Source organism: Magnolia sinica, chromosome 5, assembly GCF_029962835.1.
Source record: "Magnolia sinica isolate HGM2019 chromosome 5, MsV1, whole genome shotgun sequence".
Lineage (NCBI taxonomy): Eukaryota > Viridiplantae > Streptophyta > Magnoliopsida > Magnoliales > Magnoliaceae > Magnolia > Magnolia sinica.
The window spans coordinates 98032546-98176724 of NC_080577.1; the positions used below are offsets into that span (position 1 = coordinate 98032546).

A 144179-nucleotide genomic window follows, 5' to 3' on the forward strand; every position below is an offset into this window, starting at 1 on the left:
AAGTCTATTAATATAATTTATAAATGTAAGAAGACATGTGGAAACACAATCAATATATTCAAAAGCAAAAGAAGAATCACTAGATCAGGTTACATACATGTTCGATTTTATGTTTAGACATAAAGGTTGCAACTGATTTGCGAGAAATTGGAAATTTTTGATTTTTTTTTTTTTTTAAATTTAAATTTTTTGCAACTCGGCCCATCTCCTCCAAATCTCGAAATTGAAGCTCCCAATCCATGATTTTTCATGTAAAAACATGAAAAATCATGTATTTGTAACAATTTGACATTGAGTTAACATAATTTACAGGAAAAAAAGGGTTGAACATCGGAAATGCTTACCGGATCGAACATGTGGGATATATCCCACTACGTATACGTTTCGTATCACACAGATGAGATACAAGATATATGGTGGGATATATTGGCTGATATCGTTGATGCTTAAAACACTGGTTCTAGGTCTTTGTTGCACATGGTCAAACCATCAAAGTCTACTTTCCCTCATCTTATTACCTATTGATGCTACTCCTAAGTTCCTTCGGATGCATTCATTCCCTCCTTGTCTTGCCACTTATCCATCTTAACATTCGCATTTCCGCTACACCCATCATATGAACATATAATTCCTTGACTACCCAACATTTTGTCCCATAAAGCACAATTGGTCTTAAAGCTATCTTATAAAATTTCCCCTTCAATTCTTCTTAAAAAAAATAAAATAAATAAAATTTCCCGTTCAATTTCATTGGTATGCATTGGTCACATGAAACTCCAGATGCAAATCTCCACTTCTTCCACCCAGCTCTCATTTTTTGAGCAACATCCTTCTCAATCGCTCCTCTCTAAGCTGGTTGTAATTTGTGTTTTTAGTCATTTTTTTTTTCCTGTCTTCTTAGTAATAAATCTTCATTACCTTTCCAATAAAAAAAGAAAAGAAAAGAAAAAGGACATAAGAGAGAAGAGAATTGCATTGTAATGAGGCTAGTCCCCCCCCCCGGTCAAAGGCAGTGAGTTGATTGACCAAGTCATACACTCTATTTTTGTCCGAATAATTTTAAAAACTTTATATTCTAAAGCATTCCTTCATAGTTCTAGCTTTGTGTTTACCCTTACCTCATCACATCAATCAAAACTATGTCATTTGCAAACAATATGCATCACGAGATCTCTTCCTGTAAATGCCTAGTTAACTCGTCCATAGCCCAATGCAAAAAGGTACGGGCTGGATGCCGACCCATAGTGCAAGGTGATGGTAACTGAAAACTCAATTGATTCTCCATCAACGGTACTCACATTTGTTACCGCTCCGTTATACATATTCTTAATCATGTTACATCTTGAAACTCCTTTCCCAACACCCACCATATTAACCCTCTAGGAAACTTAAATACTAGGCTTGTCTATGGGTCGGGTTCAGGTTGAGTATTGGTGCATCCATATCTGGATCCAACAATTGAATCTTAAGTCCCATTTGGTTCTGATATAGGCACCATCTATGAGGTACAAAATCCAAATCCAATTGGATTCAGGTACTCTGTTGGGTCCAAATTTGAACGTGAATTAGAATTTGGAACGGGTTGGATCTAGAATTGGGTCCATACTAGAAAAATGAGTTTTATGATTTTTAAATAATAAATATAAATATAATTAAATAAAGGATTAATATAAAAGAAAATCATATATTTTGGTACCAGACCAGATTATTTTATGGATCCAAACCTGATCCTATTCATAATACAGCCCAAAATCTTGATTAAACTGGGTTGTATATTTGAGGTATCAACAGATCCTGGTACCTGTTTACACTTTACAGCCCTAATAAATACTGCTTAAAAAACAAGAACAAAGTTAAATATAGGTGTTTCTGTAATAGCTGTGCTGTGTGCATGTGGCATGTCTTTCTTGGGTCGTAGACATGGTATATTTTTTAAAATTGGAGTTTCTATATGGCTTATTGCAAATCTTACACACACACACACACACACGTACATATACGTGTGTGTGTGTCTATATATATAGAGGTGGGCATCGGTCCGGATCGGAGCAGATTGGGTTCAACCCGATCAGATCCGAAATGGCAATGGTTTGACCCGTACTCGATCAGATCCGGAATCAAATCCTGGTCACCTGATCCGAACAGATCCGATACATAATTCGCCTGACCTGAACCGAGTCCGACTTGGTCAGAGAAATCGAGTCGAATTGAGTTGGGTACGATTCGGATTTGTGTGAATTTAATTTAACGTTTCATATAATGTGGTCCACTTCAACCTTTAATATATGCTATTTTTTTGCTCAAGGCATAAATTGATATGTCAAAATGGATGAACGGCTTAAATAAAACATATACATCAAGGTGGGCCCCAAATGGCTCTGAAAGAGCTTTTCACCTGCGTATTCAGGTTTTCACTGGACGTTACTTTACTTGCACGGCAAGAAATTGCTTTTCACGCAAGCACATGCACAGTTTTGATTTTGTATCTATATTAGCAAGTTGTGTGTGTTTAATCATGGGGTATGTGTTATATCCAAACCGTCCATCCATTTGGTGACCTCGTATTAAGGCTTGAGACGAAAAATAAGACAGATCTAACTATCAAGTAGACCACACGAATTGTTTAACGGCGAAAATCATTCTCTGCTGCTATTTGTGGTGTGGTCGAGATGATCTTTCGATATTATTCATTTTTTGGATAATGTCCTATAATGATCTCTAAAAGTATATGAACGGTGTAGATATAATAAATACATCACTGTGGGGGCCATATAACTTTGATCTCCTTTGAACCGTTCGTACAACTCGGAGCTCGAGGAACGCAGACGGTATTGACGGATGGGCTACTCGCCTACTCCCTGCCACCAGCAAATGGCCCGTGGTCGGTGCTGTGTGGGCCCCACCATGATGTATGTGTTTCATCCATGCCCTCCATCTATTTTTATAGATCATTTTATGTTATGAGAATAAAAATGAGGTACGTAGAAATCTCAAGTGGACCACATTGTAGGAAACAGTGTTGAATGAACGTTGACCATTAAAAACGTTTTGGAGGCCATAAAAGTTTTTGATCAGGCTGATATTTATTGTATACCCGACGTCAAAACCGGGTCGGGTTTGTTTGGGTCAGTTCGGACCCATTCGGTCCGGGTATTCGGACGGGATCTGTTTGGATACAGTGCTATTCGAACCCGATTCGAAATATTTTCGGATTTGGACCATCAGAATCAATCAGGCCCGATCAGACCGTCGGTTCTGTTCAGAACGGTACCGAGTTGGGTCTGGTCGGGTCGGATCCACCGGATAGGGCCTAAGTTGCCCACCTCTCTCTCTCTCTCTATATATATATACACTTCTTGCATATGCAACCATCTATAGTACTCATTTATCGGTTAAATAAAATCATCAGTTTATCGCTTGCTTCCTGCTTTCCTTGGGAAAATCTATCATTTCTACTCATACATGCATGCAAAAACAACTACACGAGGGAGAATAGTGAAAGTTATGTCACTTAAATCCCATGATCTCACAAGCATTTAATATACTTTCCCATTCTTGATTTTGATACAGAATTTCTTGGCTCTATGCGCTAGTGGTTATTATGATGGCACTATATTTCATCGGAATATCAAAGGTTTTATGATCCAAGGTGGGGATCCCACAGGCACAGGTAAAGGCGGGACCAGCATTTGGGGGAAAAAGTTCAATGATGAGATACGAGAGTCACTCAAGGTACTCCATGCCAGGCCTTCTTAATCTCGAAGCTGCATCTTAAGCTGGTTTCTGTGTCTAAGTTATCCTAGCTGAATGAAAGCATCATCATCACCATAGCATTGTCCCAGCTATATGGGGCCAGCTTACCTAGCTGAATGAATGTAGGATGCAAAAAATAAGTTATTAAGGTACCACTTTGGATGTTCCTGAAATCACCACCAGATCAGGCATACAGGGTGATTCAAATATTACATTTGGGATGGGCACTATTTCCGGTTTTGCATTTGTAGAAGGAAGCCTTTTGCATCCCGAATCACCATTAAGGTGGCATATAGTCTGGTGAGAAGCTATGTGCATGGAGAAAGAGGCAGAGAATTCTATCCACACCAAAAGGTGAAAACACCCAACGTGCCCTGAATCATAGGAAGACCAAAGACACAACGGTGGAAAAGCTCTTATTCCTAACCAAATGTTTTATTGTCTTTGGACGATTAGGCCGTGTTTGCTAGATGCCTAAAAATGAGTTAATCTATTTTAGTTAACAATAATTATGTATTTGAGAACTTGATCTCTAATACCCAATTACATCCTGAACTCATCATTTAGAGATCTCAAGATCTCTAATACATAATTACTGTTAGCTAAAAGGAAATGAACTCATTTTTAACTGTCTACCAAACGGGGCCTGGTATCTTTCGTTGGCTTTAATCAGCTTAGTAAACTGTTATGTTGGGCTGAGCAATACTGTTCAGCTAGTGTGTACTTCTCATCTAACTAGCCTTTGCTGATGCATGAGTCCATCCTTCAGGCTGGCATACTAATCAGGGGCTGCACTAACAAATATCCTGGCTGTTGTGGTATTTGGTTTTGTAGCACAATGCAAGGGGGATACTTTCAATGGCAAATAGTGGGCCAAACACAAATGGGAGCCAGTTCTTCATCAGTTTTGCGAAGCAACCGCATCTGAATGGATTGTACACTATATTTGGAAGAGTGATTCATGGGTTTGAAGTTCTCGATCTCATGGAAAAGGTACTTGGGTCTTTATTGCCTCAACTGATCTATGTATCCAGCTCACACCATTCCATTCTCCTGTTATATGCTTTGTGAAATGTAGTGACTGGTTTATTTATTGACAAATGCTCCGAGGTGCTCAGAACACTAATTTCTAGAGCTCCTAGTTGCCCTGGGACACAGTCCAATACATTGATCCAGACTGCTCATTAGGTACAAGGCCCATTTCATAGGCCACCATGCACACATACAACAATTTGACAAATCTTAGCCATTTCATCAATGGCATTAATATGGATGGCCAAGATTGTTTACACAAATAGGTCCAACCAATGGTTTGATCCATCTATTTGTTGAGGCCCATTATGGATTGCTTATGGTTGTAAAGAATCACTTTTGTTAGGCAATGTAACCATTCCATCCGTGGCCAGCAAAAGGGATGGGGATAGAAAATAAGGCCAGATGAGGGATGGATTGGATCATCCGATCAGTGAAATTTATGCATAACAGTGTGAAATGTGTTCTGGACTTAATAGGGATGCGAGTTGCGTGTAACCCTTGTTACATAGAACCTGTGTAACCCAAAGCTCTGTGAGGCCCACCACGATGTCTGTGTGACATCCACTCAGTCCATCAGTTTTGCCAGATCATTTTTGGATGTGAGCCCAAAAATGAGGCAGATCCAAAACTCAAGTGGACCACACCACAAGAAACAGTGGGTATTGAACGCCCACCTTTGAAACCTTGCTGAGGTTCACCGTGATCTTTATATACCATCCAAACTTCCTATATCCTGGAGGGAATCACCTTATGCGTGGGTTATGTGGCATATAGAGATCACGGTGAGCCCTAGGAAGGTTTCAATGGTGGGTGTTCAATACCCATTGTTTCTTGTGGTGTGGTCCACTTGAGTTTTGGATCTGTCTCAATTTTGGGCTCACATCCAAAAATGATCTGGCAAACTGATGGATAGAGTGGATGTCACATGGACATTGCTGTGGGCCTCACAGCTTTGGGTTACAAGGGTTACACGCAACTCATATCCACTTATAATAGATAGTTCAAATCTATTGACGATGCAACTCGAATCACTGTAACTTAGAAGTGCTATGAGAGCACTGGAGCATTTCTCGTACTTATTTAATTTCAACTGAAATAGCTTATTTGCACCCCTCTTTTAATCTCTTTTACAGACCCCAACAGGACACGCAGATCGACCGCTTGCAGAGATCAGGCTGAATCGTGTAACCATCCATGCAAATCCTCTTGCTGGCTAACTTCTTTGCCAATATTGTAAGCCTCTTTTATCTCTTTGGCTCTCAAACCTTGATAGATACATCGACTACTAAATCTGTTTGATCATGAAGGTGAAAAGGTAGGGCTTCCATGATGCATTCGGATTCTCACCCATTGATTTCTTGTGTGCATTCACTGAAAACTGAGATAGCATACTAGTGTGGGTTTCTGTAGAGTATGTACATACCATCTGTTACTGACAATTTTTCCTTCCCAAGGTGCAAACACTAGTGTATTAGTTTGTATTAATAGTCTTGAGAGATGGGTTGTAGCATCTGTACTTGAACTAGTAAAATGCAGGTGGAACATGGCATACCCAAAAAAATCTTCTCATCAACAACTTGGTTTTGGACACTGAACAAAGGTTATGGGCATCTGCATAGATGCATGCCATGCTGGTGGAGGATTCATTCACATAATGAGGCAGGGGATGAAACATTAAGATGCCAAATTCAGCATGGAATAAGCTGTTTTGTTTCACATGGATGTAGTGTTCGAAGTATCGCTGCAAGTTTTGCTGGCTGGGGATGCAGAAACAATATCAATTTCTCTGATAATATTGCAGATAACCAGAAATGCGGAGAAACATGTGGACAATGGTAGATTTTTTTAGTGAAACTTCAGGAGATGCTAAAATACACATATTTGTATATTTAGGAATGAAAGCGGGGGAGAGGGAGTGCTTCCCTTTGGTTGAATGGTACGCATCTCCTCATCCCTGTTCGATTTGGCTTGGACCACCTTAGTTATGGATTAGTCATGGATTTCCCGATTAGGCCCAAATCATAAATGTCATCTAATGGACGGTGTGTATGGTACTCAACACATTATATTGGACTTTGTGCAGCTTGAGAATATGGCGATTCATGCATGCGATCATTCCATATTACGGTTCTTGACAATAAATTAGCAAGAACAATAAAATCTTCTCATGGGATATTGTCTTTAAATGGAGGGTATTTTAGTTAAGTAAAAGTCATGAAATTATAAGCGGGATGGATTGAATTTCTTATTTGAAACTTGGGAGGATTAGGCAGTGACCACTCTAGTAGCCAGGTTGGTAGAAAAGTTCATGGCCCTAAATTGATGTATGCGTTTCATCCATGCCGTCCTTCCATTTTCCCAGCTCATTTTAGGTCATGAGTCCATAAATGAGTGAGACCCAAATCTCAGGTGGACTACATCACAGGAAACGGTGGTGATTGCCCGCCATAAAAACTTTCTGAAGGCCCCAAAAGTTTTGGATCAAGTTGATATTTGTGTTTTTACTTCGTCCGGGTTTGTCTGACCTAATCAACAGACCGGTTGGATGGCAAATAAACATTATAGCGGGCTTTAAAAAGTTTTTAATGGTGGGCGTTTATTTGTGTGAAAACTCAATTGTAATTTCTATGTCTAACTCATGTGATAAACAAGACCTGATGCACCCAACTTGAATTATAATGGATTGGGTCTGGGTCCAAATGTCTGTTTTGATTCTTAGATGGGCTAGATGCAAGGCTCCCTTCAACCAAACCCATTCGCAACCCTAATCACATCTACGGTGGTGCCTCAGCTAACCATAGTGACAAATCTTACTCTTGTCAATTTTCTCGAGGGATTTTAAAATTTTTAATGTTTTTCTTGCAATATTGTCGTAAAAATCCGGCTGAAAATAAAACTTTCCTATATATATATATATATATATATATATATATAGAATGAGTAACAAATTAATTATTTTAACTTTTAAATAATGTTTTTACTTCAAAAAAAAATGTGATAATTTTGTCATAAAATAGTGAAAAATTAAAAGCTTAAGAGATTCGAAAATCTTGTGATATTATAATGATAACATCATTTAATCAAACTGTCAGTGAAATTTTATTTTTTTTCAAAATCTTGGCATAATTTGTCACAATTCTATTGGAAGCCGGAGTCAGTGATCTTGTGGCCCATTTTAGAGCTTGTATTTGGAATGCATGAGCATGCAAATCACAGTTACACTGGATTTAAGGTGATTTTGAATCCTTAGTTGTGTTTAGTTAGAATCTAATACAAACCAAACCTTCTTTTTGGAAGCTTATATTTTAGAATGCATTGAAATTTTTTAGTATATTCAAGTAATCTAAATTTGATTAACTAAATCAACTTTAATATTCCAATTTAGTATACATACGAGATATTTGATAGCATAATTGTCATAAGCTCAATGGAATATATAATTTTGTCAAAAATGAGGAAATACTAAGCCTTGGGTGGGTCATAAACGTAAGAATCAAAAACAAACAACACATTAATGTTTTTTGAACCATCCATTTAGATGTCCAATGTTTGGACGGTTTGGATAATTTTATTGATATGATTTTAGTATTGTAACTGATAATTAAATTGTTTTGGGGTATTATTGTTGTGCTTATGCTACATGTATAATAGATTATTAGCCTTGCGACCCCTTTGTTAAAAATGAGCTTGAAAAGTCATTTCACTTTGATTGCAAGCCAAACACAAAAAGTAGCTACTATATTTAAAATACAGCCATTTATCTCCAAATCAAGGTGCCAATGGACCCTCCACATGATCCCGTCCGTAGGAGCTGTGGGGCTTACATCTTGCCTTTTTCTGCTGGGACAAACTAGTTTTACGTGAGAAAGATACCGGGTCATATGCATTCTCTGACGAGAGCTGTTACTCCCACCTGCGCTTATAGCACATTCCCTTCACGCATGCAGCACTAGGCTGTCAGGTCGTGTGCCCCACCTTCTCGATGCCCTGGCCTCACAATCATGCTACTCCTGATGGAAGGGGAATGATCACGTACGTGTGTGAATGTTTGATGTGTGGGGCCCACCCCTGATGTTTATGCATAATCCAGACCACAGCACATGGAGCAATGTACGGTGATTCTCCATAGATGATGGGCCACTAGTTTTTTATTTTTCTTCTGATCCTTGCTGGTTCTTGGGACAGGGCATCTGAACGGTGGAGCCCAGCTTGAAATCATCTCCATCCAAAACTCAGGTTGTCTTACATTGTTAAACCTTTAATAGTACCAAAAATAATAATAAGTATATGGTAAAACTCGGCCACGGCACTGGGAAGAATATGGGAGGGAATGCTGACCCTTGATTTAGACTAGGGCCCACCGAGTAGCAAAATGGCCTGATTTTTGGCATGGCCTCTCATCCATACCAGCTAAAGGTCTTGAATGGACTGGATTGCATATAAGCTACAGGCGAACTGGTTCCCTATTGCATGGCCCACCTGAGTGTTATATTACCGCATGGGTCTTATGGACAGGTTAAATGTCCTGAATAGACCGCTTGGCCCCGCTTCTGTGGGCAAAGATTGGATACTACCCCACCATGACCTAACTAGAGATGGACGGTCATGTAGGGGCCTCTATGGGACTCATCCTGATCTTTATGTTTTATCCACGCCGTACATTTATTTTCACATAACATTTTAGGTCATGAGCCCAAAAAAAGAGGCAGATCAAAGGCTCAAGTAACCACACCATATTAAGCAGCGGAGATTAAGCTGTTTCCATTGAAGACTTCCTAGGGCTACCATGATGTTTATTTGCCATCCAACCTGTTCATAATGCCAGTAGACTCGTATTTATCAGCTTGATCCAAAACTTCCATGGCCTCCAAGAAGTTTTCACGGTAGGATTTAAATCCTTGCCACTTCACCTAAAGTGGTACACTTAGCATCGGTCGGCCTCCTTTTCGAGCTCATGCCCTAAAATCATCTTTTCAGAGTAAATGGACGGCGTGGATTAAACATATAGATCACGGTAGGTCTCACAGAACCCCAAAATGACCGTCCGTTTCTAAGAAGGTACTGGTGGGACAGGACCCAATTCCCACTTCTGTCCGTTACAACCGGAGCGCGCCCTCACATGATTGCGGTGCGGACATTTTCGTGCAGACATTCCTGTAACGCAAAGCTCTGTGGGCCCACTGCAATGTCTGTGTGAAATCCTCTCCATCCATTTGTTTTGCCGAGTCATGTCACGATGATATCCTAAAAAATGAAGCAGATCCAAGGCTCACGTGCCCGCGCCACAAGAAACGGTAGGGATTGAAAGCTCACATTGGAACCTTATGGTGCTCACAGGAGTTTTGGATCACACTCATATTTGTGTTTTCCCTTCATCCTGGTGGGGACCACCTTATGAACGGATTGGATGGCATCTAAGATCACGGTGAGCCCCACGATGGAAACAGATTGAGTGCTATGTGGGCCCCAAAATGATATATTTGTTTCATTCATGCCATCCATCTAATTTTTCAGATCATTTTATCATATGAGTCGAAAAATGAGTTATATCCCAATCTCAAATGGACCTCATTTTAAGAAACAGTGTTAAATGAGCGTCGACCACTAAAAACTTCTTGGGGCCATAAATGTTTTGGATCAAGCTAATATATATATATATATATATATATATATATATATAGCCTTAATCTGGTCTGTATGACCTAATCAACAGATTGAATGTCAAATAAATAGTACAGTGGGCCGTAGGAGGATTTTAATGGTGGATATCCCATCACTATTGTTTTCATGTGGTGTGGTCCAACTGAGATTATATCCCTCTAATTTTCCTAAAACTCTAAAATGATATTTAAAAATGGATGAACGGAATGGATGAAACACATACATCATGTTGGGGCCCACAGATCACCGACCACCAGCCACCGGGCTGGTGGCAGGGGGAGTAGCCAATCGGTTTCCCACCACGACGTTTTTAATGGTCAGCGTTTCTATACGAACTTTTTTCCTATGGTAAGGTATTGAATCTGCCTCATTTTTGGGCCCTTTAATTGTAACATGAGCGGGCTAAAATGATGGACGGAGTGGATTTCATAAGAGTATCTCGGTAGGCCCCACAGAGCTTCAGTTCACAGGCACTCGCGTCCCTCGAGTACCACCTTCCAAACCCTTCTTCCTCACCTTTCCTCTACCAAATCAAAACAAAAATCCTCTGCATCGGATACTCAGCCTTCGAATCTCTTCGTGAGAAAATGGCGTTAGATAATCCCGCAGATGAAGAAGAGAAGAAGTCAGAGTATCCTTTGGTTTCGAAGCCCCCTCCAGATTCTAAAGATGAGATTCGCGTGCTTTCCGAATCCAATTCTTCTCAGAAGCAGAAGCAGAAGCAGAAGGATATTTCTCCCGCCAAACCCTCTCGCTCCGCCATAGAATTCATTCTCTCCATCGCTAGGAAGCTCTCAGCTCAGCCTCTCCAGAATTCAGAGCCAGGCGCGTGGGGAGTCCTCACCGCCATCTCCGCCAACGCTCGCAAACGCCCGCAGGTATGTAACCCTAGCAGGGTATCGGTGTGTGCGGGTTTTTCTTCTTTTTCTTGAAAAGAATGTGAAAATGCACAATGCTTAGCTATCATCGTCTGACGATTCGAGCCATCAGGATTGTCGGCAGTTTAATATGGTAATGGTTGAAATTCCACCAGTTGATGTCTGGGGTTGACTGATGGGGTAGGATTTTGGTTTGTAACATATCTGTGGTGTGGCCCACTTGATGTGCGGCTTGGATCATTGAAAAATGGGATTCACTGAACTGGATGCTGGCCTGAACAGGAAGTCGTATCGTCTCGGTCGAGCATTGTAGAATGTCTCTTTAAATTGTAACCTCATGAACCTTGTATACTCCTTTCACTATCTTTAATAGACGGAACTTTGCAGTCTCTTTTTTTTTTTCTTTGTTTTTTTTTTTTTTGTAAGGTAATGGATTTTATTCGAAAGGAGCAATCATGCTGGCCAAAATCACTAAAGGCCTGTTCGAGTTAGATTACCACATGGTAGATACAGGTAAATAAGTAATAATTACTAACTTCGGTATTTCATGCCAGCCGCCTCCACATGACGTTGACAGCTACGCATGTTTGGAAGGCTGTGACGCTAAAACTGAGGAAGGAAAACACCATACCTGTAAAATCTGTGGGGCCCACTGTGATGGATATGCATGATCCATGCTGAATGAGGCATATCCAAAGTGCAAGTGGACCACACCACGGGAAACAAGGGGAATTGAATGCCTACCGTGGGAAACTTATTGTGGAGTTTTGGATCAAGCTAATAATTGTGTTTTCTCTTCATCCATGTTTGTGTGACCTTACGAACGGGTTGGATGACAGATACACATCCCCGTGGGCCGTGAGCCATGTTTTAGCTTTCAATGGTGGATGTCATTATCCCCCCTGTTTCATGTGGTGTGGTCAACTTGAGCTTATAATCTGCTTCATTTTGAGGCTCATGCCCTAAGATGAGCTGGTAAAATTGAAAGACGGCGCTGATCTAACACATACATCACGGTGGGAGAAAGAGATTTAATCAGATGCAATTCCCTTCCAATTTCCATGCATGCAATCACTATTTTCGAGGCGTAATTGGGAGAAGAGATCCCTTCTCGATCACACAGAGAAATATCAATCAAATGGAAAAAGAGAAACAATATGTAAATCACAACACAGATTTACGTGGTTCTCTTTTGGTACGTCCACGGCCGATCCACTTATGCTCAAAGAAAATAATGAAGTAGCGGCTCTCAATACAATGATGGCTCCCTCTACCTCCCCCCCCCCCTCTCACTCTCTCTCTTGACAGAATATATTACCCTAAATGAACTAGGGTTTATATAAAAACTCCATGTGAAATTACAAAATTGCCCTCCAAGTAGGGGGCGTAGCTCTCGGACCCCCAAATACCCTCCAAAAGGGCTTGGCGGATGCCACACCAAATTCTTCTTTTTCCCAATGAGGAGAGAATCAGAGATGGACCCAGGCATCACCCATGTCGTGTCAACGAATGCTATGACTTTCCCCCACACCTTACAATGAATAAACAAGTTATCCACCGCCCGTCTGTGCATCCCTACAACACATCATGCAACAATTAGGCAAAACCAAGGGCCTCTTTTGAAGATTATCTATTGTAAGCACCCGGCTCCTTCCCACTGATCATGCAAACACTGCTACCTTAGTTGGAGCCCTGGTAAGTCCATACAAACAACGGAAAACTACTATTCAAAATCGGCGCAATTGACCAAGCAAACTATAAAAAAGATCGGATTGTGAAGCATCTTGACTTAACCATTGACCATACAATCGAATCTCTCCTATCCGGAAGAGGAGAAACTCCATGAAGACTCTCCAACAACTGCATGAGCTCTTCAATCTCATCATCCTTTAAAATCCTTTTATTAGGAGGGGCCCTCATGGCTGAGCTACTTGCATAGGAAAAACTCTTTAGTCTCCATTGTCTTTTTGGTGCCATAAAACAAGGGAACTTGATTGTGGTTAAAATAGAGAAGTCAAAAGGGAAAGTAGCCACAAGGTCTATATAAATTCAGTTGTGATGGGTGTTCAAGTGGGAACCTAGACCTAGGGTTTTTGAGGATGGGAGTAAGTGTTGTTACTGTTGATCATGTGACCCCTAAGTGGTGCCTATGCCTTCCCATGTCCCCTCCCCCCCGGGGCACGTGCGCACACACACACTTCTCTTTTACTCAAGGTGTTCCGTTAAACGGTGGCCGTAATGGTCACCATCGTTATCGATATAGAGTATCAGCGCAATGACCAATGTGTCTCGTATCGGTTGATTTTTTTTCCTCTTTTTTTTTTTTTTGGAAAAATATCCAAAAAAAATTCAGAAAATATGCATTTATTTTTTGTTATTTTGAACATGTTTATGGTAGTATAACGATCCACTCTTTGGTGAGAATGTTGTATCGAGTTGTCTGATGAATTTATGAACTTGACAACTTTTGATTGATTGCAAACCTTTTATGTTTAATTTTCTAACTATATCATATTAATGATAAATTTATTAAAATAAATGTAATACCAAAACTCCTTGGCTTTACCCGATACATGTGGTTGTGGGTGATTGCGTGTATCCACAGGGATTAGTCTCACTTCAAAAAAGAGGTGGGGACACACTGTGTCTTAAAAAAAAAAGTAATACCAAAACATCTTACATTTGCAAGTTTTACTATTATTTAAAGTGTCAGTGTATTACAACATCACGACTCACATACATTTCATTTCAACGTACAGAGTCCAAAGACATTTGTGTCCTATTATGTAATTCATATACCTAACAATTTGATATCATTTCTCTGAATAGATCTTAATAAAAAGTTGAAATTAAATTCGAGTGAATAGTGTTACCGATTTGGGGCTGATTTGGCAGACTGCTCAATGCCCCAAATAGCCTCAAATTCATGCAATCTATTGACACTTATCCCACTAATGGATCAGTGGACATTTATTGGATAGTGAAGAATGAAAAATATCAAATAGTCTTATTTAAAAAATAATAATGTCCTCAAATTAATGGTTAAACCGTTTAAACTATTTGATTTTTGGATTGTGACTTAGCAAAAATGGTCCCATAATTTAATTGGTTAATTTTGAGTTAATACATGCCTTCTGTACAATTTTTTTAGGGTCCAAGACTCCAAATTAGGTGGGACTCAAATTGCAAAGTGTAACACATGTGGCAAAGTTCTGTGGGCCCCACCGTGACGTATATGTTATATCCACACTGTCCATCCATTTTGCTAGCTAATTTTATGGCATGAGCCAGAAAAAAAAGGTAGATCCAAAGCCCAAGTGGATCTCACCACAAAAAAGCAGTGGGGACAATGATGCCATCGTCGCAACCTTCTTAGAGCCCCCATGATGTTTATTTGCCATCAAACATGTTCATAATGTCACACAGACCTAGATGTAGAGAAAACACAAATATTAGCTTGATCCAAAACTTCTTGGGGCCCTACAAAGTTTTCAATGGTAGGCATTCAATCCCTACTGTTTTTTGTGGTGTGGTCCACTTGACCTTTGGATCTACCTCATTCTTGAGCTCATGCCCTAAAATGATCTGACAACTTGAATGGATGGTGTGGATATAACACATGCATCACGGTGGGGCTCACGGAAATTTGGCACATCAACACACCATTGAGGTTGGTGGTGTGTGCTACACCATTCAATTTGAGTCTGATTAGGTGTGGCCTTGAATGTGGGACTCACCATGATATATGTGTTTTATCCACGTTGTCTATCCATTTTTCCACCTCATTTTAGGCATGAGCCCAAAAATGAGGTAGATCCAAATCTTAGGTGGACCACACTACAGGAAACAACTGTGATTGAATGCCCACCATTAAAAACGTATTGAGGGCTACAAAAGTTTTGGATCAAGCTAATATGTGTGTTTTCCTTTCATCCATGTCAGTGTGACCCAATTAATAGGTTGGATGACAAATAAACATTACAGTGAGTCCTAGGAAGTTTTTAATGGTGACGTTCGATCATCGCTGTTTCCAGTGGTGTGGTCCACCTCAGATTTGGATCTTACTCATTTTTGGGCTCATGCCCTAAAATGAGGTGGCAAAATGGATGGGCGACGTGGATAAAATACTACATGGTGGGGCCCACAGAGCACATGGCACTTGGACCAAAGTGAGCCACGTAGTACGTTTGGAATGAAAAGAGATAGAGGGTTCTCAGGCGTCATTACATGTTTCAAAAGGAGAGAGAGAGAGAGAGAGAGAGAGAGAGAGAGAGAGAGAGGCTAGGTACGCCTTTGGTCTTTCGCTTTTCTTTTTTACTTTTTCTTTTTCTTTTTTCCCTTAAAGAAGAAGACCCCTTTTAGACCTGTATCACGCAACGGCCCGGGCTGTTACCGTTACATATTGGCCATCACAGCCAATACCTAACCGATGTGGAACACCTTGCTTTCACTCTCCAATACACACATATGCCTCTCTTTCACTCTCTCCCACGCATTGTTCACAACCTGGAAAGAAAAGAGAAAAGGAAAGAGGATGCAAAACATGGTATTCCATAATGATAATGGTGGTCGTAATGACCACCATTGTTACTGGTATGACATGGGCCATAATGACCGTTATGGCTTTTAAGAAAAAAAACAAAACAAAAACCTGTATTGGCCCCATTACGAGCAGTTTTTTCTTTCCACACGCACCCCCCCCCCCCCCCCCGCATACCTTGATGCAAAAGAGAAGAGGAGAAGGAGAGAAAGAGGTGGGGCTCTGTCCACTAGTTGCTCAAGGTCATCCCCGCTAACAAACCATTGCCATCGAGGGTTCAATAGAGCAAAGAGGCTTTTCCTCTTGGATGTACAATTGATTTGAATGAGCTGTGGCTTTGTTGTGTTTTAGCTCCTTGAATCAGTCCTCCATTGATTCCATAGATAGGTCAGAATTCTTTTAGATGAATAAGTTGTACTTGTATGCTAGAACCCATGGAAAGTGAGTCTCGTCTAAACGACAACGTATTTGTACAACATACAACATAGTGAAGAAGAAGTATGACAAATGGAAGAAACACGATAGAAATGCATGCAATATCCTCATGAGCACCATGCACAAAGAATTATTCCCTCTGATTTCTATGGGGCACGAAGAATTATTCTCTCCTATGAGGTCTATGGGACGGCCAAGAATATGTGGGAAGCATTGACTAGGAATTACACCACCTTGTCTGGTGCAAGAATCCAGTTCATGGAAATGGAACTCGAGGCATATTGAATGTCATGTCAATAGGGTCCAGTCATGGACCATAATAAGAAAATGGATAAGATGGTTGGAGAGCTCCACAATGCGGTATGTGTTTTGTAAGAGATCCAGATCATAGTTGTGTTCAAATCCTTGCCTGATTACCAGTCAACCATTGATACAATCCTGAACCACAATACATCAATAAAGATTAAAGACTTTCAAGGACGTGGCTTGTCGCTTGCAATATAGGGTGGCTACCAATGGCATCCAGTGTAGGGGCAATGTCTCCCTTGCGCATTGAGAACCATCAGAGAGGACTACCTGCTAAGACTAGAAACAAGACAATTGGCAGGCCTTTCCTTCTTTGCAATCAAGGCAATTGCCCTTTCCATCAACCAAGTGTTTCTAGGTACCACCCTTATCCTTCTTGTAATGACCTTCAAACGCACCAAAATCGGCCAATTGGTAGCAACATCTTGTTTGACCCAAAGGTGATTTGGCCTGTCCAACACACTCCAGTGAAAGAATAAAGGACAAGTTGATGGTTCATGTTTTAATTGTTGTAAGATGGGCCAAGGCTAGGAAATGCCCCGAGTAGAAATCAGTAACTCTTAAGCCACCTTTAACTTATGTTTGTTATAAAGTTTTGATTGTTGACATGAATTTTAGTAATTGGATAGTGGATTCAAGGGAAACAAAGCTTATACCAAGGAAAGAGAGGCTTTGTTGGGTTTTGGATCACTCTGCTGGAGAGTCCCAGGCTTTAAATGGGGAACAATGGTTCAGAGGGCATGAGTGGAGACTTGGAGCTGATACCTATTTCTTGGAGTCAAGCATAGGCCACACCCTACCATTAAGGGACACATTCCTCACCCAAGGAATGGGAAGAAATCTAACATCTGTCCCATTTTTAGGGGAGGAGAACTCTGATTTAAGGTTAGCAACCATTAGGTCTCATTGAGAAAAAACTATGTGATAGTTGCATTGGCAGACATGTTCGAGTTGAATATTGTAAATAACTTTTCATCAATGCAAGCACTTCTTTTGTTGGAATATCTTATGCAGGTATTATATATGAATCAATTAAATGGCACATCAGATTATGGCACATGGTAAACGAAAGAATGACCAGATTAGAATGAGATGGAATGTTGGAAACTTATAAACAAAGTGGACTTGGAACTTTGCGTTTTTATTTTTATTTTTGAATATTGGAAGTTTGCGAATATTGCGTGATAGAAAAACAATTTGGAAACCGTTTCCAAAAGCAACAAGATCTAATGAAACTTTTGAATATTTAGTGCAACCCAGTTATAGAGTCCATGGGATCTTGACACCCAAATCACGAATCACAAAAAAGGAACATTATATGCTCACAAGAAATATTAGAGTAGAGAGGGAGAAATAACTTTATTGATTTTCAGTTTTCTTCTCTGACAATACTTGAGAAAACTCACAACTTAGAGAAATGTAGAATGCCTACCTCCTACACCATCCTCCCCTTTTATTAACCCTAAAATAATTTCTTATGGATTGTTAATGAAAATCCCCCAACTATTAGATTGATTTCAAATCAATTAATAATTTATTTAAGACAATAAAAATCCCACCAACAAAGATTTAGCCTAAAATATAAAAAAAAAACACTACTAAATACCCTCAAAATCTTCAATCATATCTTCCACATCAGCCTCCGTATTTTCACAAATGGCAAATGTAATATCTGACATTTAGGCCCCAGAATTGGCAACAAACAGCCCAAAATCAGCACGTGCTCATTGTCTTATATGTGGACCACTTAATGTCTTAGCATGAAATGGTTGCTAGCATTTTATCTCATTCATTGATGACTTTTTACCGATATGGGGCTTTAACTTAAATTCTCATAAGTTGAGCCACTAGACTCTTTCCAAAAATATGGAATAGAAGTGGAGAACCAACTAGGCAAGAAAATCAAACCGTTGAAAATGGATAAGAATGGTGTGACAGAAAGGATAAACAAAAATTTGTTAGATATGGTGAGACCAATTATGACCCATAAGAACCTGCCAATAACTTTTCGGGGATATGTTGATGTAGATCCAATCCCCGCTATGGGGTGCAGCATGTGTTGAATTTTTTATCGTTTGCTGTTTTGGGGGCTAAATCTTAGAGACTACATATACTATTTTTGGATAGGGGTGCTGATTTGAAGATATGGTTGTTAATTTGAAGATTGTCTGAAGATTTTGGGGATGAATTTGCTAGATTGACTCTTCTATCTTTAGGCCATTTTGCCAAATGTTTATAGATAGATTTCTTACTATTTATTATACATATTTATTTATTTTTTGAAGGATAATGGAATTTTATTAAAGGCTCACTGGAAGAATCGACAAGAAAAGAATACAAGGAGAGAAAGAAAAAGAAAAGTAGGACAATCAGTCCTTCACAAGGGAAGCTGATGGGGATATCATGTGCACACGCACGCCCCTACCCTACGCACGTACTCAAGGAGGAGGAAGGCCCTACTATCGATCTAGATCGACGACGACATCTATGGAGGACCTCTTAGTTAGGGGGCTGTGCTATGGATCATTGGAGTGGACCCAATTATCATGTGGATCCCACCATTGGATCTCATGATTGTGGCCCACTACCCTAGGTGATCTAGGATTTTGAGCTTTGGTTATTATTGTTATTAGAAACATCATGAACGGTTTTGATTGCGTTGATTAGTTGTTATTTTTGTTAATTCGTCTCTAAGTATTAGTGTGCTCACATGGCGTGACTTTTGGGGTTTAGGGTTTTCTTATAAATAGGCAACCCCATGTAGTTTTTTTTTTTTTCATTGAAGTTTATGAATAAAATTCTGCGTTTTCCTTCTTCTCTATCCCTCTTGAGTTGAAGAAGAAAATTGGGTGCGAAACCCTCACTTCCTCGAAGGGCTAACTACCGTGGTGCAAAGCCACAACCATCCTAAATCGTCCCACCTCCTCCACCCCACATCCACCATCTTCCACAGCCCTCCCGTCTTCAGATTCACCTTTCTTTTTGCCCAAGTTTCTCTCCACAACAGATTTTCATATTCTAGTCCACCAGAAGGGCTGAAACTTCGGCGGAGCACCACGCACACACCGGGCTGCGGATCGTCACGAAACTTGGTGTGAGAGTGAGCCTCCCTAGCCGACCAAGCCCTGGGTGGCCTTTTTCAGTTTCGTGGGCCCTACACACGTGCGGCCAGGCAGTCATGCACGTGCGCCTAGGTCGTCTTGCTGTCCACACGCAGAAACCATCTCAGGTTCCGTATTTCTTCTGTTTTCCTCTCTCTCTCTCTCTCTCACCTTAAATTCCCTAACCCTAACCCTAGATAATCCCAAATTCCAAGTTTTTCAACTTTTGCAAACCCTAGATTTTCCCTTGAATTGAAACATGGTGAATCTCTTGAATTGGGGAGCAAGGATGAATGAATCTTACACTCCTTTGGGCATTGTTTGGTTTATAATTTTATCTGATCCAGCCCTAACTTGTGTAGGCTTGGACCCCCGTAGATTCCCCTTGTTGAATGTTTGATCGTATGTGAGACGTGGATTTTTGTGATTGTTTAGAAATTGGTATGATCTAAAGCTTGAAATCTTGCATATCATATTTAATTTCATGTCCTGTATCAGAAGCCCAATTAGAAATGAGGGCCGAAAGATGGCCTTGTTTCGACCAGAAACGAAAATCATTTGATTTGGGGGAATTCATTCAATGATAACAAAGAAAGCATGAGAGAGAGTATTTTATTCAGTCTGAGTTCTTTTACATCCTCATATTCCCTTGATTCTGAAAACAAAGTACAGTGCATCAATACAAAAGAGAAGAAGGTAGTCGCAATGACAATTTCGGCAGCATTTCGATGCTTTTGATGTTCATCGCAAAGGTAGATGAGTTGTGCGGGTGCACAATTGAGGAAACGATGGAGATTTCTCAGACTTAGGTTGTCCAGATCTTCTACCATACTTCACTTTTCTTTCTCACTCCTGTGAGCTTCTTGAAGCTCTCCAACTTCTATCTTCTCTCACTTCTCCTTCTTGCTTCTCTCTTTCACTGTCTTCTCCAAATGGAGATAGGAGAGAAGTATCTATGGACATCCAACAGGTGTGGAGGTCATCTGTCCGAAGATGGAAGTGCACAGGCTTCGACAGGGAATGTGGAGTGTATAAGGCTTATTTCAGAACAAAAGCCTTGCTTCAGGACAACATTCCACATGAAGTGGCGCAAGAGGCAAGCTTCAGGACTATTCCTTTCAAAGTGGCGCATGGGACTTGCTTTAGGACAACATTCCTTTCAAAGTGGCGCATGGGACTTGCTTCAGGACAACATTCCTTTCAAAGTGGCGCATGGGACTTGCTTCAGGACAACAAAAGCCTGTTTTCAAGACAAGGAGAGAGAGAAGTGGCGCTCCAGACCAAGCCTTAGGACAAGGCTCCTCTTGAAGTGGCGCACAAAGCCATGTGTTAGGACAATGTCCTCATGAAGTGGCGCACAAAGCCATGTGTTAGGACAACATCCTCATGAAGTGGCGCACAAAGCCATGTTTCAGGACAGATATCCATGAGAAGTGGCGCACCAGGCCATACATTAGGACAAGTGTACAACACTTCTCCTTGACTTGCGCGGAAGCGTGCAATCCATCCTTCAGGAGTGGCGCATTCTCTCCACTATTTGGACAAGAGCTCATAGAGCTCCTTGAGGAGTGGCGCATTCTCTCCACTAAAAGTGGCGTACAACTCCTATTTTCAGACAAGAGAGAGAGATAAGGACTCCACCAAGAGTGGCGCACAAGGCCTCCACAAAAGGTGGTGCAACTCTCCTTCCTTGAGTTGCGCGGAAGCGCACAACTCTACTGGCTTCCATAAATAGTGGCGCACAAAGCCATTTCTCCATGAGCTGCGCTGGAGCGTGCAACTCCTTCCTTGAGTTGCGCGGAAAACGCCCTCTTGGCTTCCATCCGTCCAAATGAGGAGTGGGAGGGGGTATTTATAGGCTCCTCCTCTCCTTAAATAGTGGTAATCACCACCACTACTTCCTTCACACAACATCCAACCTCCTTCCTTAAACAATGGTGTTCACCAAGCTCTCCCTTAAATAGCGGTGTATATCCCTTTCTAAGATAAGAACCACACTTCCTCTCCTTCAAAAGTGGCGCCCATGCACTCCTCCATACCAAACGACACCCATGCTCTCCTCCATACCAGACGACGCCCATGTATTCTTCTACATCAAATGATGTCCATCCATTCTTCTTCATCAAATGACGTCCATCCATTCTTCTACATCAAAATATGGAGCGCACAATCTCTTCTATCATGGAGCAACACTTCACAAGGCTTCTATACTGTCATGAGCGCACATCCTTGGGAGGGAGCGCACATCCTTGGGAGGGATCTGTTCAATGGAATTCCTCTGCTAGTGCAATAGGCAAGTAATGAAATTAAGATATTTTTTGTTCCTCAATATAACAACGTTGACAGAAGAAGAAGAATTTTTAAAGCAATGACTTTTCCTCTCTGCCCAAACAGCCCATCACACTGCCGGTAGGGAAATGTGTTAGCAAACCCCGTCCTTGATAACCAAACCTCCTCTATGCCAAGCCCACAAGAGGTCCTTAACATTATCCAGCATTGGCCATGAGGGAATGAAGGAGGAGATGACATACGACCACAGATTGGAAGTGAAGGGACAAGAAATGAAGAGGTGATTGATTGTTTCCTCAACTTGCTAACAAAGGTAGCATCTATTCAGAATGACGAAAGACTGCTTTTGGAGGTTGTCTATCGACAAGACTCTTCTTCCCACCAACCATGTAAAGGCCTCTACCTTGGGGGGAATGATTGTTCACAACCTCAAGTGTAGGGTCACGATGCAGTAATAATCTCGGTAAGACTGAGGTCGAATTCACAGGGACTGAAACTTGTATGTTTCTAAAATTAACTAGAAATAAAACTAGAAGAAAATGTGAAACTAATTCTGAAGTATTTGAGAGAGTAATTGTGAATATAGTAATTAAAACTAAGAATTTAAAGGTGGGAACTAGGGTGCCAAGGATTTACTTGTAGTGATCAGGGAGCCCTCTTACTTGATTCAAGTAACACAATTAAAATTTGAGTCCTATCCTATCCAATTGGAAAATATATCAATAAAACTAAATTTGAACTTCCATTGACCTAATTCTCAATGAAGGAGAACTATGATAATTGGCAGGGATTCCATCACCAAATCATGCCCAGGAGATAATGTCAAACAACAAGATTTACCAATCCCATAATCTCTAAGCAGGAGAATTGTGAAGATTAGGAAGAATTCCATCACCTCACCATGCCCGAGGGACAATGGTGAACAACAGGACTTATTAATTTCACAATCTCAAATCAGGAAAAGAAGATACTCAAAGCTATTGCAGATCTACTATAATTTGAGTCATAATAAACCATTAAAAACTGAAAGTATTCCTTAAAAATCAAATTAGAATCCATGGAGTTCAACATAAATATGAATCAAAGCAATAGAAACATCCCATCATGCTACAAGCTTCACCTTTTAGCCCTAGCTAAGAGGTTTAGCCAACCATAGACATGATTGGACCAAAGTCTCTTAAGAAAAAACATGAAAATAACTTAGAAAGAAGAAGAAAAACTCTTGGTGACGACTTCTCCACCCTTTTGCTCCACTCCTTAAACCCTAGAAGATGCCTAGGAACATCCTAGGGAGTCCTATTTATAGTTGTGGAACTCCAACTTTCGCACCTAGTTGGAAAACTCTAGAAATCGCCTCAAATTTACGTAGTTTGCTAAAATAGACTTCACCATGCACAAATTTTCAAAATAGACTTCACTTTGCGAAATTTCATAAAATGACCCAGAGTTTCAGAATATTCTTTTTCAGGACGATTTCAGGATTCCTTTTCTTCACTTCAAATCTTTGATTCTCTTCATTCCTCACTTGATTTTCTTGGATATTTAGCATGTGAATTCTTCAATCTTGGTCTTCTAAGATCCATCCCTTGCCTTGGTGATTCTTGAGCATAAAATCCATGCTTTTAGCACCCTTTTCAATCCAATCTCTTAAATTCACATTGTAATACAAACACGAGTAAAATAGAACATTAAGCATTATCATGTTCATAAAACTAAGATATAAATGGGGGATAATATGCAATATTTGACCCTCAACACAATCCCCAACCAGCATTTTGTTAGTTCCAAGCAAAGTATGCGAAAAATATTTCGAAAACCACAGGATTATTTCTATAAGCTTAAGTGGTTTAAAAAAAACAATCCAGATAATATAATTCTAAAATACATCAATGTTGTGCATTACCTTCTCCTAAACTCTAGCACTCGGTAAGTTTCATAATCAAGTTCAAAGCATTAATCCTCCAATTAGAACAATTCCAAACATTGAGTTCCATGTGTGTATAATGAAGTCTAGACTTATCACAATCAAATGTTCAATTTGTCACTTTCATGATAACATTGATAATTAAAAGACATTCAGGACAACCAAAACCTAAATCGAAACTTGCCTTATAGTTCATCTTTTAGTTCCCTCTTTTATTCCTCCAGCTTTTGATTTTTCCATCGATGACTTTCACGCTATGTCAACCTTTTTAAAGATCTTTAATAGGTAGCCCTTTTCGACGACAACTGTTTTTTTTTTTTTTTTAGCTGGGTATTTTCTTTTTCTTTCTTTTCAAACTGACACTTTAATGTGTAAGCTGGATGTGACATGTGAAATCATGACTCAATCAATGTTTAAAACTTCTAATCGAGGATCAATGACTTAACTTAATTTCGAGATCTCCCAAGTGACTAAAATCCAAGAGACGTAAGGCATCAACATTAAGTATTTTGTGATTCTAACTCATGGATTAACTTCGAGATCACTTAAATTTGTAAAAATTTCAGAAATTTTTTTCAATTTTTCACAATTTCGCCCAAAGACTAAGAAAACAACTGATTAGCCTGCCTAATCCACACCCCCCAACCTAAAATCTACATTGTCCTCAATGTAAAAGAGATAAGCATTCAATGCAAATGAGGCAACGAAAAGAAAAGGGAAGTGGTGGAAAGGTAGTACCTGAAGAAGGAATTCTGAGGTTTTTTGTTTTTTCCAAAATATCTCAATGTGAAGATGGGTTAGCACAAGAATTAAACCATTAGAAAGCAAATTTTCCTAAACAGCAAAAAGCAAACTATCCTAAACGGCGAAAAGCAAACTATCCTAATCCTAAATTCTTTGAAAGCAATAAACCTAATTAGGAAAACAGGGGAAAACTACTTAGTCATGCTACAAGGTTCTTCCTTCGGCCAGTATCTTGATAAATTTCTTAGTAGGTTTCGTAACAAGATCATCCAAAAGCCCTTTTTGCAATAGGCTTGGATGCCCCGGAGCTTGATTTTCAAGAGAAATTTGTGGACTTCAGCATAAAGTTTCCTTTTAATCTCCTGAGGTGTCCAAAGTACATATGATTCACCTGAGACAGAGAAAGTTTCAGAGTTAGCGCAACATGGTGAATCAGAGAATACAAGTAAATAAAATTCAGGGAAATTCTCAGTAGGTGATGTAGTCTCAATATATTCTGAAGTTGAAATTCTCAGTAGGTGACGAATCAGACTCTTTAGTCACCCAACCCCCGTTTGAGTGCCATATTTTAATACAATAATTTCCCTCTAGAGATTATCTTCTTCTGTGGCAAAGCGCCAAAGCCACTTCCTAAGAAGAGCCTTATTCATAGAGCTATGGTCTCTTAAACCGGCCCCTCCTTCGTTAAGCGGCTTACAAACCTCTTCCCATTTCAATATATGAAACTTATTACCGTCTTCCGAACCTTTCCATAAGAAATTTCTCCTTAGTCTATCCAATCTTTTCCGAACCAGAGGAGGACACATAGAGACATGAAATAAAGTAGCATATTTGAAAAGGCCAACTTAAGGAGAGTTACTGTCCCTCCCAAAGAAAGACACCGACACTTCCATTTAGATAGTTTTCTCTCTATCCTTTTAATCACCTTGTCCCAAAGATGAGAAGCAGGTTTACCGATACATAAAGGAAGACCCAAATAAGAAGAAGGGAGAGATCTCGCCTTGCAACCGAAAATGGACCTGAATAAAGCTACCTCTTCTTGAGATAAGTGAATACCCAACATCTCACTTTTCCCCATTTTTACCTTCAACCAGGAAACCGCCTCAAAACATACAATGATCTTGCTCAAATTATCCATCATATTGGGGTTAGCATCGCAGAAAATAATGTTGTCATCGGCAAACTAGAGGTGGGGAATGGGATTCAACAACTTGGAAACACGAAATTCAGAAATAAGCTTAGTCTCTTGGCCTCTAGATAGCATCCGAATAAAAGCTTCCGCCACTGTTAGAAAAAGAAAATGAGAGAGCGGGTCTCCTTGTAGAAGACCCCTAGATGTTTTGAAATGACCTTTGGGGGGATTCGTTGATTAGCACCAAGCACATCACTGATCCTATGCAAATCTGGATCCATCTCCTCGATTTTTCTATGCATCCCATTCTTTAGTATGGTTGGAAAATCTTAATTTAAGATTCATAGGATTTTGTGGTATCTTTTAGGATTTATAAAAGTGCTTGTTCTATGAGGTAGAAGGCATTATATTTTCTGATTTTTGTGAGGTTTATTTAAGCATTTTAAAGAAGTGAATAAGTTCCAATTTCTATGAAGTTCTTTATTCCTCTCTATTCCAACATTCTTGTGGGTGTGTGTTCTTCATTCATTCTGCAATTCAGGTATCATGATCTCACTGATTTGATAAATGGATTGTGTCAGATTTGCTGCCTATCACAGTGTGTGGAACTGAGTGCCTTCCAAAGTTCCAAGTGATTTCCAAATATCCCATATGTGCTACGGAAAGGAAGAAGAATGTCTTCATGTGCTATGTGCCAGTGGGGATCCCTCAACCATTTTTTTTAATTCATTCTCCACATTAAAGTAAAATGGAAGAGAACTATTGAGTGCACGGTCATTAGATATCTAGTCTACTATAAGTGACATGTGTTGGCATATGATGAACATGGGAGGTGGATTGAAATAGTCCAGAGATTGACTCACGTTTTTTTTTTACAGTGTTTCAGAGCTTTCTGAGCATGGTGTTGGACCATAAAGAGATTTGCTTCAATTGACTCAGTTTATTGTTGTTTCCTTTGGTCCGAATCCATGGTAGTACCCTCATTATTTGGGATATTCTGGATTGTTCAAGAGGGTTTTTTTTTTGGGTATGTTTTTCGGAGTTGGCAAATGGGGTGTGGGAGTTTTTATCCTGCCAAGGAATGAGTGTATCGTGGGAGCGTTAAATATTGGACCAGCTCTGTCCCTCATGTAGTTCTGTTGTTTCATGAAGCTTGTGAATTATGAAAAAGAAAAGGTAATCCGAAAAAAACTATGTTCATGACATGTGCACGTTGGTAAACATCTATGCCAATGTATTCAATAGCAGTAACAGTGGTCGTAATGACCACCGTCATTACCATTACGATACTGTATAACATTTATAAAAAAAAAAAAAAAAAACTGTATTGGTCCATTTTTCCTGTAACAGCTGTTATGGCCCCAAAAAATGCAACTGTTTTTGTATACCTTGGTCTACACATACTGAATTTGTACTCCTATCGTAAAGATTAATTTGTTGTTGTTTTTGTTGTTAAATGTGATCCAAAGCTGATCAAAGTATTGTAATTCAGGGTATGAATATTCTTTTGAGTGCCGATGAACATTGGCTGGGTCGATTAGTAGGGGACACACGTTTCCAAATTGAAGGAGGTGCTGTCAGCGCAAATCATTGCAAAATTTATAGGAAGCATGTTGCAGCCAAAGATGTGGAGCAGACTTCCAATCTCACCACTGTCTTTTTGAAAGATAATAGGTTGCATACTGCCTGAAAGCTGGATACATGCAACTTTACCAATTTCTTTCTATCAGATGATTCGTTTAGGTTTTCTTACCACTGCAAGCTTCTGCAGCACTAATGGAACATTTCTTAACTGGGAAAAGCTGAAGAAACAAAGTCCTGAAGCTCAAGTCCAGCATGGAGATATCATATCTTTTGTTGCTGCTCCTCATAATGGTAATACACATTCTTGGCTTTTATTTAACAGTAATATTCGGATTCATTTGTTTAGTATTTGTGATAGAGGCCAGAATGAATGCTTAAGTTGATTGGTTGCTTTCCTTTTTCAAAAGAACCCCATAGGAAATGGCTTGTAAAGTTTCATGAGTCTTGTTCACATTATTGTCTAGTTACATAATAGTTGCAAGAAACGTGAAGTGGCAACGGATTTGGGTGCGAATGTGGTGAAGCGTCTATTTCAAAATGTTTTCAAGTATAAACAGGTAGGAAGCAGGAGCAGGAGTACAAGTCTAAAGCATGATTCAAAGCGGGAATGAAACCTAGTTAGAATGATCATGCAACTAAGAGTTACTTAAAAGGATGTTTAGCTTCTTGTGATGGTCTTTTGGAGCCTATTAATGCCACCAGACACAAGTATGATCTTATTTGGACCTGTGATATCAGGTAGGAAGGAGGTGCTAATGGCGTTTTATGATAACTGAGTATGCTCTTTTGGGGGTTTATATTTGTGAATTGCACTTCACATTCTTTAATAAGCATGGTTTGCCTTTGAGTATGACTATGCTCCTTAATATTGCTTCTGAAGAACATGAATCAGATAAATGGCTCCATTATTATCTCAAAAATTTACTGTGTTTTCCTCTCAGATGATACAAAATGAGATTAGAAAAGAAGGGCATCTGCATATCGATTCTGATTTCAGGTCTGGATACACGTAGTGCACTAAATTTGGATTGAAGCAAGGAAGATGGAGAGGTTCATCCAGTAATTTTTTAATTTTTTAATTTTTTGAGAAATATGAGGTTCATGCGGTATAAGATTTAGGTTGCTGGGACTCTGGCTTTATTAGATCTTGGGTTCGTTTGTTTTATTTATTTATTTATTGTGAAGGATGAAGAGCTACATGGTTAGTTTCTTTTTAATCTGTTTCTTTCTTCTTCTTCTTCGGGGTCTTGTTTGGATTTGTGCAAATTTTTTTTTTTTTGGGATCTTCACAGTCACTGTTTGGGTTAGGGCAATGAAAGTGGAGAAGTGCAGCATCTATTAGCATAGAGAAAACGATGGAAATCCCACAATACTCAAATTCATCCACAAAAGGAAATCCCAAATATTTTTACTCTGTAAGAAATCCCATATATTTCCTAATAAGCTTAACGTAACTAGGAAACTAGGCACAAAAGGAAACTACTTTAAAGGAATGAGTTTTGTTGGTTCAAGTTTCGGCCCAAGTTTCTAAGTTTGAGATCATTATTTTGAGAGGGCTTTAGTTTCTTGTTTGTTGTTTTGGTTTCTCTGTGGCTTTTTTCAATAAAGACTTGAGTAGATATTTGAGGACTACTTAGGCATGAAATAAGGTTCATTCATTAAAATTAAAAAATAAAATTAAAACACCAACATTACACCCTATGGAACTAAGTCTGAAAGGTTCTCTAATAGAAAGAATAACTTCACTAAAATGTAGCCTGACTTGAGTAGTATATGAGGACTATGGCATGAAATTGGATTCACAAGCATGAAGATCATATCTCCTTTTATGGAGTCCCATAAAATGGTGGATAATCTTCCATGCTTTTGGAGAAGTTCTTCAAGAGTGACATTTCATGGGACTTTAGCAGTTGCCAGCATGTTGAAGTCGAGCCTGCATCACATTGATGGACATGCACCTTCATGCTCCTCCCCAATACATGTTTGCTTGGAAGCTTAATTTTTCAGTAGGAAAAAACTCAACTGCATCATAGTATTGCAGCTAATGGGTTTCCCGTATATTGGTGGATGAGTTTTGCTTTCTCTCTCTATTGCTTTCAATGGTGATGGGATTTTATTAGAGGAACCAAATGAAACAACAACAACAACAGCCTGCTGAAGAGAAATTACGAGAGAACATGAGGAAACAAAATGATACAACCAATACATAGTCCTCCAAGACAACAAGAAGACCACCTGCTGCATTAAATGCTTTTAAAAGGAAATATTGCTCTTGTTACTCAATATCCTCATACGAGCAGCCCTTGTACCTGGTCGAGGAGTCTAGATCAAGGTATTCTATAATGGTAACAGCCACTGCCGTTACTCTTACAATATGGACCATAATGGCCATTACAGACCATGGGCCATTTTTTCTGTTACAGCCCTGTAACGTTTAACGGCTACCACCTAGATGGTGCCCAACTCGCAAGCAAAGCGAATACTTCACTTAATTGATTCAACCAATGCTTCTTGACTTTCAAGAATCCTTCTATTTCTCTCCCACCACAAGCCCCTCCTAATGCCACAAGGTAACATCCAAAGAATACTTGCTTGAAATGAGCTCTCTCTCTCTCTCTCTCTCTCTCTCTCTCTCTCTCTCTCTCTCTCTCTCTCTCTCTCTCTCAAAATAGAGATTGTGGCACATAAACTTTGAATCAAGAAATGGAAATAGGGTATCGAGTTCCTATTTTAGAACTCTTAGGTCTTAATCTCTTTCTTCTTGCTTGGCTCACAATCTGTGGGAAATTGTAAATATGGACATTTTTCATTTATGCGTAAAAAACCTGCAAGGTAACATCCTCCAAAGAATATTCGCATGAAATATGCTCTCTCTTTCTCTCTCTCTCTCTCTACATTCAAAGTAGAGATTGTGATACATAAACTTTGAATCAAGAAATGGAAATAGGGTATCCAGTTCCTATTTGAGAATTCTGACTCATCTTTCTTGCTTGGCTGTCAATCCATGTGGGAAACTATAAATACGGACATATTTCATTTATGTGTTGAAATGTGTACAAAGGATGTTGGTGTCTTTCCATCAGTAACCCTGATGTAAATTAGGAGAGGCTAATCATGAGCAAGCTGGATATATTCTTGTATCGACAAAGTCAGAGACTCATTTCATGTGTGTGGTCTAGTTGGTTTTTCCGAAGCCAATGTCCGATCATGTGCCTATGCTTGGAGTCATTTGGCATCTTAGTGGGACCATCTCCTTTCAGATTTCAGAATTGGTGGCTGAATGAGCATGATTTTTTATTTTTATTTTTTGAGAGACTTTTTTATTAAATTAAAAGGCTGAGGTTGAAAGAATTACAAATCAGACCAAAAAGGAGGAAAGCAAAAGGATTCAACTACGACATTCAAGGCTATCACGGACCCCATTACATTTTCTTTGGCCCAATTGAACACTATCTCTACCTAGCTATTTTTGTTCTAAAGCACCGATTGTTCCGTTCCCCCCAAAGGAACCAGATTCCTGACAATGTCATTTCTCCAAGTTGCCGTCCCCACCTTTTTAACCCCTCCCCCAGACCATGCCCTTAGAAGACTCTCAGTTATGCCCGGCAACACCCACTAAACTCCAAACAGTTCAAAGAAGTTGTTCCATACTCCTTTGGCAAAAGGACAGTGTATGAAGAGATGGTCTTTGATCTCCACGTTATGCATATAGATGACACATATCCAAGAGCATCATTTCTCTCTTCTTCTTTCTTTCTTTCTTTCTTTCTTTTTTTTTTTTTCTTTTTTTTTTTTCAAATTATCGACTGTGAGCACACCTTCTTCCTCTCTACTAGCCGCACCAAAGATGCTAACTTGGATGGGGTGCCATAGCACCGCACAAAAGCTGTTGGGCTTACCTGACCTTCCAATGTAGAACCAAAGATAGTGTTGTAAAATGATTTTTATTTTTTTATTTTTTATTTTAAGTAAGGGCCTGGTTTCTCCTTATTCCACACCATAGAATCCTTTTCGCTTGCTTAAGCAGGACGGAGCATCTCTTCCGCCTCTTCATCTGCCAAATTCCTTCAACAATTGTGCGAGGGGGGGGGGGTACCTCCTTCCTTTATAAGGAGTAGCATTGTGCAACCATAATCCTCCACCACATGCCTAGCTGGCCGAGGATAAACCTCCTACAATCCCTTTTTTGCCACCCAAACATCCTTCCAAAAATGAATGCTCCCCTTGTCCCCTAATGAAGAACTCGCTCCCTCCATTAACTTGGGCCTTAGCTATGGCACTTCCTTCCATAAAGCCATTGCCCTATATAACGTTGACGCCTTGCTTCACCACCCCCTTCCTTGAACCCCATACTTCCTTTCTACTACCTCTCCATAGGTTTCCGTCTTCCGAACCAAATCTCCAAATCCATTTCCGCAAAAGCGCATAATTCATGACCTCCAGCTTCCTTATGTAGGCTCCCTCTTCTTCCAACGGCTTGCACACTTCCTCCCATCTCATAAGATGATATTTATTCTTCTCTTCTGCTCCTCGCCATTGAAAGTCTCGCTTGATCTTTTCCAACCTTACCAATACTACTTTCGGGCATTGAAACGGGACAAGGAATGTTATGAGGACATCATGTAATGTACACTCTTACGTGCATATCAGAGGAGGAAGCGGGCCGCATCGATTTCCCTATGGCTAGGCGAGTACCCGTGGTCGTGCTGAAGACCCCATGTTCATGTGCGAGCATCTGGAAGACCCCACTCTGGGAAGATGCACATGGGCTGCTTTATGGAGTGATCCAGACCGTTGGATCAGAGGGATGCGACGATCGGGCCATTAGATCGCATGGATTACATGATCGGGCCATTAATCGTTGATCGTTGATCGTCCACATCAGTTTTAGACTTTATCATCTTTTAGGATTTAATTTTTTATTATTTTATATTTGGACACATTATGAGTGTTTTTGTTGATTTTATTTATATTAGGGCTATTTTCGTTAAGATTCACAAGACGGATTATTGTAAAATTTGAAACTTCTTGGATCTATAAAAAGAGGGGGCATGTGACCTCTCTCCCATTGGATTTTGTGATAAAAAAAAAAAGAAGAGAAAAGCTCTTGCTTTCTTCTTCGCTCTTTATGCGATTTGAAGATACTTCCATGCGATTTGGAAGGAAGATTGGTGCGAGTCTAATCTTCATCAACGGAGGTGCAAGGTCTCCATCTATCCCCACACCATCTTCTCTTTCCTCCCCCATCCAGGTATTTTCTTTAGGTTCTTCATTCTCTCCATCTCAAATCTTCGTCTTCTCCCAAACCTAACTTTCTCATAACCATCCACAATCCAAACCCTAACCGACCTGACTGTACGACCACACGTGTGAATCCCACTTGCCCCTTTTGGTTTCCCATCGTCATTATATCAAAACTCCTTTCTTCCATCCCCAAAACCCTAACCCTAAACCAAAAATTCCTAGTTTTCCTATTTTTCCAAATTATCCAAACCCTAATTTTCACCCCTGGGTTGTATTAGGTTTCCTATTTTGAAACAAACTATACCCTATGCTAATTGGATGTCCCTACATCATTAGATCCTAGTTTCTTTTTATTTAATGATCTTGTGTTACGATGTTGATAGCTTAGGCTAGGATTATGCATGGTTTTCTTTTGATTTTTCATGATATTTGTAATGATTATAGTGATGTTTGTGCTTTTTTGTTAAACATCTTAATTCAGCTATTTGATCTCACATGTTACTTAGTTCATGCATTGGTCCTGCATCAGAATGAATTGGAAGATTGGACATTGCCGCCTTTATCAACGTAGCCTACCCCTAAAAAAAGATATTTGCTTTTCCATCTTGAAAGTTTTCGCTCAAATCTTACGATCGCTTTATCCCACAAATGTTTGGTCAGTTTCCCAATACAAAGTGGAATACCCAAATTAGTGGTTCGAAGATATTTGTATATCTATTCTCTTCCTTCTTTAATAAATGGATTCCCAACAACTCACTCTTGCTTATATTCACCTTTAGCTCGGATACTGCCTCAAAACATATGATAATCTTTCGTAGATTGTCCACCTTGGCCTCCTTCGTCTTGCAATAGGATCGTGTCACCTGCATACTATAAATGAGTGACTTGGAACTCTAATTTATCCACCCTGCAGCATTCTGTAAGTCATACGGCCATCCCTCTATTAATCATTTTGTTTAATGCTTTTGCCATTGTCACAAACAAATATGGAGAAAGTGGATCCCCTTGCTGCAAACCTCTAGTTGCCAAGTACCCTTTTGGAGACTCATTTACCATAACCAAGAACTTGGCCAACCTAACACACCCTCTTATCCACCTTCACTTCTGATCACATTCCAGCCGTCCTAGCATGTATTCAAGGAAATCCCAATTGACATGATCATATGCCTTTTCATTGTCTAGGTTGCAAATGACCCCATTTTCCCCTTCTAATGATGATAATCTATACATTCATGTGCAATTAGTGCACCATACACTATTTGCCTTACTGCCACGAATGTCCCTTGGGATTTGAAATCACTCCTAATAGTACTGCACAAATGCCGAAACTTTTGCTAATATCTTGTACGGGCTCCCCAAAAGAATGATCGGCTTGAAATCCTGTAAACATTCCACACCTTTTTTCGGGATAAGAGCAATGAATGTAGCCCCAAGCTCTATCGCGATGTATCTTCTTTCATAAAATTCATTAATAAACATCACCACATCGCCTTTAACTGTCTCCCAAATTTTTTGAAAGAAAGCAATGAGAAAACCATCTAGGCTGGGAGGCCTTATTACTACGTAAATCTTTTACAACCGCTACTATTTCCTCTTTAGAGAATGGTTTTTCCAACACTTTGGCCTCCTTTCTTGAAAATATATCGAAATCCGGCTCATCCAACCTCCCATCCTTCCCTAGTTAGAAGATTCTTATAGAAGTTCGTTACTACTTCCCTAAGTGGTGGATGGGCATGATTGTGTCTATCATATTGCTAAGTAGTGGATAGATTGCTAAGTGGAGGGGTGGGCTTGGCTACAAATGTTTGAAAAAACTCCAATTCCTTGAGGTAAGGTTGAGGAAGTGGTGCGCCGTGGGTTTTCTCCCCACAGACGTGAGTTTGAAATATTACGGGTAAAAATTGGTCACTTTCGAGCAATTGGTGGTGGAGGTTCGGGGAAGAACCAAATGTTGTGGAGGAGAGTCGTTGTGGGAAAATACGGAGAATTCCCAAGCTCGAGTGCTAGTACGAAAGGTTTGGTGATCTAGAAAGACATTAACAAATTGGGCCATCAAGCTTGTAGTAGCATGGATATCAGTAAAGGAACAGGATCAAAGTTGTGCAAATACTCAGAATCTGGGTTGGTAAGGGCGACAAAATTCATTTTTGGTTGGATGCTTGGAAGTTACGATATTTCTTAGGAGGGCATTATTGGTAGAGAGGAACCAATAAATTGGGGTTTATCAGGACCAATGCTACAAGCTTTCGGAATCCAATGGGATCTTCGTAAAGTTGATCATTATGAGTGTTACATTGAAAATTAGGTGGAGACAATGGACGAGGGCCATATGGCTCAAGGGGGCAACATGAACACCAAATTCTTTCACGACATTGCTAGTGCCAGAGCCAGGAAGGATAAGCAACATTTTGGTAGATGGACAAAGGGTGGAAGGAAAAGACCTAGTTTGTTAGGCCATCGTACAATTCTATCCCAAAGTATTAATTGGTGAAGGGTGGAGGCCATTGCTGGATAATCTACCTTTTCATACCATCTTGAATGTGGACAGGGAATCCCTAAAAAGGAAATTAAAAACACTATTGATTCCTTGGGTAGAGACAAAGCCCCGGGCTTGGATGGATTTTCCATGGCATTTTTCCAAGTTTTTTGGGACGTGCTCAAGAAAGACGATGTCGATTTTATGCAAGAATTTTGTGCCAAGGGTAAACTACCTAAAGGGATGGGGGCCTCATTCATAGACATCATTCTGGAAAAAAAGAAAAAGAAAAAGAAGGTGCATAGTCACTATCAGATTATCGACCCATTAGTCTTATTGGAAGTCCCTACATGATCTTAACAAAGGTTTTTGCAACCAGGTTCAGGACGGTTTTATCTTCAGTTATTCTGAAAATCAAAGTGTCTTTGTTGCAGAAAGACAAATTTTAGACAATGCATTGCTAGCTCATGAATGTATCGATTCAAGACACAAGGGAAGAAAGGGGTGGTGTGCAAACTGGACATTGAAAAGACATATGATCATGTCAAATGGGGTTTCTTACAATATCTGTTGGGCAGAATCAGTTGCGTTAGCAAATGAAAAGATGGATTGTAGAATGCGTGTTATTGGCTTCTTTTTCTATCTTGATCAATGGTTCTCCAAAAGGATTCTTCCAAGCATAGTTAGGCCTAAGGCATGGCGATCCGTTATCCCCCCTTTTCTTCATAGTGGTAGCAAAGGCATTGGGTAGAATGCTTATTCAAGGCCAAGCAATGGGTCTTATCTCGGATTTTTCGGGTGCGCATGACGATGTTGGTATAACCCACCTTCATTTCACAGACGATGCCCTTCTTTTCTGTGACACAAATGAAGCTATGGTTGATAATCATAGAAAGATATTGGGGTGCTATGAATAGGTCTTGGGACTAAAAAAACGAGATGCTCAGCATTAGTTTACCCAACGGAGAGGTATCTATCTTTGTGGGGATCTTTGGGTGCAAGGTCAAATCCTTTCCATTCTCATATTTGGGTCTCCTGCTTTGTTTGGGCAAGCCTCCCAAACATTTATAGAATAATATTATTGAAAGATTTTCAGAGGAAGTTATCAAAGTGGAAGAGTAGGCACATAACCTTGGTGGGTCGCATTGCTCTTATCAAACTAGCCCTCTCTAACCTTTCTATTTGCTTTGTCTCTCGACAAATGTCCGAAATCAGTGTTGGATAAGCTAGAAAAGCTATGAAGGGATTTTTTATGGCAAGGGGCGGAAGACAAACATAAGTTTCATTTATTGAAATGGGAAGATGTGTGCAAGGCTTTGGCTGAGGGAGGTGCAGGAATAAGAGGATTGGAATCTATGAACGTTGCTCTCCTCAGGAAGTGGTAGTGGAGATTTGGCACCTAAGAGGGCAAGCTTTGGAGGGAAGTCATTGCCTCCAAATGCAGAATCCGAGAGGGGGGAGGGATTAAGAGGTCCTCGTATTACAGAACATTTGGAATTTGGAAGGTTGTCATTTCAGTAGCACCTTTGGTTAAATCGGGCATAAGGTTTGCCCTAGGAGATGGTAGTAGGATTTGCTTTTGGTAAGATACTTGGTGCGGTGAGAATTTTTTGGCGGTGGAATTCCCATCCTTGGTAAGGAGAGGCCTATCTGATGAGGAGGCGGAAAAATATGCTAAGTTATTAATGCAGTTGCAATGCATCCAACCAATGCCGAACTCTACCCACTCCCTAGTTTAGTCCGAGGCTCCATCTGGCAAATTCATAGTCAAATCACTTTCCTAGATACTACTAAAGGCTGCTGCCTCTTTAAATGTCCAAGAATTCTTCCATGCCTTTTGTTTTTATGGAGCCCCACCCAAGGTGGTTTCTTTTGTCTAGCTGGTAGGTAGAAAGTGCATCCTATTACTAATTATAGATAATCTACAAAAGAGGGCCGTGGTTCTTCCGAACATCTACCTGCTATGCAAGATGGATGTGGAGTCGATTGATCACCTATTCCTTCAATGCCCCTATGTGTCTCTAGTGTGGACTTCCTTTCTACATATCTTTGGCATGGCTTGGCTGTTGCCACAATCAGTAGTGGACCAGCTTTTGTTGTGGCATGGCGTCCTGCTCGATGAGAAGAACATCAGTGTGGCACCTGGTCATCCTTCCAATGTTATGAATATATGGGGAGAGCATAACACGGTAGGTGCTTCTGCGACAAGCAGGGGATGTGGGAAGAAGTGGTGTGGAAGTCAAAGAGGGACATCATAGATTGGGCTTTTGGGTTCAAACATGTCAATGTTGTAGAAGTTTCATCTTTTGGGGGGTTGTAATGCTGTCTTCATTTTGTTGTTTCATATGTATTCATTGCTGCCTTGGTCATGTCAAGCAGCCTTTAAATAAAAGCAATTCATTATCGTTGAAAAAAAAGTGTTACAATGAATTCAATTGGGAAGTCCAATGGCAAAAAGAAGGAGACTCATTAGCTCACTATTTAGTACGAATCAATGAAATGGCAGAAGGTGGCCAGGAGCCTCAATTCACTTGCCATTTCGAGTTGACTTTTACGGAAGAACCATAGTTGCACAAACCTCTTGCCTAGGTTCTGCTTCCACTTTGAATCATGCTTCGGGCTCTGGCTCCCACTCTGAATCACGTTTTGGACCTGCGCTCTTGCTCCCTAACTGTTTATACTTGCTAACAAGTGAAAAAGTTGAAACCCACCCCCCCCCCCCTGCTGATTCTGCTGATTTTGTTGCGCTTCCCTTCACCATTAAGCACACTTCCCACGGTGACATTGGACATCCTCAAACATGCAGAAATGTCATCACCTTTTGCTGGCCTATCAGTGTTGCTCTATGCTATTTTTAGCTGCATTGTGAATGGTCCAATGTATCATTTAATATTCAACTGGTTTCACATTGGTGAATTTGATATCTAATTATGTCTCAATATTAGGAGCAATTGTTATGAAGTTACTCAAACATGCATATTCTTGTTGTCTTTCATCTATACTGGTTACATTATATGCATTGGAGTTGTCAGTGTGGTTTGCAAATAGCATCTTAGTATCTACTTTGTCGTGATTCTATGAAGTTGCTTGTGCTTTGGTTTGTTTGTATTTATTGCATTGATTCATCAAATGCTTCTTAAAAGGGAACTGATCCTCCTCTCCTGTTTTCTGCATGGTTTACAGAACTTGCTCTAGCATTTGTATACCGAGAAATTTGCAAATCCGGTGACTTGGAAAATGGTTCAGCTTTGAAAAGAAAATCAGGTATATATATCTACACTATTAGAATTCAATAATCTTTTCTAATTTTGTTTCTTGTAGTCCATCCAGTCATGAAGTTACTGATGCAATTCTGATTTCCAGAAGTTCGTTATGTGTAATTGGTACTGACATTCTGTTTTATTTTGTTTTTAAAATTAAAAAAAAAAAACTTTTTTGTCCCCCTTTTTGCATTTTAAGCATGAGGTAGGCATGGATTGATTGTTAATAATGAGCAATTTATCTATTGAAGCTGTTGCATTCCATAAGTCAGTTTTCTTATTCTATTATTATATAAATTTTTTTTTGGAAACACACTAGTGGGAGTTTTGGTGCTCTCATTGCCGGTCCCAAGCCCGGATAAAGGAGAGTTGTGTCAAGTTGGCAGCCAGTGTTCGAGTTCTTGATATCGCTACAAGTTTCACTGCCCAAGGATATGAAAACAATATCATTATCACCGATAACCAGAAATGTGGGGAAACATGGGGAAAAACGGTGGATTTTTTCAGTGAAGCTTCAGGAGATGCTAAAATACACATTTGCATGTTTATGAATAAAAAAAATTGCAAAAAAAAATATGCATGCACAATAAGTTTCCATTTAATGGGGGCGTAAAAGCATATGTTGTCATAACAAATCAGCCCAATAGTAACCAAAATGAGTTTATATAATACAATTGCAGGTACTATACAATAACTAGGCCGTGTAAAAGTACATGAACTCAAACATGCATCCATCCATGATCTATCCAACAATCTATATAATACGAATGCAGTCCCATACATCCATCCTTCCATGATCTATCCATCCATCCGTGCATGTATAGATATTCACACAAACAAACATGCACCCATAAAAAAAAAAAAAAAAAAAAAAATTGGAATGGAATTTTTTGAAGTAAACGAATTTTTTGTGACATCAATACATTGGCGATACATTGGTGATATTATCGAAATATCGCCAATACACGCAACGCTTGGAATTTACATAGTCTAAAATATCGACGATACAAGCGACGCTTGGAATTACACAGTCGAAAATATTAGCGATACATTGGCGATATATCGTCAAACCTGGAATTTCTAATACTACCAGTGTTATCGATATCACTACCAGTGTTATCGTTATCGCTCAACTGGATATACGGATAATATTGGGGATATTATTGATATATCAGGGATACTCCGAAGTCCGAACAATCTTGGCAATCGGCGTCAAACTTCTCCTACAACTTTTATCATTCATCCTGACAATTTGACATTTTAATCTCATGTTAGGGCTTTCATCTGTAAGCAACAAGCCGCATCGGCACCCGGGTGCAGTAAGAAATGTCCAAGGGTTGGCTAGGGCGTTCATCTTTAAGCGATGTGCCGCACTAGCTCCCAGGTGCAATGAGAAGGCAAGTGTTGGCTAGGGTGTCTCGTAAAAGTATGCGTTGCAATAACGAACGATTGCGGTAAGAAGGGTGGAGGGGTTCCTACATCATTTTGGACAATTGCAGGTAAATGAGCTAGTCCAGGAGAATAAGATTTGTGTGGGAAAAGATAGTAGAGGATATGAAAGGGTACATAAAAGAAATGGTTTTAGGAGAAGTGAGATGGGGGATGCTATCCTTTATTTTGGTATGGCTACAATCTGGCTCTAGCAAACAAATACTTCAAAAGATTAGATGAACATTTAAACTTCAAAAGTGATTATATTCAAGCTAGATTGACTTCTTTCTATTTGGCAAGACAGGCTGATCGATATGTAAAGACTATAAGGTTATACCAGTGTTTGAAATATCGGTATTGCGTTACGTATCGCACCCTTGGGATACAGATACGTATCAGTTATCGCATGGGATATATCAGTTGTATCACGTAATGTATTATTGTTGTTGGAAACATGCGGAAACATTGGAAAGTGGTCGAATTTTTCAATGAAATTTCAGCAATTGTTACAAAAGATATCAATACACACTTACAAATCAAAACATTTCAAAAAGAAAGTGCACATAATAGGTTTTCTTTGTATGGGGTCCTAATCCATGCGTTGTCTAATTGAATTGATGCAAGTATATTCAAAGTTTATTCGTATAATTTATAATTTTAAGAAGTTGTGTGGAACACAACCAATACATTTAAATGCAAAAGAAGAATCACTAAATTAGGTTACATACATGTTTGATTTTATGTTTGGACACAAATTACAACCAATTTGCGAGATTTTTTATTTTTTTTTTCAATTTTCCACAACTCGGTCATTCTCCTCCAAATCTCAAAATCGAGGCTCCCAATCCATGATTTTTTATGCAAAATATGAAAAAACGTGGATTTGTAACAATTTGACATTGATTTAACATGATTTGCAGAAAAAAAGCATCGAAAATAAAAAATGCTCACTGGATCGAACATGTGGGCTAGATCCCACGACTTGTGCGTTTCGTATCACACAGGTGGGATACAAGAAATATCATGGGATATATCGGCCGATATCATCGATATTTTAAACACTGGGTTATACTAAGGGAGAGTTTGACTATGCAACATATGTTAATGGCTATGGATGTTTATATTAAGAAATGGAATAGAGCGAATGAAATTAATAGGTGTCCAAAAATGAGGCACTGGAATTTTAAAAAAGGAGAGAAAATCCTGTTTAATAATAAATTGATGAAGGAAAGTGGAATGCTGAGGAAGAAGTTAATATTATGTGGAATGAGATGACTAAGTGCATTAACAAATTGGAAAAAAAGAGAGGCATATTTAGGGGGAAAACTACTCATATTAGGAAACTTGGTGGTGAATGAATGATGTGGACATCCGAGCACCATACCAGAGGAGGAGGGTTGAGCTAGTCTCCTTATGGCTAGACAACCATTACATGGGGCCCACTTGGCCCAATTCACATTCTCAGCCACGTTGAAGACCCCACGTGCATGTTCGTGCATCTTCGAAGACCCCACACTAGGAAGGTGCACATGGGCTGCATATAGGAGCTTGATGGACACATCGGACCATTGGATTGGGTGGACACGATGATTAGATCGTTGAATCATCATCATCAGACATCTTGATCGTGGACCCCCATGGGTCACGAAATAGTTTAGTTGTTTAAATTGTTTATATGCTTCATTATTTTTGGTATACCTTATATTTGTGTAGAAATTAGGGAGTTAGGAACAACTTTTAATTTATTAAGCGTCTTTATGTTGAGGATCTTATCTGAGAGTGTTTGTTTGTAATAGGTCTTTTCTGAGACAATAAAAGAGAAAGATGGGTGTGTGAAGCCCTAATGACATTATTTTGAAGAAAAAAAAATTGTGTTTTCTCTTCTTCATGTGATTTAAAGAATACTCCATATGATTTGGAGCTTGGGTGTGGTGTGATTCTATTCCCCATTCAATGGAGGTGCGAGGCTTCCATCTACCATCTTCCTTCTCTCTTCCTTTCTATCTAAAAGAAGTATTTTCCCCAAACCTTCATCTCTCTTCTTCCCTTCATATCCAAGACCATCCAAATCATATTTTTCTTCAACTTCAACCCCAACCAAAATCAACTATTGAGGACCCAAAAACCCAAGCCAACGACCCACACGTGCGAGTCCGTAGGTTGACCGTATGGATAACCGCTCAATCCTTTGATGTCCTCTTGATTCCCTTATAAAAACCCCTTGATTCCCCATCCATAACCCTACCCTAAACCCTAGATCCCCAATTTCTAAAAATCATAATTCCAAAATCCCAAATTCCCATCAACCCTAATTTTTCAAATTTCAGATTTTCCCCTTCCTAACCCTAATCATAAAACCTACAAATTTGTCCCTTGAGTGTGAAACGTGCCTATGCTAAATTGGAAGTTCTATCCTTCCATCGGGCCTAGTTTTAATTGATTTATATGATTTCTTAGCATGCGGCCATGTGATTTAGGTTAAATTAGATTTTATTGCCTATTGTTTGCTCTTAATTACTTGATGGATTAACATCTTTTGTTAATTGCATTACTTTATAGAATCTTTCATAATCTCCACATTGCATGCTAACATTAAATTATGTGTCCTGCATCAATGAATTTATCGAAAAGAGATGACTAAGTTCGATTCCCCTCCCCATGGGATTACCCGATGCACATGGTTGGTGGGTGATTGCATGCATCCGTAGGGAATAGTCGCCCCTTAAAAGAGGCAGGGACACCCTGTCGTCATAAAAAAAATTTGAATTTATCGAAAAGGCTATCAGTGAGAAACAATCTTGTTTCAAGTCCTGGCAAGCAACTAGAAGTGAGGAACTTTTGTAAGAATATAGGAATGCAATAAAGGAATGCTAAGAAAGTAGTGAGTGTCATGTTCGTTAGATGAGTTGCTATCGAGTGTAGTGTGTGTGAGTGATCATAAGTTCAATCCCTGGTAGTGTGACCTTTCAAAAAAAGAAAGTAATGAGTGAGACTAAATTCGCATGTGATGATCTATGGAATAGATTGGGAATGAGAAGGTGAGAAAAAAGGTGCCTTCAAACTTGGCGAAAATGGGAGAGGAAGGGTGTGGACATAGATCATGTTAGATCCATTAAGAATGATGACCATTGATTAAGGACAATGAGGTTACTGAAAGCTGCAGAAGCTATTTTCATTACTTGTTAGATGACAAGTGACAACCACCCTCAGAGCATGGGAATAGAAGGAATCATAGACTCAAATGAGGTGGAGATACTAGATACTATTGTAGGATTAGGATTTTGAAGTGAAAGAAGCTTTGAAAAAGATGAAGAAAGGAAATTGCTAGGACTGGATGGTATTATTGGTAGAGATTTGCAAATGCACTGGAGATAGCAGTTTATTTTGATTGACAAAGTTGTTCAACAAGATGGTGAGATAGAAAAAATGCCAGACGAATGGAGGAAAAATATAGTGGTACGTATTTACAAGTATAAAGGAGACATACAGAGCTGCAATAACCATCATGGGATTAAACTGTTTGAGTCATACTATGAAACGTTTGGAGAGAGTAATTGAGCAATGGTTAAGGTGTGAGATGAATGTATCAGAAAAGCAGTTTGGATTTAAGCCGGGAAGGCCAACCTTTGAGGCTATCTTGCTATGATGACAACTTATGGGGAAATAGAAGGAGAGGATGAAGGATCTCTGCATGGTTTTCATTGGCTTGGAGAAAGCATATAATAGGGTCCCTAGAGAGTTTATCTGGTGGCTGTTGGGAAAGAAAGGAGTCTCAAGAGGATATATTGACATGATTAAGGATTTATATGAGCAAACAGTAGCAAACGTGTGGTCCACTAGAGAGTCAAGTTTCCAATTACTGTAGGCTTGCACCAGGAGTAGGCATTGAGCCTATATCTTTTTGCATTGGTTATGGATGAATTAACAAGGCGTTTATAAGAAGAGGTCTCATGTTGTATGTTGTTTGCAGATGGCATAGTTTTGATCAACAAGACAAGGGAGAGGGTGAACACAAGGCTAGAACTATAGAGTGATGCTTTCGAATCTAAAGTTTTTAGAATTAGTCAAACTAAGAGTGTGTGGAATGCAATTTTAGTAATAATAGGAGTGGACACAAGGAATTAGTTAAGATTGCTGACCAAGAAGTACCCCATAATGAAACATTCTCGGTATCTTGGGTTGCTTATTCATGAGAGTGGAGAGATTGAGAATGATGTTAGTCATAGAATTCAAGTTGGGTAGAAGAAGTCGAGATGTGCCTCTAGAGTTTTATGTGCCATGTGCCGATTGAACCGAAGGGCAAATTTTATCAGATACCTATAAGACCAGCCATGCTTTTATGGGACAAAATGTTGGGCAATTAAAGAACATCATGTTCATAGGATGTGCATAGCTGAAATGAGGATGTTGAGATGGATGATTGCAAGACAAGGTAGGATAGAATTAGAAATGAATGCATTCGAGGAGACTTAGTAGTATCACCAACAGGCAATAAGATGATGAAAAGTAGACTAAGTTTTACCGTGTGCAATGCAGACCAAGAACTATGGTGGTTAGGAGTGAGTTGATTCAAGTTGAAGGCTCCAGAAGGGAAAGGGAAGGCCCAAAAGAACGTGGAGGAGGTAGTAAGAAAAGACTTATTTTCCAAAAACAAAAACAAAAAGAAATGACTTGAGCTATGGATATGGTCCTGGATAGAGTGGAATGGCGGAACTTGATTCGTGTAGCCGACCCCAATTAGTTGTGATAAAGGCTTTGATGATGATATAATTAGTTATTAGGAAAGGTCCTCTGAAATATGCAGTCCAATACGGCAATACCTGTCATGTCAAGAGCAGAAGTAAAAAATACCCAAATCCTGAAACATATTCATTATGTGGTCAATGCTCTTTAGTACTCAACACACTCATGTATGTAGTTCTGTTGTACTCTATTTTTTGTTTCATTTCTAGATTTTGGTTTGCCTTTGTTTCTTTTATACTGATATTCCTGCTTCTATGTTGTTTTTTTTTTTTTGTATGTAAAGATGAATTTGTTTCTGAAAATAAGAGGTTAAAGGGCCTTGGCATTGGTGCACCTGAGGGTCCCATATCACTTGATGATGTTCGAAGTCTTCAACGATCCAATACGGTATCTTTCCATCTGAATTCTGAAATCACTTGGGACTGCAACTCTAATTTTTCTCTTACATAGATAGTCAAGAAAACATAACAGTTATCCATTTTATGTGGTTGCCATATGTTACGTATTCCTATTAAATGCAGGACTTGAGGAAGCAACTAGAATCTCATGTTCACACAATTGAGACATTGCGCAGTGAAACTCGGGCTGCTGTTGTTCGTCATGAAAATGTACGCTCTATTACTGTATGGTGACTTCGCTGGGAACATTTTCTCTCTGTCACATTTGTGCATATGCTTTGTGTTTGTGCATTGGCACATACCATCATTCACTAGCATCACAAGATGTTTCGTCTTCTTTCCTTCTTGATGAGGTTAGTATCACAATATATTTCCAATATTGCAAAATCTCCAAATGACTGGAAAATGGTGAATTTTAATTTCTTGCCTAAGGCTGTCAGCAGGCTGAGCCTGGGATCGGCATCTGCCTGGATTTTGAACTGTTTGGGCTGGTCCTGTCAAGCTCTCCTATTCAAAATTTTGATTTTGGTGCCAGCTATATTCTTGCCAATTTCTCAGCAAACTGAGTCAGTACTGTATCTTTTGGTTTTATTGAAATTTGACAATTTCTCATGATACCTCATGACAGTTTTAGTGATAACTAATTGAAACTTAAATGAAAATCATATGACAACCATTCAATGGCTATGCTATTTGGGAATTGTTGGGCAGTTAGGGCAACATGAGCAGAGGATCATTTGCAGAGACAAGGATGTTGTGATTGATGTGTGGAAAGACTAGGAAGGGTGGAATATAAAAAGAGGACATCCAAAGCAGCCTGAGTGTAGTCCCAATAGGAGATAAAATGATTGAGAACTGAGTATGATGTTTGAGAGGCCATTTTAATGCTAGAAACTTTTATTATAGTTGAAAAGCCTGAGAGGAGGATGAGGGGTATTAGATAGTAACATATGTACATGATAAACTACTGTAGCATTTTAAAGGGTTTTAATAAATTACTACTATCACAATGTTAGAATATAAAAATTCCTGATTTCTAGAAATTGCAAGTGAAATATTGTCATTTTTTGTTGTGATGAAAATGTAGTGAATTTAAAGACAAAGAAACACTTCTTATTTACTAGAGTTTACTTAAAGTGCCTCACAAGGTGAGTTGCATATTAGGACTTGTAAAGCTGAATGAACCTAAAAAAATTTAAAATAAAAAATAAAAATAAAAAAAATAAAAACCATTCATTTTTTAAAAGAAGTTTCTGTTAGTGATTTAGAGGGGAAAAAATGTTGATGTATCTGAGGGAAAAGGTTGCTGTAAACTTTTAGTTGCAAAAAGCTTCTGCCTAAGTTGTTGTTCTTTATGGTTTGGCAATTTACTAGTATATTTTACTGCAGCTAGTTGCTTCAAGCAGAGAATTACCATTCTTAATCTCGGTTTTTGCTTTTCTTGTTAGTTAATAACATAATTTACTTTCGTAGGAGGTGAAAGAGCTGAAGGAATCAGTTTCACTATCTTACCTTGATAAAATTAAGGAGTTGCAGCATGAGTTGGAGGTTAAACAGAAGGAACTTGCTGAAGTGAGTACCATATCAGCCGAACGACAACATGCTGTTGAGGATCTCAATGAAAGACTTAGCGCATCTATCCAATCACGTGTAGATGCTGATGAGATAATTCATAGGTAAGGACTTAAGATTCTAGGAAATTTGTGTTTATAATTAGTCTTCAGGAAAATTTATTTTTTACTCATTTAGTTAGATGGTAATCAACTGATAACATAAACATCATGGGAGGCACAGAATACCATCCAACTGAGCTATGAACTTGATCCACATGAAGTTGTCAATCAATTCCTGTTTCTCTAGACATTACTTGATCATATGATCATTGTTTTACCATTTGTACCAATTGTCATACACACAACAATAATGTAATGCATTTTTTTTCGGTGCTTCAAGGGATGCAATGCTCATTTCAATCAGGAAGAAGATTTGTGGATCTGACTCCAATTAATCAGGATATGGTTTAGATGATGATGGTGGTGGTGGTGATAATGATGATGTATTTGTTCTTTCCTTTATATATAATTTTGATTTCAGTGAAAAGCACATGACTTCAGAGGCGTTGATTATTGAAGGCCATGGGTTGAACGTCTTCCATTGGGCTGTCTGCAGGTCCAAACCATGGACCTTGCAATGCACATTTAATGATATTGGAGCCTCTCCTCTAGATTAAATATTTTGTTTAATCATGTTAATACAGGCTCATCCCAAGGCATGTATCACTCTTCTGTTTGTATTGGGATTTTTGCCCCCTTTGAAATTATTCATATAGTCTTTTGTCTCTTGCTCAAAAAAAAAAAAAAAGAAAAAAAAAAAGTAGTAATAAAGGCAAAACAGAAGCTTATTTTGTACCAAAAGGAATTTATGTTTGGCCAGTATTTTTTTTTTCTTTGCTAGATTTGTGAGTTTGGCTTCTCAAATTAGCAATACCATGTAGCGTATGATTGGTCTCCTCCTTATTTTTTATCAGCAAAAGCATGAGTGGCCTTTTAACAACGAGGTCAGTCCTCTTGGTTAGTGCTACCATGTGTCATTTAAGATAATATTATCCCCGAGTGCAGTATGTACTTGTTTTCTTTTTTCTTTCTTTTCTTCTTTTTGAAATATTGACCATAATAAGTACTTTTGAGGTTAAGCCTCCAGCATGTTGCCAGGGATTTTCCTTTTTGTTATCATTATTGTGTATAACTTATCCATGTTTTGTTTGCGGACTGAGGCAGAAATTAATTATAGGTTGATGTCTCTCTTGTAGTCAGAAGGCAACTATCTCTGAACTTGAAGTACAGTTAGATGATGAACGAAACCAGAGAAGGGAAGAGCGAGAAAAGGCTGTGGCAGATCTAAAAGCAGCATTACAAAGAGCTCAAGCAGAAGCTCAAGAGGAAATAAAGCGACAGGCTGATGCTGCCTTAAGACAAGAAAGAGAGCTGCAAGAAGTTATTAGTAAGCTTCAGGTCTGAAAAATAAACCTGATTTTTTCCCGCAGTATGGATGTGACGAACTACCAAAACAAACTTTAAGACCAGTCTGATGTGGACTCTTTTTTCTTTTCCCTGAACATTGTTCAGGAATCAGATAAAGAAAGCCGTGCACTTGTAGAGACTCTGAGATCCAAACTGGTACGATAAGCTGGCATTATCTTCCCTTTATGAATAAATGTACTCTTCTCTAATCTGCAGATTTCATCTCCTTTCACATAATTCGAAGCTTTAAGCATTTTCTTTCTCTGCAACAGGAAGATGCTAGAGAGAGTGTTGTTGTGTCTGAGAAGAAAGTAAGGCAACTAGAAGCTCAGCTTCATGAAGAACAACTAGCTGCTGCAAATGGCAGAAAAGTATGCCCGACTCCCACTAAATGGTTACATATCTGCCTTCAGTTTTTGAATTTCCAGTTTATATTTCCAGGCCTTTACCTTTTTTGAGTTTGGTTCAAGTCATGTTTGAATTTGGTATTTAGACATAATATTTTGGATTGGTGGAAATCAAAACATGGATATGGAAAACCAAGCGTTGCATCAAAAGAAAGGAAATGTGTGGGAAAAAATTCATGTTGCTGTTTTACATGATTTCCATGGAAATTTTGAAAGGTCAACAGTTGTTTCTGTAATTGTGGAAATTTCCATGTAACATGTTTCTTTAAGGAAATGAAAATTCCCTCTTTCAAGGAAAACTGTGGAAATGGAAATCAATTTCGACAGATAGAAGTGTTTTCTCAAACAGGGGAAAAGTCACATATGAGGAAGTCATTTTGAGTTCCATGGCTGAAAATAGGATTCAACCAATCCAAACAGTAAGAAGAAAACATCTTCTATGGCATGCTATTGACATTCGGCTCTGCTGATAGCATATACTGCAAACAGAAGCCTGATATTTTTTGGATTTTATGCCTGTTGAAACAGAAAGCAGAACTTCTGGAGTCAGAGGTAAAAAGATTGAGGAAGGAACTCGAAAGTGAAAAGGTAGACAGTGCTCTTGTATTCTTTGACTGACCTTAAGACTGTGACAAATTTTGTTCTCAGCCATTTGCATTTATGCATGTACATTAATATATTAGAAATATCATTAAGAAATTATTAATTCTTATTGTTTTATATTATTATGTCATAATGAAATAACATGAATCACATGAATTTGATAATATATTTAGCTCTCAATAGATATATTGTAAAATTCATGATATTCTTGTTATTTCATTAGGACATAAAATATACAAAGATAAAATAGAAATTTGGTTGCCTTTTATTTTTTATTTAGTTTTTATTTAGTTACACACACGCGCGTGCGCACACAGCTTTTTTCATATTGTTAAATTTTTTCCTTATTTATCTTAGTCTTGGCAATGCGCTGAGAAAACTGGAGATGACCACATGAGGAGGGGGGCTTTGATCAGTGTTGAAGGCCCAAAAAAGATGATGATTGTAAGACCAAAAGGACTTTGATCAAGGTTGTGAGAAGGGATATGAAGGGTTGCACACTTAACAAGGATAGGGCCTTAGATAGGAACGATTGCTGAACAGGATTAGTAAGGCCGACCCGTGGGACAAGGTGACAATGATAATGAGGATGATGGACGGCTAATGAGTCTATAAATCAAAATTCCTCTGACTCACTTACTGCATCGTCCCATATTCCCAATAAGTCTCTAGCACCCTCAGCACCATCTTTTTCCATGCTACGTTGATCAGAACAATCATACGAGAGTGTGTTTACATGAGTATGTTTCCTGTTCATGATTCTCTCTTCTAACTGCAAGTTTTTTTTATATATTTGTATGTGTATGTTAATTAATTTGCTGCTTTACTTCAGTAGTGGCTTCTTGCTGTGTTGTTGAAAATACCCTGCTCATTGTTTGCTTTTGGGTGTAACATGCTCATGTATTTGATTGGATTCACTGAAATGATTTCCAGCTGAAAACTTACAGGATGATCTGTAAGAGTCCTGTAAGCATAACCATATATTTTTGTATGCTTTATGAATCCCAAATAATCCTTGCATGTTCATTCTTCTCTGCACTTCTTGTTTAGCTGAGAGTCCTTCATACTGTTGTTAGCAGGTGGCCCGAGAAGAAGCCTGGGCTAAGGTTTCAGCCCTTGTACTTGAAATGTCTGCCGCAATTCGAGACCTTTCTATGGAGAAACAGAGATTTCAAGGTGCCAGAGAGAGAATCATTCTCCGGTAAGCATAGAGAAACCCAAATTCATTGTCTGTTATATTGAAAATCATAGTTTGGTTGTGGCAGTGAACTCCGCTGCATATTTCACATATCGCAACTAGATTAGTACCATGGTTTTAAGACTCAGTCAACTCGGACTTGGTCGGACCTGATCCAATTTGATACCAGGAGTCGGCCCCAACTCAGATGAGTCATAAGACTCATAACTCAACTCAGGGTCGAATAGGTCGGTTGAGTCTCCAAGTCTTTTATCCATGATTTGTACCAAATTAATACATCAAGCCATGCAAGCCCATGCTTCTCTATGTAATTTTTGTTATGGCATATGTATCCAATACTCAATTCTATCAGTGACTTGCTGCTATTGTTCCTGCCTTTCATGCTTCACTTTCAGCATTTCCATTGAGGACTGAAACTTGGGTTTGAGTTTACCCAAACCCGATTGACCCAACCTGAGTTTGGGTCAGATTTTCAAGGTCCTTGGATTGGGTTCAGTTTGGAAAACGCCAAACCGATTTGAGTTTCTGTTGGGTTCAGGTTGAGCAAATTAAGGTCGGGTTGGGAATATTGACATCTATTTGGGTCGGGTTGGGCACCTCAGGTTGGAATTTGGGTTGTGTCCTCTTGTGGTCGGGTTGGGATCGGGTTGACCCTCAACCAGACCAAACCCACCCAAGTTGCTCCCCTATTTCCACCACCTTCATTGTACACCAAGCGTTCCAGTACAGTTAAAAGATTGTGTATGGGGCCAATCCAAAATGTTCTTTTTTGTTCACTCACATGTTGGATGCCATGCAGGGAAACCCAGCTGCGTGCCTTTTATTCGACAACTGAAGAGATTTCTGCTTTGTTCACGAAGCAGCAAGAACAGCTGAAGGCAATGCAGAAGACTCTGGAGGATGAGGAGAACTATGACAACACATCTGTTGATGTTGATCTCAATGTGATGAAAGAAAACATAAATGGATCCTTGTGGAGGAAAAGAGAGGAAGCTCAACGTAGCAATAACACTGCAATAGAAGCTTCTGCCGCTTTGACTCCAAAGAACACTGGTGCAGGTGAAGATAATGCTAGCGACGACGCCAGTGTTACTGAGAAGCATAACTGTGATATCAGAAGCCAAGAAGATGGCCACACACAGGATGTAGAATGTACGAGTGCTGATAGGTCGGGTAAGGGCTTTGGTTCCGACATTGACGGTGTCAGTACAGCACCCATCCTGGATGGAGACCCCATCAACACTGAGCGGGTGCTTGGAACCGAAAGTGAGGCTGTTGATATTGGATTCGGTGAACAAAATGTCATTTTACACAAGTGCAGCAATCTACTACTAGCTGGTGATACTATGCAGCTTGATGATGAAACCAATGAAAATGGTGAACAGCTTGAAAGGGTCAATGATGAAAATGGCCGCTGCTCCCAATCAAATAACCAGGTTGAGGTTTCAAAAGCCATGGAAGATACGGAAGCAGGGACAATCAGAACAGCTGACCTTTTGACCTCTGAAGTTGCGGGGAGTTGGGCAATCAGCACCGCTCCGTCTGTCCACGGAGAGAATGACTCTCCAAGGAGTGGGGGCCACACAGGTGCGAGGAGTGACGATGAAGCTGCCGCTGCTCCATTAATAAGCTCTTTCGATGGTCAAGCGGCAGGGAGTCAGAATTTACCATCTGCAGCAGCTGCCACCAGATTAAATCAGGAGCGTCGGGCTTTGAATGCCATGATTGGAATCGTGGCCCCTGATTTCAGGGAGCAGTTCTGTGGTGGCGAAGAGAGAGATGAGAGTGGGTCCACATCAGATGTAGCCACTGAGGGGAGTGACCATGGCGATGATGATAACAGAGACGATGTTACAATGAAGGAAGACGAGGGTGAGAACATGTCTGATGCAGATGTTAAGGAGGTCAGAAACCACGGTGATGATGATGATGATGATGATGATTCAACCGAAGAAGATTCAGTTGGATGAGAATGTTGGCTAGCAGATGGGGCAGAAGATGCTTCTGACAGTCAGATGCAGGTGAGGATGGACTGAAGCTGTAGATACATGGAGTAGAGCTTCTCTTGGTCTGTTGTATATTTCAGGACACTGATCATGGAATGAATGAAGCTCTGTTTGCCATCTAGATCTGCCAAGTGCATTCATGCCAGTGTACTTTCAAGGTATCTGCGCCTCACTCATGCTGCCATGGCAAACATGAGATGCGCCCCACCATGAACGTTCACTAGCCCGAAAATCAAGTTAGTCCACTGATACTTGTAGATGACAATTGGCAAGTGGCCAGCAGTCCATGATCAATGTGCATTTGTGGCCCACTAGATCAGCAGACGAACCGATTTTGGGGCCAGGGCATGAATATGGATATAGGTCACTCAGTCGGAGTAAAAGAATGATTGAAAGTTGTCTTATTTTGTGTTCCGCCCCACCATGTCATGATGTAAGCTGTTCACCTCGGTCCCATGACATATTACTGGCATGGGTAAATCTCCCCCCATGGGAGATCTTTGCTGTCTGTATTTAGGTGAGCTGGAAATTTTTCTCTTGGATAGCTGTTCCTTGTTCATTTTATGTGAACGGTTGTAATCAGATCATTGAGATTTCTTTTTTCCACATGGGCGATATATCAGGGAGCTTTCCAGATGAACGGTCTGGATTATCATGTGGTGGGGCACATCTGTAAATGATTAGCAGAAGAGCATTTCCTGTGACATTCCGAAATCACATAGAGCGAATCTTAAAGATGTTTGAAACAGGCCCGGCCTCACCCAAGAGAGTGCGGCCTTTACTGTGCGACCCACCTTAATGCATTCTATATGCATGCTGTCAAACCATTTTTCCATTTCATTTTAGTGCATGAGTCCAAAAACGAAGCTGATCCGAATCTCAGGTGGACAGTACCATAGGAAACCGTGGTGATTAAACGCCCCACAATTAAAAACTTCCTAGGGTCTACCTTAATGTTTATTTGCTATCCAATCTGTTAATAAGGTCACATGAACCGGGATGGAGGGGAAAAAATAAATATCAGTTATGGTATTGTCCACCTGGGATTTGGATCCGCTTCATTTTTGGGCTCATGCCATAAAATGATATGGCAAAGCGGATGGATGGTGTGGATATAGAACACATGCATCAAGGTGGGCCCCATGGTAAGGGCCTCACCTTCGTGGGTGAGGCACTAATAGGGCTGAAAGTTGGGCGGGTTCAACCCGACCGACCCGTGACCGATCCGACATTGGGTTGGGCTCGGGCAGGATATATGAGTCCAATCTCAAGCTTGGGCTATATAAACACCAACCGGATAAAACTTGGGTTGGACTCGGGTTGAGGTCTCAGGTTGCCTGACCCAACCCGAACCCGATCAATATATTAGTTACTTATAAATTATAATTGAGTGTGGATCGTTTGTGTCGAAGGCACACTAGTGATGTCAAGTCTCATTTGTCCACGTCATTTCCAAGTACTCAAGCTAACAAGATATGCTGGATTTCTCTCTCCCAAATAGACTACGTGCTATGCTACATGACTTTTAAAGCAGTAATAGTCCTATATTTTAGCTTGTTTTTTTTAAAGAAAAAAAATGAAGTTCTTTATGATGAATAATCACATATAATTAATAAAATCATAGATACAAAAAATAATCCTATATTAAAATATAATAAACTAATGTAATAACGAAAATACTAGCACGTGTACACTCGACTAGGGGTGTACATGGGTCGGGCCGAGTCGAACTGGGCTCAACCCGGCCAGGCCCGTTCAACAGCCACACCAGGCCCGAACTCGGGCCGGCCCAGTCACCGGGCCAACATCTCCAGCCCGAACCCGGCCCGGCAGGAATCAGGCGAGTTCGGGCCAGTTTCGAACCTTCGAGTTTAGGCCAGTTTCGAACCTTACTTCGGGCCAGTTTCAAACCTTTGAGTTCGGGCCAGTTTCGAACCTTCGAGTTCAATCTACATTATTTTTAGTGTTGTTGTCCACTTTATATTTGGATCTACTTTATTTTAAGCTCATGTCATAAAATGATCTAAAAAAACAATGGATAAAGAATATGTTCATCATCGTGGGGCCAAAAGAATACCATATTTACTAGCAACGCAACTTGCAGGCATTTCCACCTTTGGCTTTTTAAGTCCAAAATCTAGTCCAACTAGCATTCAGGTGGCCCATAAGGCGTGAAAAATCTAGAGAGGGGACATCAACCATTGATTTGCGTGGGGCCACCGTGCATGTATAATCTACTAATTAGCGTAAAAATTAGGCCATTATGAAATTAGGTGAACTAAGTGGAAATTGACTGTGGACACCCCTCTCAGTTGTCGTCACTTCCATGGCCCACCTGAGTTTTGGAAGTGGGGCCCCCTAAAAGCCCTACTAATCGGTGCTATATGGGAACTGCTATGATATATGTAATATATGTTTTATCCACACTGTTCAACCACATTTACGGATCATTTTTATGGCATTAGACAAAAAATAAAGTAGATTCAAATCTCAATTAAACCACACCATGGGGAAAAAATGGTAATTAAATGCACACCATTAAAAAAGTAGTACTTGAACACTCACCCTTAAGAACTTCTTGAGAACAAAGTTTTGGATGAATACTGTGTTTTCCTTTCATTTTCCTATGGCGTGGTCCACCTGAGATTTGAATCTACCTATTTTATTGTTTCATGCCATAAAATGATCTGGAATATGGATGGACAGTATGGATCAAACATATACACCATGGTGTGGCCCACAGAGCACTGCCCAAGATCGTGATACCCCTACCATAGGGTTACCATGGAGCCCACCTTGATATATGTATTGTGTATCCATTCCATCCATCCATGTATATATATAAAAGCAGGAGAGGAAATTTTGATCTATAGCTAGCACTAAGAGCAAATCTAAACTGAAGATCAATAATAAAAAAAAAAAATCTCTAATCTACATAGATCAAGCAACCTAAAAAAAAAAAAAAAAAACTCTAATCTGCACTGATCTACTGAAAGAGGAATCATACACTGAAAGAGAGAAAAAAATCATACTAGTTGCGGTTGGACGGAGGGACGAGCGAGCTCTGCTGGTCGGAAGGCGAGACGAGCAGAGAGACGGAGGTCCTCTGGTGGTTGGACGAATGGACGAGCAGAGAGAGGCGGACGACCTCTGGTGGTTGCACGGACGGACGAGCAGAGAGAGGCGGACGAGCAGAGAGGCGGACGACCTCTGGTGGTTGCACGGACGAACGAGCAGAGAAAGGCGGACGACCTCTAGTGGTTGCACGGACGAACAAGCAGAGAAAGGCGGACGACCTCTGCTGGTCGGACAAGAGAGAGAGGGCTACTGGTCGGACGAGAGAGAGAGAGAGAGAGAGAGAGAGAGAGAGAGAGAGAGAGAGAGAGAGAGAGAGAGAGAGAGAGAGATGGTGGGGTCGGGCGCGTTTAATCCTCATTGTTTCATGTGGTGTGGTCCGCTTTAAATTTGTAATACTTCAGTTTCGGTATTATTACCTAAAATGATCTTTGAAAATGGATGGAAAGATTGGATAAAACACATACATCATGGTGGACCCCACAGTCATGCAACCACGGAGCTGCTTGGTGTTGGGTTCACCACACAATTCGCTTCCCCAAAACCCCACTCGTCTGTGCAAAGGTTTCTCTGCTCGTATTTTTCTGAGAACAGCTTCGGGATGCGTCTTCCACCCAAATCGATTTGAGGGGTTTGATTTTAATCGAATCAAATCTCTCTCTCTCTCTCTAGAAATTCTTTCCAACAATCCAGAGGCGATTTGAGTTGAAGCGGGTATCTATATGTATACATTTTTCTTTGAATTTCTTGGTGTAATCGAAATGGGAATTTCCATGTAGATGTGGTTATTGTTGCCGCCGTTGCCGTCGGTGTCGTCTTGAGGTTTGTAGCCCCACAGGGGAACTCTCCACACGTGCAAGCCAGGCAAGTGTGCGGGACACCCCAACGGTGCGTAAGGTGGACCCTACTGTCAATACGACCATAGGAAAACTTCTGGCCAGACCATTCATCAGGCAGTCCATGCATTTATAGGATTGGCCTACCTGATGAGTTGACTAGCTTGATTTTTGAGTGGTCATCTTCACGGTGGGGACCGCCTTATGCACCGTTCAGATGTTCTGCTGGGCTGGAGTGTGAGCAATGTGTGGAGAGGTTGTGTGTTTGGCTTGCTAACCTCTGATGTGGTTGCAACGATTGGTGGAATCTCAATCTTGGGTTTAAGACATCAGTTTTCCATTTCATGGTTGCCTTTGAATTTTATGGCTGCATTTGGATGAGCAAGTGATGTTTCATCGCATTCGTAATGAGGAAGTGGCCTGCAAATTGCAATTGGATTTCTTTGAGGTCCATCCTGAAAGTATCATTGCTGCAATTTGGATCTGGGCCTTGTATATGGATGCGCAAGTATCAGCTTTTTTAATTTCTCACTTCTAAGGTTTGGTCCACAATTGCAGAAATCAATTTTATGAAAAAGCAACTTTAATCCTTGCTCTAGGCATTTTGTTCTAATCTTCTCAAGCTGAGATTGGTGTTATACCAGCAAGATCTGAATTTTGAGCAAATTTGAAGGTTGAGAATCTATGAGCTACGAAAATGCACGTGGAATAGAAAAGGAAAACTCAAGCGAATTAAGAAAAGAATTTGGATGAATTTAGAGATTGTAATTGTATTTGCTATATCCTTGGAAAATGTAGATTGGTTTCCAACAAATGTGAGCAAGTTTAATTGGTTCGATTTGGTGCACGTAAAAGAGTTAAATGAATGTAGCAACATGTTTCATTCTCTAAATTTGATACCATCGTCATCGTCATTATCATCATCTTAGTCTTTCTACCAGCAATTTGGTGATGCACACTAAATGTCAACCTTCCACTTTTACATCAGCTCTTGGAACTGGCAATGGCAGATGCTGACATTGTTACCACTCCCATGCCAACATGACCATGGTAAGTTTCCCATTTGAGTCAAATTAAGCCACATGCTTCATTCTTGGTGTTTCCCCTCTATTAATTCTTTCAACCTTGCAACCCCCCCCTTCCCCCCCCCCCCCCCCCCCAGAATCTGAAATTTTGTTTCCCTCTAAGGTATTGGTGGAGTCCTCTAAGAAGGTACCTTATCATGTTTGAGCTCCAGGCTTCCAACTTTCTTTCTTGATTAATGGAAATATCATCGTCAAATGCTCTCACAGTGGTTTATCTTTCATTAGTCCAAGAATTTCATCTTTGACTGTTAAATATGGATGCCCCTGTTTTTTTTATTGGTAATAAGAAATTTTATTAAAAGAAGCAACTAAAAACAACACAGAAACAATAATGCAGCCTACACAGGCTGAGCAGAGACAAAATGGAGGCCCCTGTTTTTTTGTTGGTAATAAGAAATTTTATTAAATGAAGCAACCAAAAACCAACACAGAAACAATAATGCGGCCTACACACAGGCTGAGCAGAGATAAAAGGATGATGATGATGATGAGAGTGATTCAGGGTTCAATCCCTTGTGGTGTTACCTTTTCAAAAAAAAAAAAAAAGAACAGAGAAGTTACATAACATAACAATACGAATACCTCTTATTGCCCTCCTTAATCATTATTCCAATCCCAAAAGGCTAACATGATCGAACTGGAATCTTGTTATTTTATTCCAATTTTAGGAGATCAGAATTTTGGGTGCAGCAGTTAGTGCCTAGGAGGCCCGAAGCCCGAACAACTCAACTAAGTTTTGAATCAATCAATTACATTTGGACTATCAAGAAGAAGTACATGGAGAGGAAGGTTACCTTTCATATATGGATAGGAAGGCTAATCATAGATGGATGATGTTTCCTAGGTAGAAATGCTTGGCAGAAAAGAAATTTGAATAAGAAGGTGAAGCCCTTGTAATAATGTGGCGTAGTTGGTTCCAAGGTTTATGCGTCTGCCAACATTGCAATGGAGTCTATTGATGAGCTATGGTTTGTATCATGGATGCAATTTACGTCTTTCTTTGCCTTTTGCGTTTCATTTGAGCATGTTTCCTGTTGTTTGTATCTGAAATTTGCCCCTGGAGTGCTCATCCATGGTATTAAAAAACAGTTATGTTACCATCATATTGACAGTGACGTAAAGCAAACGATCATCCCTATTACACAATATGGGGGTCAATTGGTCAGTTATGAAAATAAAGGGCTGTATTGGCCGATACATGCCCCATACCAGCCCCGTTACAGGGCTGATACGACTTTCACAGGCCAATACGGAGGGCCCATTCTAAGAGTTTTTATTTTTCTCTCATTTTTCACTTATTTATTTATTTTAACCATCAAGGAAGCCTAGAAACTAATTTTAAACTAGATCTAGACTTTCTTTCTTTTTTCTTTTTCTTTTTTTGAAGGATAGATTAGATCTAGACTTTCAAGGATTAAAATACAAAATTAGAGTGGGACTTGATGAATTGAAGCGGATTGAACCATTTTGGAAAATATCAAAAGATGGTGTAAACCATCACTTCTTTTTCTTTCTTTTTTTTTCATTTTTCCACCATTTTTTATTTTTTATTTATTATTTTTTTTAAATATATAATGGGCCCTTATCCACCAAATCATGCTTGATTTGTGTTCATTAGGTCCTTGTTCGTCAACTTTCAGCAGGTCAAGCTGACACTGCCCGACAGACGACATTCTTATCAAAGAATGGCCCATTACACCAAAAGAAGAAGAAGAAGAAGAAGAAGAAGAAGAAGATGAAGAAGAAAACATATTTGAGATCTTCTCATTTTTTAGAATTTGTATTGAGATTTTTTTTCCCCAAAAAAATTTCAAGGCCTTATTGGCCGAAATGACCACTAACTTATTAGCCAGCAAGTTGGCTGATACGCCGGCCTATACCATTATGTAATACCTTGGCTCATCAAGTTGACTACAAAGTTAATCATAGTGCCCAAAAGAATAGCATAAAATTTCCTTGATCACATCAACTTTGGGCTAGATTAATGACTTGTTTCCATCATAATCACCATTGCCTTGTCCCATCTATCCGGGGTTTGTGGTTGCCGGTATCATTGCATATGAAATTTTGGATCAAGTAATCTTTAATTGTCTTGGATCTGTTTTTCATTCTTATTAGTGATATTGGTGCATATAAAAGACCTTTTTACTCAATGCATCCTGTGGATAATTGATTTGGTCGAGGGGGAGTTTATGAGCTCCAGATGCCCTAAAAGATTTTAAACATGGCTTTTCCTAACAATATTTGAGGAAATAGGACAGTTCTTACGTCAGTATGAGTGGTCGAGCATCTCCCACCCCATGCTAAGCAATTCACGAGGCTGACAAATTATCGGGATTTGGTGTGGAAATAGTATTAGGATTTGTGGCATCCCCCTCTTCTAAATCCTTTTGATCTTTCTCTTTTTTCCTTTTCAATAATTTATTCATTAACTGTTAAAGGAAAAAAGGCCTCTTGAGTGAAGGTCCTTTAGCAGCTTGCTATTTTGCCTATAGTAGTGAGATACAATCAAAATGGAAATCTCTTTAGTGCCACTATGCTAACATGGCTGACCCTTATTTGTTGGATCAGCGTTTTACATAGGTACCCTAATTTGTTGGATCAGCGTTTTACGTAGGTATACTATGTAGCTTGCAGCTTAGCCTTAACACCATGTAGCTCATGAAAATAGCTTAAGTCGTGTGTAGCCAGTATATGATAATTTGCATATGTTACACACTACATAGACTATATTACACACTATGTGGCTCACGTTACAAGTTATTTTACACTACAACATTAAAATCAATTAATCTTTTTTATGATTTGTTTTTAATTTTGTATTTTCAATAAAAATTAGTTAATCTTTTCAATGCTTTTAGTAAAAATAATATAAGTAACAGTATTAAATCAGTTTCATTGCTCTTTCTTTAATTTATGCTCAATGATTACCCTTCCCTATTACTTCAAGCTGCGCTTGGTTGCACCAGGTATTATGAATTTTTGTTAAATTTTATAATTAATCAATTTAATTTGGTGAATATCATGAAATTGGTGCAACCAAGCGCAACCTTGATTAAAAATCTAGAAGTAGCATGTAGCGTAAGCTTACGCCTTATGCGTTAGAGGGGTGAACGCTATGCTACCACGCTATTTGTTATTTAAAACACTGGTTGGCATAAGGCTTAGATGATGATCATGATCATGATCATGATCATGACAAGGATTGTTAACATGATTAATGTCGTGAATACAGACATGATCTGTAGTTTCGGTTTTGGAGCAAAGGCATTGATGGGAGGTTTTTTTCATGTTTAGATGACGGCAGCTTTGATTAAAAATAAAAGGAGAGTAATGCCTCTCAAAATAAAAAAGAAAGGAAAAGAAGAAGAGAAAGGAGAGTAATAGTCTTGTCCTGTGATAGTGCTGGTGGAAGGGAGTTGGTTGTAACTTGTAGGTGATACTGGATATTTGGGTAGGGTTCAGAAAGTAAGAAGACCTGAGAGTGAAGTGAATTAAGGGTTCTTTAGCAGTCTTTCATTTATGAAAGGAGAGACTTAAATGGTCCGTTGGATAAGGTTTTTGTTTCTAAATGTTGGGGTCTGGATATATTGTATTGGTTGAATGATTGCCTCTTATAAGAAGTTCCCATTTGGTACTGTGTGACTCACTCAGTTTGAATTTGGATGCTACATTGAACTGAATTGTGATTCATTAAATGATTATACAGGAAATGGCCCAAGTTGGGTGGCACCTTTTTCTTCTTCTTTTTTTGACAAGTAATAAAATTATTTTATTAAAAAACCAGCTTTAAAAACAAGATGAAGAAAAATACAAGGGCAGTTAAAACTAGCTATCTCTAGAATAGGTTGGCACCCTTTTAATTAAGAATATCAACTAAACTCCCTATTGCAATTCTATGATGTGGGGGCTCGTCATTCATTTGGAACGCAATGGGGATAGAAACCTCTTTACTTCTTGTACCGAATGGTTGCAATTTGTTTCAGTTGGATGTTCAAATGTAGCCTAAAATTAATTGTCCATGATGTATGTCTAAAATAGAGTGATGGAGTAGAATTATTGTTAGTGCAGGGGTGGGTGGCTCATGGCATGTGATCATTGTCAGCTCACTAAGATGTCTGACCTTTGTTTAGCGATTAACCATCGAAGTCCAAGTTACGGTACTACACTGCTAGGTAAGGTAATGGCTTCTAAAAAGCTTAGGAGAAAATCCACATGTCCTGGAATAAACACAAGCAAAGGAATTAGAGGAATACTACTTTTTACTGGATAAAGCAAGGTTTCATTTCACTGCATTGGTGTGATATTTCAAGCACACTATTATTTAATCACTTGTTTGCATACCATTTTTTTCTTTTCTATTCTTTTCCTTTTCATTGGCTGCTTTGTATGCTAACTTCTATAATTATAGCTGAAGAAATGAGTCCGCAACTATAAAACATAATGCCTGTCACCCTTCGTGTTCCCTCATTGACTCTGTTTCCAAGTTGTAACTGGATGACACAAGATAAAGGGACACTGAGTAGTTCAATTATTAGGAGAGTCAGTAATTCATCAATACACACAAACATATATTTACATTATGGTAGTCACTAGATGATTACTGCACTTGCTTGTTTTCTTTTTCATTGAAAACTTCACATCCAGGCCATATGTGTGGTCTATGAGACAAGACCCTTGCTATCGCTGCTTGGCAGAGTAGCCATCCAAATCCCTTGCATATATGCAAGATCTGGTCTGTTAATCAGATGATGCAAGATCTGGTATGTTAATCAGGTGACCCCAACATGCATGTTTGTGGGCAAATATCATGCCGATCGACAATCAGGTAGCACATGCTTGAATGTGAAATGTGGATCATTGGTTTTTTTTTTTTTTCATACAAGTGTGACCTTCCTGATAACCAGACTGGCCTATTGCCATGGCACATAAAGGAGGGCTCACCTGATGAATGACCCATATCTCTCACACACGTGCCACAGGAATGTGCAAGAACAATAGGATTTGGCTCCTCATGAGTAGCCATTACACTTCTCGTCTTACTTATGTACCCATGACTGCGATTGTATTATGGTCATGACTCATGAGCAGCGAGTAGCGATGATGGAGCGAGCACTTCCATTTCTCTTTTCTGAGAACCAAGAGGTCTAGGGTAGTACAGTCATTTCTGAAGATGATATTGTTCTCATTTCAGGATCAGTGTATAATTGCTGATGAAAGAACAGCACAGCATCGCATAACTTTGCGAGTTTGCCAGTATTTGTCTTAAGGCTCTCCCTTCTACTGGATACAGCCCTTCCTCTCTTCAAATTTTCAATCAGCCTGTAATGGCTACCATGGACCCATCCCCACCTTTGGAGATTTTAGGTACAATTTCATCATGTGCCAAACGATTTCTTTCATACTTTGCTTTTTATTCTTATGATTTTTCCTCTTCCAGTTCGAGAACCCAAAGGATTCTCTCTCTGGACTGGACCGCCATTCAGCAATGGTCAGCCACGCATCAAGCTTGAAAGAGTTTCTTGCACTTCTGTAAAATTAAGCGAAAATGGATCCAGGCTTATGGTGATGAAAAGCAACTCTGTTATCAGCATTTACGACTGCTGCATCTCTGCCGAGATAAGATCCTTTGAAATCCCTGCTGTTCTTGCAGCTATCTTGTCCCCATGTGGAACATATCTCCAGACATTCCAGAAATCCTCAACACCACAGGAGAAGAACTTGGTTTTGTGGGAAACGGAGACGGGTACTGCTGTTTATCATCAGTTCCAGAAGAACATGTCAAAAACCACATGGTCTGTTACACGCTTATCAAGATTTTCCTTTCCTTGTCCTTTTTGGAAATCAAGGTTTTTAGTTGAATATACGATGCTCGATTGAGCAATTTGCTCCCCTGAACAAACTGTGGGCATAGGTTCCTCCTTTTGGTGATCCAAAATCATTCATGTATTGAGCCATGTTGTGGATGTGAGATGCCCCAAAAATCCCTCCTGTTGAATAATCCTATCTGATAGTCACCTGTCAAATTTAGTTCATAGCCTGTACTTATTCAATTGCAAGCCACCAACTGGATGGCAAGGATTATCTGATAGAGGAGTATTGTGGCATGGCCCATACCATACAGGGGACCAGCAGTTGACCAACTTTGATTACTGAGCTGAGCACCCACTGTTTGAACAAAAAATGCAGCGTCTTTCAAGCAAGCAAATATAATACTTATTTATTTAAGGGAACCTCTATTTTCATTAACTTGGTTAATATGCTCACATCCATTTGCAAATTTGGAAATTGAAATAGTACAAGGTACATGTACTATTTCAATTCCCAAAATGGAAAATGGGTGTAATAAAATCTATCAGGGTAGGTGTAGATGTCAATTCCCTTTATTTAATTGTTAGATTTTGGTTAATCCTTTAGGCCATCAATCCAATTTAGCTCCAATGAAGCTGTTGCATGTCGCTTGGCGACGAATGAGATACAATTTTTCGATGCAAAGGACTTCACTAAAGGCATTCTTTATAAGCTCAGAATTCCCGGTGTAGCTGCACTTGAGCTTTCCAAGGAGCCCGGATCACACATTGCAGCATTCATTGCTGAATCTAAGGTAATTTGAATTCCTAATAAATTTCCAAGTACTGTTTCAGAGAAACTCATTCAAACTTTACTCTTCTTTTTCTTTGTATAGGGAATTCCAGCTAGTGTCCAGATTTTTTCCTGTGACAAGGATGCACAGGCTCAGCCTGTTGCTCGGCGAAGTTTTTTCCTGTGCTCCACGGTGCAACTGCACTGGAACTATGGTGCAACAGGACTTCTGGCAGTGGCACAGTCTGATGTTGATAAAACCAACCAGAGTTACTATGGTGAATCAAAGCTGAATTACTTGACAACTGATGCGAGCCATGAAGGACCTGTGCTTCTACGTATGATTTTCAAGTTAATTGGCTGACCTTATTAATCTATCATTCTTTATTTGCATCTGCAAGTGAAATTGCTGATTTTATAAATGGGTTGCAGGTAAAGAAGGGCCTGTTCATGATGTTCGGTGGTCTTCTTCTGGTTCGGAATTTGCTGTTGTTTATGGATGTATCCTTGTCATTGCTTTCTTTTGTTATCCTTCAGAGGCTCAGGAAATGCTGCTTACAGACACCATCTGCAACCACCAAAAAGAAGCACGGGTCTACTTGCCAAAATGGCATATCCGTGAGGTTCAGGCTGTTTGTCAGGTGGGCCGCACTGTGAATGCCTGGTCTGAATATCAGTCCGGTGCAGTCGTCAGTGGGTCACATGTGTATGAGAAACGGACTTTTAGAAAAGGATAACCGACTGTCCTGCTCAATGTATATTGGTGGGCTGCCTGATAAGTGGGTCTAGGCTATTTTTGGGCTAGAGAACATTTATTGAGGGGCTGACATGTCATTTTGGCATATCTGGGTGAATCTTTTTGGTGATTCCAGATGTGTGTCCACAAGTAGCATTCATCTTGTAGGCTATGTTACAAGGACACTTCACGTGTAGTGTTGAGAAACATGAAACCTATCTTACCTGAGTACGGGTATGGGTCTCATATACGGCAAGGGTTTGGTTCTGTGGATCCTCAATCCAAATTATCAAGATACAGGTATGGCAAGGACCTGCGCTTACATGTAATTATGTTTGAATATTCTTCCCTAACAATATCGCAAGTTAAATTTGTTGCCCAAGTGGTACTATTGACTAAGAATTCTAAATAGCTGAAAACCTCAAGAGTTCAAAATTCCAGTAAGTCTGGATCTCAGGTCTTGAGAAAGTTGGATTCTTTATCGAAGTACCCAACATGGATACTCCATTTTAACAAAGGATTCAAGCATCATAATATTAGATGCACATATATCAGACATGTTGAGGATTGGATCCTCTTTTTTTTTTTTTTTTGGAGTATATGTTGTTCCAGCATACTTTATCTATTTGGATGTGTGTTTCTTTATTTTTGCACTTCGATGAACTAATATTTACAAAATAACAGTGTCATATATAGATGGGTGTACATATTGACTTTGTGGGCTTTCTAAGGCCAATGTGATGAACACCTCATGCCTACTTCATGTCTAAGTTATGTGGGTTATTAGATTACATGATTCTATATCTATTCCTTGACTTGTCTCAGTTATGCCTGCAAAAGCAACAGTGTTTGACAGGAAGTGCAACCCACTACTTGAACTTGGAACAGGTCCTTACAATACAATAAGGTGGAACCCAAAAGGAAAGTGTATCCTTTGCAGCATTTTACTTCATACTTCTTTTTTCATAGATATGGGCTATCCTGTTTTTTAATTGCTAGTTCATTAAATGCATTATATTGCTCATGTAGTTTCGTTTCCCATATGTATGCTTGTAGCCTTAATTCTCAGGTAAACAGTTCTCTGTCTGGCGGGTTTCGGTAACTTGCCTGGTGATATGGTAAGTTGGCTGAAATTTTAATTGATAGTATTTGAATTTTAAGAGATGATTGTTAGAACATGAGTACTTCCTTTTCACCTGAGTTCATGAATTGTGGTATATGGGTGATTAATTGTAGTAGAGGACTACCTCATCCATAAAATCCAAGGATCTAGATGGTCTCTTTTACTTCTCATTTTTCTAATTATTAGATGATTTCTCATCTCGTTGTTCCTGTTGGGTAGCTTAGTCGTGTGCCTTGTTCATTACTTTGTCCATTTTCCGACATCAGTTCATGGAAATTCTTATTTCACAAACCGATAAAAGAAAGAAAGAAAAAGAAAAAGAAAGAAATTCTCTTTCAAAAGCTGTTTTTTGTGTGGTCGATGCAGGAGGACGGTTCACCAGGGGCTCACCCTTATACAGAGCTTTGGGGGTTTGGAAGGCTATCTTCATAACTATTAAGCCTTTGAAAAAGAAGATTATGTTTAGAGTGGGGAATGGTTATTAACGTTCGATTTTGGGATGATGCTTGGTGCTTTGAGTAGCCCTTGAAATGAGTTACGAGAGATTAGTATATGTTGCTGCCAAAGGAGAATCATTCATTTTGGGCACTTGTCCATTCTGGGGGGCCAGGTGGTTCAGGCACCCTCTTGCGCAAAAATTTGTCGAATGACGAATTGTTTGATGTGATGGGTTCGCTGTGTCATTCTTCAAAGTTCATCCCCTTCGATGCTTCAAAGGGATTCATGAGTGAGGAAGCTTGAGGGATCCGGGAGATTTTCTGCTAAATCTTTTAGCATGACACTTCATATTCATAACCCACAAGGTTTGGGTTCCGACAAAGCATTTCTGGACATGCCACCCAGAGTCATTGCTTCTGGTTGTTTTGTGGGCAGGAATGAAGTTTTAACAGTAGATTTGAAAAGGACAAATGATCATCACGAATGTGTGCATCATGTACCTGAGGGATCTCGAGTTGGTGAGTCACTTATTTATGCATTGTGGTTTTACCAGGGCAGTTTGGGGAAGACTCTGAATCTCTTCCAATATGTTTGGTCGATGCCTTCCTCAAATGGTCCCTTTTTTCTTGCCATGGCATGGAGTGGCTTTGTCCTTGGAAGAGAAAATCTTGTGGAGATTCTTCTTGTGGGCCTGTTGTCTATTTGGGCTGAAAGGAATAACAAATGTTTTCAAAGCTGTGAAAGTGGTCTAGATAAGTGGTGAAATTCCACCAGGGTGAGTGTGTGGGGTGTGTGTGCGTGTTATAAAAATAAAAAATTAAAAAAAATTGGTCTAGATAAGGTGTTCAGGAAGGCCAAATTAAATGTCGTTGTTTAAGCATTGGTGATCATGCATTTTGTTTCTTGCACCCTTTGTGTTTTGGTTCTTGTTGGTTTGCTCTTGTTTAGCTTTGCATTGTGTTGATTGCTTGCGTTTGCCCTTCGCTTTTTAATGAAATTGTGTTACTTTTCAAAAAAAAACAAAAAAAAAATCTTTTATCAATAGATAATGTAGCCCTTGGTGTACTGTCAAACTATGGTCGGGTTTTCAAAGCATACTTGATTCGCTTGATGTTTCGGTCAACACAAACAATGTCAAGCAGGCTAGTGTTTTCCAGTTGTTTTGATTCTCGTCTCAACCACGATTTGGCACTATCACAATCTATCAATCATAGAAATTGCAAACACCCAAACGTACCCCGAATATCTAGGTTGTTCTATTCTGTTATATCGGGCTTGACTGACTCTCTTCTGAGGGTAAGCTAGAACACATTCTAAAAATTCAAATCATGTATCCCATCCCTAATTGAAACGAAGGAGAGTTAACGTAGCTTGCATCCAGAAGATCAAGTGGAAAGGGGCCAAAACTAGAGAAATTGATAAATATAAACTCTGAACAATAATGGAAATGGGGTGGGGATAGCGGTAGATAAACATTTAAAGGAAAAAGTTGTAGATTCTAAGAGAGTTAGTGATAGGATTTTATTAATAATTCTTGTGTTAGAAGAGGAGATAATCAATGTTATTAGAGCGTATGTGTTGTGGGTGGGATTAGAGGACGGAATTAAAAGACAATTTTGGGAGGATATGGATGGACTAATGGAAGGAATTCTGAATGGATAGAATATTTTTAGGAGGAGATTTAAATGGTCATGTAGGAAAAGAAAGTGGAGGATATGAGATCGTACATGGGGGATATGGTTTTGGGAGAAGAAACGAGATGGGAGACGCCATCCTTGATTTCACTTTGGCATACAATCTAGCTCCGGCAAACACATTTTACAAAGAGGAATGAACATTTAATAACTTTCAAGAGTGGATCATATACAAGCCAAATAGATTTCTTTCTACTTAGGAAAACAGAACGATCAATATCTAAGGATTGCAACGTTATACCTGGAGAAAGTCTAACTATGCAATATACGTTAATAGTTGTGGATGTTTCTATTAAGAGATGGAAGAAAAGGAGGGAAATTAATAGGAGTCCAAAAACTTGGTGGTGAAATTTAAAAGGAGAGAAAACAATGTTGTTTAGAAATAAATTGATGGAAGGAAGAAAGTAGAATGTCGAGGAAGAAATAAATGTCATACGGAATGAGAAGGCTAAGTGCATTAGGAAAGTGGCAAAAGATGTTTTATAAGTATTTAGAGGGAAAAGCCAATTATATAAGGAAACCTGTTAGTGAAATGACGATGTACAAAAAGCTATTTGCGAGAAACAAGAAATAATGAAAATTGTGAAAAGCATAGAAATGTCAAGGCTGCTAAGAAAATAGTGAGCGCGGCTAAATGTAAGGCTTATGATGATCTTTACAATAGATTGGGAACAAGAGATGGTGAGAGGAAGATGCCTTCAAACTCGCAAAAATGAGAGAAAGGGTAGGGGCCTAGATTGTTATAAATAACATTAAGAGGGATATAGATGGTACTAATAAAAGACAATGAGATCAATGAAAGGTGGATTAAGCTATTTTCAGAACTTATTAAATGATAACCACTCTGAGAACATAGGAAGAAATGGAACCATAAATTCAAATGACGCGGATACCATATATACATACATAGGATTAGGATATCTAAAGTGAAATAAGTTTTGAGAAATATGAAAACAAGAAAGGCCTTTTGACCAGATGGTATACCAATAGAGGTTTGGAAGTGTATGGGGGATACTGGATTATTTTGGTTGACAAAGTTGTTCAGTAAGATTGTAATATCGAATAGAATACCAGACAAATGGAGGAAAAGTACATGTTACATATTTATAATAACAAAAGAGACATGCGAAGTTGCACTAACTATCTTGGGATTAAACTAATGAGCCATACTATGAAGCTTTGGGAGAGAGCGATTGAGCAAGGACTAAGGCATGAGACGAATGTATCAGAAGATTAGTTTGGTTTCATGCCTGGGAGGTATACCATTGAAGTTATTTTCCTACTTACAATTGATGGGAAAATATAGGGAGGAGAAAGGATTTCCACATGGTCTTTATTAACTTAGAGAAAGCATACAATAAGATCCCTAATGTGGCGGGTGTTGAGAAAAAAAGTCTCAAGAAGATATATTGACATTGTTAAGGATATGTATGAGGGTGGGGTAACAAATGTGAGGACCGATAGTGGAGAGACAAGTTCCCAATTACTGTAGGCTTACACCCAATGTTGTCAAATGGCATAAGTGAACCCCTGAACTTTTTTATTCTTTATTTTTTTTATAAAAAGAAATCTGAAAAATAAAGGGAAAATTGAAAAAAAAAAAATTATGTAAAAATAGTACAAGTGTAGGGAAGTGCTTTTTATTATCAATTCCATTAAAATTTTGTTGTATTTATTACATCTATTAGACTATTAGACTATTACGAGTCAACTAACAAGTACTCAAATGAATACATATACTCAAAATTGTGAAAGAGTGAGACAACTTTCTACTTAGCCTTGTAGACTTTTGGCCTTGGATAGAATGAGAGATAAGAGTAAGAGATTTGAGAGAATGAGAGTATTAGACAGAGAGAGAGTAGAGTGAGAAAGAGAGGAAGAGAGCAATAGTAAATAAAAAATAAAAAATAAAAATAAAAATAAAAATAAAAAGGAAAAAGGTAGAGAAATGGAAGAAAAAATAAATTTAAGTCCCGATGGTCAGAAATCTAATCATTGGGGCATTATGTCATTGCATGTTGAGTATGCGATGTGGTTGCATACTTCTTTATACATTGCATAAAGCCTAACGGTCAAAAAATCGCATATGCCACTATAGCATATGTAGTTGATCTCAATTATGCAATCACATATGACAACACTACTTACACTAGGGGTCGGCATTGAGCACGTACCTTTTTCACATTGGTTATGGACGAGTTAACGAGGCATTTGCAGGAAAATATTCCATGTTGTATGTTGTTTGCAGATGATATGGTTTTGATTGACAAGATAAGGGAGGGTGTAAACACAAAGGTAGATTTATGGAGGGATGCTTTAGAATCTTAAGGATTTAAATTAGTCGGATTAGAAGAGAGTATATGGAGTGCAATTTTAGTAATAATAGGAGAGAAAACGAGAAATTAGTTAAGATTGTTGACCAAGAAGCTTCCCAAAATAACCACTTTCAATACTTTGGGTCAATAATTCATGAGAGTGGCGAGATTGAAAACAATTTTGTGAATAGAATTCAAGTCGGGTGGAAGAAGTGGAGATGTGCCTTTGGAGTTTTATGTGACCATCATGTACCACTCAAAATGAAAGGGAAATTTTATAAGATACTGTAAGACCAGCCATGCTTTATGGGACAAAATGTTGGGCAATTAAAGAACATGTTCGTGGGATGGGTGTAGCTGAAATGAGGATGTTGAGATGGATGAGTGGCAAGATGAGGAATGATAGAATTAGAAATGAATGCATTGGAGGGAACTTAAGAGTTGTACCAATAGGTAATTAGACGAGGAAAAATAGACTTAGATGGTTTGGTCATATGCAAGGGAGACCAAGAACCATGCTGGTTAGGAGGAGTTGGGACAAGTTGAAGGCTCTAAAAGGGCTCCCAAAAGGACATGGATGGAGGTAGTAAGAAAAGACTTGATGACCTATGGTCTAATTGAAGATCTGGCCCTTGATAGAGTGGAATGGCAGAACAGGTTTCATGTAGCTAATCCCAATTATTTGGGATAAGGCTTAGATGATGATGATGATGAAGTATGTTTTATATTTCTTTCAGCATCAGCATGGGCACTTAAATGCATAGTCCTGAAGTCTTGTGCAGTTTCTGGGAATTAACTATGCAATGATCTGCATAATATAATTGAAAAGCATAAGGTATCATGAACAATTTTTTACCTATGGATGAATTACATCCAATGTCGTTTTTACTAGAGCTAAAACCGATTTTGCTGCGCCAATACAATATCAACTTTGGTTTGAGCCATTTTGCCGGTGGTATCTAAGGCTTCTTCGATTTTACCTCTCAACAATATACCTCCAAAATAGAAAAATAATAATAATAATAATAACTCGGGCATCTGCAAATAGATCAAGGTTGTGGAGCATCAAGAGAAGTCAAATAACGAAGTAGGGGTCTGTGAAGGATATAACAGAGAATGCATATTGGAGGAAGTATGTGATTCTTGACCAGAGAATGTCTTTGGTTTTCTTGTCTTAACTACCTATTTGTACCTCATAGGCCACCTTTGCTTTCTTTCTGAAAGATAACTCAGATTTTATTAAAGCTAAAAGCAAAAAAAAAAATTAAAAAAAAGGCCTAAGGAGAAGATGATGAGCAAAGAAAACCTTTTCCCCCAATATTCCACAATCTGCCCTCAGTTACGCCCCAGTAAAGCTTTTGAACATCCAACCCAGCCAATGTCTCCTTCCCTCCCTCCCTCTAGCCTTTTGAGGAAGCAACAAAATGTGATTCCCACGATCAATTGTTTGTTGAAGTTAGACCACAACCCACTCTGTCCTTTGGTTGGTGTTTGCATTGGTCAATAGGTGTTTGCTTGAGTTGAAATGTCTAGAGAGTCACTTGCTATTGGCACCTTGGCTGCTATATATTGTATTTTACTGTGTATAAAAAAAAGTCATCTTCAAGGAAAAAAAGAAAAATATTGAGAAGATTCTTGGGTCATGCTCCAGCCAATTGGGCCCTACCAAATCGACCATCTAGATCATAGAATCCATGGTCACAATTGTACAGACTCAAGGCCTGACCTCAGGTTGATGATCATGTAATTCCTTCAGATATTGCTTGGTAGAAAGAAAAAAAAATGGTAATTAAATGCCATTAGATTTTACCATTTCTGCTAGCGCGGGCAGCCAAAGAAATTTTCTCATCATCGGGAGCTCTTGTTGGTATTTATAGACATACAGGGAATAATGCAAGGACATGTGATAACCTAGTCCTAGATGCATGTATAATCAGGTTAAAGAATATTCAACTAAAGCACGAATCAACTAACGTTTCCAATCAAAGGGATTAGGTAAAGCTCAACACAAAAATGGGGTCATTCTGTCATGATCATGCCTCTTAGCATAAAATCACATAAACAGTGAAAAGGAAGGATCTAGGGATATGAAAATATCTCATATCTAACATAAGTCAGTCCACGGTCAAGTTTGGATCTGATTCTATTGACTAACCATCCCACTTTTCCGTTCAAAATAGAAGGGGGGATATCCAGAGAAGAACGAAAGGGGTGGAGAATGAAGGGTTCGAGATGAAGAAAGTACAGGTTCTTTGTCGTCAAAAGAAAAGGAGGATGATTCTTACCTTTTCCTACACCTTGAAGATCTAGAAAGAATGAAACCTGAAATTGGGGTAGAATCCTTAACACCCAATGGCTAATCCTAAAACCTTAATATCTTAAATAAAGATGAAAATATACGAATTTCTATTCATTTAATAATAATGAAAATAGGGTTTCGGTTTCTCACAACGTATATATAAGCTATGGAAAAAGTAAAAGTGCATTAAAGCTCCTAAAAATAAGAAAAATAACAAAAAGACGAAAAAATAAAGAAAGTGCAATAAAGCCCTTGAAACAAGAAAAAGAACAAAAAACGTCTAAAACTAAAACATTTATGTGGTAGGGTGTGAAATCCAACCCATGAATCTATGGTCAAGGTGCAGTCATGCCGCTCCTGCATCATAGTGCGTCAGAAAGTGGTTCCGATGAACCCAGCGTCCATCCAAATCAACTCCTCCACTCCAGTACTCTGTCGGTGACGCCTCCTCCTTTGGTACACTCTAAAGGGTGCACCACTGATGTCCGCATCAGGGAAGTTGCCATTCATTGGACGCATGTGTGGTACAGCTCCTGCAGAACCAAACAGTTGTTACTACATTCTCCTTTTTCCTCTCTTTTATATTTTGATTTTATAATTTTCAGGCAGTTCAGCTACCGATTGAAATAATTCTTGTTTTCCTGGTGTGCCCTTGAGTCATTTTATTGAAATTTCTCTGTGGTTACCTAATACCTGAAATGGATATAGCCTACATTTACCCCTGACTGCTGGGCAGAACTTGGATACATTATAGAATCAGTATCATTCTATTTTGGCCAAGAGGTTTTCTGGCAACACTTATGCCTGATTTTGCATGCCCATTGTTGGCTCCACATCACCTTTCTAGAGGGCATTTTAGTCACCCAAAGTGCCTTGTTAAGAGGGATATGGAAAAAAGCAGTGGGTGCATCCACAACACCATGTGTGAACCTTGTACTATTTTCCTTTGGTTGAAGGTGCTAAATCATTAGTTGATCTTTGCTCAAAAGCTGCCTGTCTTCCCTCTTATATGTTATAGGATTTTATTTCCAATATGTCACTTGCTGAACTGTGGATATTCTTTTCTCAGTTCAGAATATCTATCTGTCAATGTTTTTCTTTTCCTTTGTTATTGTATATTAATTCTGTTTTTTCAGGCTTTTTGGGACTATTCTGAGAAAAAGTTGCTTGGAACAACAAAGGCAGAATGCTCTGTTACAAGCGAATGGTCTCCCGATGGACGCTACTTCATGACTGCAACAACGGCACCCAGGCTACAGATAGATAATGGGTATTTATATTTGAAGTTCATATTGGACTGATACTTCATCTTATAAGTTGGCCAACACAAACGTTCCCATCTCTTTGATAGGATAAAAATTTTCCACCACAATGGATTATTGTACTTCAAGAAGATGTTCGACAAGTTATACCAGGTCAGTGAGAGCCCCGTGAACAGGACTCATGTGAGTGAGATAACAGGAGCCCTTGCAACACATGCTAACATAGCATGCGTGTGGGATCCAGGCCTTCATCTGGTGGGGTCCTCCATGGACTGGCCCTGGCACAAAAATCAGGCTGGTTTGCTCATTAGTTGGGTCACATGATGAACAAAAACTGATCATTAGAAAGAATGGACAAGGCTCCACATTTGACAAAAGAACCGGAAGCTGTATGCTCAAATGGAAAACCATCATGTATTCACTCCCTATGGCTCACCTGATGTGTAGCTGCCCATTTTTTGGGCAAGGACATGTTTATGGTAGGCTGCACCTTAATGAATGGCCCAGATCATTGGGATGCTTGTCACAAACCTCATTCACACAAGTACTGTTTCATTCTCCTTAACATCAACGGTTCTCATCTCATATTCACTTGTGCGTTTTGATTATTTATGCAGGCTGAATGGAAACCAGAAGCACCTGAAAATTTTGGTGATATTGCTGAACTTGTGAAGTCCGTCGAGACATTAAAGATCAACGAACCTAAACAAGGTGATCCCATTTCGTTTCTTTTCCTTTTTTTTTTTTTTTTTTTGAAGGATTTGATTTTCCATGCATGCTTCGACTCATGGGTTTCATTCGGATGTTTCAGTGCAAGCTTCAAAATCTTCACAAGCATCCACAAAGGCTGCCGCCCTGCCCACACAGAAACCAGCTGCGTATCGCCCACCCCATGCAAAAACTGCTGCTGTAGTTCAGGCAGAGGTATGCATGCATGACCTATTTAGCAATCACATGGCTCAATAACTGACTGGTCCAAAAGCTTATCAATTAGAAAATTCATTCTGGTTTTTTTTTTTCCTGAAATGGTTTGTATTTTGTCTGTGGCCTTGATTTCTATCACTGTCATGGTGTGCTGTAATGCCTGTTACGCGTTACGGGGTCGTAACGGCCTTTATGGAAAGAACTGTTACGGGACCAATAAAGGTTTTCTTCGGGGAAAAAAAGTAACAGTAACGGCGGTGGCCATTACGGCCACCGTTACCATTACGGAATACCTTGATCACTGCCCTAAGCAAGATTTGCTTTCTTTTTCACCTTTCCTAGAGGATGTAGAATGCCCACACATGCATGAGTACAATCCTACAAACATATGTCTGTACATATAGCACACTTTACATGTAGGGCCTGTCTGGATTCTCTGAAGCATTAACTGTGGAAACACTTCCTTTTTTCATTTTTGTAAATTTTCTGGAAATACCATTTGCATTTCCCTTTCATTTCCTGGACAATGCTCCTTTTTCATCTCCTTGCCCATACATAAGAAATGTAATTTCCAAGAGTTCTAGGAAAAGGAGAAGAAATGACCCATCCCTTTACAAGAGGCCACATGTTAGAAACATATGCCACCAGCCATCTTCAGGTGCCCCACATGTTAGCCATATATGCCACCGACCATCTTCCAGTGCTCCACATGTGCCATTGACCATCTTCAAGTGCCCCACATGTCACCAGCCATCTTCAAGCATGCAACTGTGCCACTCTATCTTCAAGCGCTCCACTTTTTCCAATGTCCCACATGTACCTAATGTGCCACATGTGACAATTTTGACACATGCCATAGTCCATCTTCAACTCTCCACTTGTGCCACCTTCCACCTTCAAGTAAATTTTCCATTAAAAAAACAAAACAAAAATAAAAATAAAATAAAATAAAATTTAACAAACAAACAGATTTGAAATTGGAAAAAAAAAATGCAAGATCTTGTTGAAAAACAGTTGGGAGAAGCAACTTTCCCTTTCCAACGGTTCCCTCAAAATGGTGTTTCCTGGAAACGTTCTCTCCATTCTTTTCTGCAAATCCAAAGAGGCCTGCAGGAAAAATTAGAAAATCATCTTTGAAAAAAAAAAAAATCTACTTAAAATGATGACATTATAATTGGATAAAGTTCCAAAAACGGAACTTAATTTGGATGCATGTTTTGCATTCAACCTCTGCAAAACTTGCAGAACGCACATTGTTTCTTGGTTGGGATAATAGCAATTCAGGCAGGACGGGCTGAGAATTGTCACGAGTGCCAACCGTGGAACATTATCCCACAAAACTCCCTTTGCCCAGACTTGCTAACTACATGGACATTCAAGGTAAGAAGCTACATTTCGAAATCTTTTGGAGGATCTGTTTTGTATAATAGCAACACCATTGAGATGGTGTTTGTCATTGGTTTATATACTATTTTGATGTTGTTAACTCCAGAGGGCCTATAAGAAAGAGAAAAAGGTGATCGTGTTTTCTACTCAATACTGCTTGGTAACACCACGTGCACGTCTAAAACTTTATTTTTATTTTTTACCATCCTCCATAATTAGAGAAATAGTTAATGCCCATTTGAGAGAGAGAGAGAGAGTCGGTCAGGTACAGACTATGCCTCAAGCCAATCTGAACTGAATTTTCTGTTAGCTACAAATTAGGTTTAACGAATTTATTTTATGCTACTATGATGACCATTTTATACTTTTGCAAATGGCAGCTATTTGGCGGAAGTGGCCCTTCAGAGTGAGTACCCTAATTTGTAGTTTCATCATATCAATGTTTTTTGTTCTTTAGCGTTTCAAGCTGAATTACTGACGAGTCATTAATGCATTCCATTGAATCAGAGAAATGAGCAAAAATGCATTGAGAAACAAGAAGCGGAGAGAGAAACAGAAGGAGAAGAAGTCAGCAGAGGCATCATCTGGTGCCAATGGTACTTGATCAGTGTTCTCCTATTTTCGATCCTCTGCATGGTTTCCAAGAAACTTATCGCAGGCTGAGATTGTTGAATGAAATTTATTGTGGAAATCTTAAGAGATTTCAAGCATAAAAGCAAAGAAGAGCAACGCTTGCCCTGTGTCTCCTGTTGTTTTGGTGTCCTGGGTGGTTTGGGTTCTATTCTTCTTTATTGGGAATCCCAATGTTTGCATGCCACCTGCATCAAATTGCTGCTGTTTTCTTTTTTTTCCTTTTTTATGTTTCTTGTTTTCTTTTCTTCTTCTTTTTTTCCTTTGTTCATGTTTCTTTGTTTGTGTTTTTTCCCCCCTAGAAGAGCACAAGAACATGTCTAAAGATACCACCAACTTTGCCAATCCAAGTTGTGTGAGATTTTTCAAAGTTTGTTTAAGGCAGTCCCCTCCTTTTTTATATATACTGAACATGAGACTTATATAAGCTCTTGTTCAAATCTAAGTTTATAGGTTCGGACTGTTGAGAACATTGTTTGGAGCGGATTATATTCGAACATTGCTAGGCTTCTTCTGGAGCCATTTGAGACTATTCATGTGTATCTGGTAATTATCTTTTTCCCCTGGGATTTCCACGATGGATAGAAATGAAACATGTCGGTTTTAACAGTTCATTCAACGTGGAAGAATGACATTCTCATTGATCGTCTTTCTAATTTTGTAATAGGATAGCACAATTGTATTACTGTTTTACCAGAGTAGAACGAAAGAGGTTCAAAATGTTTAAAAAAACGAAGCAGATGGTGAACCGGTGGAGCTGTTAGTTTGGTCTGTACCCATTAGGACCATGACAAAATCACTATATATCATGAATTCCTCACTGCAGTTTTTTCTTTTTTAGTCACCAAACTGCTACTGCCACTTTCTTCAGCCCTGTTTTTACATGTTTAGTCACCAATTTGAACAGTTTGATCTCTGGTTTTTAAGCCTTGACACTGGTTTGAATTTGACACAAGTCAAACCTAGTCAAATGGCTTTTAAAATCCAGGGCCTATTTGTCAATGTAGATATCAGCTATCCTCCGTTAGAAATTGAGAAATGGTATCCACGGAGGTAATTTTGAATCATTCCCATGAGCCGCTTGCCCTTAAATGACCTGACCCATTAGGGAAATCCCAATTCATTATCATTCCCTCGAAGCTCATCCTCTCTATGATAAATGAGCTGCTTGCCCTGAAATGACCTGACCCAATAGGGAAATCCCAATTCATTAGTCTCCTTCGATACAATCAAATAGATCATCATATGGGTAACATATTCTCGGAGCCTAAACTATGCGATTGAATGAATCTTCCTCTTATATAATTACAGGTTGGGGGATCCTCTCCCTTCAAACTCCAATTCGTATTTTTTCATATAGAAATTTCTGATTAACAATAGAACAAGATGATCCATTTTGCATCACATCTAGTTGATTCCTTAGTTGGGGCTCTAAATGTCGAGACTTGGCTATTGAAATATAAGGGTATAAACCATAAATACAATGGTGTGTCCACTTGAATTAAAATGATAGAAAGCAGAAGGGCAGTAATGCAAAAGCACTTTAATTAGGGCTATCGACCGGATGGGTTTGGATTGGATCCTAGAGTACCCATACCCGGGTTGATTGGGTTCAGGTTTCAACCCATCAGACCTTTTGGATCTTGGTCTTGGATCGGGTGTGGGTCAAATAAGGGCTTATACATGGCATGCCCACCCCGATGGATGGATTTGATCACACGTGTGTAGCTTTGACACGTGCCTGGTGTAAATCAACTCTCTTACATGTGCATGGCTTAGCAAACCTCATAACATTTCTAGAATAACTAATATGTATACTTAGCATATGAGGATTGTAATGGGGAGCATAATGATGGATCAACCCAGACCCAATGGCCAATGGGTCCTCACGCATGCCTCAGTGGACTCAACAACTTTAACATGAGGTCATGTGTTCCAGTACCTATTGTGTGTGTGTGTGTGTGTTGGCGGGGGGTTGAGTATGTTAAAATATATATATATATATATATATATATATATATATATATATATATATATATAAAACCAATCTGACCTGATTTGCAAACCGATCCCAAATTTGGATGAAGACCTGTTAAAATTGGTTTAGATTCATTGGGTAACCACAGGTCCTAGTACCAGCTGGCAGCCTTAATTATCATGGAAATGTCAATGGACCGCCAGGATTCAATATGGGTGGAAGATTTGCAATTTGCTGCATGAGTACGGTTTAGGCCGCATTTGGATGCAGTATACGAAATCAACATTGGAGGGAATGGCTGAATTGCAATTACCTACCTTTCAAGCCCATCTTGGAAGTAAGATCATCCTAATTCGATAAAATGGTAATTGCAATCCCTTGATTTCCACTCGTTTCCAAATGAAAACGGGGAAATAACCATTTATACAGGATGCAATGTATGCTAGTTACCAAGTAAAACCTAAAGAAAGGCACAATCAACAGTATCTGATTTTGGGGAGGATTGAAACCCATGTGACCATGTCCCAGCATTACCACTACACATGACCAGATGGGATGGGTACACAGGCTCATTCCAGATGATGGTCCAATTCAATCTCTAGCAACATAAATCTAAGTGGGCCAGTTCACTTCCACCTGAACTTCTCACTGCAAACGCAAACAACAAGATCAATCGATGGAGTGACGCCTTGTGCTTTGACACCATACATGATGACAAGGTGTGCAGCCTAAACAGAGGGCCCAAAATCCTTAGAACTTGAGATCAGTTGTCCAGGTACCTTGCACACTTGGATGCTTGGTGACATGCCTCGTCTTCAGCTTTATCACCTTCCTTCCTAGCGCGTTCCTTAGCCGGGTTGCATGTAACAGAACGTCTTCGGGTGTTAAATTCTTCACGCAAACCACACGCTGATTTTTGTTTTCTGCAAATGAATGAGATCTGTCAGATGTTGTAAAAATTACATTCAGTTGTCTCTTAAAAAGTGGGGTGGGCAGAATGCCTTTCCACCAGCTATACATTCTCTATGTTCCATGTTGGACCTGAAACAGTGGATGTTGATTTTGGACGGGCATCTGTTCCACCAAAATATATAGGCAGATATTGATATCTAAATCAGTGGCGAAGATATTAAGGGCATGTTTCGACATCACCAATTCCCTGCAATCATGGAAATGGAAAAGGTTTTCCATTGATGTGGCAGTTTGAGACGTTTGGATAGCAAAGAAAAGGGAGCATTTCACAAAGAAATCATTCCAGTTTTCCATAGTTTAGATTCACTAGCATAAGAAACTAGGCAGTTGCTGTCTCACAAATATGAGATTACTACTTGTTATCCAAACCATAGTTTAAAAACTAGAAAATTTGACTCGGTATCCAGTTGGGTCAGATTGACTTGAAGACTCGATTTGACTCAATATTTAATAACTAGGAATCTAACTGCACTAATAATCGACACTTAGAACGGAATGAATATACAATTATGCAGTTTAAAACACAACAGCAGAGTCAGCTGGTAGATCCTGCTTGATATCTTGGTTCAGGTCATGAGTTCTAATTACACCAATTGCACTTTCTTTTTCTTTTTAATAAAAAGTATCTCGACTCAAGTGAAACCGACTGAAAATCCTCAGCAAATTTCAGTGATTTGGCTCAATTTCCAGTCAAGTCAGGTTGACTCAGCTGAGCTGAGTCAAGTCAAGTCAGAAAGTTTCAAAACTATGATCCAAACAAGACCCCTAAAAATGGAATCAAAGTTTCAATAGTGCTAATGGAAATATGCCTAATCATTACATTTTCTTTTCCCTTGGAATACACGTGTCCAAACAAGAGTTCTGAAACACCAGCTCAGTCATATGGTTATCTTCTTGTTCATGAAATTTTAGAAACATTTCACATAATTCAGGTGCATTTGGATTCTCTACCAAATTGGCATGAGTCTAATGAAGTGGAAGTAACCAGGTTATGTGATTTTCATAGCATTCAAAAGGGTTCGGGCTCTCATTGTTACTTCCAAGTTGGACTTGAAAGAAATACAGCTGCAATTTGAGAGCTACTTACTCATTGTGAGTACTAGGAGCAAGGTATTCCATATCGGTAAAGGTGGCCATAACGGTCACCACCATTACCAATATGGGTATGAGTTGTAATGGCCAATACGGGGGCGTAACAACCGTTATGACCCCTATAACAATTGAAAATTTTCTTTTGCCAAAAAATTCTGAAAAAATATCTAAAAAATCCATAATAATGTAAATATTCCAAATAAATATTCTTTTTTCTTTCTTTTTTTTTGATATGTTTATGGTAGTGTAACGGTTCATTCTTTGGTCAGAGTGTTGTATCGAGCTGTCTAGTGAATTTGTGAACATGATTATATGTCTCTAATGTTTACACATCACAATCAAACATTAGAACTAGAAATCATAAAAAAAGGCATAAATACTACCGATGTCAATTTTTATTTTTAAAAAGGCCTTCAGAGCTTCTATTCACTCAAATCACTATAATTTATGGTTTTAATCTTAAAAACTATAGTAAGAGTGGTCGAAACCTATTATAAAATGATCTAGGAGAATTTTTGAAATGAAAAAAGTATAAAATAACAATAAAAATAAAAATAAAATGAATTTTAATAGAAATAAAAAAAAAAAAAAGTGGTTGTTTTTCGACAATTACAGGGGTAACAGTTGTGATGCCCCGTAACGGCCTTTACAGTCCCAAAAAAACAACTGCCCCGTTTCACCCCCATATCACGTAACGGTCATGGACATTACCTATACGTATTAGCCTTTATAAGCATATCGTAACGGATATGGAATAACTTGACTAGGAGTCTCGGACACTTCATTAACTTCTGTGGTTTCACTTCTAGAGACAAACAAAAGCTTAAGTTTTGAGATTTTTTTGGTTGATGATATCTGTCTTATTAAAAGTGAGAGAGAGAGAGAGAGAGAGAGAGAGAGAGAGAGAGAGAGAGAGAGAGAGAATTAAGGGCAAAGAGATAACACGCTAAGCGCCCAAAACACTAGCCAGACCAACAATCCAAATTCCTGAAAGAACAATGAGCTAGTAAAGCAAAAGAGGAACCATCACGATACACTTGCTGGGGAAGTGTAACCAAAGAGCCAATAGCGACCCTCTTGTGACTCCCATTTTCACAAGAGAAATCTGCTCCCCTCTGAATAACTGAAAAAAATACTCAATGATCATTACAGCAATTTCCCATCTCAGAAATACAAGGCAATTTCCACCATCATATCAGAACATGCCCATCAAATCTTGAAGCTAGTACGTATCAGCAATTTAAAGGATGTTTTAATTGTTCTAAAACTTGGTGACTTGACTCAAAACTCACCCGAGTCAGCTTGACTCAACAAGATTTTGAGCGAGTTAATAGGAAACACATCGTCAGTGTGATTCAGTCTTAAATTGACAGGAGTCATTGAGTTGACATGCTTACTTGGTCAACTTGATATGACGTGCAGTGAATTGGCTCCAGTCAAAACACGGTTTAATGAGTTGATTAAGTAAAACAATACAAGTAGTGAGTAATGATTAAATGGCTGATGCCGGAATTTAAAAGAAATTTGGCGGACGAGGAGATAGTTGATTATATAAGCATTATCTTCTTACATTCTCTCTTGTTGGACTAACGATGTCTGGAAGGTGGGGCCTTAAGGGAAGCAACATTTTATCCTTGTCGATATCCCTTACGGCACACGTTTGGAGATCCTGGTCCCACCTCAAGTGGTGGCCTTTGGGTGGTTGGGAGGGAGATGGCATTCTCAACATTAATCCCTTGAAAAGTAGAAATACGACCATCCCTAACATTTGCATCCTCTGCCTTTGGGATGAAAAGACCATGGTGTGATCTAACGCCCATTACAGGGACGTATCGGCCGTTACTTAATGGTAACGGTGCCAACAGTAACGGTAACAACCACCGTTACTGTCATGGCCCACCTTGGAAAAGACAAGGATCACCTCTACATTCATTATAGTTTGGGAGGATTTTATCCCTTTTTAGGTTAGAATGGGCAATGCCATTAGGATTCAAGCTCTATTTCAAGCCTGGAAGGAGAGGGTAAAAGAGGAGGCTTCTTTGGCGTCTTTCCATTTTGGCCTCTTCTTGGCCATTATGGAAGGAATGAAACAATAGAACTAACTATAATATTGTTAATTCACATGATGCTGTTTTTCAAATTACTAGGAACAGAGTTGTGAATTGGGGTTCAGGTCAAAAGGAAAATGTATGGTACAACAGCAAATCAATTGAGGTTGTTTGGAGAGAGGAATGATATTCTTTTTCCCGAGATGACTGTTTGTCATCTGTTTACTCTATTTTGGCACTTGGCCTCTTTTTCTTTTTAGTAAAATTATTACCTTTCAACCCCAAAAAAGAAAAGGGTGAGATTCAACTCACAACCCTCAACTAATCAAGCAAACACCTGTGATCACCACACCAGTGTCCATGCAATTCATGTCATTTTATGTTCTTTAACAGTCTATATCTATGTGTAAATATTCATAATCATTTTTAATATATTTAATTTAATTATTAAATACCAAGTTGAGTCAACTGAAGACTCTATAGAGTCTTCTGGTTGACCTAACCCCGCTGGAGATTGAGTCAAGTATTCTAATCACTACCTCATAAACAAGAGGCACATCAAGTAATTGTAATTGTAGCTCAAACAGGACTATTATCTCAACACGTCGTCAATACACAAATCTCCATGAAGTTTTCAAAAGGATAAAAAGAACAAAGTAACTTACTATAATAGCCTTTTAAATGTGGATGCTGGCCACGAATGAGTTCAGTAACCACCTCCAACTGAGGATTTCCTTCTTTGAATGCTGGCAAATGAGATTCCATAAATGCCCTGCCATGTTCAATGTAGAATTATTATAAGAGAATCCTTCAAGAACTACAAAATACAAAGATTCTTTACGAGATCCAATTAATACGCATGTCCAACTTTCACATATTATCTAACCCACGATAGATGGAACAGATTCCAAAGTAATTTTTTTAAGGGTCCAATGTGCTTAACTGTGTTTGCATCAAATAAAATTCCAATACCTTAATACGAGCTAGCAGTCAATCGTCTCAAGTCTAAACTAACAAATTGCAGCCCTTCGGAGCATTTTGGCAACACCAGTAAGCAACTCACAATAGTGTCCCTAGATACCCAGGCAGGCCTAGTTCTTTTCTTCCCAAACCATAGGTTGCAACATTCAAGCTGGGAGTTAAAAATGTTGGACTTGCTCTTGAAGCAGAAAAAACTATGAAACAAAAGCCCACCCAATGCACTCCTGGTCTGCACTTCCCAAGAATGTTCTGTGGATCTGACCATCATCCTACCCACAAAAAATATCAGTGGGAGTTGCAATTTGTGGGACATCCAGATGCACCCACATCAAATTAGATCGAATTACTCAAAATAGAGTTGCAGTGTTGAGCACTTCGAGTTTAATTTCCATTTTGCTTGATGATGGCTTATGTAGGATGATCATTTAAGGGTTAATAAGGGGACAATAATGGGCTGGGAGATCAGCCCAAGCCTGACCCGGTAATACAAGACCTGGGCTCAATCATGGACCAAGCTTGAGCCCATTAAAATTCTCTCTGGCCAAGCCCTGGCCCAGTATACTAATTTTATATGGATTTAGTCATAAACATCAAATGCAAAAATGATTAAAATATGGTTTTATCATGGCCCAGACAACCCAATCAATGGGCCAAGGACCTTGACCCAAGCTGGACAGAACTTTTAGACCTGGCCAGGCCTGGTTCACCTGACTGACCCACAGTACGCCAGCCGACCATGTTTTTTATTCTTCTATTTTCATACAAAAGAAATTCTTAGAGGACAAATGCCCGAGTTCGGAAACAACACAGCCCTCAAGGAACACTAGCACTCACATAAACTACAATAGGGACCTCAGCCCATTCTCTATAGAAACCATCCTTAATATAACCGAGAATTCATTTAAAGATCTCGCCCGTGAGCCAACATAACTCCTAATTTTGTCCATCGCCTGGATAACATATTCGTTTTGTTATTGAAGATCCTATTTTTCTTACCTTCCAAACAGACCACAGAATTTGTAAGAAGCAAAGGTTGCAAAGCAATCTACCCTTGCACCCTCTAGGCCCATCCAACCACACCAGCCTGACAACATTAATCACATATGATAAACACATGCATATTTAACATATATTGTGATTATCATGATCTAGCCCAACCCGAACTGAGGAGCCAACTGCCAAGGCCTTGACCCAATACCCCCAATTGGTAAGCACGCCAAACTTTTAGACTTGGAATAGCCACCGAATCTAGGCCTGAGCCCAACCCATGGCAGGCCAGCCACAGACGCGTTCCTGCCCAGCACATGGAGGCATGGACACAGCTAATGTGATCCAGATACACATACTCTAAGTTGTATAGATATGAGTCAAGGGTCACCTAGTAATGTGCGCATGGAAAATTTTATGTTCCACGGAACCAATTTTAGGGTCAACTAGTCTCCACAAGCCACAAATATGCCCAAAGAAGTTCATGTTGCCTGCCCTTGCACACAAATTTGAAGATATCCAAACATGTATCATCTGGGGCCTTCCAAAGCTGATCTCACAAGCATCCCCTAGCTTCAATCCAAGTTCATAAAATCTGTTGGCAGGCATCATGGTCTCGGCACAAATATTTTGGATATACAGCCTTCTAAAACCGATCCAATCAAGCATTGCTTGGCTTCATTCCAAGTTCCATGTTATGGGCATAATTCGGTTGGTGTATATCATGGTCCCATAGCCACTCTCCCATGTTTAAAGTGCACATATCCAGAAAATGTAATACAGAATAACACCTAAACATCCAAGAGGAGCACGAGCCCCGGACTGAGAAATACCCCATGCCATTAATAATTATCTAAAAAAAAAATCTACATTTTCCTTTAAAATGACTCTTACAGTGGAAAAGGAAAGATTTTCCATAATATTCCTTTAACACCAAAAGACTAGCCTACCCTTATCTGGTGGGCCACCAAATGGGCTATATGCCAAAGAAGCAGTGATCGGACATTTTTGACCATCCAGTCATTCTGAGTTTTTGTGGTTGAATGTAGATTATTTTTCTAACAAGTGTCTAGAGTATCAGTATTATTACATGTATTTTATTTTTATTTATTTTATTTTATTATTATTATTATTTTTTTTTTTTTTGAAGACATCCTCACCTCTTTTTTGAAGTGAGACTCGGAAAAATATATCTGACTAAGAGAAACAAAGGGAAAAGGTGAAAATTTTCAGTGAAATTTCATGAGATGTTAAACAGCACATATTTACACATTTAGAAGTCAAAATATTGCAAAAAAAATGACTATATAAAATAAGTTTTCATTTAATAGAGGCCTCAACCATGTGTTGTCGGGGAAAAGATGCAAATATATATATATATATATATATATATATATATAGAGAGAGAGAGAGAGAGAGAGAATGATATAAATGAGTTCATATCATTCAAAATAAAATGAATCCATCCAGCCACCCAAACAAAGTTAATGTATACAAACATGACACATCAATGATACAACCATCCATCCATCCACATATGCATGACCATCCATGCATACATATGTACGTATGTACACCATCCATCCATGCATACGTACGTATGTACATACACCATCCATCCATCCATGCAATCGATACATATATACATACATACATACATCATCCATCCATCCAGGCATATAAACGTATATACATCATCCATCCAGGCATCCATCCAAAAGGAGTAATCAAAATCACCCCTGGCATGGGCATTTTTTTTTTCCTTTTTTTTTTTAAGGATAACTGGAAAAAATATATAAAAAAGGGGGGAAAGATACAAACCAGAAAAGAAATCTGCTGAGATGGCAGAAATCATAGGAACCTAGAAATAACGGATCATCTTTTTTCATCCCATTTACATTGCCCGCCCATTCAAAAATCAGAATTTGCGAATTTTCAGTGTTCTATGGAAGCATCCCTGGCATGGGCAATATTATTGCTAGTATTGACTTGGGAACTTTTATACTATCTTGAGACCAAAATATCGGTAGGTTGATTTTGCCATATATCACCGATGTTATCAAAATTATCAGCAATATTTGGAAATTTCTATAGTACTTGGGGTTTCAGTATCATTAACCCAGCAATATTGATAATATTGGCAATATCATCAATAATATTGCAGACATTCGGTATCATTACCCCAGCAATATTGATAATATCGGCAATATTATCAATAATATTGCAGATATTCGGAACATTGGTTCTAACCATTCCACTTGCAAGCCACTGACTGGGTGACCACCACAGTCCAATCTTTTTGCTTTATGGGATATGACATATTCATTTAGTGGCCCACTAGATCGAAATTCCCAATCACCCCATGGATTTTCCATGTTACCACAAGGAGGGAGCTTGAGGCAACTAGAACATAAACTGAATCTAAGTTGCAAATATTAAGTAGCATGGACAGCCAAAATTCCACATTTCCACTGAAGGACAATGCTTTTCGCTCCCACGTACCACCCACCCACTTATGAGTCAAAAGCCCGGGGCACCTTGGGCTTCAAAATCCCCCAAATTCGCTTAACAATTCCATCAACCACGCAATAAGGAGAAAACCAAGCAAAAGGAATTGTTGTCTAAACTAGTTTACACAAGGCCTCCCACCCTGTTTTGTGTACTGTATAAAAGAATCACGTGAATACTCTATTCAATAAAAAAAAGTAGTGCAATTTTGTTCAACCTACCCAAAAAAAAAAAAAAAGTATAACCTACAAAGCTGTTTTAATATTTATAGGCCATGACCCATAAAAAGGCATACTTGGATTCAAACTGGCTCCAATTGGCTTAAGTGCATCAAAAATAGTTCTAGTCTCATTCGATTATTGGATAAGAACATAAATAGAAAAAGTAAGGGCTTGTTTAGCTTTGCTATAACATAAAATGTTTTTTTGTGATTTTGATTTTGAAAATCACCTTTCTAGGTTTTGAGTGTGTTTGGTTAGCCACTTAATTAATCAATTTTAGAAAAACATTTTTTCAAATTTGTGCCTTTTTTTTTCATAACGCCTAGCCCACCGTTTCCTACAATCGTTTCCACTTCTACAAACTTGCCAAAAGCACTCATAAAATCAAAGATCTCTCTCTCTCCCTCTCTTGTTGGAAGGAACATTCCCTAATCAACTCAACTAACAAGTGGTTTTCCAAGTTTATATAGCATGCCCCGATCAACCCAACTTGCAATCCATAGACTTCCCTAACTATACAAACAATGAATCTAGTCACCTGTGATTCTATAAACCACATCTTACCTATCATCGGTACTATATACATACTTTACGTTGGAATGCTATCTTTATGACTGAACATGCGGACACCCTTCTGAAAGAACTAACAAGATGGGTTCTAGATTTAACCAGTAATCCCCAGACGTTTTCAGCCCATCTCCCACTCCATAAACATATTTTGAAAAAAAAAAAAAAAGAGTACAAGGAAAAAAGAATAGATCAGCTCATTACAGGAAAAAATTGTGCTCATTTTTCTACAGTGTAATGGAAGGAGTGGAGAAATTGTATGATGGCCCTCCATCACATTTTAAGGTTGAGTTCTTCTCTCAGGCCAACCGAGATGGATGATGTTTTAGAGATTCAAGGATAAGGCAGTAGGGGTGCAGCTTTGGGGTGCCTAGTGGGAAGGAATAAGGTGCAAATTGTAGACAATCTTCACTAGAGATAGATGATGCTCCTGAATGTTTATGTTATGTGCATGCGTAGTGAGAAGTTTGTTGTCCATCTGAGTCTGTTGTTCATCTCTTCATTCATTGCCAAAGTATTCAAAATCGGTTACGTAACGGCTGTTATAGAAAAAATAGACTGTAAAGGCCCTGCAACGGTCCCATACTGGTCCGTAATGATCTGTAACGGCCCCATAACAGTCCTGTAACAGTTTTGTCAAAAAATAAAAAAGAGCCGTAACAACCCATATCATAACAGTAACCATGGTGGCCGTTACGGCCACCGTTACTGTTTTGGAACACCTTGTTCATTGCCCATTTGCCAAAGTAGTCTTGGATAACTTTTTTAACTTGTTTGGAGTGTCATGGGTCATGCCGAGTTCAACGGAGAGCTTTCTATTGGCTTGGCATGGGGAGGTGTGAGCAAGATCAGCAAGGCAATATGGAGATTGGCGAATGTTGGCTGGAATTTGGTCTTTATGGGGAGAAAGGAACAATTTTTGTTTTAGGAACCAATGCGCACGAATACTGGAGCTGTTCATGAGGGCTAAATTGAATGTAATGGGTTTGGCTGTAGTGGAAAATGTTATGGATAGAAGTTCGTTTCCTAGCTTATGGTCTGAGTAGTAATTTTTTAGGCTTCGACCTTTTCTTAATAAAATTATCACACTTTTAAATAAATAAATAAAACACTCAGGCAGATTGGGTCAGGTTGGGGGTCAACATGAGCCTGACCCAGCCTCAAGAGGACCCAACCCAACCTCAAGAGGACACGACCCAAGTTCCAACCCAAGGTGCCCAACCCGAATTCATCTATACTCGACCTGACCCGACCCAAATACATCAGATTATTCCCAGCATGATCTATATTTGTTCAATCCAAACCCAACACAACCAAGAGCAACACAAGGACCTTGACAACCCAACCCAGCCCGACCTGAACTCCGGTTGGGTTAATCAGTTCAGGTTGACCCAAACCCAAGTTGTAGCCCCATAACGATTGACCCTTCTCAACTTTTGTTACTTGATGTTTTACTGAAGCTAAACTGCCTGCCTGCCTTCAAATATTAAACAGACAAACGATCCATTTGTGAAACTTGAACCACTTTGCAATTTTGATTTCATATTATAACAGAAGGCAACAGAAAAATGTTCATCACAAGGTACATAGTCACAGAAGATGCAAGCCTCACAATAAAACTTTTGGTAAGGTGGATGGCCTTCTGGTTCCAAAAGCCCAGTAGGGAAGTAAACTGTACATGAGAGGTTCACCTTTTGGTTCCAAAAGTCAAGTAAGAAAGCAACTGTCCAATAAGCATATCCAATTGCCCAAACCAGAAAATTAATGGATGGAACCTCAGTGTTGATACTTAGGAAAAGGAAATATACAACGCCAAATCAAGCATTTTCTCTGTGACCCAACAAAATCTACAAAGTAGGGCCCAGCTTTTGCTAATGCAGATCATTCATATGGTGGCCTCAGTGGTGAATAGGAGATATCCAAGTCTCTTTGGAGAAACTCCAAATATTCCACCATTAAATGACACTAGCCATCAACTGGGCCCCCATCAAAGTTAGACCATAGGTTGTAATGGAACAATTTTCATTGGATAGCTAGGGTCATCTGATGAGGCCCAAGGGAGACATTGACGCATGGAGTCTCATAAAATTTGCCACCCAATCAACAAACTGTTGCTGGGTTGAAAAAAGAAAAATTCAATCGAGTACATACAATACCTCGTATAGGAATATGTTATTAAAATACAAATTGTACAACTTGATTAAAGTTTCCCTATACTTTTATAATCTGCCTGATATCATTAAACCATACAATGTAGAAAACTCACCTGATACCCCTGCTACTTCCTCCCCAGTCACAATAGCTCACTATCAACTTTTGAAGTTGCCACACACCTCGCAAAGCCATCAGCCAAGAAGCTTACTCTGACTGCAAAACGTGAATCCTATGAGCATAGCCACAGAATTAAAAAGAATATCTTGAACAAAGAAATTGTCATACACATCAAACACCCAAATCCAAAAATTTGAAATGGAAATGAACCTCTCCAACTACCCTAAAAGTATGCTTACTTCTAATAATGAAGGAGAAACTTCATAGAAGCAATCAATAGAATTGACTGAATAAACCTATTCACAGCTTCAAGAAATCAAGACTATCACTGCAAGTATGCTGCATTCTACAGATAAGATGTTGGAAATTCATTTTCTAGAACTACCTTACCAAAGCACCCAAACTTCCCATTAACATAAACAAAGGTCCCTCGACCCAAGAAACACGTTATTTTGGAAAACAGAAATGAACATTGCAATGCACAATATATGAATTGTTATAAGATATTATCACCCTATCTTTTGACACCAAACTCAGTACCTTAGTAACTAAGCATGCAACTCCCTCGGGAGTAGATAAAGCTCCCTTAATCCATTATTGATCCAAAATAAACCAAAGGTTGCATTCTATGTCATACAAATTTGTAAGGAAGATGATTTAAACCTGCCCATTTTACCAAAGAGCTCATCCCATCTAAATTGCGCCCGATACATTGAATCTGGTAGGTGGGGAGATGGATCCAGACTGTCCATCTAGTGGCCTCCTATCAGTGGATCGTCGAAAGTTGAAAATACACCAATCATGCGATCCTAGCCATTTGATCGCTGGCCTTCAAAAGGAAACTAAGAAAAGCAAATGGTTGACTGATTTTCAACCGTGTGCCACCTAAGGAGGATCTGCTAGATGGACAGTCTAAATACGTCGGCACCCCACTATCAAACAAGGCTAAATCTTGGCTATTGACTTCAGATTGGCCCCAATCAAAGAGCATGCACGGCTAAAATCATGCCATGAAGATCGTCCCACACTCAGAACTGGCACAAAACCCGCCATTGAATGGCCGGTTTTAGTCCAAACCTCAAAAACTGCCACTGGATGACCGGTTTTGATTGGTCATTTGATGTGTTGGACCAATCACAACCACACCCACTGCCTCGCCTCTTTGCTTTGGTTTTTCCAAACCTAACTCCATGCCAAGTCAACAATACTCGATTCGAGGCTAGGCAAAACCGAACCTAGCTCTCAACCCCTCCATGTCATCACCAAAGCGTCTCTCAACTCTCACTACCTATTTAAAGGGGCCCCGCACTCACAAAAGATGACAAAGAGAGGGTAGAGAGGCAGAGGAGAAAAAAAAAGGAAATAGAGAGAGAGCAAAGAGCGAAAGAAATAGATAAGGAAAGAAAGAGAGAACCAAAAGTAGAGGCAGGGACATCTGCTTTGACCAACCGTCAGTAGTCAGAAGCATTACAAAATCCTGCAAGCTTTCCTTCTCTGTTCTTTTTTCAAACCATTTCAACCTAGAGTTGCTCCCTGACTCTATTCTGTCTCTGTCTCTTTCAATTGAGAAGTCAAAAGTCAAAATAACGTTGAAGTCAATAGAATAGGGTTAGGATCGGGGATATCCAACCACCCCTTTTGTAGAAAAGGGTGTCAAGTCTCCCCTTTCTTCCTTACATCTCAATCAACTTGCATTTCAATCCACACATCCCTACACACCTACACCCACTCTCACTTTATTTTGTTTTCGTTTTGTCTTTACGCACACTTCTATTAGTAGGCTCAGTTCCGACGTCACGTGGAGTATGCTCTACAGTTGCCCCTTTAGGGGATCTTCCATATCAGAAAACATGATTTAAAGTAATAACCGGAAGTTCAGGGTCGCATCTATTCACACTTTCATCTTGCTTTAGTTTCTTATCCTGTATACCTAGGCCTTGTAGGCTAATATAATACTATGTATTTTCTTATCTTATTGGAAATTCCCTGAATCCTCTTTGAAAACAAACAACCTGGCAAAGTAGATACCGCTCTGTGCACGGGCTGAAAATTGTGCCTAATCCCTTACTTTTTCATAATCGAGACCCGTACCAAGAATCCACGACGCAAATCAACTCAAGAGTCACTCAAGTCGGGAATCCTTCAGATTTCCTGCTATCTACGCAATTCTACAAATTCTGGTCAACCGTGGATTTTGAGGCCTTTTTCTTGCTAGTGGCGACTCCCTAAGTGCTCAGACGACCTATTTTGTTAACCTTGAGAAAGGTTGTGTACAACCGAGGAAACCAAATCAATCACACCCTTCCTGGGGGCTCCGCGCCAAAGGATACGAGTGGGGTGTATGTGATGTGAGCGGCATTCATGACATCATTACTTCTCTCCTAACCCCTCTCACGAAGCTTTTCATGGAGGTCTAAGCTCTGGGACTTGCCGGAAGATCTTGTCCTATCAAATGGCTCGTGGCAGCTTAGCACTCATTCATTGCATTATAGATACGCAAAGGACAAATGCTCTGTGACCTGCTGGTATCCAAGATCAGGTCACATCATAAATCCGAGTGATTCTAGTCCTATACTTATTATTCTATCATATAACCATCCTCCACACATGCAATCACGACCAAAGTGTTTCGTATCTGTTACGATATGCCCATAAAGGCCGATACGTATAGGTAACGGCCATGACCATTACGCAATACGGGGGTGAAAAGGGGCAGTTAGTTTTTTGATACCGTATCAACCGTTACGGTGGCCGTAAAGGCCGTTACAGGACCTAACGACCGTTACTCCCTTGACGATCGAAAAAAGATCACTATTTTTTCTATTTAAATTCATTTTTCTCCTCTTTTTCACTTTTCTCATTCCAAAAACTCTCCTATATCATTTTACAACAGATTTCAACCACTCTTACTATAGCTTTTAAGATTAAAATTGTGGATTGAAGTGATTTAAGTGAATAGATTCTCTTTTCAAAAAATTGAAAAAGTTGTATTTATGCCTTTTTCTGATTTCTAGTTCTATTGCTTGATTGTGATGTGTAAACATTAGAGATGTAATCATATTAAACAATTCACTAGACAACCCGATATAACACTTTCACTAAAGAGTGGACCGTTACACTACCATAAACATGTTCAAAACAAAAAACGAATACATATTTGAAATATTTACATTATTATTGATTTTCTAGATATTTTTTCAGAATTTTTTGGAAAAAAGAAAATTTTCAACCGTTACGGGGGTCGTAACGGTCGTTAGGCCCCTGTATCGGCCGTTATGGCCAATACCCGTATCGGTAATAGTGGTGACCGCTACAGCCACCGTTACCGATACGGAATACCTTGATCACGACTGGTCCGATAGGGACGCATTTATGCCCACATGATGTTTTCCCAACGTTCACATAATATAATTCCCCATTAGCCACATATACAGCTTTAAGTGGCATCTTTATATAACAACTTGCAAGAATACATCCATAAACCACCATACTTCCCATGATAAATAAGGTCCCTTGATATGACAAACAAAGAAACAACAAAAATAAAGAAAGAAAAAAGTCCAAGAAATATACAACAATTATTTCTTGACACCCATCAGAAATATCATAATTACTTACATAGCTTGAAACTAGATATTTAGAGGAAAATTGCATGAGAATTGAGGAGAGATTTAATATGCAACTTCACAGCAAACATACCAGCATGATACACATGTACGAGGTCCAGGTCACTCATCAGATGGGGTCCACTTTAAACATGCCCCGGCTCAACAGTCACATTATATGGATCAGGTGAGCCACATGTCTATGTTGAATATAGAAATTTAGTCATCTTTTCCCCCCTCTAACCACCCATTTTTCGCATCACATGCGGCCCACCTGATCCGATCATCATCTAAGCCTTATCCTGACCAAGTGGGATCAGCTTCTTTATTGACAAATGGACAAACTCAGGTTCACCCTGCATCCCACCTGATGGATGATCCGGATCCTTTACAGTGTGCCATGTTTTTACACATGCCACAAATCACTTCTTCTATCTTTCCTCATGCAAATCACCCTAGCACTCGTTATCACCGATAACATTACATTGCAATCAAGAACAAAAATGCAAACTCCCATGATAATGCACTCCACAGAATTAATCTCAACAACCCAACAAATAATTATAAATAAGAAAAGCAGTTTAAGCATATTCCCACCTCAAAACAGGGTATATATAAATACCCACGTACAAGCATCGAGTTTGTGAATAACCACATTATTAACTCGCCGCTATTGCAAATACCCACAGTCTATTTGTTTTTTCCCAACTTTATGAATAACCTCACACTAAGAAAAACCAAAGTGTGGATGATTAGGATTCTCATATCTTGGAGGTTCTAGTTCAGGTTTATCATCGGCGAGGCCCAGATGATCGACGGCTGGATCAGTTCATGGACTTTTGACATGATGATTCCAACCTGGCGGGTTAGTGCTTAGGTTTTCAGATTGGATGATTCTATCGGATGGACAATGCTGATCGCATCCATTTGATAGAAATAATTCTCCCAAATTTGAAGCAGGCAAGAAAATAATAATAATTTAAACCTCTCTTTTCTTCTTCTTCTTCTTCTTTGTTCTCTTCTTTTCTCATTTGTGTGTGTATGTGTGTGTTTGTGAGAGAGAGAGAGAGAGAGAGAGAGAGAGAGAGAGAGAGACTTTGATATTCGAGCAAAGCGTGATAGATGATATACATGCACTTGGATATTACATAAACCCTCTTCGACAGGAAATTTCTTTCCAATTTCAATCCACCAAATGCTTAAGGGCACGTTGGGTTGAGGAAAAATCATGAAATCTCATGATTAATCAATCTCAATTGGTGCAAATTCTCATGATATTACATGAAATTTGGATCAACCAAACACACAATAAATCAATAAAATTGAAAAAAAAAAAATGTGGAAGATATAAATAAATAGATACCCATGGAAATGATAAAAATTACCAAGAATATTGGAGAGAGAAAAATGCTGTTGTTCTTGCTGATGAGTTCTTTGGAGTGGAAGGAGAACAGTGGACGCAAGGAAAGATGCAGGAATGGGGTTTTGGGTTTGTGTACAAAATGACAAAATTACCCCCAGAAGTGGAGACTGAATGGGGCTAGTTTCGTCTTTGAAAAAAGGAAAGAAATACCACGAGAGAGTGTGTGTGAGATGATACGCAGGCGACGCGGATTGCGTCCTACCCTCCGTCCGGGCAGGGCTCTGTGGGGCCCACCGTTATGTAAGTATTTTATCAAAGCTGTTAACGTTTTTATCAGATCATTTTAAGTTATAATCAAGAAAATTAGGCAGGTACAGGGCTTAAAAGGACCACAAAGTTGGGATTGAACTTTCTTCATTAAAAACTTCTTTTCTTTGGAGTTGGAGAAGTTTTGGATCAAGATGATATTTGTTTTTTCACTTCATCCACGTCTACATGACCTTATGAATAGGTTATGAATAGTTCGGGTAGTAAAAAACCATCACGGTGGCCCTTAGAAAGGTTTTAATGGTGGGTGTTATTATCCCTGCAGCTTCCATTGGTGTGGTCCACTGTAGATGTGGACCTGCTTCATTTTAATGGACCTGCTTCATTTTTATGATAGCATATTGAAATGATTTGAGAAAAGCGATCAACGGCGTGGATAAAACACTTACATCACAGTGGGCCTCACGGAGCCCTGCACGGACGGAGTAGGACGCAATCCGCGTCCGCAGGCACTTAATTTTACTTAGAACTTGCGTACGTGGCATACCAAGCATATCTGATTGATCAAGCGCACATGGCAAATTAAGGTGGATACCGGGTCTCACCGGAAACGGATGGAAACGGATTGGCTACTGCCCCTGCCACCAGCCCCGAGGCTGATGGTCGGTGCTCTGTGGGCCCCACCATGATGTATGTGTTTCATCCATTCTGTTCATCCATTTTTACAGATCATTTTAGGGCTTGATCCCAAAAATGAGGAGGATATAAAATGGACCACACCACACAATAGTGATTGGATATCCACCATTAAAATCCTCCTAAGGCCCACTATACTATTTATTTGACATCCAATCTGTCGATTAAGTCATTCAGGCACAGATGAAGGGGAAAAAACAAAGATCAACTTGATCCAAAACTTTTATGGCCCACTAAAGGTTTTTAATGGTCAACGCTTATTCAACACTGTTCCGAGATTTTGATATATCTCATTTTTGGTCTCATATCATAAAATTATCTGAAAAAATATATGGATGGCATGGATGAAACACCTACATCATGGTGGGCCCCACAGAGCACTGACCATCCACCATTGGCCCGTCGTAGGGGAAGTAGCTAATTTGTTGTAGTCGGTGATCTGTGGGCCCCATCATAATGTATGTGTTTCATCCATGCTGTCCATTTATTTTTCTAGATTATTTTAAGGTATTTGGGGCATAAAAGTTTTGGATCAAGTTGATCTTTGTTTTTTCCCTTCATCTATGTCTATATAACCCAATCAACCGATTGGATGTCAAATAAACAGTACAGTGTGCCTTAGGAGGATTTTAATGGTAGATATCCAATCACTATTGTTTTCCTGTGGTGTGATCCACCTGAGATATATATCCATATAAGTTTTGGGATAAATCCATAAAATTATCCGTAAAAATGGATAGACGCATGGATGAAACACATACGTCATGGTGGGGCCCACAAAGCACCTATCATCAGCCACACTGCTGGTGGCAGGGGGAGTAGCCAATCTGTTTCCGGTCTCACCTAATCCGCTCCCGCGACGGAGTGCATGCGTATCAACCGTCAGACGCTGCCAGAGTATCAAAGAGCTCCTCCCCCTTTAAATTTCAATTGACGAGTGATATCTGGGCCGCTCATCAAGGTGTGCCCTGCCAGATATCGTGGCCAAAAAGATCAGGGCGGTCCGTTCATTTGGGGGAGGCTTTGGGGCATGATCTACCGACTCGGATTCCTCAGTAACCCCTCCAGTACGAGCTCTTGATAATGCTGTAAGCTCTGTGCGCCACCATAATGTATGTGTTTTATCCACGCCATGTAAAAGGCAAATCCAAAGCTCAAGTGCACCATACCACAGGAAACATTAAAGATTAAATTCTAACCATTGAAAACTACAGATGGGCCACGGAAGTTCCAGATGAAGCTGATTTTTATGTTTTCCATCATCGCAGTTTATGTGACTTTACCAACGTGTTATTTTCTGGTAGGTCCAGAAGGCAAATCCAAAGCTCAAGTGCACCATACCACAGGAAACATTAAAGATTAAATTCTAACCATTGAAAACTTCAGATGGGCCACAGAAGTTCCAGAAGAAGCTGATTTTTATGTTTTCCATCATCGCAGTTTATGTGACTTTACCAACGTGTTATTTTCTGGTAGGCCTTAGGAAGGTTTCAATTAGGCATCACTATCCCCACTATTTCCTGTCGTGTGGTCTGCTTGTGCCTTGGATCCGACTATTTTTTTAGACTCGAATGCTAAAATGAGCTAACAACATGAATGGACGGCATAGATAAAATACGTATATTATATTGAGCCGCATAGAGCTTTTCCAGTACCTACAATTGCTGAGTTCAGTATTGGAGGGCCCACTACCTAATCGAGTCCATGATCTACGTTCAACTGAGAAAGGGGCCAGAGATTAGTGGTTAGGATCGTCCCATCCTAGGAGAATTCTTCAGGAACATCCTTTGATGCATCTGGGTGACTGAAACATGGCAGGCATGGCTCAGTGATCTGGACCATTGGGCCTCACCGAGGATGCGCCATGGCTCTCCAGAAAATCTCTTTGATGGTACAATCCCAACGGGGAGCAGTGTTCTGTTCCATATCATAAAAAAGGCCCCATAGATGGGTGGACGGCCACAAATGGAAATGTTATAATCCTCCCATCAAGGAGATCTTTCGGATATCGTTGATCAACGGTCGGAAACGACGGACCAATGGTCTGGATTAGGAAAGCATAGACCTAATTTGTCAGGGCTGAGGATGCCTGTACCGGACTCGGATTAGCTACTGAACTCGATAGTAGCAGTGTTGCTGCTACTGAAGTGACGTCACCACGTTCCGTGGGCCCCACCATGATGTATGTGTTGTACCGACACCGTCCATTCAATTGAAGAGATCATTTTAGGAAATGAGGCAAATAATGTGGAAGATCCAAAGCTCATTTGTACCCCACCACAGAAAATAACGCTTACCATTAAAAACTTCTTTCGGCCACATAAGTTTTCGATCAAGCTAATATTTATTGTTTTCCTTTATTCAATGTATGTACTAACTTATAAACAGGTCTCGTAGGAAGGTTTCAACGGTGGGTGTCACTGTCCCCCACTGTTTTATGTGGTGGGGTCCACTTGAAATTTGGATTTCCCTCATTCTTTGGCTCATACCCTAAATTGATCACTTCAAATGGATGGATGGTGTGGATATAACAAATACATCATGGGGCCCAAAGAATGTGGTGACGTCACTTCAGTAGCAAGACTCGGTAACGTCGGGTTCAGTAGCCCATCCACGTCCACCTGTAGGAAGCGGATGGCTGATGTACCACACACCAGCTATATATGCTGTGTATTGGCGTCAGCAGGTTCTGTGGGTCCCATCATGAGGTATGTGCTATATCAAAACCCGGCATACATTTTTTGATCTCATCCTAAGGCTTGAGACCGAAAATAAAACAGATATAATGATCAACCACACTGAAAAGAGGAATGGAGGATTGAATGTCTGCCATTGAAAGCCTTCTGGGATTCCGAGAAATTTTGGATCAATATGAAATTTGTTTTTCCTTTTCATCCAGGTTTTTGTCACGTTATGAATAGATTGGATGGAAAATAAACATTGCAGTGAGCCTTATGAAAATTTTAACAATAAAAATCATTATCTACTCTAAAATGATCTTGAAAAATGTATAAATGGTGTAGATATAATAAATACATTATTATGGCCCATATAACTTTGATTTCCTTTGAACTTTTCATTTAACTAAGAGCTCAAGGAGCATCAACAACTATATAGTTGGTGCGTGGTACACCAGCCAATCCGCTTTCCTCCCCACCCGTAACGTCCTTAGGCTAGGGTAAGAGGGAAGTGGATTGGCTGGTGTACCGCACACCAGCTATATAGCTGCTGCAGGTACCTGTCATGTGAAGATGGACACTTGAGCTTCATTGTACGAATGGTTTAAAGAGATCAAAGTTATATGGGCTCCATAGTAATGTATTTATTATATCTACGTCATTTATTTATTTTTAGAGATCATTTTAGAGCATTATCTAAAAATGAATTATATTCAAAGATCATTTAGACCACACCAAAAATAAGGAGATAATGATTTTCACCATTAAACAAGTTGCAGGGCCCACCATAATGTTTATTTTCCATCCAATTTGTTCATGAGGTCACCAAGACCTGAATGAAGAGGAAAAACAAATTTCATATTGATCCAAAACTTCTATGACTCCAAAAAGGGTTTCAATGGTAAACATTCAATCTTCCACTACTTTTTGTTGCGTGGTCCACTTGATAGTTAGATTTGTCTTATTTTTAGTCCCAAGCCTTAATAGGAGCTCGCCAAATGGATGAATAGTTTAGATATAACACATATCTTGCGATCATACCCACAGACCATACTGACTTCAATACAACAGCTATATATATATATATATATATATATATATATATATATATATATAGGGAAAAGGTACTATGCGCTAGACCTCACGAGTTTGTCCCATGAGGTCGAGTTGTGTGGGCCCCACCGTGATGCGTTTCGAACATCTACCCCATCAGTCAGATGCACCATTCCATCGTGGCCCTAGGTCTCAAAAATCAAGTCAATCTGTGACTTGTGTGGGCTAAACCACATACAGAAGTGGGGAGGGGCCGTGCACCATTAAAACATTCATAATCATTTTTTGGGCCCATCGAGATGTGGTTTGCAAATCCAGTCCATCCATTATGTGTGTCCCACTTGGATTAGGGTTCAGACCAAGTTTCAGCAGCATTCAAAACTCAGGTGGGCCCCACCAGGTGCTTTTATATGTTTTAACGGTGTCTTCATATTATTTTAGATGGTATGGCCCACCTAAGTTCCGTATACGGCTAATTTTTGAGATATCCCATAATTTAAAGGGGGCCCATCAAATGCACGGTGTTGATGGTCGACATGCATCATGGTGGGGCCCACACAGCTCCACCTCAAAGGAGCTTATAGTGAGGTCGAGCGCATAGTACATTTTCCTTATATATATATATATATATATATATGATTAGGTTATGTGGGGCCCACTATGATGTATGTGTTTTAACCACACGGTGCATACATTTGGAGAGATCATGTTAAAGCATGATCCAAAGAATGTGGCGGATCCAAGGATGGAATGGACTCCACCACAGAAAACAGTGGAGAGAGTAAGGCACACCGTTGAAATGTTCCGAAGGTCCACCATGATGTTTATTTGAGATCCAACCTGTTCATGTGTTAACCTAGAAATGAAAGAGGAGAACACAAATATCAACTTGATCGAAAACTTATGTGGCCCTTAGAACTTTTTAGCGGTGGGCATCACTCTTCCACTGTTTTCTGTGGTGGGATCTACTTGAACTTTAGACCTGACTCATTCTTTGGATCATGCCCTAATATGATCTCTACAAATGAATGGACGGTGTGGATACAAAACATACATCATCGTGGGGCCCATGGAACTTGGTGACGTCACCTCAGTAGGAAGACTCGCTACTCAACCTGTCAGTAGCTAATCCGCGTCCAGGGTATGATCGACTGGAGGGCCATGTATGTTAGTTGAATCCAGACCCTTTGGTCAGTTCTTTTTAACCGTCCACTTCTATTTTGGAGCTGATGAGTTGATCCGCCTGATAAGGGCTGTAGAAATGTAGATGCCAGGAGCATATGATCCCATGAACTCCATTGCGTCCACACACGTGTATAAGACGGCCCATGTCCATGCCACCACATGCGCCTACGTGACACATGTGTACGAGATCCAATCCATCAATCTTAGCGGTCCAGATTTGATGATGCACGGTCCAAGATTCGGTCAGTTAGGCGGGTCACGTTTTATTAAACAAATCACGGTAGGAAAAACCAAGTTTTATAACCTGTCTACTCCTTATATGTATTTTATATTCACCTCGTCCGTTGGTTTTGTCAAATCATTTTAAAGCATGGACCGAAAATGAAGCAAATCTAATTAAGGTGAACTATTCTATATAAAATAGTGGTGATAGACTATTAATTAGCCATATAAGTTTTGGATAAGCTGATATTTGTTTTTTATTTTATTTAAGTTTATGTGACATTATTAACATGTTGTATGGTCATAGGAAGTTTTTGATGGTAAGTTGTTCCATCACACCACTATTTCTATAGTGTGGTCCACCTGAGATTTGGGTCTTCTTGAGTTTTGGTCTTACGTCATACAAGGTGGGCCCTACGGTAAGGGCCACACCATCTTAGGTGAGGTTGGGCTGCACTCCGCTACCGACTTAAGGAAGCTTTTGATCAGATTCACTCATATCGGTAGACTATGGATTTAGGGTAAAGGAACTGGTAGCAACGCCTCCAACACCAAAGTTAGTACTGGTCATTGGTATCAGCCTCACAAGTCACAATGGTATATGTGTTTTATCCATGTGGTCCATCTATTGTTAGATTAAAAGAGTTTGAAAATGAGATTTGAAATTTAAGAAAATTAGATTTACCTTTATTAACTAACTTATTTTGATTGAGTTTAATTTTGTTTACATTGGAAAATTGTTAAGAAATCTAAACATTTATATTAAAACCTTTCACTAATCTTTGTATTGAAAGATAATGGTATACCATGAGAGCAACTCCACACACGCCCGTGTACCATGCTTGCGGACATGGCAAGGTGTGGTATGTCTGTGATCAGGCACAACATGCATTTATCATGTTGCTCGGATGTGCCTCAAGCTCCGGCAAATATCTTTTTTATATATATACAAGGACATCTCCTCTTCATTATAAAATCATCTGAAAAATTTCTTCCCTATTTTTTTTCTTTGTGTACTTTTTGGGTAAATAAATTCAAGTATTTTTGAGTTCGTAAGGTTGTAATCAAGAATGCACCCGATGTAAGCAATTCATCTTGAAGGATAGTTGTTGTACCGTAAGGGTAGATTTGTTGTGACCTAATGCATTAGGGATTGTATTCCCGTAGAGGAAAATATGTCTTTAAGAAAGTGACAATTACATACTTCAGCTCTTGAAACTTTTCTATTATTATTTATTATTTATTATTTTAAATTTCCTGCTATATTTTTATGTTTTAGAACTACTCTCTATTTTGCTATCTCATTTTAAAACACATAAAAATTAGGTAGATACAAATCTCAAGTGGACCACACCACAAGAGACCATGGTAATTGAACCACCATTAAAAACTCCAAGGGAAAGGTGGACACAAAAGTTATGTATAAAAGCTAATGTTTGTGTTTTCCTTTCATATAAGTGCATGTGACCTAAACAATGGGTTAGATGGCAAATAAACATATCAACGGCCCATAGGAAGTTTTTAATAGTGAGCGTTTAATCACCACCATTTCATATAATGTGGTCTACCTAAGATTTAGATTTGCTTCATTTTTAAGCTCATAAAAAAAAAATGAATAGCATGGACAAAACAAATGCATTATGATGGGGCCCACAAAACCGATTATTACCAACACCTTCGTATATGGGAACTACCAAATCGAGTCAAGTTGTGACGCCCCGTCACTGTGGTCACATGTGGGCGGGCCCCAAGATGGCTGGCAGGCTACTGTGTGGCTAGTAGGCTATTGTGCTGGCAGGCTACTGTGTACACAGTGAAGGTGAAACTTTGTCCCACATCAAAAGTGTCGTCTGAAGTTGCGGTGGTTATATGTGGAGTTGCTACCCTATATTGTATGAGACCTTTTGAGGGAGTTCCCTCAGAACAAAACCATGCGGGCTGTGCCTAGAGCGGACAATATCATACAGTGTGGGCGTAGGCTGTTACAAATGGTATCAGAGCCGAGGACGGCTCTGCCCTCGGTGGGGGATATTATGACGCCCCGTCACTGTGGTCACATGTGGGCGGGCACACGTGAACGGGCGCACATGTGGGCGGGCCCCAAGATGGCTGGCAGGCTACTGTGTACATAGTGAAGGTGAAACTTTGTCTCACATCGGAAGTGTCGTCTGAAGTTGTAGTGGTTATATGTAGAGTTGCTACCCTATACTGTATGAGGCTTTTTGGAGGAGTTCCCCAAGAACAAAACCGCGCAGGCTGTGCCCAGAGTGGACAATATCATACAGTGTGGGCGTGGGCTATTACACAAGTGCTAGAAAAGCTCTACGGCCCCACCATGATGTATGTATGTGTTTTATCCATGTTGTCCATCCATTTTATCATCTTATTTTGCAAGAAAAATGAGTAAATCCAAAGCTCAAGTGGACATGTTTATTAGTCAAAGGAAAAACACAAATGGCAGCTTTATCCAAAACTTATGTGCCCTCAAAAAGTTTTGAATGATGGGCGTCCAATCACCACTATTTCCCTAGGTGTAGTCCATCCAAAATTTAGATCTACCTAGCTTCGGGACTCATGCCAAGATGGAAGGAGAGTCCTTGGGCAAGAGAGATTTTTCGGCACCGACCAGCAACGAATGTCACTACCGAATCCGAGTCTAGATCTGGGTCAAAGGATTCAGATCCGATGAGAAATCAAGTTGTCTTATGCATCGTAATCCAGGCCATGGGTCAGCTTCGGCCTGAATCCTTGAACCGGCCCGGACCCTACCCATAGACACTCTTAATGGGATTGTTCTATAAAAGAGATTCCCAGAGCATGGTCCATCCATTGTGGGGCGCATCAGATCAATGGTTTGGATCATAAAGCTATGTGTTACTTCAAATCAAGAATTGAGAAATCAACTCCTTTTCATGTCTAAAAGGGCTACTTGACGTCCTGAATTTAAATAGGCCGCTTGATTAATGTCCAAAATGTAAGTGGCTCTTTTTCATAAAATCAATTTCTCTCACATTCAGCTCAATACATATAAAGAAAAAACAACCATCTATATTGCTTAATTCAAAAAAATTGAAATTTTCATGTACAATTCACATGCAACAAAACCATACTACAACTACTCCCGTCGCGGCCGACCGACTCCGCTACGTGGACCGCTAGTGCCCGGGCCCACTAGGGCTCGACCCAGACGATAGCCGGGCGAACCAACACTCCATGGTCGACTTCGCCGTCTCATATACAGAAGGATATGCCATCAGGTGACTTGAGCTTGTGAAGTCCTCCGACAGCACTCTCGCCGCATCTGCACCGTCGAATTGCGAGAAAACAACACAAAGGGCCAAAACAAGCAAAAGGGTGCATGCCCATCCTGAATTTATCGCCGTAGATGCCATCTAGATCGTCGAAAATGGGAAGGTCTTAGTAGGGGAAAGAAGAAAGTGTGAGTGTATACACTGAAAGTTTGTGTATATGCTTGAAATGTATGTGGGTGTGCGTTTTCTGGGTGTTGGTATGTGGGGTATTTATAGTGTTAGGTTCACGTCTTGTGTCTCTTGACTCTTGCTAGGGATGCCAATGGGCCGGGCTCGGGCCCCGAATTTTGAATTGATCTGACCCGGAGGCCATGTCCGAAACAGTTCAAAATCCGGGCTGAGACAACTCCAGGCCCGGCCCGTTGAAAGCCTAGCTATCTGAGCTCACTGTCTTTTTTAGACTTTTTCCCGGGAAAATGATGCGGTAGACTAGGAATATGGTAGAGCACGTGGGATGGTGATGCAGCAATCGGATCCGTTCATCTGATTATACCTATCGTGGAAGGTCTACATTTCAAAAATCACACATGTAAGAAAAACCCATCATTAATTCGCTGTATTTTCAAGTACTTTTTTTTATCGCCGTCACTTTTTCATGGACACTAATCAATAGGTAGAATAAACTGATGGATATTTTTATTTAGTAAATGTTTCATACATAGTACGGGGAACTAGATGGACAGTTCTGATTGATTTTTCATTCTTCCATGAGTTCTGTCGAGAGATGATCTACCATGTTCCGGTTCTTCCGCATGTACAGTAGCATCTCCCTTCTTTTCATAGGATTGATTACTTTTGGAGGGTTTTGGGGGTTTCTGGTTGACTAAGGCATCTGGTTTGAAAAGGTCCACTCCAGGTACAATAGGTGATAGTTTACCACCATCTATGAGTTGTTAGCTCCATATCAAGTGAAAATGTGATACTACAAAGTTTCATTTGGGCCGTCCAAAACGTAGGTGCTATCTATTATTGGGTGTATTTAGCCAAAATTCATTCGATTGGAGAATTTTAACCATCGGATTTCGGTCATTGAACTGTTTAATTGATTGACAGTTGATTGGATGGTTAAAATCATTCACTCAGCTTGAAGTTTGTACTACGCTATATTGACGCTGGTAAATATGGTTTTGACGGTCTGGATGACGTTTATAAGTGTTATTTCTACGGATCATAAAAATCCACGACTTGAAAGTATGTGGTGAACTATCACCTTAGTCTTCCGTAAACGACGGTAAATATACGATGGGAAATTTACCAAAATGTCCCTGACCTTAGAGTCTTGACCAAGGAAGCTATCTGGTGCTTGGCACTTATTACTTTGTGGGCATATGTATGATATTTAGACCGTTCACTTGGTGGGGCCTACCATCTACGGACCTTATGGTGAAGATCCCATGGGTTGGATGATCCTAACTATCTGATGACGTAATAATTTTAAGGGTTACGAATGAACGGTCAAAAATGGTAGATCCATGGTTGATTATTATAAAAAGGTCATTTGAACGGTTGAATGGGATTTGTGGGGGCAAGGGCCATGGACGTGAATTTCCTGGAGGGAGCCCGCGCAACAAAGAGCACTGTGGGGCCCACCGAGATGTGTGTGTAACATCCACTCCGTTCATCGTTTGCATCAGCTCATTTTACAACCTGGTTTTAAAAATCAGGCCAATCCAAAAAATCATGTGGCCACATCGAAGAGCGCAGTGGAGATGTGGAGGCCCACCGTTGGAAGCCTTCCTGGGGCACACCACGACATTTATATGCAATCCAATCCGTTCATAAGGTGATTCCTGTCAGGGTGAATGGAGAATTCAAGTAACACCGTAATCCAAAACTTGGTGATCCAGGCCGTTGGTGTGCCATCCACATTTTTCCCTGTGGTGTGGCCCACTTGAATTTTCATCAGACTTATTTCTGCAATCACCATCTAACGTGAGTTTGAGATATGATGGACGGAGGGATATCAAGTACACAACGCGGTGGGATCCACGGAGCATTTTTTTGCGGGGTGGGCCCCAACACCAGCGGTCGAAGGAAATTCGAATCCGCCGGCATAAGGACAGAGTGGTATCTCAAATAATAATAATAATAAATCCTGTGGTTCGACTATTTCTTGGAGAGTTATATGATCCTCAATCATATTACAATGGAGCCATTCACTTGGTGATCCGGACCGTTGGTTTGTTGCTGATCCAGACAGTTGGATGGACCACCACCCTGAAATTTCACAGATTGGAATATAGTAGCCCTACGGTTGTTGCATTCTCTTCTTTAAATTGTTTATTTCAGGCAGGATTGGCCGGTCAAGTAGGTTTTGGAGACATGGTCCACCTACGCTGGGCCCCACAGGCCTTGATTACTAACCATGGCCGCAACTTGGCCAAACTGAAAAAAATAAATAAATAAAAACTGATTATACCGTCCACATCCTCGGGTGACTGGTTGTTACTCAGCTTGGTTGGAAATTGCGTTCGCACCGAGTTGAGCTGATTTTTTTATCTCGGAAAAATTTTGAATTGAGTTTGAATTTGCCCGAGCCTGTCTCAACTCGGATCGGATCATGTCCGTGGCTAGGTTACTTTGACATTAATGTTGCTCACCAAGTGTTCGATGAAATAACTTAATAAAGTGCCGGGCTGATTTTTTTATCTCGAAAAAATTTTGAATTGAGTTTGAATTTGCCCGAGCCTGTCTCAACTCGGATCGGATCATGTCCGTGGCTAGGTTACTTTGACATTAATGTTGCTCACCAAGTGTTCGATGAAATAACTTAATAAAGTGCCGGCTAATGCGAAAGAAGTTATGTATATGAAATAAATACCTTTTGTTGCTTGCAAATTATTTGATGATGTTGTTTTATATATAGTAAGAAATTGAAAGAACATTTCATATGTTCGTAAAAATGCTGCACATGCCTGATCTTGGTTTGAATTGCCCAAGTTGTTGATTGAATTGAGTCGAGCTGGCCAATTAGGCTCAAAGACCAATCCAAGTCAATTTTGAGCTGGGCTCAGCTAATGGCCGAACTGAGTAGAGTTGTGCCAAGCTCGACTTGGTTCAATTCATATAAACCTCCATTAACCGAGCTATTCACAAAAGGGCAATACTGTAATGATTGGAAGGGATAGGGGCATTAATGTGGACTTGCAAGGTCCAAAGATTTGAATTGACCGGAGCCGCCCCTGATGGACTTTGGACTATGCAATTAGAGAAGCAGCCGAGTTGTCACCTAACTCCTTAGTGACCAATATATCCTTTGACGATTTCGGCCTTGAAAATGCCGCGCCTTCCTAGCACTATCGAGTGCGACTTCACTGCGACCTGGAAGCAGCGAGGTGGGTGCGGCGCTGATCGTAGGTCCCATTTCTTGTATATCCAAGTCGTCCATTTATTTTTATGTTTTAGTTTAACGTATGGCCCAAAAAATGAATTATATTCAAATTTCAGGTGGACCACACCAGAGGAAATAGTGATCTTTGAATGCCTACCATTTAAAATTTCCTAGGGCCCATCATAATATACATTGACCATCCAACCTGTTAATAAGGTCACGAAGATCTGATTGAAAGGAAAAAATAAATATAAGCTTGATCCAAAGTTACGAGGGCTCACAAAGGGTTTTTAATGGAAAATAATCATTGGCTCCTGTATTGTGGTCCATTCGAAGTTTTGATCTGTTTCGTTTTTGGTAGTAATTCATAAAATAAACTTTCAAAACAGATGGAGGGTGTAGATATACAATTGAAAGATCGAGGTGGGCCCTACTGTCAGGGCAACGCCAGTTCTCAGCCATGTAGCGCTCAGCACTATAGGCTTCTCGTCATTAATGACGTAGAGTTGTTGCACGTGCGACCACGTGGAGTGAGAGGAGGGAAAGAAAGAGGGTGCGGGTTGCGTAGTGCGCCGCTGGACAGAAATAGGTCCAGACAGAGGCTCTGTGGGGCCTACCTTGATGAAAGGGTTTTTATCCACTCCTTTTATACAATTTTTCCAATCATTTAAGGATACGAGCCAGAAAATGAGGCAGATCCAAAGCTCAAGTGGATCAAACCATAGGAAGTAGTAGTGATAATGACACCCACCGTTGAAAACTTCCTAAGCCTACTGTTATGTTTATTTTTCATCTAACCTGTTCATAAGATCAAACAAACGTGGATGAATGGATAGGAAGTGTTGATAAAACTAACACATCTCGGTGGGGCCGACAGATTCCTTGCACGGACAGATTTCGTCCAGGCGGGGGCAGGACCATAGAAAGAGCTGGTGAGAAATTTGGTTTTGAAGTGGAAAATGGAAGAGACGTCAGGAGACCCGACTCCTCTGCGACACCAGATATACATGATAAGTAAGATACCCATGTTTGTGGGGCCCACCGTGTTCTACGTGTAAAATCCTCTCTATCATCAGATTCTATTCTCTGAAATTGGATTGCGTACTGAGTAACTCAGAACGCTCTTATAGTACTGAGTAAACTTTGTTGGGCCCACCGTGAATGCATGTGGTTTATCCACACCGTCCATTCATTTTTCCAGATCCTTTTTAGGGGTCAACCCAAAATTGATGCATATACAAGCTCAATTGGACCATACCACAGGAAAAAGTGGAACTATTGATTTCCACCGTTGAAAACTTTCTAAAGCCTTCAGTGATGTTTATTTGTCATCATAAGATCAGAAAGACATGGATGAATGGAAAACACAAATATCAGCTTGATCTAAAACTTTGGTTGGCCCCAAGAATTCTTCAACGGTAGATGTTCAATTCACACTGTTTCCGGTGGTGTGGTCCAGTTGAGATTTGGGTATAATCCATTTTTGGGATAAATCAATTAAATTATGTGTTAAAAGAGATGGACGGAGTGGATACAATGCATGAATGAAAGTGGGTTACTCAGTATGCAATCTGCTTCCCTCTTCTCTATGTTAGACGTTGGTTAAAAATCCATTAAATACATGACTTAGATGGACCACACCACGTGGAACAATGTGATTGAATACTATTTAATGCTCATGCGTAGCCCAACATCTAATGTATTTTTCAATAAATCTATTAAATCTATTAAGATGATAAAGAAAGAAGACAAAGAATACAAATTTGTTAAGTAGTGTGTAGTCATTAATTTGATGCAGTAACTTTCACCCGTAATCTTTTCACATCGTAAATAATTTTATGATAATAGACCCAACTTGAAATGATTTAAAAAAATTAATTTTAATGACCTTAATTTTATTTACATTTATCAACAATTTTAAAATTTTGGAGAACGATGGTTTATTATCTAATATATTAGAGAAAATGACCACTGTAGACAAAACCTTTCACCCAGCGGTTTTTATGAAGGAAGACAAACTTAAGTTACCAAGTTAGACTAGCACGTGCGGACAGCGACTTTGAGGACGAAACTACCCCTCCTTTTTACTGCCGTCGCTTTTCCTCTTCCTCACTTCCCTCTTTACATTTTCGAAAAACGAAAACGAAAACTCCAGCACCGCTGCTTTTACTCTCCCTTTCAACTGTTTGTTTTTTCTCTCCCTCCTTTTCACTGTTGCTTTTCCTCTCCCTTTCCACTGGTGTTTCACAGCCATTGCTTTCACCTCCTTTCCTCACCCGTTAGAAAGACCAAAAAACACCCTTTCTGTGGGCCCCTCTTATCAACATTTTGTCTTCTTCTGAAAATGATCCGTCCAATGAAGAAAGCACGCACCACAGGTATATTTTAAACTCAGTTGGGCTCACATTGAATGTATTTAATATAGGAAAGGGATTGGCTACTCCCCCTAACACCAGCCCCGTGGCTGGTGGTCGGTGATCCGTTGGCCCCACCATGATGTACATGGCTGCTGGTCGGTGCTCTGTGGGCCCCACCATGATGTATGTGTTTCATCCATTCCGTTCATCCATTTTTAAAGTTCATCCAGGGCTTTATCCTAAAAATAAGAGGGATATAAATCTTAGATATACCACAATACAGGAAAACAATAGTGATTGGATATCCATCATTTAAATCGTCCTGAGGCCCACTGTACTCTTTACCTGAAATCCAATCTGTTTATTACGTCATAAAGACCCAGATGAAGGGTAAAAACAAAGATCATGTTGATCCAATACTTTTATGGCCACCAAAAACTTTTTAATGGTTGATGTTCATTAAACACTGTTTCCTGTAATGTGGTTCAATTGAGATCAGGATATACCTCATTTTTTGTATAATATCGTAAAATGATATATAAAAATAGATGGACAGCATGGTTGAAACACATACATCATGATGGGGCCCACAGAGCACCGAACACCAGCCATTGGCTGGTGGCATGGGGAGTAGCTAATCCGTTTCATGTAGTATATCCATGCCATCCATCCGTTTTTCTATCTAATTTAAGGGGTTGAGCCTGAAATTGGAGCATATGAAGATATGAAGTGGATCATACCACGAGAAACAGTGAGCATAATGATTTTCTAGTTTGTCCCGCTGATTTTCTAATTTGATCCACTCAATTTCATATTTGTTGGAAGTGCATAGGTAGATGTATAACATACTTTGTAATTTTGGTAGATGATGAAATGATCATTTTTATACTTTGTCTCATTGTATTTTCAGTTTGTCTCGCTCAATTTCCAGATTGGCCCGCTCAATTTCCAGTTTGGCCCACTCAATTTCATTTCCAGCTTGGCCCGCTCAATTTCTAGTTTGGCCCGTACTATATCCACGCTGTCCATCCATTCTTCCATCTAATTTAAGCGGTTTAACCCCAAATTGAAGCATATCAAAAGATCAAGTGGATGATACCACAGTAAACAGTGGGCATAATGATTTCCACCATTGAAACCGTAGTGGGCCCAACAGTGATGTTTGTTTGTTATCACATCTTTCTTTTTTAAAAATTATGTGAATGAACCGCTACGAATATAGAATAAGTAGCCTAACGTACTTTTTTATTGTCTATATAAATTGGCCTACATAATCACTATTTGTGAAGAAAAAAGAGTATATTCTTTAGCACACATATAAATACCATGATCAAGTATACCTTTCAAATGATGCAAAATCTTTTTCCCTACTTGTAAATGAATCTAATTTAGAAATTTCATGTGATAGTTAAGTAATTCCACAATATACAAGATTTTTAGGCTAGTATGAGTTAAGTATTTAAAACTTCTAATCAACAACTTGAAACCCTTTAGGATCTATTAGATTGTTTTTCTTGTCGTTGCTCAATTTCAACGTAATTTCCATGAGTATGCACACTAATTTAGAATTTTTCATCGCAATGATTTTTAGAGTTTCATGAATATACGTGTTCTCAAATGTAAAAATTACATCATGTATTTAATTTATCCTGATTCAAGATAATACGCCATAAGACCCATATTTGTCATTTCAAATTTACGAAGTAGCCTTTTTAAACTCATCAATCATAACACTATCATTGTCTGTGAATATTAGATCACCAATGTATAAGGATGTCAATAATACATTACCATGTTCATTGTCTTAACATGGATAACATGCTCATTAGGATAACTTGTTTGTTTGTTATCAAACCTATTCATAAGATCATAGATACATTGTTTTCAATTATGTCTGATTTTGTCCACTATGTTTATCTTATGAATTTTATTTTTGATATGTTTTTCAATTCATCTCTGCAGGCGACGAATATTCTGCTGTAATCTCCAACCCAACATCTAGGTGTACACTGACATGGTGGTTTGACAAGGTGAAGGGTGGAGTAGAGAAGCACGATAGTCGGCTAAATCTGTTTAGGCAATCCCCTTTCTCGTTTCTATTGCATATTACATCATTTAGATTTATAGGGGCTCTATTTCACCTTCTTCTTATAAGATACAAAGGTGATCTAGTGTTTGAGATCAGGGGGAGACGATTACAGTTTACCGAGATGGACTTCGCCCTCATTACCGGTCTTAAGACTGGAGATCTTACTGTACCAAATATTTCTTGCACTACGAGTACATTAAGAAACAAATACTTTAAAGAATATCCAGTATTAAAGAAGCACCTAATGGACATGTTTGAGAGATTAATTGACACCAATAGCATGAAGACGTCGTGAAGGTTGCCCTACTTCTAGTTGTGGAGTACTTTCTTAGGGGAAACGAACCAAAAACCAGGTGTAACATGGATTATATTCATCTGGTGGACTCGCTAGATGATTTCTATAGGTATCCCTGGGGTAGTTTGGGATACAATACAATGTCGCAAGGAATCGAATCTGCCGTTGCCGCATCAAGTTCCCCTCGGTACACTGTGTATGGTTGTGTCCTTCCTTTACAAGTAAGAACACCTTTTATTTTCTATATGTTTTCCCTCTATAGTTAATTTTAAATTTTTAACCGGGTGCAATTCCATTCTAATAGGTATGGGCAGTAGAGATATTACCAGCCCTACAAGAATGTGTTGTTTCATATGTTCCCCATCAAATTCCACGCTTCATTCAATATCGAGGTTGGAAGGGTTGGAGGTACAAGAGAATACATGCTATTTTCGAGAGTAGAGCTGTAAGTTTATATATATATATATATATATATATATATATATATATATATATATATATATATATATATATATATATATATATATATATATATATATATCTTCCATCTACTTTGCTTAACTTAACGTATACGCTTTTATATTTAACATTACTCTTTTTTTTTTGCAGACATCAGTAGTATTGAAATTAGAACCAACGCTGCGAGAATGGGAAACAGATGCCGTTCGCTCGGTGCGTGACAGTTTCCAGGTGAGCTGTTGTGAAAAATGAACTATATTTTATCTACCATTGTTTCGATATCCTTACTCTGACATATCCATGTATACATTTTGCAGCTCACTGAGACTCAGGAAGATGATGAGGAGGATGAGGAGGGTAATGAGATTGATCATGAAGAGGATGACGAGTCAGATGATAATGATAAGAAAGGCGTGGAGGGAGAGGGACCGAGGGTGGGTATTATGAAGAATGTTCTTTTTATGGAGGAATGTCGGATTGAGAGGGAAGAGTTGAAGAAGGAGAGAGAGGAATTGAAGAAGGAGAGAGAGGAATTGAAGAAGGAGAGGGACGAATTGAGAAAAGAGAGGGAAGAGATAAGGAGGAAAGAAGCAATGTTTAATGAGAGGGATACCTTATTGAAAGAGAAAGAACAATTTAAGAGGGAGAAGGACTTATTTTTTGAGGAGAAGGAAAAGTTAACGAATGAGAGGGAGGAGTTTAATAAGGAGAAGAAAGGTACTCATACACAAAAGGGACATTTTGTGATGGAGGAGGGTGAGGAGTTGAGGAATAGAGGGGAAGTAAATATTGACGATAAAGAACCTGGATACGAGGATCTGGGTGTGCAATCGTATAGTAATGCCAAAGGTAATGTATTGAATGCATCCACTTCTCATCCCGTTTATGAAAGAAGAGCTAAAAGGATATCGAAGCCATCATATTACAAGATGTCTCCGTACTTGTCCCTGTCTGCATTCAACACAACCCATGGGTCGGTTCCCGAACCCAACCAAGTAACCGCTTTTGTTACTTCTCCGATACCATTTCCTCTACATATGGATCCTTTCAGAGCATTATCCGCACATGAGGTAAAAGAGGTAGATGACTGGTATGAAGCAAACAAGAACATCCCAGCATGGAAATGGTTTAGTACGATATGGATGAAAGATGCGTGGGTTGATAGCGAGGTAATCATTACTAATTTATTCTCTATATGCATTGATTGACATGTAATTAATTGTTATATTAATCTATGACTAAATCGTACTATCCTATTGATAAGGCTATCGACACATACATAGAGTTCCTTGAAAAAAGGCATAACGACCTTTCAATAACATATCGCCAGGATTGCAAGTTCTGTCCTACGTATTTTACGGTAACTGTTTATTTCGCCAAACCTTAATTTGTTTGAAGATTTTATTTTCTTACATGTATTGAACTTTGAGCATGTTTGTAACAGCAAATCCTTGAGGGGTGTTTGCCGGTTTTGATCGCATACCGGGCCTCAAAATCGGCATCAGAACGGGCCTCGCTAATAGGCCAGCTGACTCCGGCTTACGCAATTGCCAAGCAGCGAGATAAACCATACGCCAAAGCGATTTGGTGTTATGAACGGGTAATGCACTCGTCACAGAACATCATCTGTTACTGTTATGTGTTCTATCATGTTTTGACTAATATATTATTTTGTGAATCATGGACAGGTCTATGCGCCCATAAATTATGAAAATTCACATTGGTTTCTGTTGGTCATCTACCCTAGAGCAAGAGAAATCGTTGTTGTAGATAGCTTATGCACAAATGTAATGCCGAAGTATAAGCAGCTGATGAAGAACATGACTGATGCACTCCCCATTCTCTTCCATGCCACTGGAGACAGCACTGCGCTTGAGGGGAAGAATTGGTCCGTCAGACTGGATGAATCTGCGCCGAAGCAGCACAATGGTTATGACTGCGGCATATTCGTAATGAAATTCATTGACATTTTGTGTAGCGGTCTCACCTTGGCGGGAACAGACATGTAAAAATTCACTGCCGATTGGAGGAAGTCAATAGCATATGATTGTTTGTCTCTAGTCCGTAGATGATATTTGTCCAGGGCATAGGAGGATTTTTGGAAAGATGTTGTATTATACGGATTATTAATTTCATTGTTGAATATACTTTGTACATTGTTGTCCGGCTCATGTACCATTTCATGTTATATACATTGTATGAGGTTTACAGTATTCTTGGAGTGACAGCAAATTTTCATATCCGTGCATTTCAGTCTGAGTTCTCTAATCACGATGGCCTTGGGAGGGTTGATCCGAGGGATGGGTTGGCTGCAAAAGGGTCGATTAAAACCATCTTGCTAGTTTTGAAACCATTATACCAGCCAGGAAGATAACCTAATATAGTTTTACTCGGCCCTTTTCCAATCCACCCCGCCCCCGTATCAACCCTCCCAAGGCCATCGTGATTAGAGAAGGAACTCAGACTGAAATGCACATACTTGAAAATTTGCTGCATATTTACCGGAAGTACATGGGTGGATGTATAGCATGCTATGTAATTTTGATGGATAATGAAATGATCTTTGTACTGTCCCACTGTATTTTTAGTTTCTCCCGCTCAATTTTCAGTTTGGCCCTCTCAATTTCTAGTTTGTCTCGCTCAATTTTCAGTTTGTCCTGCTCATTTCCATGTTTGCCTCCTCAATTTCTAGTTTGGTCCGCTGAAATTCTAGTTTGTCCCGTTCATTTCCATGTTTGCCCGCTCAATTTCAAGTTTGTAGTTTGTCCCACTCATTTCCATGTTTGCCCGCTCAATTTTCAGTTTGTCCCGCTCAATTTCCAATTTATCCCACTCAATTTCCAATTTGGCCCGCTCATTTTGTTTGTCCCGCTCAATTTTCGATTTGCTCCGCTGAATTTCTAGCTTGCCTTGTTTGCCTCGCTCAATTTTCGGTTTGGCCCGCTCAATTTCTAGTTTGTCCGGCTCATTTTCAGTTTGCTCGCTCAAATTCTAGTTTGTCGCTCAATTTCTAGTTTGTCGCTCAATTTCGGTTTGTCCGCTCGGCCGCTCGATTTTCAATTTGGTGCTCAATGTCGATTTGGTCCGCTCGATTTTCGGTTTGGCCCCCTCGATTTCTAGTTTGTCTGCTCAATTTTCATTTTGTCCTCTAAATTTCCGGTCGATTTGCTTCACTTCAGATCATTTCCATGCATTTCACGGTCATTCCCGGCGATTCCGTGTTGATTCACGATCATTTCCATGCATTTCATGGTCAACTCCCTTCACTTCACGGTCATTTCCACACGTTTCACTGTCAATTCACTCCACTCCACGGTCATTTCCATGCATTTCACGTTCAATTCCGATGATTCTGTTTCATTTCACGGTCATTTCCCTTCACTTCACCATCATTTTCATGCATTTTTTCCTAAACAAACAAGCTAAAATATAGGACAACTGCTCCATTACAAGTTGTATTTTGTATCAAGCAATTTATTCGGGAGAGGGAAATCCGGCATATCTTGTTAGCTTGAGGGGAGGCATTGGAATTTCCTTTGCCTTCAACACAAATGATCTGCACTTAATTATAATAAATTTATAAGGAACTTATATATTAATCAGGGCAACCCGAGACCCCAACTCGAGCCCAGCCTAAGTTTTATCGGGTTGGTGTTTGTATGGCCCAACCCTAAGACCAAACTCGATACATCCTGCTCAAGCCCAACCCAATGTTACGTCGGTCATAGGTTGGTCGGTTTGAGCCCGCCCAACTTTTAGCCCTAAAATCATATATGGTACGTCAAGTAACTAATTTTGGTTTATAAGTATTTATTATATGAATAAAGAAAGAATAGAAAAAAGTGATAATTTTTGGTTTTATATGCTTATATATACATATTTACATAAAGGTGTTAGAGAAAAATGTAGGTAGAATAAAATTCCCTATGTTAAAAAAAAAAAGGATATGAATACGGTTATAGCTACGGTTATAATCTGTAGCCATAGATCGGGGGTGGAATCGCCGAATCTACGATTGATAGCTGTTCGGGACAGCGACTTACGGTGGAATCGTGGGAACTGCGATTAATCCATGTTTTTGACATGGAGAATTTTATTCCACTTACACATAGTTATAATCAATATGTATATATAAGCATATAAACAAAATTTTATCTCTTTTTTCTCCATTTCTTTCTTTAACCATATAACAAGAATATCTTCTAAACCAAAATTAGTTACTTGACGTATCATACAGGATTTTATGGCTGAAAGTTGGGCGGGACAAAAATGAGCGGGCCAAACTGAAATTTGAGCGACAAATCAAATGAAAACCGAAATTGAATCTGCAGTAAGCCTGAATCAAGACTGCACATTTCCATCGAAATTGAGTGGGACAAATCGGATATTGAGTGGGACAAACTGGAAATTGAGCGGGCAAACATAGAAATGAGCGGGACAAACTGGAAATTGAACGGGCCAAACTGGAATTTCAGCCAGCTAAACAGGAAATTGAGCGGGCCAAACTGGAAATTGAGCGGACCTAACTGGAAATTGAGCGGGCCTAACTAGAATTTGAGCAGGACAAACTGAAAAATGAGTGGGCCAAACAGGAAATTGAGCAGGACAAACTGGAAATTGAGCGGGCCATCCACCTCTAGAGCCATGAACAGACCTGAACAATGCATGGAAATTATCATGAAAAGATACGACATCGCCGTAATTGACCGTGAAATGCATGGTAATGACTGTGAAGTAAAGACATCATTCACAAAAATATACAGCTCCTACAAAATTAACATCAAACCTAAGACAGCTCGGATTGAAAGGCCAACTCGAGGCGAGTAAAGTTGAGTTCAAGCCGAGTTCGACTAGGGTGTATTGCAACTCGACTCGACTCGAACTCGACTTGACTCAGCATGGACGAGTCAAGCCGAGCTTGGCCCACCTCGACACGAGTCGAACTCGACTTAATCCATCCATCATGAAGGAAAGAAAATTTAATAAGAGGTCCCAACTTAATGACTCTAAAAACCCACTCAGCTACTTCTTCTATGTACAACCGCATGGGCTTGGATATGTGTATGGTTGTATGAAACCCTCCCATACTCTATGCTTTTTTGCATAAACCCAACAATAAGGCTACCAGTTCTGGATATGTGGGACCAAGTCCAATCAATGGAATTTGGTTGGATATGTGGGCCTCAAATTAGACCTTAAATCATGTCCTGAGTCTACCACTAGCCAGCCATGGGACCAAGTCCTTCATTACATAGACAACATTCTAATGGCTATGTTGCTGAAACTGCTTAGTAGGAAATCTTCATCCTTCCCTATTGTCATTTCAGGGCTTTTTCCTAAAAATATGAGGGATATAAATCTTAGATGTACCACAATACAGGAAAACAATAGTGATTGGATATCCATCATTTAAATCCTCCCGAGGCCAATTGTACTGTTTATCTGAAATCCAATATGTTTATTATATCATAAAGACCCAGATGAAGGCTAAAAACAAAGATCAGCTTGATCCAATACTTTTATGGCCACCAAAAGGTTTTTATTGGTCGATGTTCATTAAACATTGTTTCTATAATGTGGTCCAATTGAGATCAAGATATACCACATTTTTTGTATAATATCATAAACGATATATAAAAAAGACGGACAACATGGTTGAAACACATACATCATGATGGGGCCCACAGAGCACGAACACCAGCCATTAGCTGGTGGTAGGGGAGTAGTCAATCCGTTTCATGTAGTATATCAACACCGTCAACTGTTTTCTATCTAATTAAGGGGTTGAGCCCCAAATTGAAGCATATCAAAATATCAGTGGATCATACCACGGGAAAAAGTGGGCATAATGATTTTCTAGTTTGCCCAGTTGATTTAATTTGTCCTGCTCAATTTCCGGTTTGTCTGCTCAATTTTCGATTTGGCTCGCTCATTTTCTGTTTGGCCCGCTCATTTTCTAGTTTGTCGCTCATTTTCCAATTTGTCCCGCTCATTTTCCAGTTAAGCTAGTTTGGCCCGCTTAATTTCTAGTTTGGCTCGTTGAATTTCATTACCCCGCTGAATTTCTAGATTGGCCCGCTCATTTCCATGTTTGGCCCGCTCAATTTCGATTTGTCCGCTCATTTCCATGTTTGCCGCTCAATTTTCGATTTGTCCGCTCATTTTCTGTTTGGCCCGCTCATTTTCGAGTTTCCCGCTCATTTTCCAATTAGGCTAGTTTGCCCGCTTAATTTGCGGTTTGGCTTGTTGAATTTCGGTTTGGCGCTCAATTTCTAGATTAGCGCTCATTTCCATGTTTGGCCCACTCATTTCCATGTTGCCGCTCATTTCCATGTTTGCCGCTCAATTTCAAGTTTGTCCGTTGATCTGTTTGGCCTACTCATTTTCCAGTTTATCCCTCTCATTTTCGATTTGTCGCTCATTTTCGATTAGGCTAGTTTGCCCGCTTAATTTGCGGTTTGGCTTCTTTGAATTTCGATTTGGCGCTCAATTTCTAAATTGGCCCACTCATTTCCATGTTTGCCCACTCAATTTCGATTTGTCCGCTCATTTCCATGTTTGCCGCTTAATTTCCGTTTGTCCCGCTCATTTTCCGGTTTGTCCCGCTCATTTTCCGATTAGGCTAGTTTGCCCGCTTAATTCTGATTTGGCTCATTGAATTTCGATTTGGCCCGCTCAATTTCTAGATTGGCCTGCTCATTTCATAGTTTGGCCGGCTCGATTTTCCAGTTTGTCCCGCTCAATTTTCAGTTTGGCCCACTCATTTTGAATGGCGTTGGTCTAGAAAATTTGTATATTAACCATTCTTCTTGAGTTATTGTCCAATGCTGTTATGCTATTTTTGTAGATGTACTGCTTGATGATCTTCTAATCGCAGAAAATTCACCTCTTCAGTCTGAAATTAATTCTCCCATCTTCAGTTTCAATAGAACTCCAACTATGGCAAGTTCCAAGCTTAACCAGTCAAAGCTTAACCATGTGAGTGTTGTGTATCTTGAAAAGCAAATCAATCGAACTGTGCTAGCCATACAATCAGTGGCCTAAAAAGGGGATTGCTAGCTCAAACAAGCAACATTCAATGAGCAAAACCTACAACAATTGTCCAGAGTTGCCAATCATTATGATTTCTGTCTTATTGCCTGTCCATATAATGGTCACTAGATCAACACTCCCAACCACATCCATGTGTGGTGTGGATGGCATTTCACACAATGTCTGTGAAGCATGGATCATACACTATTTTGCTTGTTTCTTAGTTACTTCCATCTTTTTCATGTTAACAAAGCTGCAATCACGATGCTACATGTGGTGGTTGCTAAAGAGGCTGCTGGTAGCTTGGGTTGGCTGGTGAGGCAACTTTCATTGGATCAGTTCGAGAATGAAAGCAGACGAATGGTTCCATTTAGGTTTTTAATCAGGCATACCCTAACAAAATGCTATTCACTAGACAGAAGTTTCCTCAGGACCTGCACAAGAAGGCAAGCATGATCAGGAATATATCTAATTTTAAGGCTCTCTTAAGCAAGGGGCAGTCTGTTTATTACGATTCACTTTTTTGCAGATTATATCTATGTTGCTTAGGCCTCCCAACTGGAAAGCTCCAACGAATGGAAACTTCTTTATGGACTCATACGAAATGGGTGAACTTTGTTATGCCGCAGAGCAGATATTTATGCAGGAACCCATGATATTGCAATTGAAGGCTCCAATTAAAGTATTCGGTGATCTGCATGGTCAGATTGGTGACTAATGCGCCTATTTGATGAATATGGATTTCCTTCAGCTGCTAGAGACATAACGTAAGTCTTGAGTTTGGATGTCATTAAACTTTTTCCGGTCATTTGAGGGAAATAATTAAGTTAAAATGGTGAAATGGGGTTTTACTTGCTTTCAAAATCTTTATACATTATTGGATTTGGAAGGTAGGGTATTGGCAGTTACTCTGGTAGGCAGGGTGAAATGGGGTTTTACTTGCTTTTATCCCTGGTGGCCAAGCAACATACTCCCAATTGCAGCTGAAATACATCTTTCTTTCTTTTCTTTTCTTTTATTTTTTCATTTTTTCATTGACTCACTGTGAAGATGAAGTTATAACCACGTCTAAGAACATCAGCCAGGAAGATAGTTCTCCTCCACATCATTTTAATAAAATCACCCAACATGTATAACTTCTCTCCAGTGAAATCTACCATGTCCGTAACAAGTTTATAGCAATGCAGGCGTAGGGGATTGCACCGATCAAAGGATGTCTGGTCGACAGCGACGAGGAGGAGGTGACCAAGCAAGAACTCGGTATTTTCGCCTAAGCAAAAGCTCTCAATGAGAATATTGGCTCCGTGGCCTTCTCCTCGCCGTATGCTCTTTTTATGACAGCAATTATTAGAGTCCTGTTGCTCATAGAAGCCCCCCTCTATAGCCGCTGTTTCATCCATTTTAACAGATAATTGTATGGCTTGATGCCAAAAATGAGATATATCCAATTCTCAAGTGGACCTCACCACGAGAAATAGTGTGAATTGAAATTATACTGTTGAAAATTTCTTGGGGGCCATAGATGTTTTGGATCAAGCTGATAATTGTTTTTTACCTTCATCCATCTCTGTGTAATCTTATGAATAGGTTGGATGACAAATAAAAATCACTGTCGGCCCTAGCAAGGTTTCAATAGTGGAAGTCATTAGTCCCATTGTATCTTATAGTGTGGTCCACTTGAGCTTTGGGAATACTTTTATTTTAGACTCAAGCACTGAAATTATCTTGAAAAACGGATGGACGGCGTGGATAACACACATACATTCATACTTAGGCCCAACTGAGTTTACTCAGTACGATAAAAGCGTACTGAGTAACTCAGTACACAATCCTATTTCCCCCCATGGTCACCAAAGTGGGGCCCACCGCGATTGATCGCTGATCAAGGCAGCGATTTGGGGCAGAATCGCCGGATCCGGGATTGATCCCCGAATGGGACAGGGAGTGGGGGCGGAATCGCGGGATCCGGGATTGATCCCCGAATGGGACAGGGAGTGGGGGCGGAATCGCGGGATCCGCGATTAATCCCCGAATGGGACAGCGAGTTGGGGCGGAATCGCGGGATCCGCGATTAATCGCCGATCAGGCCACCCCCCATTTAAGTCAGTACGTGAGTGGGACGTCTCACTACTTCACTCACTCACTCAAATCTCTCCTTTTCCTCACTACTCTCACCCCCATTTAAGTTTCTTTCAATTCTCTCGATAACCTTGTCCCATAGATGCTTCACTAGCTTACCTATGCAAAGAGGCAAGCCAAGATATGATAACGGGAAGGATCCTGTTTTGCACATGAAGACATTTGCCATTTGGATTAGGACATCATGAGGCACATGAATCCCCAATAATTCGCTTTTGGAGGCATTAACATTTAGATTCGAAACCGCTTCGATGGATAACATGATTTTTTGGAGATTATCAATCGAAGTAAGGTTTGCATCACAAAAGAGGATTGTGTCGTTCGCATGCTAAAGATGGCTAACTTGCACATTGCACCCCTGCCTCTACAACGTTAAAACCTCGGATTAAATCATTTCCCTTTGCTTTATGAAGCATCCTATCAAAAGCCTATCCGGTAACAATGTATTGGGTCACCTTGTCCAATACTGCGAGAGGCCTTGAAAAAAACAAAAGGTGAGCCATTAATCAGAATTGAGAAATATGTGGATTGAATACAAGATTGAATCCAACCTCTCCACTTGAGACCAAAACCAAGTCTTTCTAGCGTATAGTCTAAAAAGTTCCAGTCAACATGATCGTAAGTCTTTTTAATATCTAGCTTGTAGACTAATCCATTCTTCCCTTCTCTATGTCTGGAGTTGATACATTCATGGGCCATTAGGGCAGTGTTAAGGATCCATCTACTTGCTATGAAAGAACCTTGATTTTCTGATATCACCGTTTATAAGACACCTCTAATTCTTAGGGAAAGAACTCTGGTGAGGATTTTAGAAGGGCTCCCAATTAGAATTATAGGCTCAATTTTGGGGACAAGGGCAATGAAGGTGGCTCCAAGTTCCTTAGAGAGGTGACCTCTATCATAGAATTCTGATATAAAATCCATAACGTCGCTTGAGGGCTCCTGATATTGTGGTCATTTGTAAGAGGAAAGAAAGATGCACAAAAGATGGAAATGCCCTCTCCGTCTAAAATGCATCTACTAAAAGTCTAAAAGTTTGTCCCTCTTCGAATTCTCTCTCTCTCTCTCTCTCTCTCTCTCTAATAGTCTAATGTGAGTTTATTTGCATGAGGAGAAATTGCACATAGCAGCCTGCTGCTTGAGTTGGAAGTGCATCTTTTCAATCTAAGATGCAACAAGAGAATTCAGATACACAGCTTCCCTGGAGGTGTTATCTCATGTTGTGGCATACAAGAGGTTGGTGGGCAGCATTTCCAAATTCCAAAATTTATATATGATGTGACATGCATTGGCTGATGGTGATGATCATTCCTCTTCCCAGTTGTTTGTTTTTGGGCCGTCGGAGTTGAATCAACCAACTGAGAAAAATTAACAAATAAATTAAAATAGAAGAGCAGCTGCAAGTAAAGCTTCTCATTTCTGAACTGGTTCTTTATTTCAGCATAAGTCAGAAGGCAACTGGTTTGATTATATTTCTTGGAGATCTTCCATCTTTTCTGTGAAACTGATTTATCTGTGGTTATGTTTCATTTCTTGGATGCAGCCGAAATGCAATGAAGCTTTGCTGGAGATGTTTCAGATTGAGTACATTGGGACTGCTCCATACCTCATATATATTCCTTCTGTTCTCCATCACCGTCCATGCTCGAATGACCGCTTTTTAGTCCTTTATTCTGATGGGCTTTACCAGTACTTCAGCAATGAAGAAGTATGGGACCATGTCGCATGGTTTATTGAAAACGTCCCTGAAGGTGACCCTGCACAGTACCTTATCGCGGAGCTTCTCTTTCGTGCTGCCAGAAAAAATGGTCAGTTGATCCATCTTGTTTTTGTTTCATTGATCTTCATAATATTATTGCATTTAAAAAAAAAAAAAAAAACAGAGGAAGAAAAAAGGAATCCTGCCCATGTTCATCTGGGATCCACCTGGTACATGGAATGGATCCTCACACGTGTGCTGTAATTTACCCCTTCAGTCAAGTCTGTCAATTGGTTGAGATTCTTAGGGGATTGATCTTGTTACTGTTGTAACTGGACCTGGTTCTTTTGGTGCAACTCGAGAGCATTGTTGCATGTCATCATCAAGCCTAACCACCATAAAAAATGCTGAGATTTTCAGCTGCAAAACGATAGTAATAAATGGCAGTAGTTTGGGAAAACAAGCTCTCTCTCTTTTTTTCTTTTGGCAAAAAAAAAGTTCATCTCATTTTAGTTAGGGTGTGTTTGGTTGCAAAAAATTTCTTGAACTATAATGATTATTTCCGCCAAATCAGACTGATTAATCATTAGATATCATGAATTTCACGATATTTGGTGCAGCCAAACAGAATGGGAGTGCCACAGATCAGGACTTCAGTTCTTTCATAATTGCTGGAGCATCTGGTTCTACTGTTGGTAGTCCTGAACTGAGGGAAAAAGCTGCAAAGATTATACATGTAGCTTCAAGGTAATGCTTCTTATCCATCATCTCTTTGTGGGGATATAACACAGACCTCATGATTGGACCCACAAAAGGATATGGGGATTACAACATAAAAAAAAAAAAAAAAAGAATGCAAAAAAAAAATGAAAGCGAGTTGGGGCGGTGGAATACAGATATAGGAATACAGATATAGCTACGGTTATAATCCGTAGCCATAGATCGGCGGTGGAATCGCGGGATCTACGATTGATCCCCGAATGGGACAGCGAGTTGGGGCAGAATCGCAGGATTCGCAATTGATCGCCGAATCTATGGCTATGGATTATAACCGTAGCTATAGTCGTATTCCTGTTTTGACATGTAAAATTTTATTCTACCTACAATTTTTCTCTAACACGTATTTTATATCAATATGTGTATATATATAAGCATATTAAAAAAAATTTACGGTTATACTTTGTCTCATTTCTTTCTTTATTCATATAGCAAAAATACATTCTAAACCAAAATTAGTGAAGGGAAATTACCGTGAAATGATGGTGAAGTGAAGGGAATTGACCGTGAAATAAAACGGAATCACTAGAATTGACCGTGAAATGCATGGAAATGACCGTGAAGTGAAGGGAAATGACCGTGAAGTGCATGGAAATGATCGTGAATCAACACGGAATCGCCGGGATTGATCGTGAAATGCATGGAAATGATCGTGAATCAACGCGGAATCGCCGGGATTGACCTTGAAATGCATGGAAATGACTATGAAGTGGAGCGAATTGACCGTGAAATGCATGGAAATGACTATGAAGTGGAGCGAATTGACCATGAAATGCGTGGAAAGGACCATAAAGTGAAGGGAATTCACCATGAAATGCATGGAAATGATCGTGAATCAACACGAAATCGCCGGGAATGACCGTGAAATGCATGGAAATGATCGTGAAGTGAAGCGACCGACAAAATCGAGCGACAAGCTGAAAATGAGCGGAACAAACCGGAAAATGAGCGAGCCAAACTAGAAATGAGGCCAAACTAGAAATTGAGCGGCCAAACCGAAAATGAGCGGACAAACTAGAAATTGAGCAGCAAATCAAAATCGAGCGCCAAACGAAATTGAGCGCCAAACCGAAATTGAGCAACCGAAATTGAGCGCAAATCGAAATTGAGCAGACAAACTAGAAAATGAGCGGGCAAACGAAATGAGCGGCCAAATCGAAAATTGAGCGGGATAAATCGAAATTGAGCGACAAATCAAAATTGAGCGGCAAACATAGAAATGAGCGACAAATCAAAATTAAGCGGGACAAATCGAAATTAAGCGACAAACTAGAAATCGAGAGGGACAAATCGGAAAATGAGCGACAAATCGAAAATGAGCGGGCAAACTAGAAATTGGGCGAGCCAAATCGAAATTAAGTGGGCCAAATCGGAAATTGAGCGAGCGGGACAAACCAGTGTTTAGAGGCTGAAAATGAGCGGGCCAATTTGGTATTGAATTTGTCTTTTAAAAAAACATTCAATTTGTCTGGAGGCTGAATTACTCTCATTAAACCAGTGTTTTCTAATTGCCATGTTTACTTAATGTCATTATTACATTGTTGGGTGCCATGAAGAGACAGGAAGGCTCCAAAGATATTTTCAGGCCACAACAGCAAAAAAAGGCCAGGATCTTCCAGAGTTTGAGATTTCAGTAAAGATGATATGACCTCAGCAAGCAAGAAATGTGCCACTTGTGTAGAGAAATAGAAAAATCATTCTATCACCTATATCTTGTTTGTAGAATGCCTAGGGATATAGAACTTCTTCAAACGCTTTTTAATTTGTTGGGTTCTCCAAAAAAGTGGCCTTGGTCGTAGGTGGGAGGATGAAATTGTTGTTTAATCAAGTAGGGCGAATTTTGAAGATGCTTTCATTTGACATAATCTGGTGGATCTAGAAGGAAAGGAATAAGAAATTAGTCGCATAGAAGGAAAGGAATAAGAAATCTGGTGGATTATAACCGTAGCTATATCTGTATTCCTATTTTTTTAAAAAAAATTTAAACATGGAATCAATCCTCATTGCCATAACCTTTCCCTCACTACTTTCACCTCTTTACGTGGATTTTTTTTATATTAGTCGCATACTTTGTGCAATGAAGACCCTCTAATCATCAGATCCTTTGAACCGGAAGAATGCTCTTTGATATCACCAAACAAAATTTCTGCAAATTACTTTCCACCAGGTACGGACTGCCATGAAATTAAAATGGATCACCCTAACATGAAATGATATAGCAGCAAAAAGATCTGAAAAACTACTAAACCACAATAACCAATAAAAAATCAAATCAAAAATGGAGGAATTTATTTCCATGCTAGGAATTCAAAAAATATATAGAATCACAAAGAAAATCAATTTAATTCAAAAGGCTAAAAGGGAGATGGGATCATATAGGTAATGTAAACAATAGAAACATCATGGTAAGCAAAGAGGAATCATAAATGTAACTTCAATTCATTATTAGGTGATATCTTAGTATCAGAAGACTTCATCTCTTGGGAATGCACTGCAACTACAAGTTACAAGCGCCTCTTCCCTTCCATAGAATTACAAGACCCGTGTACTACTTCCTCCGGTAACAAGAAGAAAAGAGCATGGATGTTCCTTCATCAATTATTTTCTTCCCTTCCCAAAAGAGGTTATCATATGGAGAGAGAGGATGCCAAACAAGATGCTGTCACTTGTCCAAACAAGGACATGAGGAGGAGACGGCCATCGTCGTGGCTACCAGATCCTAACCACTGATGGCCTATTCAAGGATGGTGAAATACAGATACACTTCTGCGTCTTCATGTTCTTTATTTCTCTCTTTTTAATAAGAAGAAAAATTCAAAAAACAAACAGGACTCCATGAAGTATATTTGGAAATTTTAGAGAAATGAAAATTGAAGAAAGAAAAAAAAAAAAACTGTATCATTATTTCTTCTGTCTATTCAGTTGTAATTTATATGAGGGGTAGGAGTACAGTGGAAACCAATATTCCTACAATTCACGCCTTGTTTATGCGAGTCGCAGTTCTTTTTTTGAGAGTCATCTCCCTCCCTCCCTCTCACCCTCTCTCTCTCTCTCTCAATTATTTCTTCCTCCTTTTTTACCAGCATTGTTGATGTTAATTACTTAACAAAACTATAATATAAATTTTCAAATCAACTGGTTACAATATTGACCATATACATTAACATGGACCATCCATCATGTGACCCTAAATGGCTAGAAAATTCAGTGCTTCTCATGAGAAAGAGAAGGGGATAATGTGGTCATGGCAGCACCTGATGATCCTGATCAGAAAGAAATGGATTCCATTCTCCTCAATGGATTTTGATTACTCACCAGGTGTATCATGATGTCCTAAGATGAGCAACTGTCAGAAACAGGCCAATTGCAGTTGATCAATAACCTTTAAAGACAAACAGTCATCTCTGAGAAATGAAGAGATCTATCTATTATAGATTGTTTCTTCTGCATCTTCTTCAGGACTAATGGCAATACATGTCGAGACTTTGAGCATATGGTGAGGTGAGAGAGATGCATGGCAGTTGTATCTTGAACATTTTCAAGACAAAATCCAATGCATCCCATTAATCATCATTTTCTCTATTTCCCATGGCTTCTATTCCATTTGCCCACGCATAGAGATTACAGATGAGGGCTTTTATAGTGCGGGAGATGAAGATATATCAATGGAAGCAGCACCATGAGCTTTTTTTTTCTACCTTTATTTGAGGACTGAAATCAGTTGCCCGTTTTATCTAATATATGAGAAATAAACAAAAAAGGAGAGTTAACAGCTATGCTGCTCTTAAATAATAAACAATAAATTGATGAATAGTGAAATTAACTTCATCTATCTCTACTTTTTTCCTTTAAATTGAGCGGGCCAAACTAGAAATTGAGCGTGACAAATTAGAATTGAGCGGGCCAAACTGGAAAATGAGCGGGACAAACTGGAAATTGAGCGGGATAAACTGGAAATTGAGCGGGCAAACATGGAAATGAGCGGGACAAACTAGAAAATGAGCGGGCCAAACAGGAAAATGAGCGAGCCAAACTGAAAATTGAGCGGGACAAACTGGAAACTGAGCGGACCTAACTAGAAATTGAGAGGGCCTAACTAGAATTTGAGCAGGACAAGCTGGAAATTGAGCGGGCCAAATAGGAAATTGAGCGGGACAAACTGGACAAGTCAAGTCGAGCTTGGCCCACCTCGACTCGAGTCAAACTCGACTTAATCCATCCATCATGAAGGAAAGAAAATTTAATAAGAGGTCCCAACATAATGATTCCAAAAATCCACTCAGCTGCTTCTTCTATGTACAACCGCGTGGGCTTGGATATGTGTACGGTTGTATGAAGCCCTCCCATACTATATGGTTTTTTGCATAAACCCAACAATAAGGCTACTAGTTCTAGATATGTGAGACCAGGTCCAATCAATGGAATTTGATTGGATATGTGGGCCTCAAATTGGACCTTAAATCATGTCCTGAGTCTACCACTAGCCAGCCATGGACCAAGTCCTTCATTAGATAGATAACATTCCAATGGCTATGTTGTTGAAACTGCCTAGTAGAAAATCTTCATCCTTCCCTATTGTCATTTCAGGGCTTTATCCTACAAATAAGTGGGATATAAATCTTAGATGTACCATAATACAGGAAAACAATAGTGATTGGATATCCATCATTTAAATCCTCCTGAGGCCAACTGTACTGTTTATCTGAAATCCAATCTGTTTATTACATCATAAAGACCCAGATGAAGGCTAAAAACAAAGATCAGCTTGATCCAATACTTTTATGGCTACCAAAAGGTTGTTAATGGTCGATGTTCATTAAACATTGTTTCCTATAATGTGGTCCAATTGAGATCAGGATATACCTCATTTTTTAATATAATATCATAAAACGATATATAAAAAAAGACGGACAACATAGTTGAAACACATACATCATGATGGGGCCCACAGAGCATTGAACACCAGCCATTAGCTGGTGGCAGGGGGAGTAGTCAATCCGTTTCATGTAGTATATCAACGCTGTTGATCTATTTTTCTATCTAATTAAGGGGTTGAGCCCCAAATTGAAGCATATCAAAATATCAAGTGGATCATACCACAGGAAACAGTGGGCATAATGATTTTCTAGTTTGCCCCACTAATTTCATGTTTCCCCTGCTCAATTTCCAGTTTGTCCCACTCATTTTCCAGTTTGGCCCGCTTAATTTCTAGTTTGGCCCGCTCAATTTCTAGTTTGGCTCGCTCAATTTCCAGTTTGGCTCTCTCATTTCCTAGTTTGGCCCGCTCAATTTTCAGTTTGTCCTGCTCAATTTTCAATTTGGCCAGCTCATTTTCCTGTTTGGCCCGCTCAATTTCCAGTTTGTCTCGTTCATTTTCCAGTTTGTCCCGCTCATTTTCCAGTTTGCCCTGCTCAATTTCCTGTTAGGCTAGTTTGGCCCGCTTAATTTTCAGTTTGGCTCGCTGAATTTCCAGTTTGGCCCGCTCAATTTCTAGATTGGCCCGCTCATTTCCTAGTTTGGCCCGCTCAATTTCCAGTTTGTCCCGCTCAATTTTCAGTTTGGCCCACTCATTTTCCAGTTTGTCCCGCTTAATTTCCAATTTGGCCCGCTCATTTTCCTGTTTGGCCTACCCAATTTCCAGTTTGTCCCGCTCATTTTCCAGTTTGTCCTGCTTAATTTTCAGTTCGGCCCGCTCAATTCCCGGTCAATTCGCTTCACTTCACGGTCATTTCCATACTTTCACGGTCATTCCAGGCGATTCCGTGTTGATTCACGATCATTTCCATGCATTTCATGGTGAATTCCCTTCACTTCATGGTCATTTCCACGCATTTCACGGTCAATTCGCTTCACTTCACAGTCATTTCCATGCATTTCACGGTCAATTCGCTCCACTTCATAGTCATTTCCATGCATTTCACGGTTAATCCCAGCGATTCCGTTTTGATTCACGGTCATTTCCATGCATTTCATGGTCAATTTCCTTCACTTCACGGTCATTTCTATGCATTTCACGGGCAATCCCGGCGATTCCGTTTCATTTCACGGTCATTTCCATGCATTTCACGGTCAATCCCGGCGATTTCGTTTCATTTCACGGTCATTTCCATGCATTTCACGATCAATCCCGGCGATTCCGTTTCATTTCACGGTCAGTTCCATGCATTTCACGGTCATTTCCTTTCACTTCATGGTCATTTTCATGCATTTCACGGTCAATCCTTGCGATTCCATTTCATTTCACGGTCATTTCCATGCATTTCATGGTCATTTCCCTTTATTTCACGGTCATTTCCATACATTTCATGGTCATTTACACACATTTCATGGTCATTTTCCTTCATTTCATGGTCATTTCCATGCATTTCCTGGCAATTCCCGAGACTTCAACCCAAGCTCAACCCAAGTTTTATTGAGTTGTTGTTTGTATGGCCCAACCCCAAGACCAAACTCGATACATCTTGACCAAGCCCAACCCAATGTCGGGTCAGTCACAGGTTGGTCGGGTTGAGCCCGCCCAACTTTCAGCCCTAAAATTATATATGGTACGTTAAGTAACTAATTTTGATTTAGAAAATATTCTTATTATATGAATAAAGAAAGAAATGAAAAAAAAAAAAGAGATTTTTTTTATATGCTTATATTTACATATTTATATAAATATGTGTTAGAAAAGAATGTAGGTAGAATAAAATTCTCCATGTAAAAAAAAAAAAAAAACAAAACAAACAAAAAAAAGAAAAAAAAAGAAGAAAGTGTGTTGGGATACGGCTATAGCTACGGTTATAATCCGTAGCAAGAGATCGGGGGGTGGATTTGCAAGGTTCACGATTAATCGCCAATAGGGATAGCAACTTGTGGTGGGATACGGCTATAGCTACGGTAATAGCTACGGTTATAATCCGTAGCCATAGATCGGGGATGCATTTGCAAGATTCACGATTAATCGCCAGTAGGGACAGCAACTTGTGGTGGGATGATAGCTACGGTTATAGCTACGGTTATAAGCCGTAGCCATAGATCGGGGGTGGAATCGCAAAGTTCACGATTAATCGCCGATAGGGACAGCAACTTGCGGTGGAATCATGGAATCCACGATTAATCGCCGACTTACAGCTATAGCTACGGATTATAACCGTAGCTATATCCGTATCCCTGTCCACACGCCATTACCATTCTACTTGAACGTCTACCGTTGAAACCCTTTTAGGGGCACACAAGTTTTGGATCATTACGAAAATCGTTTTTCCTCTTCATCCAGGTCTTTGTGGACTTATGAATAGATTGGATGGAAAATAAATGTTATGGTGGGCCCTACAAATGTTTTAACGATGAAAATCAATTTTCCGCTGCTCTGTGTGGTGTGGCCCAGTTGATCATTGGATATGATTTTCTTTTTCTGATAATGCTCCGAAATGATCTCGAAATATGGATGAACGTTGTGGATATAATAAATACATAGCTGTGGGGCCATGTAACTTTGATCTCTTTTAAGCCGTTCGTACAACTGTCAGTTGGAGGAGCGTCAGCGCTCGTCATCGCAGTGAAAAGCAGGGGTAGTTTCGTCCTCAAAGTCGCTGTCCGCACGTGCTAGTCTAAGTTGGTAACTTAAGTTTGTATTCCTTCATAAAAACCGCTGGGTAAAAGGTTTTATCTACAGTGGTCATTTTCTCAATATATTAAAGTTGAAGTATCTGGTTATTGAAAACTTGTTGGTATATTCTTCTTTGACCTTGTATTTAAACTCTAAGGTGGTCTAAATTTCTTTTATTTACCATTACTAGTAATTCATCTTCGGCAATTATTTGTTGCGTGTGCAGTAATTTATTCGGGTGTGTCCTTGTCAGTTACCTCAGGCAGTAGCTGAAAATTTAGATTCAACATATAGTAAATTTTCAATACCATTAGGAGAAACTTTATCTTGTCTTACCATCTTATAAAGTTAGTTCAAGCAGTAGCTGAAGATTTTCATTAGTTTATTACACTTTAAGAATGTTAAAAATTTGATATTATCAAATTATAAATTTATAATTTTTATAATAAATGATGAAAGAAACTAAAAATATTAAGGACATGTTGAAGCACGTGTGATCACGCTATCCTTTAAAAGTTATTAGCTCATTCTCAAATTAATTGAAACTATTAACAAGTTGAAGGCAGATAACTACTAGGATACGACGAGCCTGTGTGTGGTTCTGCGTTCAGTAAGCGCGAAGAAAGCACTATTATAACTCTATAAACATAGTTTGCTAACGGATGAAAACTTAAAGAAAAATGTCTAAGTAAGAGATAAAGATAGAAAAAGAAATTGCCGGCTTAGACCGCTACACTGTTCTAATTTTTGTGGACTTGTTAACTTAGGTTCTTGTTGGCTTAATAAGAGAACACTTAGAGCTTTATGACTTCATATGAGAGAGTGAGTCAAGTGGTTTGTGTTGTTGCAATGAATTGGCCAAGCTTAGTTTATATAAGCTAAGTAGCCTGACGTTTTAGACCAAGGTCATAACTCCGATTAACCATTTCTCATTATTGGTGAGAAACTAGCCGTTATTTAGTACTTTTTGACAATTTTGCATATGGAAAAATCAGCTGCATGCTAGCCGTTTCTAATTATTGATCTAGCCACATGTTGTTGTTTATGCATAATCCAGTTGATTATTGCATGATAGTTACACTAGACCTCTTAAACAATTAGTTTTAGCCTCCTATAAAAAATAGATAAGTTTCTCTCAAATCTCTTACCCATAATCCTCCTCATATGCTCATGCCCTTGCATTGAGCTTGAGCCTGAGACCGTGCCTAGGCCTGAGCCCATGCACATGCGTATTCCAGTGTGAACAAGTCTCAGTGCTCCTCTAACTCACTGAGCAAATAAAAATGTACTCAACACCCTGTTTATTGAGACAAAATTTTATACTCTTTTTATTCCAATCCTGGACTATTCTTAAAACACATACAAAAAAACAAGAAAAAAAACCTTTCATATGGACAAACCTATATATATAAATATATATATATATATATATATATATATATATATATATATATATATATATATATATATATATATTTATTTATTTATTTATTTATTTATTTTACGCACGCACACACATCCACTGTTTTCCCAGCTTATTCTAGGACATGGTCTCAAAATGACGCAGATTCAAATCTCAGATGTACCACAAGGTAGGGATTGAATTCCCACCATTGAAAACTTTGCAGGCCACTAAAGTTTTGGATCTTCCTGCTACCTGTGTTTCCCATTTATTTAGGTTTGTGTAACCTTATCAACATGTTGGATAGAAAATAAATATTACAGTAGGCCTAAAGAAGTTTTTAAAGGTAACGGTGGACATTAAATCACCACCGGTCCATCTCAGATTCGGATTCATCTCATTTTTTAAACCATGCCCTGAAATAAACCAAAAAACAAAAAACCAACAGAAAACACATACATCTAAGGTGGGGCCATGGTCTGGCCTCACCTACTAAGCTGTTACCCCCTCCTCACCAAATCCGCGCTCGTTTTTTACGATCATGCTCTTTACCGACCAATCCACGTTGATAAATGAGAAACGCGGATTTCCTGCCACAGGAACCTAGGTGGGCCACCATGATGTCGGTGAGAAATCTACTCCTTCCATCCATTTTTCCATTTCATGTTAGGACATGCCCAAAACTGACGCATATTGAAAAATGAAATTAGCTGCACAACAGATGATTGTATTTCCACCGTTGAAATATGCGTGGGCCCACAGAAGTTTTGAATCAGGCTAATTTTTGTATTTTCAGTTCATCAAGTAGGATTGAACTTTTGAACGGTATGGATGGTATAAAAACATCATGATGAAGTCCAAGGTGGTTTCAACGGTAGAAATTTACTTACACACGTTTTAGTGCGGCTCACTTGCGTTTTGGATTATTTTTTTTTAGCCCATCTCCTAGCATGATCTTAAAGAGCTGATGGACGTGCTGGATTTCTCACAAACATTACGGTGGGACCTACCTAGCCGCGCGCGTCCCAGTTGAGCATCACAAGAACATCTGTACGGCACATCAGCTAAACGTGTCATGGCCCAAAAATCACGGGGTCGGCTCATCACATGTGCTTCAACCAGCATAGACGCTCGTGCTTTGAAATCCTGGGACTTATTTTATATTATGTCGAGTGCGACAAATCTATGCTTGTGCGTGAAGTCATACACTGATGTCGGCATGTTTGGAAGTTGTTTGTATAGCAAGCTACTACAAAACGGATTTCACACCACCATCCTATGTGGTGTCTTTTATGTCACCAAATTCTGTGGGCCACACTATACACTAATAGGTTATGAGCTCAAAAGTGAGTTTTTATCAAAAACTCAAGTGGACCACACTATAGAAAGTAGTGAGGACAATGATTCCCACTGTTGAAACCTTCTTATGGCCCGTCTTAATGTTTATTTGTCATCCAACATATTCATGAGGTTGAAAGGATAATGATAAAGTGAAAAGACTTTCATGTTTTTTTATAAAAGAAAATTAATAAATTTTTTTAAAAAAGTTTATTTTTAACAAGTAAATAAATATATTGATTATTAAATATTTTTATAAATAGAGTATATACATATGGTAAGAAAAAATGTTTTTACTTTTGTAATTATGGTTCACATCTCCTCAAAGATAGTGGGTTTGGACGTTGCTGTGAATGGATATAGATCTCTTGAGGGGGCACATGAGCGGGTATGGATGTCTTGAAGAGACACATCAGTGTCTAATCTCTTCAGGAAGAACTCCATAATCCTCTAATTACTATAAATCCTGAATGTTATAAACCAAATGACGTTCTCTTCATTTTTTTAAAAAAAATCATCTTCTGTGCAATACTCTCAAATCTAACCTCTTGCTATATTTTTTTGAACATCTTAAAGACATATCGGTATTAAAATTAGACATTTGTTCAACATTTAAATGTGTAAATTTTCATATTGAATAAACATTATGGTAGACTTAAATAAGGTTTCAACATTTACTGCCATTATACTCATTGTTTCCTATGGTGTAGTCTATTGAGGCTTTAGAACTGCTTAATTTAGGATCATACCCTAAAATAAGCCACAAAAAAAAAAAAGAAAAAAAAAGAAGAAGAAAATAAACTATGTGGATATAAAACATAATCATGGTGAGCCTCATGGCTCTCAACACCTAGCATGTATGAAAGTGATTGGGTGAAGTAGTTTAATCACCAAGTTCGGATGGATTGGTGTGGTTCCCCTATGTCGGACGGGCCATCAACGGGTCAGGCCTAAGTAGGTCTCGGCTCATATTTTAAATTATTCTATTGATAAGTGGATGTCTGATTATTGAAATAGAACCATTGAATATTTTTCATCTTAACTGCCCAATGAATGTCAACAATCTTAATGTATGATATTGAAATAAGCATAAGTTTTTGGGGGCCATAAAAGTTTTGGATCAAGTTGATATTTGTTTTTTCCCTTCATCTAGGTCTGTATGACCTAATCAACAGATTGGATGTCAAATAAACAGTACAATGGACCTTAGGAGGATTTTAATGGTGGATATCCAATCACTATTGTTTTCCTGTGGTGTGGTCCACCTGAGATTTATTTCCCTCTCGTTTTTGGTAACAAGCCCTAAAATGACCTGTAAAAATGTATGAACGGCATGGATGAAACACATACATCATGGTGGGGCCCACAGAGCACCGATCACCAACCGCCGGGCTAGTGGCAGGGGGAGTTGCCAATCCGTTTCCAAAAATCACAGGGTTGGCTCATCACATGTGCTTCAACCAACATAGACACTCGTGCTTTGAAATCATGGGACTTATTTTATATTCTGTCGAGTGCGACACTTCATGCGTAAAACCTATGCTTGTACGTGAAGTCATCCACTGATGTCGGCATGTTTGAAAGTTGTTTGCAAAGCAAGCTACAACAAAACGGATTTCACACCGCCATCCTATGTAGTGTCTTTATGTCACCAAATTCTGTGGGCCCCACTATACATTAATAGGTTATGAGCTCAAAAATGAGTTTTTATCAAAAACTCCAGTGGACCATACTATAGAAAGTAGTGAGGACAATGATTACCACTGTTGAAACCTTCTCATGGCCCATCATAATGTTTATTTGTCATCCAACATATTCAAAAGGATAATGATGAAGTAAAAAAACTTTTGTGTTTTTTATAAAAGAAAAATAATAAATTTTAAAAATGAAAGATTTTTTTAATAAGTAAATAAATATATTGATTATTAAATATTTTTATAAATAGAGTGTATTGATAAATGGTAAGAGAAAATGTTTTTACTTTTGCAATTATGGTTCAAATCTCCTCCAGGATAGTATGCTTGGACGTTGCTGTGAATGGGTATGAATGTCTTGAAGAGGCACATAAGTATGGATGTCTTGACGTCGCACATGAGCATCTCTTCAAGAAGAACTCCATGATTCTTTAATTGCTATAAATCCTAAATATTATAAACCAAATGACATACTCTTCATTTTTAAATAAAAATCATCTTCTGTGCAGTACTCTCGAATCTAACCTCTTGCTATGTTTTTTTGAACATCTTAAAAGCATATCGGTGTCAAAATTAGAGATTTGTTCAACACTTAAATATATAAATGTTCGTATTGAATAAACATTATGGTAGGCTTAAATAAGGTTTCAACATTGACTGTCATTATACTAATTGTTTCCCAAGGTGTGCTCTACTGGGCCTTTAAAACTGCTTAATTTAGGATCATACCCTAAAATAAGTTGTAAAAAAAATATAAACTATGTGGATATAAAACATAATCATGGTGAGCCTCATGGCTCCTAACACCTAGCATGTTTGAAAGTAATTTGTTGGGATTTGTGCTGCGAAATCACACAGATATGGATCTATGATAGCAATCCAAGAGCACCAATCAATCACAAGAGAACACAAAGATTTAACGTAGAAAATCCTTTCGGGAAAAAACTATAGCACAAAGCGATAGATCTTCATTATGAAAATAGAAATTACAAAGAGATAGGACTTACCCGATTCAAACAAGCTTGAATCTCACCCTTACTACACCCTTATAGAAACCCTTGGAATACATTTAAGAAGCCTTATAATCCTTTAGAAAGGCCCTAGGGACTCCTATTTATAGATGATGAACTCCCACTTACACACACCCCAAGAAACCGCCTCAAATGTACGCAATCTGGGTGCAAACCGCGCACCGTCTGCGTAACTCTCGACTAGTCAAGACATGGCTTCGACCAGTCGAAGGGACCTTTGACTAGTCGAGTGAATCCCTCGACTGGCCAAGGATCTCGGAGATTCAAAATTGGAAACATATGTTAACAACAATCTCCACCATGTCTTCAATCTTCAAACGTGTATCTTCTTGCCCTCTTCTCTTATCTCTACACACATCATAGCTTCAATCAACGCTTCTCGTGCACACTTTATCCTTCTTTTTATGTCATCGCTAAGCCCAGAGAAGTTGCACGAAACTTGAACTTCTTTGAAGGAACAACCTTGGGGCCTGTTTGGCTGGACCAATCCCATGGGATTAGGAGGGTGAAATTGTTTTTAAGGTAATGATGGTGGTGTTAGTGGATGTCCTATAATTCCATGGGGTTAGTCGAATTCCAGGATGGAATCCAGGCGTGTTTGGGATGGCGGTGGGATTTGGTGTAATCCTTCGATTTCAGCCTGCCAGTGTTTGGGTATGGCATGGACTTGTGCTAATCCCACGCCTTCAAAATTGTTCATTAGTCCACGCTGAAATCCCAGTGGTTACTGGTCGGTGCTCTATGGGCCCCACCATGATGTATGTGTTTCATCCATGTCGTCCAGAAATGTTTGGGCTCATATCATTATTTCTAGATGATGAAATGAATGAACAGAGCGGATATAACATAAAAGATCATGGTGGACCCCACAGAGCTTTGGTTACAGGGAGCCTTGTAACCCCACTTGACAGGCAAGTGGGGTCCTTTGTGCAGGTGGGCCATAAAATGTACGAAAGTACATTGACATCGAAAACAAAATTTCCTAACCGTCCATTTACTTTACATGCTGATGGCCCACTGTTCATAGTCCACGAAAAAAAGGAGTTTAAATAATTAAAGATCTGAACGAGCGGCTCACTGTTGATAGTCCATGATTCTTTTAAAAAAATGTATATTTAAATATCTGATGCATAGAATCGTTGGCCTTTTCTGTGGAATGTGTGGGCCACTTGTATTTTCTTTCTGAACAGTGTATTCGGCCACTTGTGCAAATGGTAGACGGACGAGGATTGCCTCCTACCCTGCCCGTCTCTAGCGCCGAACGGGCAGTTCTATGAGTACGACTACTGTGATGTATTTGTTTATCTATGCAGTCCATCCCCTCTCTTAGATCATCTATGTGGGGAGAGTCATATGAATGGATAAGATGGCATATGCAACCTACAGTGGACTCCAGAAATAATCTGGAAGTTGTCATTGGTGGGTGTCCGCATTATAACTTCCAATGTGGTGTGGCAACAATTACATGGACCAAACTGAAGGCAAAAAGAAGTATTACATGAAGCATTATGTAATGGAGATCCTGGAATAAGTGTTAGTGGAGTTCGCAACGATTACTACATTATCCATCAGAAAATACACTACAGTCTAATAATAATATACAGGACGAGGAACATAATCACGATGCCCGTAATAAACACAGCTACTCTCTCACCAAAGGACATCTCTGTCTCATCTGTCGAAGTAGCCCGAGATACCATGGCCCATGATGTCTATTGGGTTGACGACCAAGATGTCCTCCTTGTGTCGAGATGGTCAGAAGAGCTTGATATACATCTATCATATGTGGTTTGTCTTACAGCTGGTTGGGCAATTGAATTGCCATAGTGACTTTCCCAAAAGGCATACGCTTCTTTCACGTTTTTGAAGGCTCGATGTATACTCCCGCTGTAGCCTTCTACCTCTAATCTGGCCTCCTCCTAAGATAGATATATGCCTGGTCGGCGACCAATGAGTACAACATAATATTTCTCTTTCCCCATTTGTAAATACACATACAATAAACTCAGATAAGCATGAGGATATGCAATTCATAAAACCTGAAGTGTTGAAGAGTTTCTGGTAAAATAGAAAACAAAACAAATTCAAATACAATAGAGTTGAGAGGTGTGATCAGTTTGTATTTGCTAAGTTGTTGAATAGTTAGGATTACGTACCGTTGGAGATCTGGATAGTAGCAGAACATCAAATTTATCAAGAAGAGATCATGTCGGACGGCAATATCCGAATTCATCATCTGATCTGGGCATACGATTATAACCAAGTTACGAATCTATAATAACAGAGGTAAAATTCCACAACATATCTAACTTAAACAGTTTAATACATAGTGTCTATCAAACGTAACATGTCCAAAATACCAAAAAAAGAAGTGACAAGTTCATAATAAAAAATTCATATCAAACAGATCCCCATTAAATAGAACCATCACCAACAGATGCAAACTTATCATATAGTGTTTTCTTTAGCCAATCGACACGACGCTCATGTTGTAGACTCACAAAGAAAGAAGCGAGTTGCTTGTCCCAACTTAAGAGTTAGCCAACCTCAATGAACTCGCTGTTGGTCAGTCCTTGCACCTCCTCTAGCAAATTCAAGACTTTGCTTGTTCGATTGACCTCTTTTCCAAGGCCGAAATCACGCATTGCATCTGCTACAGTATTAAGAGATATGCCAAGTACATCACAGGGACGAGGAGGTCGTTGTCATTCCTTAGTGCTACTCCTATTATGATTACTATCAGAATCAGATGTGCGGACAAGAGTACTGCGAAATACTCGATTTCCCCCACCCGATGGGTCGGAGGAAAATGGAGTGTTTCCCGTCGATCCACCTAAAGTATCGTCAGAGAGGTCAACCATGTCATCGACATTGTCATTGATCCCCATCCATGCCTCGTTCAGATCTCGCTGGACCCGAGAGGATGGTGCGGCCATACTCCTACTTCCCTGCATGTAACATCCTGTTGCCTAATCAGATCGAACGATAACCGCTAAGTCATCCATTCTCTCTATTCTTTTGCCTTGTAACCTTTCAGCGCGTGAGTGTTACTACAAATTTGAAATAATCATTTGTAAGTACGAATAAATACAAAAAAAACATATAACGTCATCCTGACAGTATGTTGCCATATTGAGATACTTAACAAAGTTAAGAAGATCATATCCGAAGATACTCTTCTCACACATCATCAGCTGTCGTAACTACCATGCGCTCACTATCCCAGCCGAATCCACTGGCTGCCAATATGTCCTTTATGTCATTATACTCTCTCTTGTGATAGCGCACCCGATTCTGCACATTTTGCCAATTAACAGTCACCTATGTATGTTTTGTCACCTCCTCAGCCACTGCTTGATACGCTTCTCTCTTGAAACCATTGTCTGTCTTCCATCCCAGTGCAATCTGTTCCAATAAAGTGTCAAATAATACTTCATCCATTGGTTTATCCAATTGACCTTCGCTGCCCGGGACGGTGGTTCTGCAAGTGATTTCACCATCTTCTCCCGTGGTGAACTTCGAGTTGGTGTCACTACAGACCTAACTGGTGACTGTATCGGTGTCGATGCATCAATAGGTGAAGAGCTCAACATTCCACCAACGCTTATGATGCACAGTTACATGTTGTATCGATGCATCTCTTAAATTAACACAATTTAATTTAGAAATGTAAATGAGTAAAACATGATTATCAAAATAGAAGATGTTGTATAATTTTAGTCATATTGAAGACACATAAAAATATTTCCTCAATTCATGCGTACTTTGTAGTACATTAATCAAAACATTTGAATACTAATGCTTAGTAAGTGAAATTAAAGAGTTCATATATCAACAGATATAATACGCTATTTAGTCCTATTATTATGTTACGAATCTGCCCACATCTGTCACGCAATATCATCTCGCGCTCTAACCCACGCTTCTTTCTCTCTTTAAGTGATTCGAAGTAGCCATTGCCTTTCATCGTTTGTTAAGACCTTATGTGGTGTAGGGTTATTATCCACATCATTTACTGGTATACTCGAATCTTGTAGATCTTGATGGTTCTTACAATCTGATTGTATGAAATTGTGCAAGACACAACAACCTATCACAATTTTCACTTGTGTATAGAAGGGATACTGCATCGCCATTTTCAAAATAAAAAATCTGACCTTCATTACGCTGAAACAACGTTTTATGGCATTGCATAGCTGTGCATGTCGATAGTTAAATAGCTCTTTCATGTTTGCTGGTGCTCTCCCGGTTCGATACTCTTGCAAGTGGTATCTAACCCACGGTAAGGAGCCATAAATCCCGGTAAATGAGCATATCCAGCATCGACGACGTATTACTTCCCTACACATTTAAATGATGGATTTATTAAGGGTCCATTCGAACATAACTTCGTAAAGACAATTAGAAGACTACGGTTAAGATCACCAAGGACTACCAGTAGGGACAATCAACGGATTATCAGCGCGGCTTAGAGTATTGTGTAGCACCCTCGTGTCTGAGGCGGAACCTTCGCACCCCGTCAATACATATAAAATCTTCATATCAAATAAACACGCCGCAAGTACGTTTTGAGACAAGAAACTTTTCCTGTTGTGAAAACTGGCATGGTTGACTACTTGTACGTAGGCCGGAATGTGTGTCCTATCAACTGCGCCAACACAATCCTAGTTGCATTTCATGACATTTCAAAAGGCAGAAGTATGACTTTGAATAGTTATGTATGAACAATGATATATTAAAAATAAACCTTAAAAGGTAATATGATACCTGAAAGTATGCCGCCCAATTTAAGTTTGTTTGAATCTCAACAGGTGTCTCTTGTCAGGCTTGATTAACGTAATAAGGATATAGTGATACCAATGCATCTAATACATGGTTAAAATGGCGGCTTATGGTTTCACTTGATCGAATGAATCTGTGTCCTATCACCCAATTTCAAACGTTATGACCAACTGTGTGTAGGAAAATAACCAGTTGTTCTTCTAGACTGACGTAACGAGTATCTGTTAGATGTGTCTTCTCACGTATTTCATTACATAGTGCAAAAAATGCTTCCCGACTCATTCTTAGTTGAGTAACACAATCCCGGTCACTGGACCGAATGATTGAGTTTATAAATCACGCCCGTTCATCATCTCCGTAACGTGCTGGCTGTTTGAACATGTTTTCTCGACAGTATTCGCCGACCGCGGCCACGCAAGCTGCCACTGCCTGCATAACAATGGTTCTTTCCATCTTTTCATCATCTTCACTATTCATATTGATGACTGGATCACCTACACTTAGTTGTGGGAAGTTGTGTTCAATATAAATTACTAGTCTTTTTCATATGACCAATATCAAAAATCCTTAAATATTTCAATGTCCATACAACATTTGTTAAGCACTCATCTTGGAGATACTATTGTGATGGAATGGTGGGACTGAAAATGATGTTGAGAATAGTTATCGATAGAACTATTCGTTTTTCGAAATGAACTAAAATTGATTTTAAAAAAATTTAAGGGACTCCATTTGTGTGTACCTAATTGGGATCCCATTTGTGCCTCTTCTAGTGTGCACCAATAAAGCGTGGGACTTGTGATGTGGTAAAAAAGATGATAATGCAATTTGCGTAATTATTTTGAAGGATGAGTATGTGGATAAGCAATTCACCACTGCATTTTTGTAAAATATCGTACCTAATTTGTTGTGAACAAAAGAGAGGGAAGTCGAGGGGGAGGATTGTCTTTTTTACGATTTCAAAATAAGCCACCATGCTAGTGAACAAAAATGAAGGCCACTGACTTCTTAGTAACATAAGAGCCCAACAGGAAATCATGAGCCCTTAAACTCATTCCGTCTAAATGACATAAGTGCTTACTAGAAACCGAGAAAACACTCCAATACTATCTTGTAATCTATTAACTTGATAATCAGAATGTAACATCCTGGATTTTCACTGTTTTGGATTTCCAAAATTTCTTTAATTTTTTTAATTTAATTAACTTATAATATTACTTATTAACCATTAACACTTAATGTTAGTGTATACAGGGGTGGTACCAGTAAAGAACCGCACCAGTCCGATTAATCAGCCGTAGGAAGCCAATGAATCCGCCCGATCACTTGAACATCAGGTGTAGTGTAAAGTCCCGCCCAATCAGAACAGTGTCCTGGGGCGTCCACGTAGGATTTTTCATAAGACCGTTCGTTTAAGCTACTCGTAGTGAGGTATCACAAATAAATTAGACCAAGATTTACCCAATTGATTAGGCCAGATGGGTCCTGATAGAACCTGGTGTGGGCCTCCAAGCCAGATGGCCGTTTACACCTAGCGACAGCCCGTGCGGGCTGTACCGCGACGCGGGAAGGTCAGAAAAATTTTAAAATTTAGGAAACCAT

At 39.4% G+C, this 144179-nt stretch overlaps 4 protein-coding genes across 11 annotated transcripts in view; 3 read left to right on the forward strand and 1 right to left on the reverse strand.

Moving 5' to 3' along the window:
* The window catches only part of LOC131246385 (peptidyl-prolyl cis-trans isomerase CYP18-1), a 12554-nt gene extending 5874 nt beyond the window's left edge, over nt 1-6680 (forward strand). Inside the window, exons 3-6 of one of the 2 annotated variants that reach the window (XM_058246467.1) lie at nt 3571-3732; nt 4588-4746; nt 5922-6021; nt 6325-6680. In XM_058246467.1, the coding sequence (XP_058102450.1) occupies nt 3571-3732; nt 4588-4746; nt 5922-6005 (405 nt within the window). In that variant the 3' untranslated portion in view covers nt 6006-6021; nt 6325-6680. Of the gene's footprint in view, nt 1-3570; nt 3733-4587; nt 4747-5921; nt 6299-6324 lie in introns of those variants that run through there. The other variant, XM_058246466.1, reaches the window with a different exon arrangement.
* A 4156-nt stretch (nt 6681-10836) lies between these two features.
* LOC131246384 (uncharacterized) lies at nt 10837-52823 on the forward strand. 3 transcript variants are annotated; one of them, XR_009171348.1, is made up of 14 exons: nt 10837-11327; nt 27291-27472; nt 27570-27673; nt 38286-38366; nt 44820-44923; nt 45058-45144; nt 46408-46610; nt 47744-47945; nt 48060-48110; nt 48227-48325; nt 48890-48949; nt 50041-50165; nt 50962-52685; nt 52792-52823. XR_009171348.1 is itself a non-coding variant. In XM_058246464.1 (13 exons), exons 1-13 carry the CDS (start codon nt 11037-11039, stop codon nt 52130-52132), a joined length of 2760 nt encoding a protein of 919 aa, XP_058102447.1. In that variant the 5' UTR covers nt 10837-11036; the 3' UTR covers nt 52133-52823. The 3 variants fall into 3 exon arrangements, 2 of the variants coding, with proteins under 2 accessions (XP_058102447.1, XP_058102448.1); XM_058246464.1 differs by having other exon boundaries at nt 50962-52823; XM_058246465.1 differs by having other exon boundaries at nt 50044-50165; nt 50962-52823.
* A 2965-nt stretch (nt 52824-55788) lies between these two features.
* On the forward strand, nt 55789-77085 carry LOC131246387 (uncharacterized). 4 transcript variants are annotated; one of them, XM_058246472.1, is made up of 15 exons: nt 55789-55957; nt 57068-57129; nt 62359-62531; nt 62605-62959; nt 63582-63768; nt 63850-64084; nt 64179-64247; nt 65308-65409; nt 65560-65600; nt 73488-73621; nt 73703-73766; nt 74231-74324; nt 74425-74537; nt 76304-76329; nt 76431-77085. In XM_058246472.1, the coding sequence occupies exons 3-15, from the start codon at nt 62492-62494 to the stop codon at nt 76525-76527; spliced, it is 1557 nt and encodes a 518-aa protein (XP_058102455.1). In that variant the 5' UTR covers nt 55789-55957; nt 57068-57129; nt 62359-62491; the 3' UTR covers nt 76528-77085. The 4 variants fall into 4 exon arrangements, with proteins under 4 accessions (XP_058102455.1, XP_058102453.1, XP_058102452.1 ...); XM_058246470.1 differs by lacking the exon at nt 57068-57129 and adding an exon at nt 58009-58132; XM_058246469.1 differs by lacking the exon at nt 57068-57129 and having other exon boundaries at nt 55789-55967.
* A 1798-nt stretch (nt 77086-78883) lies between these two features.
* LOC131246388 (large ribosomal subunit protein mL43) lies at nt 78884-95323 on the reverse strand. 2 transcript variants are annotated; one of them, XM_058246473.1, is made up of 4 exons: nt 95169-95323; nt 90174-90274; nt 83309-83415; nt 78884-79454 (listed from the first exon to the last, which is right to left on the reverse strand). In XM_058246473.1, the coding sequence occupies exons 2-4, from the start codon at nt 90251-90253 to the stop codon at nt 79282-79284; spliced, it is 360 nt and encodes a 119-aa protein (XP_058102456.1). In that variant the 5' UTR covers nt 90254-90274; nt 95169-95323; the 3' UTR covers nt 78884-79281. The 2 variants fall into 2 exon arrangements, with proteins under 2 accessions (XP_058102456.1, XP_058102457.1); XM_058246474.1 differs by having other exon boundaries at nt 90174-90290; nt 95169-95314.
* Between the last annotated feature and the right edge of the window lie 48856 nt (nt 95324-144179).

Bases quoted from the DNA above. Each gene is read 5' to 3' on its own strand.
- LOC131246384 (XM_058246464.1), top strand. From the start codon at position 11,037: ATGGCGTTAGATAATCCCGCAGATGAAGAAGAGAAGAAGTCAGAGTAT. The intron at 48,950-50,040 runs GTAGACAGTGCT...TACTGTTGTTAG, and splicing joins AGGAACTCGAAAGTGAAAAG to CAGGTGGCCCGAGAAGAAGC. The intron at 50,166-50,961 runs GTAAGCATAGAG...GATGCCATGCAG, and splicing joins AGAGAGAGAATCATTCTCCG to GGAAACCCAGCTGCGTGCCT.
- LOC131246387 (XM_058246469.1), top strand. From the start codon at position 62,492: ATGGCTACCATGGACCCATCCCCACCTTTGGAGATTTTAG. The intron at 64,248-65,307 runs GTATCCTTGTCA...GACTTGTCTCAG, and splicing joins ATTTGCTGTTGTTTATGGAT to TTATGCCTGCAAAAGCAACA. The intron at 65,601-73,487 runs GTAAGTTGGCTG...CTGTTTTTTCAG, and splicing joins GTAACTTGCCTGGTGATATG to GCTTTTTGGGACTATTCTGA.
- LOC131246388 (XM_058246473.1), bottom strand. From the start codon at position 90,253: ATGGCTTTGCGAGGTGTGTGGCAACTTCAAAAGTTGATAGTGAGCTAT. The intron at 83,416-90,173 runs GTGAGTTTTCTA...TGAACATGGCAG, and splicing joins GGAAGTAGCAGGGGTATCAG to GGCATTTATGGAATCTCATT. The intron at 79,455-83,308 runs GTAAGTTACTTT...ATTCATTTGCAG, and splicing joins ACATTTAAAAGGCTATTATA to AAAACAAAAATCAGCGTGTG.